Here is a 120,305-nt window from a genome sequence, read left to right as displayed (position 1 = left end):
CTGGAGGCTGAGACAGGAGGGGTCAGGAGAAACTGTGGCCCCATCCGATGATACCCCCGGATGGGGCCAAACAGGTAGGATATAACCCCACCCACTTTGCCAAAGCACAGCCCCCACACCACTAGACGGATATCTTCAACCACCAACTTACCATCCTGAGACAAGGCCGAGTATAGCCCACAAAGATCTCCACCACAGCACAACCCAAGGGGGGGGGGCGCAAACCCAGACAGGAAGACCACGTCAGTGACTCAACCCACTCAAGTGAAGCACCTCTCCTAGGGACGGCAAAGAAAAGCACCAGTAAGCCAGTGACTCAGCCCCTGTAATAGGGTTTGAGGCAGAGAATCCCAGTGGAGAGAAGGGAACCGGCCAGGCAGAGACAGCAAGGGTGGTTCGTTGCTCCAGTGCCTTTCCGTTCACCTTCACACTCCTGGGCCAGACTACACTCAATCATATGACCTACTGAAGAGATGAGTCTTCAGTAAAGACTTAAAGGTTGAGACCGAGTCTGCGTCTCTCACATGGGTAGGCAGATCATTCCATAAAAATTGAGCTCTATAGGAGAAAGCCCTGCCTCCAGCTGTTTGCTTCTAGGGACAATTAGGAGGGACAATTCTAGGGACAATTAGGAGGCCTGCGTCTTGTGACCGTAGCGTACGTGTAGGTATGTACGGCAGGACCAAATCGGAAAGAAAATAGCAATTTATTTGAATCATGTATCAACCGTTAAAATAACTTTTCTTGAAGTGAAATGCTTTATCTCACAATAATTATTTAGAATCAAAACAAATGATTTACAAAAACAGAGAGGGGAAACACAAATAACACAATCAAACACAAAGTCTAATAATCATCTGATATACAGATTTGATTTTGCCTTCCCATACACCCCAGCTCTCTAAGAACTGTTAAAGAGACATTTTTATCTAATGAAGCTTGAAGCTAATGAAATATAAAGTTCATGACAAATCTTTCATAAAGTCAATGTCTTATCAAAAGAAACGTTTGCACATTAAACGAGTGAGACTTTAAATGCTAGAACCATGCTCCAACAGACAAAACACTAGTTCAGCAATACTTTCAGTCGAAGCGTTTGCACTTCTATGAAGTTTCAGAGGGTAATATTAAGTCAAAGAAACAAATTGAAAAGCACAATAATCCTTATCCTTCAATAACAGTGGCAAATTCGGAGTAAAGTAGTTTCAACAATTTTGACCAAGTTTCTTTCTACTTTAAAAAGAGAAGAGATTTTATGAGGTAAATGTCATAAAGACTTGTATCGTAGTTGGCATACGATACCGGTATTTTATTTTTGATAGCGCGATGGCTAGCAACAATGACAGCATTTTGTAAAAACGTTTTTAATGCATATGACCATGGGAATATCAGAGCTGTGTCCATGGTAATCTCGTAAACAATTAATTTAGACCTGGTGTTTATTTGAAACAGTTTTTTGGTTTGTTGCTGAAATGGGTGCCGATGCCCAGCTATTAAAATAACAGGCATCTATTTGAAGCCGCTATCAGTTATTCTGAAACATGGGAGAGTTCCTGACAAACATGTGAAACAAATCGTGCCGACTGCGTCAACAAACATGCAACCGTTTAACCCACATTCACTTTTGGAATTACGCTCAATACAAGCGGCTTGCTGTTGTAAAGTGTTTGTGAAAGGATGCCATGGAAATTCTCTCACCCTACATCAACTATAAACACCAGTGAGAACGTATCCTTAGAACATCCCAATCTTGTTCTTTTTAATCTTCTCACAAAACCATATCCCAGGCCTGATTAAGTTTATATGGGAACATTTTAAACGAGAGATTAGATGTGGAACATTGATGGTTGTACTTTGAAACAATCAAGTTATAATCTTTACAGGTAAGGATAAAGAAAACATATCGCTCTGAAGCGTTGTCAAAAACACTCACCGCATTCTTTCCTGAACAATGTAAATGTACGAAATAATCATATACCATTAACATGAACATTTTAAAATATTTTCGCTCAGGGAAAATATGTTGTTTTCGAGGGATTTCAAATGTTAGTATCTACCATTTATAAATATGCTTCCCATCTGAGCCTTAGTTTTGATTAAATCTCATTGTGTTCCCATGGCTTGTAAGCAATCAAAATAACATTTTGGAGAGAAGAATGGTGGTACAAAAACCACTAAATCACATGTCAACTGTAAACATGGAGCTTAAAGAAGATTAGAGCCTAAGGACTGGTGCCAACTGGAAAATCAGCAGCAGCTTGTTCTCATTTACAGTTCACACACACTTGGTTTGTTGAGAAGGATTTAGGCTTTTTTAATATACAGTACCAGTGAAAAGTTTGGTCACACCTACTCATTCAAGGGTTTTTCTTTATTTTTTACTATTTTCTACATTGTAGAATAACAGTGAAGACATCAAAACTATGAAATAACACATATGGAATCGTGTAGTAAAAAGTGTTACAAATCAAAATATATTTTACATTTTAGATTCTTCAAAATAGCCACCCTTTGCCTTGATGACATCTCATCCCAAACCATCTCAATTGGGTTGAGGTTGGGTGATTGTGGAAGCCAGGTCATCTGATGCAGCACTCTCCTTCTTTGTCAAATAGCCCTTACACAGCCTGGAGGTGTGTTGGGTCATTGTCCTGTTGAAAAACAAATTGTAGTCCCACTAAGTGCAAAACCAATCAAGTCTCTCCTTCTTATTGGTGTCCTTTAGTAGTGGTTTCGTTGCAGCAATTCGACCATGAAGGCCTGATTCACGCAGTCTCCTCTGAACAGTTGATGTTGAGATGTGTCTGTTACTTGAACACTGTGAAGCATTTATTTGGGCTGCAGTCTGAGGTGCAGTTAACTCTAATGAACTTATCCTCTGCAACAGAGGTAACTCTGGGTCTTCCTTTCCTGTGGCGGTCCTCATGAGAGCCAGTTTCATCATAGCGCTTGATGGTTTTTGCGACTGCACTTGAAGAAACTTTCAAAGTTTGTTACATTTTCCGGATTGACTGACCTTCATGTCTTAAAGTCATGATGGACTCTCAATTCTCTTTGCTTATTTGAGCTGTTCTTGCCATAAAATTGACAAATAGGGCTGTCTTTTGTATACCACCTCTACCTTGTCACAATACTGCTGATTGGCTTAAACACATTAAGAAGGAAAGAAATTCCACAAATGTACTTTTAACAAGGCACACCTGTTAATTGAAATGCATTCCAGGTGACTTCCTCATGAAGCTGTTTGAGAGAATGCCAAAAGTGTGCAAAGCTGTTATCAAGGCAAAGGGTGGTTACTTTGAAGAATCTCAAATATGAAATATATTTTGATTTGTTTAACATTTTTTTGGTTACTACATGATTCCATATGTGTTATTTCATAGTTTCGATGTATTCACTATTATTCTACAATGTACAAATGGTCAAAATAAAGAAAAACCCTGGAATGAGTCGGTGTGTCCACACTTTTGACTGGTACTGAATGTAAACCACCACTAACCCCAGCAAAATACAGTATGTGGTGTTTACCATTGGTCACATTTACACTGACTGTTCAGATATTGGTTGGCAGTATTGTACGCTTCACCATGATCACTACAGGGTGGGTAAACTCACTGTCCTTCTTTAGCATATATCCAGCTCGAAGGGCCATATAAAAAATGTTAGGTTTAAAAAAACATTTTCATTTGGCCTTAAAAAGTATTCACGATTTTAGTATTCAACATCCTTTGCATGTCTGAACAATTGACACATTTACTTTCAGACAGCCATGGGAGATAATTGCACATTGAGTGTTACGTACATCATGACCTGCAGCCCAGGACACACCGAGATGTGTCTTTAAGTCTTTAAGACACTGTTTATCCCTCCCTCCCTCCCTCCCTCCTACACACTTTTAGTTTAACCTCAGTACTAGGTCATGTTTAATTGTTTACCGCTCATTAATTCTGGCCTTCCTCAGTATACAACTGGTTACCTAAGTGATGGAGAGCTGACTATGGGTCCGGTGAATACGGTCAGATGCTGCAGTGGAGTGGTATCAGTGCCAGAATGAATCTGCACCGCAGGGACATTGACACTATCGCTGAGGCAAAACAAATTACACCTGCCTCCATAGCAGGACAGAGGCACCAATGCAATTAATTTTGAGATTTTCGGTGTTAACATTTTCTTTGTCTAATGACAAGTACTACATCTTAGAAGCTAAAACAGGGCTTGAGGCTTATCCCTCTTCCATACTGCCTGAGACCCTAACCACAGCCCCTCCCCCATCTCTGTCAATCAGCAAGTAGCTCAACAAGTAGTACAACCATATGATACTTGATGACCAGAATCAACCTCACACAACTTTAAACCTTAACCCCCTCAATGTCAATACAGAGGCTTAGTTTAAGGCTAGTTTGGATTTACTCATACGGTCAGCAGAGAGAAAAGGGGATCCTGCTACACCTGCCGTCTGGGCTAAGTCAATTATACAGGATTGTTAAGGTGCTGAGCCCCAAACACACCCAAATGAACTTCTTATCTGCACATTTTTGTTTTTCCATCAATCCATGTCTATACGTTAACACACACAATATATTTTATGCAATTGTAACAGTATAGCAGCTTCCGTCCCTCGCCTCGCCCCAACCTGGGCTCGAACCGGGGACCCTCTGCACACATCAACAGTCACCCTCGAAGCATCGTTACCCATCGCTCCACAAAAGCCACTAGTTCAAGGTCTCAGAGCGAGTGACGTCACCGATCGAAACGCTATTAGCGCGCACCACCGCTAACTAGCTAGCCATTTCACATTGGTTACACAATGTCTATGTAATTTCTTAATATGTCCTTATTTTTGTATTGCCCTTTCTTAAACAAGTACAAACAATTACATTATTTTAAACCTATTGCAAAGAGCATTTTATCCCCATACTGTAGACTGCTGTGTAGGTATTGTCTGTAGCTTTACCTTCAACACCATCAGTAAGACTTGTCTGTTGTCAACACTTGAGTTGAATAAGAAAACAACAACAATTGTCTTACAGATATGAGCTGTTTTCACAGATATCAGCTGAGGTTAGTGTAGAGGGGCCATGCAACCATTTCTCAACACATGGTTGGCAGTTCCTAGATAGCCAACTGTAGGTCCGTCTTTTAGGTTTAGGTGCTTTAGTCAGTTGGGATCCCACCTAGAGGATTTGGTCAAATATAGAAAAAATGTCATGTCTGCTCACTGTTTCTTTGTTGCCAGGATGTGGTTATTTAATAAACCTTCAAGCTTTATTCAAATCACCTTTGAGGTAAATGACCACGTTAGTTTTATTAAATCATCATGTTAGCTTTATTAAATCACCAGATTTGGGAGCAGCATAACAGTGAACAAAGATTCCTTTGTTGATGTAGAACTTTTTTTTGTTGAGCTCCTGTTACTATTTAAGATTTTCATAAACCCCCTCTTTCCATCATGTACACTTAACCTCTATCGAGACAGAGACAGACAGAATAGTAAAGGGTGGTCTGACAACACACAGGTAACCTATTCTTCTCTACTAATTAGAAAGGGCTAAACGTTCAGGTCCTTGGGTCTCACAGAACTAAGACGAGTTAGTGATGATTGGCCCCTCTGTCTTTGGTCCAGGGGTCTTAAGTGCGCGTACCTGACCTATAAGCCGTAGCCCACCACCTGCTCTGGTGAAACTACCTGGAAGAAAATGTGCATTATATTTGTTGGTAGAGTGCTAATTACTACCCTTTAGTTGGAGTTGGTATAAGTATAATGACGGTCACTGGTTGACAACCATGATAGCTGTACATAAAAGAAGGATGGGTCTTGATAGCCAGACGTTTCACCACATCTTGTCTACTTTTGTTTATCACTAGGACCTGAGGGGTTTACTACAATGCAGGATCAATACGTTAGCAAGCTAACTTGCGTACATTTTCTGAAATAACTTTTTATATATATTTAAAAAAAAGATGAGCTTGAAATGGGTATGGTCTAATTGCCTCAACAACCAGAAACACATACCGAAGTTTAATGAACCAGAAAACCAATAGTTATTTCTAGTTGTTTATCAAAGTTAGCTGGCTAACTAGTTGATCCTGCTTTGTAGTATTGCCCTCTTGAGCGGCCAAGTTGTTATTGATTTGGTTAACCCGTTTTCTCCTTCTCCCTTGTTGTCTCTGGCCTTTTCCTTACCCCACCTGTAATGCTTAGTGTCATTGCTTAATTGACTGGCACAATGTTAATTTTCGACACCTCCAGTCAGTGTATTATAGGGACGCAACACTGTGAGGGGGTTTTCATTTATCAACACTGAAAAAGATGGGCCTATGAACGTTAGAAAGTACTAATTCTAACACTGTGTGTGGAATCTAAGCCAGGAAGGATGTGTTTACTCAGGCATCCCAATTCCGATCTTTTGCCCAATTATTGGAAAAAATGTCATTATTGGGCTGCCTGTTTAAATGCAGCCAAAGTGTGTCTGAATCTTTGTGTTTCACACAGTGAACATCATTTCATTGATCAAATGAATACAAACATTCTTACAGCAAAAGAGGTATGTATGTAGTATAATACATACCTCTATGATACGCTTCTGGTGCAGTTTTAGGGGTTAAGTGCCTTGCTCAAAGGCACACCAATAAAAGATAGCATCGAGGATACTGATTATGTTTCTTCTCCATTTATTGTCTATGTGCTTGTTTGTTTTTTACAGTGAATTCGGAAAGTATTCAGACCCCTTCACTTTTTCCACATTTTGTTACGTTTCAGCCTTATTCTAAAATTGATCAAATATATATTTTTCCTCATCAATCTACACACAATTCTCCATAATGACAAATTGAATGTTTTCAAATCTATTAAAAATAAAAAAAACAAAAATAACTTATTTACATAAGTATTCAGACCTTTTGCTATGAGACTCAAAATTGATTTTGAAAGGCACACACCTGTCTCTAAAAGGTCTCACAGTTGACAGTGCATGTCAGAGCAAAAACCAAGCCATGAGGTCGAACAAATTATCCGTAGAGCTCTGAGACAGGATTGTGTCAAGGCACAGATCTGGGGAGGGTACAAAAAAATGTCTGCAGCTTTGAAGGTCCCCAAGAACACAGTGGCCTCCATCATTCTTAAATGGAAGAAGATTGGGACCACCAAGACTCTTCCTAGAGCTGGCCGACTGGCCAAACAGCAATCGGGGGAGAAGGGCCTTGGTCAGGGAGGTGACCAGGAACCCAATGGTCAATCTGACAGAGCTCCAGAGTTTCTCTGTGGAGATGGGAGAACCTTCCAAGAATGACAACTATCTCTGCAGCTCTCCACCAATCAGGCCTTTATTGTAGAGTGGCCAGGCCGAAGTAAAAGGCACAGGACAGACCACTTGGGGTTTGCCAAAAGTCACCTAAAGACTCTCAGACCATGAGAAACAAGATTCTTTGGTCTGATGAAACCAATATTGAACTATTTGGTTTGAATGCCAAGTGTCACGTCTGGAGGAAACCTGGCACCATCCTTACGGTGAAGCATAGTGGCAGCATCATGCTGTCGGGAACTGACAAGGTACAAATCTGTCGTTCTGCCCCTGAACAGGCAGTTAACCTACTGTTCCTAGGCCATCATTGAAAATAAGAATTTGTTCTTAACTGACTTGCCTGGTTAAATAAAGGTTAAAAAAAAAAAAAATGTTTTTGTTGTTTTTCAGCGGCAGGGACTTGAAGACTAGTCAGGATGGAGGGAAAGATGAACAGAGCAAAGTACAGAGAGATCCTTGATGAAAACCTGATCCAGAGTGTTCAGGATCTCAGACTGGGGTGAAGGTTGATCTTTCAACAGGACAACGAACCTAAGCACACAGCCAAGACAACACAGGAGTGGCTTCGGGACAAGTCTCTGAATGTCCTTGAGTGGCCCAGCCAGAGGCCGAACTTGAACCTGATCAAACAATTCTGGAGAAACCTGAAAATGGCTGTGCAGTAACGCTCCCCATCCAACCTGACAAAGCTTGAGAGGATCTGCAAAGGTGCTTCAACAAATTAAAGGTTCTGAATAATTATGTTAATGTAATACTATTATTTGCTTTGTCGTTATGGGGTATTGTGTGTAGATTGATGAGGGACAAAAATATTTAATACATTTTAGAATAAGGCTGTAATGTAACAAAATGTGGAAAAAGTCTGAATACTTTCTGAATGCGCTGTATGTGTGAAGCCCCACTATATCACTTCTAGAATTGTCCTAAGGGGGAAAATGAAGTTGTTTGAATTTAATTTAGATGATGGCAGATACTGAAATACCTTTTACATTGATTCAATTTTCTCAACCACATCAAGAGAGACCTCTGGAAAGACTGGCGCCAAGACATGTGTGTTTACATCAGTCCCCCAATTAACCTGTGAATTAAATCAAACTACTTAAAAGTTCAGATGGCCAGAACACCTACTGACAGAGGCATAAAGAGTGCCCCCCCCCCCCCCCCCCCGGGCTGGAACTATACTTCTGTTTAAGTGTTTCAACAGCACCCTCAACTCTCTGAGCCAGTAAAGCTGCTGCCCCAAGACCGAATACAATCTAACCTTCGCTCTAAATTGAGGTTTAGGCCCAGTGGGTGGTGGGCCGACCGTGCTAACGAAGGGATCTTTTGATTGACGAAGAGACAGAGGGAGGAGAGGTTAAAGTGATAGTTTATGCCAGGACGGAGCGGTGCCAAAGCGATCTAATGACCATGCCATCCATCTGTCTGTATGTCAGATACATGCCATGATAAATATAGTGAAAAAGCTGGCAATGAGATCACTACAATGGAACATGGAACAAACAAGCCCGGGCAGGACAGGCTATATAGGCAGGTTAACTCTGCTCCCAGCGGTCCACAGACTGCAGGCTTTTGTTCCAGCTCTTAAGTACCGGATTAGACTAATCATGATCTTCATTTTAGGCCATGATTAAATTGAAGACCATCATTAATTAATTAAATCAGGTGTTGATTCTGAGCTAGAACAAAACTCTGCGCACACGGCGGCTGGCCCTCCTGGACCAGAGTTGCCCTCTTATAGACCACACGTTTAAAAAAAAAATCTACATTTGACAGGACAAATCTGTTTTCTCTTCTTCCAGGAGAGCCCATGCCTTCTACTAAGCCTGTTGTTTTTAGTATGATTGTACTAAAGATCATAAAGATCATCAAGGACATCAACCACCCGAACCACTGCCTGTTCACCCCGCTATCATCCAGAAGGCGAGGTCAGTACAGGTGCATCAAAGCTGGGACCGAGAGACTGAAAAACAGCTTCCATCTCAAGGCCATCAGACTGTTAAACAGCCACCACTAACATTGAGTGGCTGCTGCCAACACACTGTCATTGACACTGACCCAACTCCAGCCACTTTAATAATGGGAATTGATGGGAAATTATGTAAATATATCACTAGCCACTTTAAACAATGCTACCTTATATAATGTTACTTACCCTACATTATTCATCTCATATGCATACGTATATACTGTACTCTAGATCATCGACTGCATCCTTATGTCACTAGCCACTTTAACTATGCCACTTTGTTTACTTTGTCTACATACTCATCTCATATGTATATACTGTACTCGATACCATCTACTGTATGCTGCTCTGTACCATCACTCATTCATATATCCTTATGTACATATTCCTTATCCCCTTACACTGTGTATAAGACAGTAGTTTTGGAATTGTTAGTTAGATTACTTGTTGGTTATCACTGCATTGTCGGAACTAGAAGCACAAGCATTTCGCTACACTCGCATTAACATCTGCTAACCATGTGTATGTGACAAATAAAATTTGATTTGATTTGATACTAAGTACTTCTTGCCAGGTTTACAGAATATGAGTTGATTGCCGGTATCCTCTGAATAAGATAGCATTAAACTTCATTTGAGCCCTCTCAATATAAAGCTAATGATGTTTTGTTTAAGTAGTTAAAAAAAGCTCCCATTTGCTCTTATTTGCATATTGAATTGTGATCATACACATCACCTACAAAATAGAGTACAATTATGAATATCTATCTACACAAAGTAGTAGGCACAATAGTCACCGTACATACTTGCATTGGTGTATCTCTGCGATGGAATATGCATTGTGTGTATGTATGTAAGTTCTTAAGTGTGTTTAAATGTATGCTGTGTGATTTGGTTGAATAAGAGTGTCAGTCCAAACAGGTCTACTGGTATATAATGTACATACTCTCCTTGTGGGGACCTGAGAATAAATCTGTTTGTCTCCATCTACTGTTCACTGTAGAAACTGTCCCAAAATAAGAGCAAAACAAGCTGGAATGGTCAGAGAGACTGAAAATACTGCAACTGCTGGAAGTGTCTACTTGTAATGTAAAGCGCAATGGATCACAGTTTGTGACAAGCAATCAATATTTCAATACATCTAAATGATTTACATTACTAGTACACCTAGAAACATTTCCAAAATTGAAAGAGCCCGAAGAGGCTGTTCACACAAGGAAACATACATTTGCAAAATAATTCTATGAAAAAGATTGACCATTAGACCACACAAGATATTTCAAATCACATCCACTAATAGCATCCATGTAACAGATGAGCAATTGCATTATTAAAGAAATGTTTCAACATTACTAGTTTGTAATATTTTACCTTTATTTAACTAGGCAAGTCAGTTAAGAACAAATTCTTATTTTCAAAGACGGCCTAGGAACAGTGGGTTAACTGCCTGTTCAGGGGCAGAACGACAGATTTGCACCTTGTCAGCTCGGGGATTTGAACTTGCAACCTTTCGGTTGCTAGTCCAACGCTCTAACCCTGCCGCCCCGGCAGGGACATTGGGGGTAATTGATCCGTGTCTGGCATCCACCCACCAACGTGAAGATGGAAAGCCTATTGAAAGAAGTGGCAGGCAGAGCGAGAGGTTACAGATCAATTGCATGTCATTATTTTACATGTTGCAGAGTAGATGCATCACAATTAGTATGTCTTGGCATGTATTTATTTTATTTAACCTTTATTTTAACAGGGAATCATGCTGTCTCTTTGACAGATGAGTCCTATACTGTATTTATAATTTAGAATATGTTTGGGCCTATAACCCATTATTTAAGTCCCGATGAGTAACTTACCTGTTTTTATGGACAGCCACAGCCCTAAGGTTCCCTGGGGTGAGGGATATGTATCTTGCGGCTGAGGGTGCGGGCCAGTCGGTCCACAGTGGTGCCAATGTGGCCCAGCTCTTTGCTGGAGGCAAGGCCATCAATGTTGCCGCTGTACCCCAGCACCCAGAGACATGAGCATGAATAGTGTCCCTGTGTACACCAGGAGATCCCCAAAGTCTCTGCCTTTGATATCCAGAGGGACAAAGACTCCCACCAGCAAGGCGGCGCCACCCAGCAAGTCCATCAGCACAAGTCCATTTACAGTGGGACAGGCCATCACAGAGCCCCATGGTCACACCTGAATGAGTGAGGGAATCAGAAATCTGACAAAAAAAAAAAAAAAAATACTAGGGAATATGAAAAGCTAAATATAATTTATCATCTACATGAGTGGGAAATAAAAGTGATTGGTATTAGGTAGCAAAAATGTAAACACAATGTTTGTATGGTATAAACAGGAATCCACAGGGCAAAAACTGGTTTAATCAACGTTGTTTCCACTTCATTTCAAACCAAAAAGTATATGTAATGACGTTGAATCAACCTGGAAAACTGTTTAGAATTGCAAAATGTAATCAAAGTAAGAGAATCTCGTATTTTTTCACCCAACTTTTAAAATAAATCCAACGACAGGGTGAAATTGTTGGTTGAATTCACGTTGAATTCTTGTTAGTTGACAGCTCAACCAAATGTAAATCAAAACTGTGCCCTGTGGGAAGGTACTATTTTATCATCTCAGCATATCCAAACTAATGACATTTTCACTCCAAAGCAACAAAGAAAATAGTAAGGCTAGGCAGAATATATTGTTAAACATGCTTTTGATAGTCGGTAGACTGACGTTTAGTTGCGCTTTGTCATGTTTTACACGTTTATTTTTAATTTGCCCAGTTGACACTGATGTCGACTGCGACAACTTTTAATGTCATTATTTATTAGAAAAAATAATTGTCTACCTGGCCAAGTTTTGTATTCTCCCGGAATTGTCGAATTCGAACCCATCTTTAATATTTTTGTGTGTTTTCTCAAAAACTAATTTATCCCCTCCCACAATCTCACCTGAGCTCCTCCCACATACAGTATGCCAAAAAATTGTATGAAATTATTATCATGGTAGGCTATAAAATGCAAATGCAGTAGTTGATGCAGGTTATTTGAAGACACGATGAAGTAGGTATTAGGTTTGTTTCACTATAAATATTATACATTCTCATTAGCCATCGAAGAGGAAGTCCGAAGCGTTACACCCCCTGCGCAGTAATTACGCACGTGGCTCGATTAGAAAAGCTGTCTAATTCACCCCATTTCACCTGATGGGAAGCGGATGGTTATTAACTTGCTTATTAACTTGCGGCTCGTTTGAAGAACGGGGTAACAACTAATACAAACCATTCGCTGACATTTCATGCTAAAACATCAGTTGTTTTGACCTGTATTCGTATTGCATTCTACATTGATTAGCTACATTTCGATTTCGGAACAGGTGAACTTACTAGATACCACTTATATGGCGAAATCGCATTGGGGGTATCTTAATTGTTTTACAGCTGGTGACATCACCGTCTCGACGGACTAATGACTGTTTTAACACTTCTTGACGTATGATCCACGACGGTGCTTATTATAATGTTACAATGTTGCCATATGTATTACAGATTTGCAGAACAGCACTCAATCCACATTTAAGTCATTTAAATCAATCCACGAAGGATGACTGATCGGACAAGCACGAGGAATGCAACAGGTACTTTCATTTGTCTTCGTCCTCCGAATAGGCTGTTTTGTTATTTTACAAAATGACTTCAATTAGCTTACTCAATGCACTTCCATTTAAACAGTATATTTATCAAATTACATGTTTTATTTGTCACTCATGTGTCACTACCATTGACTGTGGTCCCTAAAGGTCTATATAATGTTGTGGATGAATATGAAGTCTCATTCCCCTTTGAGGAGAACCAGGGCCGGTCTGCCTATCTGAACCAGAGTGAGCAGATTTTGGAAGGTACATTTGTGCATAATACCAGTCAGACAGATATCTTTTTGGAGGGGGTGCTGGGTAACAACCAGGCTTCTGTATTAACCATTTTACCAGTCTCTCATACAGAATATTACTAAGTTAAGCAACCCCTTATAAATGTTTTCTCCTATCATGACCATGTCAGATAAGATAGTTCAGGGCTACTCAAACCCGAGCAAAGTGATCTACAGTTTATTGATTGTCACTAATTGGATAGAAATTCCATTCACCTGGAGGGTGGAGGTGATTAAACTACCATCCCTCATGAATAGTGCCCTGCGTAATCACCTCTTGATACCTTAATCAACTAAATGAATCATGTAATTATGGTGTCATAAGTCAGGTGGTCAATAACTTCTCAGGGCCTACCCATGTATGACCAATGCCTCAAACAGTCAAATAATGAACTGCCCCCTTCCAGAGTCGGCTTCTGAAATGCCTCCGCACTACAGCCCGTTCATGCTGATCACCAACCTGCGCACCCACCTTGTGTGTCCCTGGAGAAGAATTCGTGGCTGCAGAAGCGCATCGAGGACCTGGAGGAGGAACGCAACTTCCTGCGCTGCCAGCTGGAACGCTTTGTCTCCTCCATGAGGACGCCGGAGAGCAACCGTAAAGACTGGGGGGGGTTGGTGGTGGGGAGCACTTTTCTACTGACCTCCCACTGGGCACAGATGTCAATTTAGCATCTATTCCAGGTTGGTTCAATGTAATTTCATTGAACAACGTGGAAACAACATTGATTCAACCAGTGTGTGCCCAGTGGGTCAGTACTTGACTGTACGTTCAATTGAAGCACTGTTTCTTATCTGGTCACACTTTCTATTTAGTGCACTGTTTGGAAGCATAATACAAGTGAATACACAACTATATAAGCTGATACATGGAGAGAGGTGAAATTGAGGTAGAGGGGGGAAAAAATAATTTAAAAAATTGGAACTCGTTTAAAAATCGATTATCCTCTCCCCTCTTTATTAGATGTTTATCCCGAATCCCAACACACTAGTCTGAACTACACTACTCTGAAACCTCCACCAGAGAGAGCTCCAAGCCCTCCTCCTTCACCCATGACCACCAGGTCTGGAATGCTACGGAAACACGTCCAGAGCCAACCTCACACATGTAGCAGCAGAGTACCTGGTGAGAGGGAAGCAGAATAGATTTTTGGGTGGGATGGCTTTTTAGGAGTGGGAGAGTCATACAGCTTAAGCTAGGCTTTAGTGTCAACCGTCATCTAGTGTCTTGAAGTGTACGAGGATACATTTTGTCACTGCCCCCCCCCCCAGTAAAACAGGAGGTGCGTGTGATCGAAGAAGATAAGTACTTTGAGGAAGACGGTTATATGGAGGAAGAGGAAGTGGAAGAGGATGACGATTCATCGGACGAGAAGATGTCCAAGAAAAAGGGATCCAGGAATGGTGGGGAGCCGAGAATGAAAATGAGACGGGTTTTCCGGATTACTCGGGGCAAGGAAAGACAAAGAGGTAATCAAGTCAGTTTATTTCTATGTTATTTTCTATGCCCGGTGCATTCGTCTGCTGCGTAATAATATTCAATTGCATGTTGGAAAAAATTGTTTCCTTGTTATCACACTTTTGGGGGGAAATTCCTATCAACTGCTAACTAAAATGTCTCCTCTCCTCCAGTGAAAGATCCTGACGGTGTGCTCCACCGGTACCAGAAGATCCTCCTCACCTACCAGCGCCTGAGGAGCATGTCCAAGGCCTTCCAGGTCCACCGGGTGGACCGCAACACTATGGCCTCCACATCCCCCATCGCCGAGCTGCTGCTGGTAGCCCCAGAGAAGGTGGCCGAGGTGGGCGAGTTTGAGTCTTCCAAGGAGAAGCTCCTGGACTACGCCCGTCGCTGCTACAAGGCCCTGGACGAGCCCATGCACGCGAAAGTGGCAGCCATGAAGAAGAACCACCTGCTTCTGCCCATCTCCTACAGGTTCAGAAACTAATGGAGGGTCCTTTCCTCCTATACGTTTAGACATGGAGGGAAGGTAGACTGAAAAGTTATTGACCTTCATGGGGAGTCACACTTTTTTTTTTCTTATTTCTTTTTTTTACCTCTTCTCTTGAAGTATCTTATTCATTGTGTTTGAAACATTTTCTGAAGGGCTAATTGCAGGATTACCGCATTGGGTGCACCGAGGGTAGTTTTTTGTTGTTGAGCGAGAGATATGTTTACACTTTTACACTTTTTTTTTTTTTTGAAGGAAAGAGATGGATTTTGTGTAAACGGTTGTAGTCTGTCACTGTATTAACTAAAAGCCACACACGGGATAATTTTGTGATGTAGCAACACACTGGATAATTTTGTGACATAGCCTATTACAGCAGTTACAAAGAAAAATAATGTTGGCTCCATCCTGCTGTTCATGTTAATTGGATTAAGTTTTTATAGTCTTTGATTCATGGCTCTTTCATTGTCAGGTGGCACAGCAGAATAATGATCTGCGGTGTGTTTCTGCATGATTCATGAATGGTAGAAGCACTGACCTACTGCAGACACTGTATTCCTTCCTTTGAGAGCCCTGCTAGTTTTTGTAGATGACTGCCATTCAGGGAAATATGTTCTACAAATTTGCGGAGTCCAAATTAATGGAAAATGTGAAGAATTTGAGCATACATCAAATGCTGTTTTGATGGTAAAGACCGTTAATGGACAGGCACACCGTTCTGAGCCGTGGGTTTAAAGAAACTCCACCTGTACATGTTTATTTGTTTTCATTGTTGAACCATTTGTTAATACCTGATCCACAGCTACAATATTATTTTGTTAATTTATGTATTTGACATTTTCTTTCCACATTTCGAAAGTATATTGAGGTCAGTGAAAGCGGTGTAACCCATCTGCTGTACAATAAAAAAAAACATTGTTTGCGCAAAATGCAGTTATGCGTTTTAGTAGTTGGTATCTGTCTTCCTAGATAGACATATTTCTGAAATGTAATGTCTCTCAATCTGGGCTCTGAAAAATGTTCCAGAATTCCTCTGTTCAGCACACACACTACATCAATATTATTCCATGCCGACAGGGGGCGTCCTAATTTCCTGTGTCCAGTCTTGATTCAAACAAGCTGTGTTTATTTGTAGCCTTGGTAGCAAAACTAACAAGAGAAGTCATCCAATCTAGGTCTAAAATGTCGGATTTTGATGAATTCGAGAGATTGTTGACTGAAAATAAGAAAGGTTAGTGTTGACCATTCATCCTATAGTAATGGTTAATTGTACCAGCTAGGTCTTAGAGATTATTATTATTATAGGGAGCTAGCATACCAGTAGCTCGCTGTCACTACACATTGCTGTCAGCTAGCTGCTTGCACTAGGCCTATGATTTGTTTACCAAAACAATATTAATTTATGACACATATAGACTCACATGCTGGCACGTCTGCTCGCAATGTATGACAAAAGGCACTGAATGACCCGCTAGCCATCACAGAATAGCTAGTCACATCTGCCTGATTAGTGTTTTTTTTTTTTTTTTCGGGAGCAAATTAAAAATAATTGGGACCTGTCCATGACTTTTGCTCTTAACTACACCACGCTCACCATCAGCGTGTATAAAGGGTACTATACCAGGACACATTTATGCAATGTAGAATCAGGGAATAGTGTTACAGATATGCCCGCAGATGTGCTAACTCTGCATGTTGATAGCGTGAATGGCAATTGCCTTTTAATTCTAACGTTAGCTATAACAGGAGTAGCAGCATACACTTGTGCTTATGACTTTTTTTTAAGCAGTATGCTTAAGGATTTGTCTCTCCTCCTGCAACTAAGGGATCCTGTGACTTTGTCACTGTGACTCTCCCCTGCTCGCCTCCCCTTCCTCCCTCTTTCCCCCTTCAGAGCGGGACAAGGAGAATCGGCATGGGTGGCGTACCCCGTCCCGCAGTCTCAGCCGAGAGAGGAAGAAGAGGTGCCGGGAAAGGAGGAAGAGCAGGGAAAGCCGTGGCGACAGCAAGGAACGTCGTCGACACAGGCGCAGGTGGATACTGTACAAGTATTTGAAATGAGTTGCACTTCCATTTTGTGTGAATAGCTTTCTGTGGATCACTGGTTTCAACTATTTCTTTCCCCACCTTTATGCAATAATAAACGGAATACCCTTGTTTTAACTGTTATTTCAGCATACAGAATCAAAAACAATCCCAAGAGACTGTTGTGAGGTACAGTATTACAGCAGACCGTGACGTGCATGACACTCAAAGTTGAACTGCTAATTATGAGTCAGCTGTCCATCTGTTAAATAATGTACTTGGTGGTTGTTGAGTGTTCTAATGTCAGAATGGTTCTTAATACAAACAGGGTCAAGGTAAGGGGAGACGACTTGGATCTATAATGGTCAGAGGCTTACTTTGAAATCAGGGCTTATATTATGGTAAATGTCTGATGTTTAAACCATATACAAATGGGAGCATGTAGATGCCAGGTAGATAGAGTTCTAAGAGCAATGTATTATAACTATCAATCCAAAATGTATTTTTTTGTGATATCCCATTGATTCCCATACTTTTGTGCTATCCATTAACCTCCGTCCACACGGTCTCTGCATTGCAAGGCTATATGTCCATCTCTCCTGTCCCCTCCTGTCTCTCTCCTGCAGTCGCTCTCCAGCTCTGCACAGAGAGAAGAAGAAGAAAGTGAGGAAGTACTGGGATGTCCCGGCACCAGGCTTCGAGCATATCACCCCCCTGCAGTACAAGGCTATGCAGGGTCAGTTTGTCAGTACTCACTATAATAGTGTCACATCATGGTCCGTATTATTTTTGCTCAAAAGCAAAGGCTGTTAATGCGATTTTGTATGAAAGTATTCAACTCAGTCCCTCTCACTTAATACATACACAGTTGAAGTCGGAAGTTTACATACACCTTAGCCAAATACATTTAAACTCAGTTTTTCACAATTCCTGACATTTAATCCCAGTAAAAATTCCCTCCTGTCTTAGGTCCGTTAGGATCACCACTTTATTTTAAGAATGTGAAATGTCCGAATAATAGTAGAGTGATTTATTTCAGCTTTAATTTATTTCATCACATTCCCAGTGAGTCAGAAGTTTACATACACTTAATTAGTATGTGGTAGCATTGCCTTTAAATTGTTTAACTTGGGTCAAACGTTTCGTTTGTTGAGCGGCCTTTCAGGTTATGTCGATATACGACTCGTTTTTACTGTGGATGTAGATACGTTTGTACCTGTTTCCTCCAGCATCTTCACAAGGTCCTTTGCTGTTGTTCTGGGATTGATTTGCAATCAAAGTACATTCATCTCTAAGAGACAGAATGCGTCTCTTTCCTGAGCGTTATGACGGCTGCTTAGTCCCATGGTGTTTATACTTGCCTACTATTGTTTGTACAAATGTAAGTGATTCCTTCAGACATTTGTAAATTGCTCCCAAGGATGAACCAGACTTGTGGAGGTCTACAATTTTTCTTTGAGTTTGAAGGTGGGCCTTGAAATACATCCACAGGTACACCTCCAATTGACTCAAATTATGTCAATTTGCCTATCAGAAGCTTCTAAAGCTATGACATAATTTTCTGGAATTTTCCAAGCTGTTTGAAGGCACAGTCAACTTAGTGTATGTAAACTTCTGACCCACTGGAATTATGATACAGTGAATTATAAGTGAAATAATCTGTCTGTAAACAATTGTTGGAAAAATTACTTGTGTCAAGCACACAGTAGATGTCCTAACCGACTTGCCAAAACTGTAGTTTGTTAATAACAAGGATTTAGTGGAGTGGTAGAAAACGAGTTTTAATGACTCCAACCTAAGTGCATGTAAACTTCCAACTTCAACTGTACATAAATACAGTGCATTCGGAAATTATTCAGATCCCGTTGCCTTTTTCCACATTTTGTTATGTTACAGCCATATCCTAAAAAATATTACATTTAATTTAAGAAAATCCTTATCAATCTACACAAAATAATACCCCATAATGACAAAGCGAAAACAGGTTTTTAGACATTTGCAAGTTTCCAATGATCATCCTTGAGATGTTTCTACAACTTGATTGTAGTCCACCTGTGGTAAATTTAATTGATTGGACATGATTTGGAAAGGCATACACTATGTAAGGTCCCACAGTTGACAGTGCATGTCAGAGCAAAATCCAAGCCATGAGGTCGAAGGAATTGTCCGTTGAGGTCCGAGACAGGATTGTGTCGAGGGACAGATCTGGGGAAGGGTACCAAAATATTTCTACAGCATTGAAGAACCCCAAGAACACAGTGGCCTCCATCATTCTTAAAAGGAAGAAGTTTGGAACCACCTCCGACTGGGGCGAAGTTTCACCTTCCAACAGGAAAATGGACCCTAAGCACACAGCCAAGACAATGCAGGAGTGGCTTCGTGACATGTCTCTCAACCTGAGCTTGAGAAGATCTGCAGAGAAGAATGGGCGAAACTCCCCAAATACAGGTGTTCCAAGCTTGTAGCGTCATACCCAAGAAGACTCGAGGCTGTAATCGTTGCCAAAAGTGCTTCAACAATATACCGAGTAAAGGGTCTGAATACTTATGTAAATGTAATATTTTATTAGTTATTTTTTAAATATATTTGCCACGTTACAAATTGTGGAAAAAGTGAGGGGGTCTGAGTACTTTACGAATGCACTGTATATAGTTATACATACACTGAGTGTACAAAACATTAAAAACACCTTCTTAATATTGCCCCCAAAAATGTCCTTTGGTTGGTGGACCATTCTTGATATACACGGGAAACTGTTGAGTGAAAAACCCGCCAGCGTTGCAGTTCTCGACACAAACCGGTGCGCCTGGAACGTATTGCCATGCCCCGTTCAAAGGCACTTAAATCTTGTGTCTTGCCCACTTCACCCTCTAAATGGCACATGTCTCAAGGCTTAAACTTTTCTTTAATCTGTCACCTCCCCTTCATCTACTCTTTGATGTGAATTTAACAAGTGACTTCAATAAGGGATCATAGCTTTCACCTGGATTCCCTTGGTCAGCCTATGTCATGGAAAGAACAGGTGTTGAGTATTTCTTCTCCGTTAGACTCATATCTAACTTGAGTCCATGTTCCTGTCTCAGCTGCTGGCCAGATCCCAGCCACGGCCCTGCTGCCCACCATGATAACTCCAGAGGGGCTGCCCCACGCCCCCACCTCTGTACCCGTGGTGGGCAGCCAAATGACCAGGCAGGCCAGGAGGCTCTACGTAGGCAACATACCATTTGGCATCACAGAGGTAGGTAATGGGGAAACTGCTACCCTTTCCACACTACCTTAGCAGAGCCAAGCTGAGCGGTACTGTGCTGGCTTGGTTAAGCATTCAACATAGTTGCAGTACGGTTCGGGTTGGCATGGTGGTGTGAAAAGGGTAAATAATTCACATGAAGCAGACTGATGTTTTTTTCCCACCAATCTTTACTAATGACTTGCCACTGGCTCTGAGTGAAGCCTGTGTCTCTGTATATGCTGATTACTACACATCAGCAAGTGAAGTCAATGCAACACTTGACAAAGAGCTGCAGTGTGCCCTAAAGACCACAACCAGATGTATCAATTTCAGATCCAGTTACTGATTGGATGCACTGCATATATTATTCACCAAATCTAATGTACAGTTGAAGTCGGAAGTTTACATACACCTTTGCCAAATAAATTTAAACACAGTTTTTCACAATTCCTGGCATTTAATCCTAGTAAACATTCCCTGTCTTAGGTCAGTTAGGATCACCACTTTATTTTAGGAATGTGAAATGTCAGGATAATAGTAGAGATTGATTTATTTCAGCTTTTATTTATTTTGTCACATTCTCAGTGGGTCTACACTCAATTAGTATTTGGTAGCATTGCCTTTAAATTGTTTAACTTGTGTCAAATGTTTTGGGTAGCCTTCCACAAGCTTCCCACAATAAGTTGGTTAAATTTTGGCCCATTCCTCCTGACAGAGCTGGTGTAACTGAGTCGGGTTTGTAGGCCTCCTTGCTCGCACCCGCTTTTTCAGTTCTGCCCACAGATTTTCAATACGATTGAGGTCAGGGCTTAGTGATGGCCACTCTAATACCTTGACTTTGTTGTCCTTAAGCCATTTTGCCACAACTTTGGAAGTCTGCTTGGGGTCATTGTCCATTTGGAAGACCCCTTTGCGACCAAGCTTTAACTTCCTGACTGATGTCTTGAGATGTTGCTTCAATATAGACATAATTTTCCTCATGAAGCCATCAATTTTGTGAAGTGCACCAGTCCCTCCTGCAGCAATGCACCCCCACAACATGATGCTGACACACGTGCTTCACGGTTGGGATGGTGTTCTTCGGATTGCAAGCCTCCCCCTTTTTCCTCCAAACATAACGATGGGCATCATGGCCAAACAGTTCTATTTTTGTTTCATCAGAACAGAGGACATTTCTCCAAAAAGTACAATCTTTGTTCCCATGTGCAGTTGCAAACCGTAGTTTGGATTTATTAGGGCGGTTTTGGAGCAGTGGCTTCTTCCTTGCTGAGCGGCCTTTCAGGTTATGTCGATATAGGACTCGTTTTACTGTGGATATAGATACTTTTGTACCTGTTTCCTACAGCATCTTCACAAGGTCCTTGGCTGTTGTTCTGGGATTGATTTGCACTTTTCGCACCAAAGTACATTCATCTCTAGGAGACAGAACGCGTCTCCCTCCTGAGCGGTATGACGGCTGCGGGGTCCCATGGTGTTTATACTTGCGTACTATTGTTTGTACAAATGAACGTGGTACCTTCAGGCGTTTGGAAATTGCTCCCAATGATTAACCAGACTTGTGAAGGTCTACAATTTTTTTTCTGGGGTCTTGGCTGATTTCTTTTGATTTTCCCATGATGTCAAGCAAAGAGGCACTGAGTTTGAAGGTAGGCCTTGAAATACATCCACAGGTACACCTTCAATTGACTCCAATTATGTCAATTCGCCTATCAGAAGCTTCTAAAGCCATGACATAATTTTCTGGAATTTTCCAAGCTGTTTAAAGGCACACTCAATTTAGTGCATGTAAACTTCTAACCCACTGGAATTGTGATACAGTGAAATAATCTGTCAGTAAACAATTGTTGATAAAGTACTCGTGTCATGCACATTGTAGATGATCTAACCGAATTGCCAAAACTATAGTTTGTTAACAAGAAATGTTAGAGTGGTTGAAAAACAAGTTTTAATGACTCCAACGTAAGTGTATGTAAACTGTAGCCTAACAAAAATATAAAAGCAACATGTAAAGTCTTGGTCCCATATTTCATGAGCGGAAATAAAATATACCTAACATTTTCCATATGCACAAAAAACGTATTTCTCTAAAATGTTGTGCACAAATGTGTTGACATCCCTGTTAGTCAGCATTCTCCTATGTCACAATAATCCATCCACCTGACAGGTGTGGCATATCAATAAGCTGATTAAACAGCATGATAATTACACAGGTGCACCTAAAAGGCCACTCTAAAATGTGCAGTTTTGTCATACAACACAATGCCACAGATGTCTCAAGCTTTGAGGGAGCGTGCAATTGGCATGCTGATTGCAGGAATGTCCACCAGAGCTGTTGCCAGAGAATTTAAGTTTATTTTCTCTATCATAAGCCACCTCCAACATCGTTTTTTGAGAATTTGGCAGTACCGCCAACCGGCATCACAACCGCAAACCACGCCAGCCCAAAACCTTCACATCCGGCTTCTTTACCTGCGCGTTTGTCTGAGACCAGCCACACGGAAAGCTGATGAAACTGTGGGTTTGCACAACTGAAGAATTTCTGCACTTTAAGAAACAGTCCAGGGGGAGCTCATCTTAGTACTCGTCGTCCTCACCAGGGTCTTGACCTGACTGCAGTTTGGCGTTGTAACCGACTTCAGTGGGCAAATGCTCACCTTTGATGGCCACTGGCACGATGGAGAGGTTTGCACTTCATGGATGAATCCCAGTTTCAACTGTACCAGGCAGGTGTCGTGTGGGCCAGCGGTTTGCTGATGTCAACGTTGTGAACAGAGTGCCCTATGGTGGCGGTGGGGTTATGGTATGGGCAGGCATAAGCTATGGAAATTAAACACAATTCTAACTTATGGATGGCAATTTGAATGCACAGAGATACCGTGACGAGATCCTGAGGCCCATTGTTGTGCCATTCCTCCGGCGCCATCACCTCATGTTTCAGCTTGATCATGCACAGCCCGATGTCGCAAGGATCTGTACACAATTGCTGGAAGCTGAAAATGTCCTCGTTCTTCCATGTCCTGCATACTCACCAGACATGTCACCGATTTGAGCATGTTTGGGATGACTTTTGTTTTTAAAGGTATCTGTGACATACCGATGCATGTCTGTATTCCTAGTCATGTGAAATCCATAGATTAGCGCCTAATCAATTTATTTCAATTAGCTGATGTCCTTATATGAACTGTAACTCTGTAAAGTCTTTGAAATTGTTTCATGTTGCGTTTGTTCATTGTAGCTGATCGGACATAAGGCCTAATACAGTTCAAGACTAACGCCTCAACCCTATGCGATATAGTTAAAAATAACTGTGTATTTAATCATCACTACTGTGTCATAGAAGGCTCTCGACCAGGCTGGTTCTATGTACTTCTGCCTTCCCAATTGCAAAACGTATAAGTGATCGTCCATGTTGTGTCAATAGGAAGCAATGATGGATTTCTTCAATGCCCAGATGTGCCTTGGCGGACTCACCCAGGCCCCTGGCAACCCTGTTCTAGCTGTACAGATAAACCAGGACAAGAACTTTGCCTTCCTCGAGGTGTGTGCTCAACTAAAATGTATTTAGTATAAAAATGATGGCATAAAATACATGTCGATCATGGATGGCAGTTGTTAGCTAGCTTGCATTGCCCGCTAACAGTTGCCGTGCTGAGTGCTGAAGTATCGTTGTGTTTTGCATGCTTCTACAATAGCACGTCACAATGTTGACCTTCTCTCTACCTGTGCCTCTTCCAGTTCCGCTCGGTGGACGAGACGACCCAGGCCATGGCCTTTGACGGCATCATCTTCCAGGGTCAGAGCCTGAAGATCAGACGGCCTCACGACTACCAGCCCCTGCCCGGCATGAGTGAGAGCCCCAGTGTCTATGTACCAGGTGGGTCTTTCGAAAGATTGTTGACACAGTTGAATCCTCTGATTTCAATTTTAAAAAATGTCTTAACCCTATATCTCACTGTTGCTTGGATTAGGAGTGGTTTCGACCGTGGTGCCAGACTCAGCCCACAAACTCTTCATCGGTGGCTTGCCAAATTACCTTAATGATGATCAGGTCAGTCCTTTCTAACTTATTGAAGTCCTTCTTTCTAAGTCTCTAGCATGATCAATACATTTCATAGTACTGTTTAACTTTGTCAATCATCAAGGTTGAGAATTCATTTGTTTTAGTTCAGACAATATTACTGATAGAGCAATCCTTCCCCTCATATAATTTTGTTCATTGTTCGTGTTTTCTGGTCTTCACCCCCCCCCCCCCTCCTAGGTAAAAGAGCTATTGACCTCCTTTGGCCCTCTGAAGGCCTTCAACCTGGTCAAAGACAGCGCCACGGCCCTCTCCAAGGGCTACGCCTTCTGTGAATATGTGGACGTCAATTTGAACGACCAGGTCAGTGTCAGATATTGCACCTGTATTGCTGTGTGCAATATGTTTATTGTTATAGATATGAGGTTAACATAAGGTCACAAACTCTTGGGCTGCATGTCAATAGTACAAAGTGGCTACCCTGTCTGTCTCTCTTTAATCCGCACTGATCTGATATACCTGGCCAGGTGAAAGCCAATCTCATAGTAGTCGTCTTCCATATTGCTGTCACCCATCCAGCCTTAGTAGATCAGCGCTGTTGTAGGAAAGGAGATGTGGATAGGAAATACATTTTGACTATTGTGATGCATCCCTCTGTTCTAACTATGTTTGCCGTCTCAGGCAATTGCAGGGTTGAATGGGATGCAGCTGGGGGACAAGAAGCTCCTGGTGCAGAGAGCCAGTGTTGGGGCCAAGAACGCAGCTCTGGTGAGTAGCAGAGATGATAGACTACAAGTAGAGGCACACTTTACAACTGGGTGCTGTTCAAAAGGAGCAAACGGTAGAAAACATTTCAAAATGGAAGACAGAATGAGGGAAAAAAATGTGTGAGTAAGTAAGGCACACAACGTGGGAGAACATGCCAAGAGTGTGCAAAGCTGTCATTAAGGCAAAGGGGGGCTACTTTGGTTACTACATGATTCCATATGTGTTATTTCATAGTTTTGATGTCTTCACTATTATTCTACAATGTAAAAAATTAAGAAAAACCCTTGAATGAGTAGGTGTGTCCAAACTTTTGACTGGTACTGTAAATATACACACACACATACAGTGCATTTGGAAAGTATTCAGACCCTTTGACCTTTTCCAAATTCTGTTACACCCTTATTCTAAAAATAATTTAATAAATGTTTTTCCTTCATCAATCTACACATGATACCCCATAATGACAAAAAAAAAATGGATACCTTATTATATAAGTATTCAGACCCTTTGCTATGATATTTGAAATTTAGTTCAGGTGCGTCCTGTTTCCATGGATCATCCTTGAGATGTTTCTAAAACTTGGAGTCCACCTTTGGTAAATTCAATTGGTTGGACATGATTTGGAAAGGCACATAAGCCATGAGGTCGAAGGAATTTTCCGTAGAGCTCCGAGACAGGATTGTGTCGAGGCACAGATCTGGGGAAGGGTAGCAAAAGATGTCTGCAGCATTGAAGGTCACCAAGAACACAGTGGCTTCCATCATTCTTAAAGTTTGGAACCACCAAGACTCTTCCTGGAACAGTCCGCCCGGCCAAACTGAGCAATCAGGGGAGAAGGGCGTTGGTCAGGGAGGTGACCAAGAACCTGATGGTCACTGACAAAGCTCCAGAGTTCCTCTGTGGAGATGGGAGAACCTTCCAGAAGCCCGACCATCTCTGCAGCACTCCACCAATCAGGCCTTTATAGTAGTGGCCAGACAGAAGCCACTCCTCAATAAAAGGCACATTACAGCCCACTTGGAGTTTGTCAAAGGGCACCTAAAGGACTCTCAGACCATGAGAAACAAGATTCTCTGGTATGATGAAACCAAGATTGAACTCTTTAGCCTGAATTCGAAACGTCACATCTGGAGGAAACCTGGTACCATCCCTACGGTGAAGCATGGTGGTGGCAGCATGTTGTGGGATGTTTTTCAGAGGCAGGGACTGGGAGACTAGTCAGGATAGAGGGAAAGATGAACGGAACAAAGTACAGAGAGATCCTTGATGAAAACCTGCTCCAGAGTGCTCAGGACCACAGACTGGGCGAAGGTTCACCTTCCAACAGGACAACGACCCTAAGTACACAGCCAAGATAATGCAGGCGTGGCTTAGGGACAAGTCTCTGAATGTCCTTGAGTGGCCCGGACTTGAACCCGATCGAACATCTCTGAAGAGACCTGATGGCATGGCAAGATGGAGCCAACAGACATGGCAGCTCTGCTTCTAGCTCCTAAACAACTTTCATTTTTTTAATGTATTATTTATTACATTATTAGCCCAGAAATGGTTTTGTGTTATTACATACAGCCGGAAATAACTTTTCGATATCATAGCGGCGGTAAATCTCCAGCATTATGGTCAGAAATACAACTTTCCTGAATTGGATCCTTTGTTCGTACCCCCCAGGGCAATTGAACTTATCCCAGAGGCTGCTTCAAGTCGCCGCCGGCGGAGAAGAGGTATTCAGAGTGGATTTCTAGTCCGACTCGGGAGGCGGGTACACCATCCACTGTTTCGGAGTATATTACTCGCTAATGTTCAGTGTAGGCCCTCAATGAACGACACTGGACTTCATGCAAACTGGAAACCACATATCCTGAGGCCGCATTTATTGTAGCTGGGGATTTTAACAAAGCAAATTTGAGGAAAACACTACCGAAGTTATACCAACACATTGACTGTAGTACTAGTTTAGGGAAAACACTAGATCACTGCTACTCGCTTTTTTGAGATGCCTACAAGGCCCTCCCCCCGCCCTCCCTTCGGCAAATCAGATCAGGACTCGATTTTGCTCCTCCCTTCCTATAGGCAGAAACTCAAACAGGAAGTACCCATGCTGAGGTCTATTCAATGCTGGTCTGACCAATCGGAATCCATGCTTCAAGATTGTTTTAATCACATAGACTATGTAAGAGAACTCTGTCCATATACTGTCAACAGGTTAGCAGGTGAGAATTTTTGCACTCCGTCACTTTAAATAGCCAGTACTAGTCGGGTACCACCCAGTTACTCAACCCTGCACGTTAGAGCCTGCTGCGCTATATACATAGACATGGAATCACTGGCCACTTTAAATAATGGAACACTAGTCACTTTAATAATATTTATTTACAGCTTTACTCATCTCATATGTATATACAGTATTCTATTCTACTGTATTTAGTAAATTCCACTCCGACATTTCCCATCCTAATATTTATATTATTATATTTCTTAATTCCATTATTTTACTTTTGAAATGCTTGTGTTCCTAGTGCAGTAGTATCTATTCCACTTTTACTTCTGAAATGCTTGTGTTCCTAGTGCAGTAGTATCTATTCCACTTTTACTTCTGAAATGCTTGTGTTCCTAGTGCAGTAGTGTCTATTCCACTTTTACTTTTGAAATGCTTGTGTTCCTAGTGCAGTAGTATCTATTCCACTTTTACTTTTGAAATGCTTGTGTTCCTAGTGCAGTAGTATCTATTCCACTTTTACTTCTGAAATGCTTGTGTTCCTAGTGCAGTAGTATCTATTCCACTTTTACTTCTGAAATGCTTGTGTTCCTAGTGCAGTAGTATCTATTCCACTTTTACTTCTGAAATGCTTGTGTTCCTAGTGCAGTAGTATCTATTCCACTTTTACTTTTGAAATGCTTGTGTTCCTAGTGCAGTAGTATCTATTCCACTTTTACTTCTGAAATGCTTGTGTTCCTAGTGCAGTAGTATCTATTCCACTTTTACTTCTGAAATGCTTGTGTTCCTAGTGCAGTAGTATCTATTCCACTTTTATTTTTGGATTTGTGTATTGTTGTGAATTGTTAGATACTACTGCACTAGGAACACAAGCATTTCACCCCCAATAACATCTGCTAAATATGTATAATTGATTTGAAAATAGCTGTGCAGCGACACTCCCCATCCAACCTGACAGAGCTTGAAAGTATCTGCATAGAAGAGTGGGAGAAACCTCCCCAAATACAGGTGTGCCAAGCTTGTTGCATCATACCCAAAGGTGCTTCAACAAAGTACTGAGTGAAGGATCTGAATAGTTATGTAAATGTATTTTGTAAACATTTCTAAAAACCTGTTTTTGCTTTGTCATTATGGGGTATTGTGTGTAGATTGAGGGATTCTTAAAAAAAATTCATTTTAGAATACAGCTGTAACATAACAACATTTGGAAAAAGTCAAGGGGTCTGAATAGTTTCCGAATGCACTGTATGTGTACACTACTGTTCAAAAGTTTGGGGTCATTTAGAATCTCCTAGTTTTTGAAAGAACAGCAAAAAAAAAAGAGTCCATTAAGATAACATAAAATTGATCAGAAATACAGTGTATACATTGTTAATGCTATAAATGACTATTGTAGCTTGATTTTTTATATATTTTTAAATGGAATATCTACATAGGCGTACAGAGGCCCATTATCAGCAACCATCACTCCTGTGTTCCAATGGCACGATGTGTTAGCTAATCTACGTTTATCATTTTAAAAGTCTAATTGATCATCATAAAACCCTTTTGCAATTATGTTAGCACAGCTGAAAAGAGCTGTTCTGATTAAAAGAAGCAATAAAACGGTCCTTCTTTAGACTAGTTGAGTATCTGGAGCATCAGCATTTGTGGGTTACAGACTCGATTACAGGCTCAAAATGGCTAGAAACAAAGAACTTTCTTCTGAAACGGGCTTTAATTAGAATAGAAAGAGGAGTGGGAGGCCCCGGTGCACAACTGAGCAAGAGGACAAGAACATTAGTGTGTCTAGTTTGAGAAACAGACGCCTCACAAGTCCTCAACTGGCAGCTTCATTAAATAGTACCCACAAAACACCAGTCTCAACGTCAACAGTGAAGAGGCGATTCCGGGATGCTGGCCTTCTAGGCAGAGTTGCAAAGAAAAAGCCATATCTCAGACTGGCCAATGAAAAGATTAAGATGGGCAAAAGAACACAGACACTGGACAGAGGAAGATTGGAAAAAAGTGTTATGGACAGACGAATCTAGGTTTGAGGTGTTCAGATCACAAAGAAGAACATTCGTGAGACCCAAAAAATGAAAAGATGCTGGAGGAGTGCTTGACGCCATCTGTCAAGCATGGTGGAGGCAATGTGATGGTCTGGAGGTGCTTTGGTGATGGTAAAGTGGTAGATTTGTACAGGGTAAAAGGGATCTTGTAGAAGGAAGGCTATTACTCCATTTTTCAATGCCATACTATGTGGACAGCGCACAACTGCAGCAAATTTCCTCCTACAACAGGACAATGACCCAAAGCACAGCTCCAAACTATGCAATAACTCTTTAGGGAAGAAGCAGTCAGCTGGTATTCTGTCTATGATGGAGTGGCCAGCACAGTAACCGGATCTCAACCCTATTGAGCTGTTGTGGGAGCAGCTTGACCGTATGGTATGTAAAGAAGTGCCCAGCAAGCCAATCCAACTTGTGGGAGGCGCTTCAGGAAGCATGGGGTGAAATCTCTTCAGATTACCTCAACAAATGGACAACTAGAATTCCAAAGGTCTGCAAGGCTGTAGTTGCTGCAAATGGAGGATTATTTAGACTATTTGATTATTTGACACAATTAAAAATCATTATTTATATTGCCAATGTCTTGACTATATTTCCTATTAATTTAGCAATGTATTTCATGTATTTTTGTCATGGAAAACTAGGACATTTCTAAGTGACCCCAAACTTTTGAACGGTAGTGTACATACATCTCTGTATATACAGAGACCACTGCAAAATTATCAGTTTCTCTGGTTTTACTATTTTGTGTATGTGTTTGGGTAAAATTTAATTTGTTTTATTCTATAAACTACTGACATTTCTCCCAAGTTCCAAATAAAAATATTGTCATTTAGAGCATTTATTTGCAGAAAATGACAACTGGTCAAAATAACAAAAAAGTGTTGTCAGACCTCAAATAATGCAAAGAAAATAAGTCCATATTCATTTTTTAACAACACAATACTAATGTTTTATCTTAAGAGTTCAGAAATCAATATTTGGTGGAATAACCCTGATTTTCATTCACAGCTTTCATGCGTCTTGGCACGCTCTCCACCAGTCTTTCACATTGATGTTGGGTGACTTTATGCCACTCCTGGCGCAAAAGTTCAAGCAGCTCGACTTTGTTTGAATGGCTTGTGACCATCGCCGAATGACTGACCTGGAACATCAAGCTTTGTTTCATAACTTAATCAGGACAATCCAGAGCTGACTACGGATTGACTAAGCATATACACAACTGCAAAGAGGACACATTATTATTAAAAAATTCTTATGTTTTTTACACCCTAAACATTCTAAAAGGTTTTCTACAAGTGCTCATGTTCTTTCAACCTTCCCAATCACCAACACCTCTCCCCACCCTTCCCCCATCAGACGGGTATGAACCAGACCCCGGTGACCCTCCAGGTGCCAGGCCTGATGCCCACCTCCATGGCTTCGCTGGGTGGCCTACCCACTGAGGTCCTCTGCCTGATGAACATGGTGGCTGTGGAGGAGCTGCTGGATGACGAGGAGTACGAGGAGATCGTGGAGGATGTCCGGGATGAGTGCGGCAAGTACGGCCAGGTGAAGAGCATTGAAATCCCCCGGCCAGTGGATGGCCTGGAGGTCCCAGGCACTGGGAAGGTGAGATGAGCAAGGGGAGGGGTAAAGGAGTACCTGGATGTTAAGATGGGAGGGGATGAGGGCTCATGATGCATGGGGGTGTTTGTTGCAGTCATTTGAGGAGAGTTTGTGTGGTGTGCGTTCTGAAATTGTACATTTTTTAAGTGAATCCGTTCAGTTCAGGTTAAATGATTGAATTCCCTGGCCTACCGAGTGGCGCAGTGGTCTAAGGCACTGCATCGCAGTGTTGCGGTGTCACTACAGCCTTAGGTTCGATCCCAGGCTGTGTCATTACCGGCCTTGACCCGGAGTCCCATAGGGCAGCGCACAATTGGCCCAGCATCATCTGGGTTAGGGGAGGGTTTGGCCGGGGGGGCTTTACTTGGCTCATCATGCTCTAGCGATTCCTCGTGGCGGGCGCCGGGGCGCCTGCAGGCTGACTTCGGTCGTCAGTTAAACGGTGTTTCCTCTGACACATTAGTGCAGCTGGCTTCCGGGTTAAGCGAGCGGGTGTTAAGAAGCGCTGTTCGGCGGGTCATGTTTCAGAGGACCCGACCTTCGCCTCTCCCGAGCCCATTGGGGAGTTGCAGCGATGAGACAAGATTGTAATCACGAAATTGGGGAGAAAAAGGGTGTAAAAAATGTAAATTTGCCCTTTCAAACAAGCATTTCAAAACATATCACTTTTGCCTAGGCTTAAGATAATAGTTTCCAATGCAATAAGCCCTTTGTGTGTGTGTGTTAACATTTATCATAGTTGATTGCTGTAGAATTACATGGTTCTATACTGAATGGCTATTCACCTACTCTCCTATCCTTTTCTTTCCCTCTCTCAGATCTTTGTGGAGTTCATGACGCTGTTTGACTCCCAGAAGGCCATGCAGGCGCTAACAGGCAGGAAGTTTGCCAACAGGGTGGTGGTGACCAAGTACTGTGACCCAGACGCTTACCACCGCCGAGACTTCTGGTAGACCTGAGAACCAGACAGAGGGAGAGAAGCAGAGTTTTATGTAATGATATGAATATTTATGAGCATCACAACACTCCCAACTTGCATTTTTTTTTAAAGAGGAGACAAAGTTTGAATTTAGCTACTAGAGAGGCAGACTGGAAGACTTGTTACAAAGATTATTCCTATATTGTATTATAAGAATGGGAGGTACATTTTGTACAGCAAACTGGGTCTGGCCAGTGGATAATATGTATTTATATGGAGTATTTATTTATTAATTTATCACTTTGATATAATGAGTATAAGAGGCCTATTGAAGTTCATTTAAGGCCACTTATCAGCAGAATTGGTCAAATTCTGACTTTTCTCCTATGAATCAAGTTCAATCACGATTTTAACCATTTTGTTTTATCCATACTCGAGCCAGGAATTTTTTTATGTTCTAGGCCCCCCCCCCATTTTCAGAACATCAACACCACTTATTGTAAATTCAGCACTGACTTAAGTCTGAGGGGACCTTCAAGTATTGTGTCTTTGTGTACATTTAACTTAGCATCAACCGCCCTCTTTTGATAACAAAACGCCTGAAAATGATGCAATGTGACTTTCTCAGTGGGCAACCTCCATTCCACAGAAAACAATGAGACCTCCAAAATGGCAACTGCATTGATATGGAGACCTTACAGGCCAGTATATTAACAGGAAGTACCTGCTGACCCAGGCCAGATCCAGAGCCTGTAATAGAAGCCTCTCGATCACGCTGATGCTATGACACAGCGGTGATGATGAAATGCAGTTTTATTAACCCTATCTCATAGGGTTGTATGTGTTAAGTCTTTAACTGTATTTTAGGCCTTACTGTATGTCCAATCAGCTACATTAGATTGGATGCACTGCATATATTATTCACCCAATCAGAGGTACTGTAACTGGATACATTTGGGTCGTGTTCATTAGGGCATACCATAGCAAAATGTTTTGCGACTGAAAAAATAAATATGTATTTCTTATTGTACAAGTTCAGATCCCTCCCTGTTTCAGTCAGTTTTCTTCAGTTTGGTGCCTAATGAACACAACCCTGAACTCTCCCCCTCCACAGCTTCCTCTCTCGTTCTCTCTCTCGCTCTCTCTCCTCAGACAAACTGCTGTACAGCCGAGAGAGAGTTATCACTGCCCTGCCTCAACCCTTGGTTGGTCTTGTAAAACAACATTGACACAATGTTATTTATTTCACTGTAAAATCATATCTGCTGTTTTTTTTGTAGTACGTTTTGCCTCGAAGTGATATCTTTAGGACCAAAAAACGATGTGGATATGCACGTGTGAGGCTTTCTGGAGGATGACATGAATTCAGGTTCGTGACAGGCAATAAAATAGAAAAGTCAAGATAATTTGCAGGCGTGGGTGGGCTCTATTAAAACGATGTGAAGAGTTCAATTACATGGCCCTTTCTTCCACTTATACTCCTCTTTCTTATTCAATTGTTTTCGATTTTCTCTTTACAACAAAGATCACACTTGGAAGAACCTGTCTGCTATTATTTTCCTTTCTATTCCCATCCCCAAGACTTTCCGTTGTTTCGAATTTCATAACGCTCTTTTATTTTGACAGGTTTATGTTCCAAATGCTGTAGTTTCCTGAGGATCTTTTAGATGATTTGCATTACCAAAGCTTCTCCACGTCTGAGATTGTTTGTTGTTTTCCGAAACAGGTTGAATGATTATGTAAGAGAATGGCTTTGACTCTGTCCATATACTGTCAACAGGTTAGCAGGTGAGAATTTTTGCACTCCGTCACTTCCCTCTACATTGTAAGGTTGTTTACAGAAGGTCTTGACTGATCTCATTAAAACATATTTAATGTACTCTGATGTCTGTCTGATCTGTTTATTGTCTACAGGGTATTGAATCAGAATTTGAGTATGCTTGTGGCTCGTCCTTGGTATTTTATGGAGCCAACTATCTGAGATCTCCTCCAAGGCGGAATATTTTTGATGGTGGATGGAAAAGGGATCAAAAGGTGTAATGGAACATTTCTATTACGTGTTCCCAAATGGGTTGAATCGGTCAGTCTTTAATTTCACAGTGCCTCGCAGTAGGGTTGGGGAAAAAAAGACAACGCCAGGCCAAAGTTCTATTCAGTGAGTTTTGAGAACTACACTGAACAAAAAATATAAAATCAACATGTAAAGGGTTGGTCCCATGTTTCATGAGTTGAAATAAAAGACCCCAGAAATGTTTCCTATGCACAAAAAGGGGCACCTTGTGCTGGGGACAATAAAAGGCCACTCTAAAATGTGCAGTTTTGTCACGCAACACAATGCCATAGCTGTCTCAAGTTTTGAGGGAGCGATCAATTGACATGCTGACTGCAGGAATGTCCACCAGAGCTGTTGCCAGAGAATTGAATGATTTTCTCAACCATAAGCCGCCTCAAGTCATTTTAGAGAATTTGGCAGTATGTCCAACCGGCCTCACAACCGCAGAACACGTGTATGTCGTTGTGTGGGCGAGCGGTTTGCTGATGTCAACATTGTGAACAGTGCCCCATGGTGGCGCTATGGGCATGTATAAGCTACAGACAACAAACACGATTACATTTTATCGATGGCCATTTGAATGCACAGAGATACCGTGACAAGATCCTGAGGCCCATTGTCGTGCCAGTTATTCCCCGCCATCACCTCAGGTTTCAGCATGAAAGTGCACGCCCCCATGTCGCAAGGCTCTGTACACAATCCCTGTAAGCTGAAAATGTCCCAATTCTTCCATGGCCTGCATACTCACCAGACATGTCACCCATTGAGCATGTTTAAGATGATATGGATCGACATGTTTGACAGCTTATTCCAGTTCCTGCCAATATCCAGCAAGTTCACAGGCCACAATCAACAGTCTGATCAACTTTATGCGAAGGATATGTCACGCTGAATGAGGCATATGGTAGATACTGACTGGTTTTCTGATCCACGCCCCTACCTTTTTTTTAAGGTATCTGTGACCAACAGATGCATATCCTTATTCTCAGTGATGTGAAATCCATAGATTAGGGCCTAATGAATTTATTTCAATTGACTGATTTCCTTAAATGAACTAACTCAGTAAAATCTTTGAAATTGTTGCATGTTGCATTTATATTTTTGTTCGGTGTTTATATATTGTAAATAATAATTTTTACTTGACTTGCCTAGTTAAATAAAGGTAAAAAAATATTTAACTTTAGATTGATGGCAACATCTTATTTCAGTCAAATGTATTTGTCACATGCGCCGAATACAACAGGTGAGGACCTTACAGTGAAATGCTTACTTACAAGCCCTTAACCAATAATGCAGTTTTAACAATGTAGGCCATTTGATTAATGAAAGACAGCATTTCATATTGCACTGCAATTAATAATATACATGGCAGTCTACACTTGGACTATTACAGCTCATATTATCAATAGATTTTCTGTCAGCTCAGTTGACTATCATGTTGTTTTCTTGACATTTTCTGGCCAGTGTCAGTGGTTAGGGACAGGAACCAAAACATGAAGGGGGTGAGGTGTTCTAAGAACTCATGTTTACCTTTCACCTTTCAAAGTTAACCAATCATAGTGCGACTTGTGCGGAAGTGGGAAACCTGTCCCTCCAGACTCCAGAGTGACAGGCAGTCTAGCCAGTGGAAGGCGTAGAATGAGGGTGAGGATCGAATAGCTTGCAAGGAAGGCGGGCCTCCAGGCCATCAGGGCAACCGTAGAGGAGGTGTTCCTGGTAGCCATCTTGGATGTGCGGAGTGATTGTTTGGCGAAAATAATTAATATAATTTAGAAAAATAGCGTGAGGACGTAGGCAAATACGATTTAAAAGAGTGGCGTCAACTAAGAACAGAAAAGATAAATCGGAAAAACCAGGTAAATAAATTGTACGCTAAAACAGATCTAGTTATATGTGCCATTATCTTCTCCCTTCCAATGTGTCTCACTAATATCTTAGCTGGTGGATATCCACTAGCTGTTTATCAGCTGCAGAGCCAAATTGACATGGGTTCGCCTGATATTTTCCATGGAAATGCATACATTTTGCTATAATTCACGGCACATCTGTAGCCGACAAGTTCTTGTTACTCAGGTGTTGAAGTGGTATACTTGTTTGCTTGTCTCTGACAAATAGAAACAGCTTATAAAGTCATTAGCTATGTTGCTTGTAAACATTTAATGTTTCTTTATTACTGCTCACTTTTTAAAAATCGATCGTTGCCCCCAAGCCAGATATGGAGACTAGTCTAGCTGGCTTACTGGATCTGTTGAGAAAGTCTAGCGTCGGTAAAAACATTTGGTAAATACATGGTCAAAACTCACTGGCTGAGGTGATGGTAAAATGACGTGAAAAATTGTCACAAAAAATATCAAGTGACGCTCAACGAAGTAACCTACCATGCGCGTTACATTGTTGAATTCACGTGAACAGTCAATGTGAAATTATCCAGACCAGGCGTCACTCAGTGGCTACAATGTTTCAAGTTTTCATGTAGGCAGGCTAGCAAGCGACATCAGTTAGCTGCAATCTACTGCCGCTTGTGATATTTACTCTTGTATTATAGTATTAATTGACAGAAAAAATACTTCAGCTAACATTTTAGTTAACATTTTCCAGTGGTGGAAAAAGTACCCAATTGTAATACTTGAGTAAAAATAAAGATACCTTAATACAAAATGACTCAAAGTTGAGTCACCCAGTAAAATACTGCTTGAGTAAAAGTCTCAAGAGTATTTGGTTTTGAATATACTTAAGTATCAAAAGTAAATGTAGAAGTACAGATGAACACATTTTCGATTTTTGTATTTACAGATAGCCAGGGGCTCATCCTTTACAAATTAAGCATGTGTTTAGTGAGTGCCAGATCAGAGGCAGTAGGGTTGACCAGGGATGTTCTCTTGACAAGTGTGTGAATTAGACCATTTTCCTGTCCTGCTAAGCATTCAAAACGAGTACTTTTGGGTGTCAGGGATAATGTATGGAGTAAAAAGTAAATACTTTTCTTTAGGAATGTAGTGAAGTAAAAGTAAAAATTGTCAAAAATATAAATAGTGAAGTACAGATACCACAAAAAGACTTAAGTAAGTACTTGAAAGTATGTTTACTGATGTACTTTACACCACTGACATTTCCTCAAGAAACATGGTCAATGTTTATTTATGTTGAGACATTGAGTTTTTAAATTCAAAACTACATGCTAGTTCTTTACAGTACTTTAAATATCAATGTTTCTGTGATGCCCCCCTTAAAGTCATTCCCGGAATGGTCAGAAATGCCTTGTTAAATGAACCATGTCTAAAACCAATTACATGCACCATTCTACCAGGAATTGACTGTGTGTGAGAGGTCAAGAAGTCAGACTGTCAACTATGGTCTATCTATCCACTACTCCTTAATAACTACAAGACACTTTATGATACAATGTATTTTTGATTTATTTAACCTACCTTTATTTAAGTATTTAACTAATGTAATGGTGATGCCTCCAGGGTAGTAAATTAGAGAGTTGAGTATGTCTCGTTCAAAATGCTTTTTAATGTAATTAACTTGAGATGAAAGTGTACCATTTAGAAATGAATCCAAACTTTTTTTTGCATGCTGGCACTTTTGAAGTGGTAGCTTAATGTGAAAACCATGTACCTGCACCGTGCATGCTCTCACGATACATCTTCATCACATCAAGCTGTGAGAAACAGGCAGCAACTACCTGAACTTGTCCAATAACAAACTCTTGTTTTCATTTTCTGTTTGCTAAACGTTTTGCTATGATGTGCCTGTGCTGTAATGAATACAACCCAGGATTTCACACTGCTGACTTCACTGAACTTGGCTGCCAAGCTAAAATGCTATGAAAAAGTAATGTAGCGTAAAAAGGTTGCCGGAGATTACGGTTATCACACCTGTTATTTTTCTCTACAGTGAAAGAAGGCATGAAGACAGCATCCTAGTCAACAGTCATGGCTGATAAAAGGAAACTTCAAGGTGAGGTTACCAAATGGTTGACCAGATGGTACCCCTGCCAATGATCCACCACCCAGTCCATCACTATATTCCCTCCCTTTTCTCTATGAAGCATGTCTATCCAACAGATGAAATGTCACTTTAATTTCTCTATCCATACATGATGTAGAGATTGTCAAATGGTCCTGCACGGATGTGATCGCAATAGGAAAAGTGCTGCACTCTTAATACTGAAAAGGGTTGTGACCTGTGATACCAAAAATAAGAAGCCTGAAGCAACATTTAGGAGCAAGGCTGCACAAGGCCAAAGTCAGACTTAGTCTGTAGAGACAACCTTCTTAAATTAAGACTGTATACCGAACCCAGTTGCCAGTGCCTGTGGTGTTTCATTTTTAAACAGGTTTGTGGTGACACATTTAGGTTTTACTGCATGTATCTTTGATAAGGCTTGCCAGCCACAGTTGTAAAAGCAGTGCTGCTTATGGGGGAAAGGGAGAGCTCCGCATTTTGACTTTACATTATTCATCCTGATGTGATGCGTGTTGAAGGATTATTATTATTTTTTAAAACCACGGCTCTTTCCCAAACCTCCCTGTTATTCTATGCCCTTCCCCAGGTGAAATAGATCGATGTTTGAAAAAAGTAACGGAAGGCGTGGAACAGTTTGAAGACATTTGGCAAAAGGTAACATGCAGGGAGGGTGGTGGGTTCATCCAGCCTGAACTCAAAATGGATTAAATGTAGGTTTCTTTCTCACCCTGTCTACACACAATACCCCATAATGGCAAAGTGAAAACGTGTTTTATTTGCACATTTATTTCAAATGAAATGCAGAAATATACATTTACATAAGTATTCACACCCCTTAGTCAATACTTTGTAGAAGCACCTTTGGCAGTGATTACAGCTGTGAGTATTTCTGGGTAAGTCTCTTAAGAGCTTTCCACACCTAGATTGTGCAACATTTGCCCATTTTATTATTTAAAAAATTCTTCAAGCTCTGTCAAATCGGTTGTTGATCATCGCTAGACAACCATTTTCGGGTCTTGCCATAGATTTAAGTAAATGCTGTAACTCGCCCACTCCGGAACAGTCACTGTCTTCTTGGTAAGCGACTCCAGTGTAAATTTGGCCCTGTGTTTTAGGTTATTGTCTTGCTGAAAGGTGAATTCATCTCAGTGTCTGGTGGAAAGCAGACTGACCTACAGTTGAAGTCGGAAGTTTACATACACTTACGTTGGAGTCATTAAAACTTGTTTTTCAACCACTCCACAAATTTCTTGTTAACAAACTATAGTTTTGGCAAGTCGGTTAGGACATTACTTTGTGCATGACACAAGTAATTTTCCAACAATTGTTTACAGACAGATTATTTCACTTATAATTCACTGTATCATAATTCCAGTGGGTCAGAAGTTTACATACACTAAATTGACTGTGCCTTTAAATGGCTTGGAAAATTCCAGAAAATGATGTCATGGCTTTAGAAGCTTCTGTCAAATTATGTCAAGGTGCCTGAGTCAATCAGAGGTGTACCTGTGGATGTATTTCAAGGCCTACCTTCAAACTTAGTGCAAAAGAAATCAGCCAAAAAAGTTGTAGACCTCCACAAGTCTGGTTCATCCTTGGGAGAAATTTCCAAACGCCTGAAGGTACCACGTTAATCTGTAGAAACAATAGTATGCATTTATAAACACCATGGGACCACGCAGCCGCCATATCGCTCAGGAAGGAGACTCGTTCTGTCTCCTAGAGATGAATGTACTTTGGTGTGAAAAGTGCAAATCAATCCCAGGACAACAGCAAAGGACCTTGTGAAGATGCTGGAGGAAACGGGTACAAAAGTATCTATATCCACAGTAAAAAGAGTCCTATATCGACATAACCTGAAAGGCCTCTCAGCAAGGAAGAAGCCACTGCTCCAAAACCGCCATAAAAATGCCAGACTACGGTTTTCAACTGCACATGGAGACAAAGATTGTACTTTTTGAAGAAATGTCCTCTGGTCTGATGAAACAAAAATAGAACTGTTTGTCCACAATGACCATCGTTATGTTTGGAGGAAAAAGGGGATGCTTGCCTACAAACCTGACTCTGTAACACCAGCTCTGTCAGGAGGAATGGGCTAAAATTCCCCCAACTTATTGTGGGAGGTTTGTGCAAGGCTACCCGAAACGTTTGACAGTAAGTTAAACAATTTAAAGACAATGCTACCAAATACTAATTGAGTGCATGTAAACTTCTGACTCACTGGGAATGTGATGAAAGAAATAAAAGCTGAAATAAATCACTCTACTATTATTCTGACATTTCACATTCTTAAAATAAAGTGGTGATCTTAACTGACCTAAGACAGGGATTTTTTACTAAGACTAAATGTCAGGAATTGTGAATAACTGAATTTAAATGTATTTGGCTAAGGTGTATGTAAACTTCTGACTTCAACTGTATGTTTTCCTCTAGAATTTTGCTTGTGCTTCTCACCATTCCTTTTCTTTTTTTATCCTGAAACTCCCCAGTCCTTAATGATTACAAGCATACCCATAACGTGATGCAGCCACCACTAGGCTTAAAAATATAGAGAGTGGTACTCGGTAATGTGTTGTATTTATCCCAAACATAACACTTTGTATTCAGGACCAAAAGTTAATTGCTTTACACATTTTTTGCATTATTACTTTAGTGGCTTGTTGCAAACAAGATGCATGTTTTGGAGAAGAAAATATTCTGTACAGGCTTCCTTTTCACTCTGTCTATTAGGTTAGTGTTGTGGAGTAACTACAATGTTCTTGATCCATCCTCAGTTTTCTCACAGCCATTAAACTGACTGTTTTAAAGTCACCATTGGCCACATGGTGAAGTCCCTGAGCGGCTTTCTTCCTCTACGGAAAACGAGTTAGGAAGGACGCCTGTATCTTTTGTAGTGACTAGGTGTATTGATACACCATCCGAGGTGTATTACCTTCACCATTCTCAAAGGGATATTCAATATCTGCTTTTTCCCCCTTACCCATCTTTCAATAGATGCCCTAATTTGCGAGGCATTGGAAAACCTCTGAGGTTTGTGCTTGAAATTCAGTACTTGACTGAGGGACCTTACAATGATCTGTATGTGTGGGGTACAGAGATGAGGTAGTCATTCAAAAAATCATGTCAAACACTATTATTGCACACAAAGTAAGTCCATGCAACCTATTGTGACTTGTTAAGCACATTTTTACTCCTGAACTTATTTAGGCTTGCCACAACAAAGGATACTTATTGACGCAAGACATTTCAGCTTTTCATTTTGAATTAATTTGTTAAAAAAATTATGGGGTATTGTGTGTAGGCCAATTTTAATCCTTTTTTAAATTCACGCTGTAGCACAACAAAATGTGGAAAAAGTCTAGGGGTGTGAATACTTTCTGAAGGCACTGTATGCATGTTAAGTGCTACCACCCTGACACGTCGGTTGTTGGAACGTTTTGTGCTGACCTTAGAAAGCTCCACCAAATGATTAACGTTTAACATCCGTTGTATATGCAGGGGTCTTCGATGCCGCATTTGTTTGGTGGGGTTGTAGCCTTTCCTATTCACGGCCGTGGGGATAGAGAGGAGACCTATTGTTAGTGTGTTCTGTATAGCCAAAGAAGAACAAGGTTTAAAGGCACACTCCCGAGTTTGCGTTTCGGCCCATTTGCACTTGGTTTGGTGGAAAGTTGAGGGATGGGACTGGAGGGAATGAATGTCACTCCAATTTCTAGGTTGGAGGCTGAGCTATGGTTGCTAGGACTGACAGTCCATGATACGCTAGTTTTAGACACATTTTGAAGCTATAGGCTACATGGTTTACTTTGTTTACAAAGACTATATGAAACATGTTTGGGAAAAGATACTGATTGTCTGAGTGTACTCTATGACTGTACCCCTCCCAAAACACAGCTTCACAATGCAGCCAACGCTAACCAGAAGGAGAAGTATGAAGCAGACCTCAAGAAAGAGATTAAAAAACTACAGGTGGGACACCGACAACCCTATGACTCTTAACTGTTATGTGGCTTGAGGGCACATGGTTTTGGGATGTTCCTCAAATGTTTGTTTACCAGTGTTATATGGTTACGCCTGACCACAGGTAGGGGTGTGTGTTCACGTGCGAGAGGGCATCTATGTGCTGATGATTAAATAGGGTCAGCTATCCTTAAAACCAAGTGAAAGTGTCTGTGTGTGCATTTTTGTTTGGTTTTTTAACTTGGCCATGTGTTACCATGTGGACATATCCTACCCCAAGCCAAGCTTGCTTACGTGTGTGCGTGTCAACCATACTTGACTTCAGGGCAAGCCACCGCATGCCTTCACTAAGAGAACTTATTTTTCTTTCTCTGTTTGTTCCTCTCCTTCACCTTCATCCCCCAGCGTCTTCGAGACCAGATCAAGACGTGGGTGGCCTCCAACGAGATTAAAGACAAAAGGCAGCTAGTGGAGAATCGCAAACTGATTGAGACGGTGAGTGTGTGGGACATGTTCATTAGCCACATAGTGAAGAAACAATTTGTATAAACACCTGTGGTTAGCAGGGCTTACCAAGCCACAGTGCACTGAGGTTATTCAGACAACAGCACCTGCTTCAACAACAGCACCTGCTAACACAATGAGATGGATGTGTCATCTTAGCCTATGGGTCTTAATAGGGTTTTTTATCGAGGGTCTCGTATCTAAGTGTGAGCATCTGTGTGGTTTTAGTTGATCTGAAACGTGGTGCTACCAAGCCAAAAATACATGGGATAATGGTGAAAAAGACACTTGGATATCAAGATGCAACTTTTTTATTGTGGTGTTGGCCAATACAAATGCAGAAACAAACAGTGGTGACTTTTGCTAATATTATCTTTGTTAGTATTCATGTCAAAGCCATGTTCATTGTGAATACCATTATCTGTTAGCAGTAAGGTTTAAATCAGGTGTAGGCAACTAGATTCAGCCGGGGGATTTTTGTTGGGGCGTTTGGTCGGAGGGGGGGGGGGGGGGCATAATTTGTACATTGAAAATTGACCACAACTATGCCCCAAAATATTTTAAAATAACAATAATTTCATACCTTGCGACATGATCACATATCTTTTTTGGGGGGAATACAGATTTAGTTAATGTACCGGTAACAACATTTTTGCTTTGCAGGGCCAGATAAATATCACTCGCGGGCCATAACCGCCTGCTGCAGACCCCTGGTCTATATTGAGTCTACTGCAGTTCTTTAATCATCTGCTTTTCACACCTGTGGCACTGTTCTTAGCTAAGGCGCAATTCAACATAATGAAATTGCACTTTGACTCAGTTTTTTTCCCACTTAAAATGTATGCCAAGCAAAAACCATTGATTTCCAAGTTTAACAAAGCATACACCTCTATGCACAAGGACTACTTTGCACATATTCCACAGAAAAATGTACATAAACTAATTTAGTGGAAGAAGAGTCAACATGCAAACTTTGATTATGGATTCACGGTTAAAATCTCAGGTTTTTATGCGACCAATTCTTCTAAAAATTCATATCTGCTCCGAATTAAGATTCAAATATGTCTGCAGAAAGAATGGAGTGTCCGCTATGGCATAGTATCTTGTTATTGAACTACAGTAAGTGAAATGGCTTTACACCCGGCAATGGAATTACATCATAGGTCCCATATCTGTACGACACGGAAATGCATAATTATGGATATTCTCATGTTTCGCAAGTTTGGACATTGCAGCAGAGCACAGTGCAGTAGAGAAGAGTTCAGTACAATCTACTGTACACTACTTTTCTTTACTGTATTTATTGTACTGTGCTCGCTGTACTATACTGTCCGAACTTGTAAAACATGCGTCTTTGATATGTTCAGATTTGGCCCGGTCCGGTCCGTCTGTAGACGTCAAGGCCAGGGTGGACTGATCAAATTTCAACTACTTTTTTTTTTAGTAAAAAAAAAAAAAAGTTCCCCCTTTTCTCCCCAATTTCGTGATATCCAATTGTTAGTAGTTACTATCTTGTCTCATCGCTACAACTCCCCTACGGGCTCGAGAGAGACGAAGGTCGAAAGCCATGCGTCCTCCGAAACACAACACAACCCAACCAAGCCGCACTGCTTCTTAGCACAGCGTGCATTCTACCCGGAAGCCAGCCGCACCAATATGTCGGAGGAAACACTGTGCACCTGGTTAGCATGCACTGCGCCCGGCCCGCCACAGGAGTCGCTAGTGCGCGATGAGACAAGGATATCCCTACCGGCCAAACCCTCCCTAACCCAGACGACGCTAGGCCAATTGTGTGTCGCTCCACGGACCTCCCGGTCGCGGCCGGCTGCGACAGAGCCTGGGCGCGAACAAATTTCAAACACTACTTTTTAATGCCCATAGACACCCGGTGTTGGTAGGTGCTCAGTGGGTGAGGATTCTGGTTAAAGTAAATGGAAAGAGGGGGCTCATGGGTAGGTGTCAGTAAGAGCTGGGAGAGGTGACTTTAAGCTGTAGAGTGAGAGAGGGTGAGGAGTTGTCCAGAGTTAGACTGTTTTAAAACTCTTGGTTTGACCACCAAACAGAAAGACAAAGAAAACTGTTATGAGCTGAACATAAGAATTCCGTTACTGATTTTGGGGTAATTCCGTTACCAAGTTTTAACCACTTAATTCAGAAATAACTGATATCAGTAAAATCACTATAACTAATAATTGGTAGGTCTACCATTACTTGTTACTTCTGTGAACTTTCATTATCCTCCCTCGTGGGAGGGGAATATTAGAAAATATCTTAAAGAAATGTGAGTTTTTGGTAACTGAATTACAAGGCACCAGGCAATATTTCTTAAACTTACAGAAGGCTAACAAGTGTTGATATTAGTTGGCAAGGGTCTTTACTTCAACATTGTGTTATCATTTCTAATACCTTTTAAGACTTTCTGATAGATGTTTTCTAAGATCCCTTTTTCAATCTGTTTATCCAGAAATCAAAGCCTTGGAAAATGGTTCAAATGTATCTATGCCTTCATTTGCCCCAAAATATAGACTCTTGGCTTTCATTTGACATGCTCTTATACGGGGTTGGGGTCAATTTAATTTAAATTCCAGTCAATTCGGAAAGTTAACACAATTGCAATTTGAAATGTTCCTAATTGAAAAGTATTGAAGAGAATTGGAATTGGAATTTCAGTGTACTTCCTGAATTGACTCCAACCCTGCTATGCATTTCACGTTGGTGCTCATGGGTCCTTTGATGGAAATGCATCGAATCATAATGTGCTTCCTTTTTTTTGCTGCCCCCCCAGGCTGGCGCTCAACGTCTAGACTCAGACAATATCTGCGTTGCTTTAACAAGGGAGGAAAACTAAACTGATCACTGTTAGTGAAAACGGCGGCATCGCCGTAGCCCAATGTATGGTCCGCAGATATGATGAACAAAGGAAGTTGCTCCATAGCACTTATTGAAGACTGACTGTCTTGTTCGTCCCACACTATTTGAGATAGGTATTGTAGTATTGAGGTAGGGTCCTAGGAACTTAAGATAATTTGGCGACACCTGGCAGCTTGCCACTTTGGCTGTGTCCCAAATGGCAATAGGGTATAATTGGGGACGCAATCTAAAGGTTTCAGGTCTGCAGAGCCCTACCCTGATCAAGGATTCAGCAGTCCACTCCAGTGCGGAGGCGGAATAAAACCCCCAGCGGAGACTCCATCCACAACCAGGACCCCCCTCTCAGGAGAACAATTAGCCACATCAGCAACGACAAGCATTTAGCATATACTCACCGCTCTGCTAAGCATTCACAGGCTTCATGCCGGGGCTTTAATTTAGCTTCTTGTTATGCCGTTAACAGATTAACACAGGGGGACCTACAATGTTATGTACAAAGGTGCTGCTGGGACGCTCGTGGGGACGACGCATATTACTACTCTTACAGTGGCAGCTGACTTCTAGGGCAATGCATTGAAACAGTGTTGCGCGTTTTTAAAAAAAGGCGCTGCATAATCAATCCGACATCTGTATTGGCCGTACAGCATTCGCAGGGATAAGGCCTCTGCAGAAGTCAGGGCATTCATACTTCTTGCGCTTCACGGAGCAGAGCTGTTGTCAAGGAAGTGAGTTTGTGTTTATATAGGACCGACCGTCCCCCTCGGACCGTCAACCAATCCTGTCAATGCGGAGCTATACGGAGCCCTCCGCATTGTTAATTAATTCGGGAGGTGCACGGTGATGCGGTACGGAGCTCAATTTGGTCTCTGCATGCCTCTAGAGGCTCCGCGATTGCGTCACACCCTCCATAGGGAACCACTGACCACATTTTTGGATCAAGCATCAATCTGGCATGCATCAAAATCTCAGTGAACTCTGTTGCGTGTGGAAGTCAGAGGTTGTGGAACCTCTACTGAGAACACCTAGGAGAGCGTAGACAGCGTTACTAGTCAAGGAAGCACACACAGGTGTCTCAACTTAGTAATGTTAAGGGAATTTTTTATCTATAATGACTAATTATGTATACATTTCAATCAGGATGTACTAATCAGAATACTATTATGTTACTGTATATGTACTAATCAGAATACTATTATGTTACTGCATATGTATGAATTTTCTTTCTTAATCCTAGTACCGAATATAATGTGTGTAAATATAATCAAGGATTAGAACAATGACGGTCTGTTCCTTGGTAGAAATGAATGAACTAAATCTTCAGACTGGCTAGAATGCTTATCTACACAAGAAGACCTTGGCTCATAAATTATATTAAATTGGTAGGGAGACGATGTGGGAAGGCTTGAGATACTGCCTTTGTACCAGGGTGGGAGAAGAGACGGGTTGGTACTGGAACTAATGACGTCATTTTCAGTTTATAACCTGTGGTAAACTGTATCGTGTTCAGTACTCTCGTGAATAAAGGCTGCTATTTGACTTTAAGACCGGGCTCTGTCCATTTCTATAAAATACAAATTCTTATGAATGGACAGAGTGTTTAATTTTAATTGGGAATTAAAACAGAGGAATTAAATTCCTGCAACAAGTAATCACTGGCCTGATTGGGGGATGTGTACACCTGCCACAGTCATCCTGAACTGTTATATTGGATGGCTTTAATTGGTGAGGACTCTGTCTCAATCTCCACCAACAGTACCCAACAGGTACATGCTCAGTAGGTCTGAAACGGTGAGGTATTATCTGAACTTGACCAATTAAAAAAAAACACTCCCTTTCGTTTACCGTTGAAAAACATTTTTGAAATGTTTTGCTATGGCGCGTCCTAATGCCCTTATATGACCCTTCATTGATTGCCAACTAGTCCAATGATTTGACATGAGCATTTCACAAGCCAAGCGTTTTTGGCTCTGGCATAGCTAGCATATGGTCAAAAGAAAACCTGTCACCTGTAGGGATTTATAAACCAATTCCTGCTCTCTCCCCCTTTAGCAAATGGAGCGGTTCAAGATCGTGGAGCGAGAGACCAAGACAAAGGCGTACTCGAAGGAGGGGCTGGGCCTGGCACAGAAGGTGGACCCGGCCCAAAGGGAGAAAGAGGAGGTCGGCAATTGGCTAACGGTGAGCAGTACTTTTGATTGAAAACCTTTACCCCAAAGGGAATTTGTTTCACACATGAGCACATTTCAATAATGTGGCCTGATGACGTGACAATAATGACTTAGAGATTTCATCATGCATGCTAGGCCTTTCAAAGTAGATTGTTTTGTTTTACTGCATAGTTTCTAGGGCTGGGACGATACCAGTATTGCACATTTTTCTTCCATGGAAATCTGCTTCGCGTTAAATCTGCTTCGTGTTTTGTTTCCTTGCCACGGTACTAACGAGTATCGCAATACTGGTATCGTCCAGTTTCCCCTATGAAATAGGTTTTTATGAGGTGTGGTCCACACAGTTTGTGGTTGTGGTGTGATTATGGCTGTTGTGTTGGTGTAAATCATGAATGACCTCTGTGTCTCTCCCCTGTCGCCCATCAGAATACAATAGACACTCTGAACATGCAGGTGGACCAGTTTGAGAGCGAAGTGGAGTCCCTCTCAGTCCAGACTCGAAAGAAGAAGGGCGACAAAGAGGTCAATTGTCTTTTTGCCACGCCATATGGCTATCTTCTCCATATCTTCCTCCTTCTCTCCCTGTTTCCTTCCGTACTACTTGAATCTTTTCTCTTCAGATGCTGTCATTCTAACTCTTAAATTCATCTCTTATCCTGTATGTCTCTCTTTATTTTCTCGGCACGCTGCATTACCCAAATGCACCAAAATGTAAAGTAGGTACCATCTACTTTACCATCTGTGTGTTCCACTTTCATGCCTCTACACATATAGCACATTTGAGATTGTTAGCCCGAACATACAGTGAGCTTTAAGCATCAACTTACACGCGCATCTCTGCTATAGAAACAGGACCGCATCGAAGAGCTGAAGCGCTTCATCGAGAAGCACCGGTACCACATCCGGATGCTGGAGACCATCCTGCGCATGCTGGACAACGACACCTTGCCGGTGGACTCCATCCGCAAGATCAAGGACGACGTGGAGTACTACATGGACTCGTCGCAGGACCCCGACTTCGAGGAGAACGAGTTCCTCTACGACGACCTGGATCTGGAGGAGCTCCGTAAGTGCTGCTTCATCGTGGTGTTGTCGCGATACGCAGTATCGATACGACATAGTATCACGGCAATGGAAAACACAACATGAAGCAGGCTGAATTTCCTGAGGAAACAATCCTGACGTTGGAAACGGTCACCCAAAGTTCCAACATTTGTTTATTTCCCACACTATGGCACACATTGTTTTCCCTTAAGCCGGTCCTTAAAGAACCATGGAGTATCGGAAGTATCGATACTGTGTCGAGACATCACTACTTGTGTGTTTATTCCTGAATATTGCATTTGTACTGCATATCTTAGACCGCATGTGGAGTATGTATAGCCTCAAATGGATGATAGCTTGGTTATAAAATTTAAAAAACTGTGCATAGATCAGCGTTGATATTGGTGATTGTGGCTTCTATCAATGTAATTGTCTGCATAGCTTGGTTATTACAATGCTGTAAATTCTATCATTTCTGTTCCTGTTGTCTCTGTATAACTGCCCACTTAACTTTTTCCATATGCAACTTTTTGTTTTTATGTAGCTACCTCTCCCTCTGTCTCCCCCCATCCATCTCTTGTCTCTCTAGCCGGGTCGCTGGTGGCCACGTCCCCGCCGGGCCAATCGCTCCTGGACGACGATCTCTTCCATCAGATCTCCAGCGGCACGCCTACCTCCACCACTTCCTCCTCGCCCATCCCTCCCTCGTCCGCAACTTACACTACGGTGAGGGAACGCCCCCCCGCCCCGCTACTTCTCACTCTACAGCCTCCATTGTATCCCCTCTACTTGCTCTCCCATCCTTTAGAGCCACCCACTCTCATTCTGTAATTAGGTCTTGTGAATGTTGAATGTTCCTGGGTTGGAGTGGGTGCTTAGTGGTCCCTCGCTCTCAGATCAGAGGGGGTTTGGAGCAACGAGGATGAAAGCGAGAGGATTATGATGTTGACGTTTGTGTTGAGCCTTAATATGAACAGCACTTGTATGGATTTTGGTACAAAACATAGGGTTTGCATGTGATACAACATGTGTTGCGTTGAATTAGAACAGATGGTCGTGACTGAGTGCTTATAGGAGGTATTTCTTTTTTTTTTTTCCCCCTCAGGAGAACTCTGAAGATGACAAGAAAAGGGGACGTTCGACAGACAGTGAAGTCGGTCAGGTGTGATGAATTCCAATGTTAACAGTGCTGTGTATGAGTCACTTGCATTGATTTGGGTCTATGGTCTTACAAATGTCACAACTTCCCATCTATATATTTTCAGCTGTGCTGCACCAGGAGTGATTTTGAAGTAATGCCTTTTATACAATTTCAGTCGCCTATCAAGAACGGCAACCCTTCTTCGTCGTTGTCCTCCTCCTCCTCTTCATCCTCTTCCTCTTCATCCTCTGCCTCCTCGGGAGCCTCCTCATCCTCGCTGGCGACCATTGCCGGGGTTGGCCTGCCTGTCACTGGGGGCAACAGCCTCCTGGGCAACATGGGAGGTCTCCTCTCCAACTCTGGCAGCTACAGAGACGCTACCCAACTGCAGCAGCATTACCATACCCAGCAGGCCAGAAACTCAGTCATCTCCTCCAACGCCCCCTCCAACTCCAACCCTTCGAACAACCTCCTCCTCCCCAGCCCCTCCGCTTCCTCACCCGCCAACTCTAGCACAACCCTCCCCCCACTCACGCCCAACACCCAGTTGCATGCTCCGTCAAGGCCGTCACCGTCCTCCAGCTTGGGGCTTGGGTTGGGCTTGGGCCTTGGTAAAGGCGGCATTACGGGGTCACCGGCCGTCAGCCAGATGTCCGGCCTTGGCTTGTCGGGGATGCCAGCATCCCTAAACACCATGGCCGGGCTCCTGGCGGGCTCAACTTCGGCCCCCTACGCCACGGCAGCAGCAGGCTCCGGAACCATCGGAAGCCCCCTAGCAGGGAAAAGCGTCAGCAGTAGCAGCCCTAACTCCGGCACAGTGGGACCGATGGGCGGGAACACTGTCAGCGATAGATCCACGGGCCTGTTGGGCTCTGCGCCCTGTGCAATTGGTGTCAGCGGTGGGATCCTCAGCCTAAGCGGCCTTGGCTCAGGGCAGTTGGCGGTCCAGGGCCCTCCCCTGGTGGCCTCCAGTCCAATAGGAGGCCTGTCCCCTGGAAGCAGCCTGGGAGCCATAGGAAGCATTGGAGGGAACTCTGGTTCAGGCGTGCCAAGCACGGCGATCACAAGGCCACCCAGTGGACAGAAGCAGAATGGTAGCACTAGTAAGCTTGAATTACTATCCACTTATATTGTGTTGTTGATTGGTTGTATCCATCCATGCCCTTATTTGGGTATTTTGTTTTGTTTTCCGTAGTAGTTGTTCAACCCAGCGTTGGGTTGTACAGATAAGGTAGAGCAAACCATATGTATATCATCTATCTATGTATTATCAGTGTTCTGATTCAGTTTGTAAGCCTCCCTCTCAATCTCCTCTGTCCCAGGTTACAGTGCTGTAGTAGCAGACAGCACACCCGATTCCGCCCTCAATAGTGCCAGCCAATTACAAAGCAGCCAACCCTCGTCTTTGACCTCCACCACCAATCAGCCGTGAGTCTAATATAATAGGGAAATGTCCTATAGTGTCTTGGATTGTGACTCTCACTGTACAATGTGTATGGTCAGAATTAGTCAAACGTAAAAGCACATCAACCAATGTCTCTCCTCTCTCCCACCCTCCCAGTAAAGACAGTGGCCCCAGCCTCTTAGGGCCCATGATTCTTCCCACCAGCTCTCCCTCACCCTCCTACAGCGAGAGTAAACTTCCAGGCAGCGGTATGCTCAACGGGCCACTCTCCTACACACAGACCTCTGAAAGCAAGGTGAGGAAAAACACAGGTAGCTTCATGTAGTAATTGCCCTGCCCTGAGCCATTACAGGGAGATCTTCTTGGGACTCAACCTGAAGCCAGATTTCCTGATCTCTCACCCAGTCAGTTTAACCTCTTTCCTCTCTTTCAGCCCCAGGAGCCTCTGAGCACTCTAAAGTCTATGGCAGAACGAGCGGCACTGGGCTCAGGAATGGAGGGAGAGATGCTTCCTCTGCACCTCACCACAGGTAAGCAACCGACAGGATGTGAAGGCTCAAAATTGGGCCGTGGGGGATCAGTCTTGGAATGAGACCAGTTTGCATTTGGTATAGATCCCCATTAACTGCTGACTTTCTGGTGTCCAGCAAAATCAAGGCAGTGTTATATACAATTTAAAAAACTCTACAATACATTTCACAACACATTGAGTGCCCTCAGGCCACTACTCTACTACCACATATCTTCAACAAAAAATCCTTTGTGTGTGTGTGTGTGTGTATGTTATCATGTGTGTGTGTGTGTATGTTATCGTGTGTGTATGCGTGTGCCTGTGTCTCTCTTCGCAATCCCTGCGGTTCCATAAGATGTTTAAAAAAGAAAATCTGATTCTACTGCTTGCATGTGTTACTTGTTGTGGAATAGAGTTCCATGTAGTACTGTGTGCCTCCCATAGTCTATTCCGGTGTATGTGACAATAAAGCTACTTTTGGGGGGGGCTTTCACACCAGACTCCTTTTTTATTACTATTTTTTTTTTCTCTCTGTGGCTTCAGACATTTTCCCCAGCACTACATTGCCCCCGGGGCCTCCCTCAGCCCCCCAGCAGCCCTCGCTTTCAGAGGTCAGCATCCCCCCATCGCTGGGCGTGTGCCCACTCGGGCCTGTGCCCCTGTCCAAAGACCAGCTGTACCAGCAGGCCATGCAGGAATCGGCATGGACGCACATGCCCCACCCCTCCGACTCGGAGAGGATCAGGTACGAACCGAGCCGCAATCTGAAAAAGGTCTCCAGGGTTGAATCTCAAGTCTTCTTGCTTCCCTCTCACATTTTTGGCAAAGCGAGAGGACATGAGGTATCAAGGAAAATACTTTTGAGATTCACCCCAGGTCTACATTTGGGTCATTTCTTTATTGTTGCTTTTGAGACTAAAGGCGTGTAGATTTTTCCTCAGCATTACTCCGTGTATTTATCCCTTATTGTGACTGTTTTGGTCTTCCAGGCAGTACCTGATGAGGAACCCATGTCCCACCCTGCCTTTCCACCACCAGGTGCCACCCCCACACTCCGACTCTGTAGAGTTCTACCAGAGACTGTCCACGGAGACACTGTTCTTCATCTTCTACTACCTAGAGGTGTGTGTGTGTGTGTGTGCGTTTGACAAAACAAGCTTGACTGAGACGCTGATCATTTCTATGGTTTTACTTTTGAAGATGGCGGTCTGCGTCTTTTCAATCTTCAGGCCAAGCCATGTCATGTCATGGATATGATTGTGCACATAATAGTAACAGATTCCCTTCTGGGTTCTCTCCGCAGGGCACCAAGGCCCAGTATCTGGCAGCCAAGGCCTTGAAGAAGCAGTCGTGGCGGTTCCACACTAAGTACATGATGTGGTTCCAGAGGCACGAGGAGCCCAAGACCATCACAGATGAGTTTGAGCAGGTGAGTTCGGCACCCCTCCACACACTGCAGACTCCTTGGACCGCATCCTGGGGACGTGTTCATTGGACACCAAACGGAAGAAAACGGATTGAAAATTGGGAGCGATTACTTAGACTTGACCAATAATAAATACTTATTTTCATTTTCCGTTGCAAAATGTTTAAATGTTATCCGTTGCATGCTCCGTTAAAATGTATTTTTCTTTGAAGATTGGTCAGAATTATTATAATTTTTTTTAGGGGGGGTTTGTCTGTGATTTGTTGTTTTACTTTTTGTGCGCTAACATTACTGTGCATCTTCCAATGTATTTTAAAGGGGACGTACATTTACTTTGACTACGAGAAGTGGGGACAACGGAAGAAGGAGGGATTCACGTTTGAGTACAGGTACCTTGAGGACCGAGACCTCCAGTGACATAAGGCAGAGGAGGAGAATAAAAGAAGGTTGGAATACCGTCGACATTCCTGGATTGAACTCAACACACTGGGAAGAGGGACGGATGCAGACGCCAGACTGAGCCAGTCTTAGCAGAGCATAATGCATTTGGAGCTTCTCCCTCTTTGCCCTGCGAAGCCACACCCCCTACAGTGATAAACCCCTCCCTCTTTTCCCATAAGGCAGTTTTGATTTAGATTGGAGCTTTTTATCTCTTACCTGAACTGGATCCCTTTTTATTTTTATATATATATATTTATATATATATATATATAAATATATAATGTTTGGTTGATAACACACTCCTTTATTATTTTTTTACTCACCTACCACTCATTTGAGAGAACCAAAGATGATTGGTCAAATCTGTTTTAATTCCCAGCAGTATGGCAGTCCAATTAAAAAAAAAAAAAGTGACAAGATGAAGCGAGAGGCCAATCAAATGAGCCCTTGGGGGATGGTGGGTCAGAGGGGGGTGGGTCCAAAGCCTAAAGCATTTCACAGCAGTCCTAGGTCATTGCTGGGTTAGACACAAGCTAAAGACTAGAGGGGAAACGGTAGCATTTCCATGTTACAATAAGGGCTTTTTGGGGTGACTCCATGTTTTGGCCCTAATGAATAGACTCTTCATGGTCACCAGCCCACCCTAATGTTAAACTAATAGCTTCCTCTTGGGTACACCCAGCATTGACCAGACTGCCATAAAGACTGCTATAATAAAATATGGTAACCCAGCCCTCCTCCATCCCTCCATTCATTCTTATCCCAAGTTACAGCATTACGTTTATATTGCTGTGGTCAACAGCAACAGAAACCACACCAGCACTTAAGCGTCTCATCTGTAGAGTATGTTTACAAGTGTTTTAACCCGAGAGGTGGGCTTTTACAATAAACTCGACCGCCCTAGTAATAACTTCATTCTTTTTGTTCCCGCCACTTTGATGATAATAATAATGTACAAATCAGTTGTGATTGCACTTCCAAAATTCACTTCAACCTCCAGGTAGATATTTCCTTTTCTCAGGAAGTGTTTGATGGATCATTATGTGAGGAAATATACCAGGTCAGGAGCTCCATTGCAGCACAAAAACCCCACAGAGATCAGACAGACACCGCAGGCAATTTTTGTTGTCCACCCCAATAGGGCTTTCTATCCCTTTTAATGGTCATGTGTTTCATTTCAGGCTTTACATTTTTAAAATAATAATATCCTCCAATGTTTGGAGTGCAATCTTAAATTTGTCATTTTTGTTTGCCTGTGTATGTCATCTCAGAGATGGAAAGCATTTCAATCCGAAAGAGTGAGACCCATTTTTTTTTTTTAAAGTTTTTTTTTTTTAATGAAAATAACTTGTCAGGGCACCATTCACTGACGAGCCTGCTGTTTTTAATGTTACCTTTTACCTATTTGGCAAGCGGAAGGGAAGAGAAGTCCACCAGAGCTGAAATGTGAAACTTTCCCCCTCTGAAAGGGTGTTGTATAGACTGTCATTTTCATCCTTTACTTTTTGTTTGCCGTTGTCTTCTGGACAGCATGATCAATGACACTTGCAAAGTGGAGCTGATAAAATTAAGTAAATATGAAGCATAACCATGAATAAAGGATTGTAAAATATTAATAAAATAATTACTTTTCAGAAGTATTTTTATTTTATTTTTTATCATATTGATAAAGCTTCTGGGGTATTTTAAAGCAGACAGATATAATATATTATTACTTGTTCTAATAGTGCTACAGTATTACTACAGTAATACAGTTCCTTTTATCTTACAATACACATAGTTGGTCCAATAGGTGTACTGAATGCTACATGACATTTACATTTACCACATGTAGTGTATGCAGGGCCAGTCTCCCAAGAGAGCCTCAGCAGCCATCTTGTTGTTGAACACATCAGCAACCATATGTTGTGTTGTGCGGCGTTTATCATAAGGTATGTTGAGACAAGGAGAGGAAAACATAGGCGCTCAATGGAGCAATGTAAATACAAAGAAACAAGAGGGGGCAGCCAAAATTGTATGGTTGAAGTGGTAACATTTAACTTAAAAGCAGGTATGATGCAGTTATAATGTATTACAAGACTTGTCATAAGCATGCATGGATTCCACTTTTTATGTTCTAAGCAATACACGTGGTCACACCTTAAAAAGGATTACGACTGAATGCAATATTCATGGGATAGTTCTACCGTTTGATGGAAGGTTGACGGGTGCTTTTTAAAACTGGAGTAGGGTACTCTATTCTACAGAGAGAATAGGTGTCTACCGAGGTAACAATAGACGCAGTTACCTGCTGTTCCAGATTTAGGAACACTGCGTGCTGATGCTAGGCTTATGCACTTAACTCACGCTGCTCTAGGTTATGCATGGCATCTGCACTAATAAGCAGCGTGAAAAGACTTGCAGCAAGCCTGTAAGGACAAGCTCTTTTAATGGGGCAATCTGCAGTTGCTCTATTTGTACTTGTACAATCTACCCATTTGATTATTGAAGAATTCAACTTCTAAATGTCTCACGAGTTTAGTTCTGCCCTACACCATCTGTACCCAAAATACAAGCTTGTTTTACTCCAATGTTTGTAAACAATTGATTGTAAACAAACACTACAGTGCATCCGGAAAGTATTCAGACCCCTTGACTTATTCCACATTTTGTTACGTTACATTTAGAATGTATGTATATATTTTGTAATCCCTCGTCAATCTACACACAGCACCACATAATGATAAAGCAAAAACAAGTTTTTAGAAATGTTAGCAATAAAAAATACTAAAATATCACATTTACATACAGTGGGGCAAAAAAGTATTTAGTCAGCCACCAATTGTGCAAGTTCTCCCACTAACAGATGAGAGAGGCCTGTAATTTTCATCATAGTTACACTTCCAACTATGACAAACTAAATGAGAGAAACATCTGACCATATGACATTCGCCCAATCTTCTTCTGGATCATCAAAATGCTCTCTAGCAAACTTCAGACGGGCCTGGACATGTACTGACTTAAGCAGGGGGACACGTCTGGCACTGCAGGATTTGAGTCCCTGGCGGCGTAGTGTGTTACTGATGGTAGGCTTTATTACTTTGGTCCCAGCTCTCTGCAGGTCATTCACTTGGTCCCCCCGTGTGGTTCTGGGATTTTTGCTCACCGTTCTCGATCCCCAGATCGAGGGAGATTATCAGTGGTCTTGTATGTCTTCCATTTCCTAATAATTGCTCCCACAGTTGATTTCTTCAAACCAAGCTGCTTACCTATTGCAGATTCAGTCTTCCCAGCCTGGTACAGGTCTACAATTTTGTTTCTGGTGTCCTTTGACAGCTCTTTGGTTTTGGCCATAGTGGAGTTTGGAGTGTGACTGGTTGAGGACAGGTGTCTTTTATACTGATAACAAGTTCAAACAGGTGCTATTAATACAGGTAACGAGTGGAGGACAGAGGAGCCTCTTAAAGAAGAAGTTACAGGTCTGTGAGAGCCATAAATCTTGCTTGTTTGTAGGTGACCAAATACTTATTTTCCACCATAATTTGCAAATAAATTCATAAAAAATCCTACAATGTGATTTTCTGGATTTTTTTTTTCTCATTTTGTCTGTCATAGTTGAAGTGTACCTATGATTAAAATTACAGGCCTAATCTTTTTAAGTGGGAGAACTTGCACAATTGGTGGCTGACTAAATACTTATTTGCCCCACTGTATATTGATGAGGATTTTTTTTATTTCATCCATTTTAGAATAAGACTGAATGTAACAAAATGTGGGAAAAGGGAAGGGGTCTGAATACTTTCCGAATGCACTGCATATGTCCTCAACATGGTTAAAACTATACATCTGATCTCAAGGTCATGGTCAGTCCTTGCATCAATAGCCAAATCAAATCAAATCAAATTTTATTTGTCACATACACATGGTTAGCAGATGTTAATGCGAGTGTAGCGAAATGCTTGTGCTTCTAGTTCCGACAATGCAGTGATAACCAACAAGTAATCTAACTAACAATTCCAAGACTACTGTCTTATACACAGTGTAAGGGGATAAAGAATATGTACATAAGGATATATGAATGAGTGATGGTACAGAGCCAGGGCCTCTCTCATCTGTTAGTGGGAGAACTTGCACAATTGGTGGCTGACTAAATACTTTTTTGCCCCACTGTATGTAAATGTGATATTTTAGTATTTTTTATTGCTAACATTTCTAAAAACTTGTTTTTGCTTTATCATTATGTGGTGCTGTGTGTAGATTGACGAGGGATTACAAAATATATACATACATTCTAAATGTAACGTAACAAAATGTGGAATAAGTCAAGGGGTCTGAATACGTCTATGAATATGATAATGGTTACATTTCTGCATCTCCATTCCTCAGCTGTGCACCACAAAGTGCAGTGTAGAGCGCTTTGTCATTGTCTGAATGACATGATTTACCTGGTCGTAGACTACCGCCTGAAGATGTTTGAGAGCAAGGAATGCTTGGCCCTGTGTATCTGAAGTTGGTTTGTGTTTGTGTGTGTGTGACGCACTCCGACTCCATCCTGTCCAGAGGACACTTTGAGTCATCCTGCTCTGTTGACTGAATAGAGTTCTGGCAGGTCTACTACTGAGAGACCTGCATAGCGATAGTGACGATACTTCTCTTTTGCCCTCTAGACGTGGAATGGAGGAAGTGACGCAAGTGGCAAGGAAAGGCTCCTTATGCCTTAACTCTCTCTCACGTCACATCTGGGAGCTTGCTGTTAGCTCTCTGTCTCCAAGTGACCTAGATTTGATCCTTTAATACTAATTTGTTCAATGGTTCATATACTGTATACATCCATATGCTTTGTAGTTACACCCCAAAATATGCATTCTGCATGTTGTATTACTGTGTAATACTTTGGACTGTCACTAAATGCAGTCTAATAAAAATAAAAATTATAAAGACATTCCGCAGCAAAAACCCAATCAAATGAACCCTTGGGGGATGTTGGGTCAGGAGGGGGCGGGTTCAAAGCTTGACCCAAAGCCTGAAATGAGTAATAAGTCAGCCATTACTAACTTCCATTACAGTACGCTTTCGACCAACGTACTCTGTATTCCAGTATAATTTTGGCATAGCCACCAACAGGCTCTTGTAATGCCATCAAGGACTAGCCAAACATGTCTCTTTATTTGAATCTAGGAGTAATACTACTAAACAACACATTGTAACACATTGCCCGAAGTCTAATTTGTAAGTCGCTCTAGATAAGAGCGTCTGCTAAATGACTTAAATGTAAAATGTAAATGTCTACACATAATCATTGTGAGGTGCAGTCACTCAACACCAACACCCTATCAGCTTCATATGGGTGGGCTTGCCCATTGACTGTGTAGATACCCCTGAGAATTCTCCATTTCCTGTTCAGGTGGGGAGCATTTCCTGTGGCTGGTTCACAGGGGTTCTCTTTTAGCCTGTCCTCAAATGGCTTTTATGGAGTGAAAAGTGAGTCTCTGGACATTTCAATCAGATGCAATTTGCTAAACTTTCTGTCAGCAATTACCTTTGTTGTTAAAATGACTATTTCCATATTTGTTAGCCTTTTGGAGACAGTATTGATGATGTGTTTGGTTAATTCATTGATATGTTGACGTTCAGAGTAATCACTGGCGAGAAGTGGTGATTTGGACAGTTGACTAACCCTGGCTGAAAGAGCCACCATGTGCCATGTTATAGAAGACCATCTGTGAGGCCCCAGACGCCATGCAGTCCTGCTCCTGTTCTGGTACAATGATTGAAATAGCTGCCTCTGTCACATAATAATGCTTTTCCCAATGGTGGACTTTTTGGGAGCCTTTGAAGCATATTATTTTCTAATCGTCTCTGTTCGGTTCTATTTTATTCTATGTAGCACACAGGATACTGTAATTTATGTCACGGAGGAAGGCATGCCTGAGAGATTTTGGAAACAGTTTGTGTGACAATTAGAAGTTAGTGAATGGGGCAATGACTCGGGAAGGAAACAAGCATCTGCTAATTCCCTTCAAATTAATAATTAGCCGAAATACAGGGACACGATTGTCAAGGCAACTAATGTCACTACATTATCATAGACTCTTCCTTCTCCATCTATTCCCCATGAAAAAATGTAAAGCAGTGTAATCCCCCCCCCCCCCCCCTCCATCACTCTGCTAGTGTTTTAGGAGTTAAACATCCCACTGTTAATTGCAATGAGCTTTGTTCGGCACATTGAAAAGACAAATTGGCCCTTTTGAAAGCGTCTGATTGTTCGCTCTTGTCGCATGCGTTTAAACTATTCCATTCCATCCCCGGTTGTAAACCAATGGTTCCTGGAGAAAAATATCTCATTGGAAATAAAGTGTGTCACCGATTGGTAGATACTATTGCCACTTAACAAATGGAAACGTAGACAAATACCATATTGGCCAATCAATGAATGAGCACCTAGTGTGGCGGACCTTTGTGAGAGCAATCACTTTTTGCGAATTTCATCAACGCGGTAGAACCTATTTAGCAAAGGGGGAGCGCATTGAGGATTATAGTCACCGCTAAAAGGAAATAGCAATATGTGATGGTCTAAATTATAGCAGAACATATTTCAGACGCGCTCCCTCTCGTTTTTTAAATGATTGTGCCATTTTATATGTCTATTCAGAGAAAAATGTCTTTCGAGACCAATTAATGTCATCCTCACCTGGAATTACAATGAAAATGTAGGCATGGTCAATTATTTTCCGGGAATCACAAAGATCCAACGTTGGTGAATGGACTAAAACAACCGGTAAAGCTATCTTTTGAACACTTTTTAAGAACAACATCTGAATCATTTTCTCCTCTTTGCATAACTTCAAAGCTTGAAACGGATTTCCACAACCTCGTTCGACTGGATAGATTAACATGATTCTCGCAATTTAGGATGGAAGTAAATTATTAATTGAGTGCAGATTTTCTGCTATTTATATAACAATTATTTTGACCATAAAACATACAATTTGGGTGTAATTTGAAAGAGACGAGCGCATACGCCTGTGAACTCCAATCTATGCGCTTTTATTGTGATGCAGCATAGTGTAGGGCCATTTTTGATCAATGCATATTTGCATTATTTTGTTGGCATCAATCTGCAACAATTGATGTGCGGCAATATGTGTTCCTAGTTTCATTTCAAATAAACATGGTGACGGGCCTGACGGGCGCATCTAAATAAGGATCATCATCGTATTGCCATTCTGAATACAACCAGCGACACATAGGTAAGACGTTCCTTCATTTTGTTTCTGTTTAGTGCTGCAACATTGCTCAATAAAACGTGCACGTGAACAAGTCTCGCTCTTTGCGCCTCGACCACCATAACATACCCTCCCATTTTGTGTCTGTCTTGTCCGTTTCCCCCATAAATTAAGTCCCCAAGCATCAATGGAAAATGGAAGTGTGTGAATTGGCCTCTACCACACTATGCCACAGAATGCAAATGTCGACACACCAACCGTGCTATAATGGTCGCTCATGTGCAGAAGTTAGAATGGAAATGGTTTTGCTTTGACAACATTGTCACATAGTCACCTGTTTGCTGCCCAAAACCTCAGCTGTGTGAGTCTTGTCCATATATAATCTCCCACAAATAGTCTATATAGACTAAGCGCAATGAATGCTACATGATATGGCACATTGAGACACAGCCACAATAGTTCAATAATTGTGCACTTATACTATATTATGGCATTTCCCAGTATTAAAGGTAATTATCGTTCACTTTCAAGGGAGTCAGTAATAGGTCTACGGTAATTACGTTGCTTCCATAATTCATGATGTCTTGTCTTTGGAGGCCTTTGAATGCTGACACCTAATTACAAAGGCTCACTGTCCTAGTGCACTGCGTTAAGAACCAGCATGCTTCAGTTCAGAGAAAGACAGGGAGAAAAGGTAGGCTTGGGGATGGATGGATGGAGCAGTGAGCTGGACAAACATCTGACACTGAGCATCATGGGAGGAGGAGGGCGAGATAGATGGAGAGATCTTTGGGAAAGGAGAAGAGGTGAAGCAAAGCCCATTGTACAACGAATTGCATTGATAAGACAATAGACGTATGTATATATATATACATGTATATAGAGAGAACAGTGGTGGACAGTGTTGCTCATTCACTTTCTTTCCCTCTCTCGTTCAATGCTGCAGTGCTATTCTGAGAGAGCCTGCTCAAGCCCACTCACTGGCAGAGAGAGAGAGAGCGGGAGGGAGGGAAGTGGGAGCGAGGGGGGTCAGTGTAGAGCTAACACGCTGTGTGTCAGCGTTTACACTGTCTCTTTAAGACCTGTGCTCGGCAGGGCCAGGCATCAGCAGATGCTCAGGCAGCATATATGTTGGGAATGCTCTGTTCCATATGCACCCGAACAGACTCATAAACATCTCACTATTTGTGGCCAGGCCGAGCGGTGTGTCTGTCGAAATGATGTGTTTGCCTAGAAAGCTTCACATTCGAGGAGATCAGCTGTCGTCAGTAGCTTCTTAATTGCTGCATCAAGGAGACATAATGGAAATGGACCCCCAGGGCCGTCACTGATTTGAAAGGCACCCTTAACTTTCCAGCACAAGAGACTCCACTTTTAGGCCCCCAACCCAGCATTGCTCCCTGTTTTCCTCTTCTCATCTCAACAGGATACTCCCATTCAGGGAACCCCCCCCCCACTCTGCTCACATCTGTGGCTTCTCCGCTCCTTTCTCTCCTCTCGAGGCCTAGTCTTTACCATGCGACCTAATCTTCTCCCCTGGCACTCGTCTCTCGGTGTCAGTACTAGCCACATGGTGTCTCTCGTCATCATGTCTCATCTAGCTGTTTTTTGTTGAAGTCAAAACATGTCTATTCTCTCAAAGTTGATGTTAATGTAGTGTGATCTCGCGGGTCCTTATCTAACAGAAGGAGTGTATGAGACGATGGTTCTCAGGTGTCTACGATTGGGATATTCAAGGTCTGGTGTGAAAGGATGAGCTTTTCCGAATCGTATTCTGTTACAGATTTGTTGACAGTATGATGATTAGAATCAACTCAATTGTTGGGTTTAAATTAATGCAATAATGCAACATGCATTGTCATTTTTACACCGTGGATATCACGTAATCTGAAATATGAATCGATTTAGCCAAACAGAGGGAATGTTAGTACTAGCTAATTACTGCTTATTTCAGGTATTAGCCAACTGTTTATGTAGGAGTAATCATGTATGCTTGTTCAATATTGGTATTACCACTGCTATTGTATGTCTTGTGCCTAACTCTCCTAGAATAGAACCATTTTGGCTAAACTGTGGACTAAGAAAATGTCATCCATTGATCAGCTTGCTCTCTTCTTCTCATTGCAGTGTCAAATGAGAAATAAAGAAGTCGAAGAAATTTGTAAAGGGCAAAGAACAAAAAGAACCTCAAACCTGGATTACATCATCATCACTCTTGGCCAGGTGGAACAACTAGGGGGATGTTCTACCCGGTTTTGATCCAGAGGGTGTTTGCTAATTACAACGGTCTTTCTACATTCCTTTTTTAGTTTTCTTTCTTTTTTGGGGGGATTTTGGACCTTAATTTGCATCGACTGTTTTTCAAAATACGCATTTTTAATTAGTCTCCCTAACACATAAAATACACATTTCAGATCCCTATTACATCAGAATAGCATTGAAGCTCATTGCATACACAAACGCAAAACATATCAATTAAAAAGTAGTTAGAACCACATTGTGGAGAGTTAGCCTAATGCCTGTAGAGAGGTGTTAAACGCACATCAGTGTTAAAAAAAAAAAAAAGAAATCTGCTCCTATAATCTTTCAGATTTGAATGAATAGTGCATTATTGGTCCAAAGTGCTTTTTAAACTAATCTTTAATGGATGGCCTGCATTTGTTTGTAGTGCATTAGCTGGAACATGGTAAGCAGTGCTAACTCACAAACTTACTCGGGCTCTGACAGCACAGCCCCAGAGCGATCAATCGAACTGGGCTTTGACTGACTGATGTGCAACACAAGTCACATATAACAAGATAAATTGACCTTGCTGCTATTCTGTCGCTCATTTGCTTATCCATCGCTCCTCGATTTTTTTTCTTCTTATTATTTTCTGTCAGAATCTCTCCAGCATTCTCCCATACAGCGCATGTAGGCACGCCACATTAAACAATTTGAAAAGCCCCCTTTTCCTTTTAACCCGAATGATATTCAAACCTTTGTTCTCTTTTCTCAAAACATGCAACACAGCCCCCGAGCGTATTGATGTTGTCTATCAAAAGAGATAAACTTGAACACGTACTAAAGAAACAATTAAGCCATATTAGACCTGCCATACTATGACCAAGCATTTTCAACTATCATCTCACTAAGTTTAAGATTTCTTTGTACTGACAACACCTCATATATTGACTTTCAACTATAGGTGCGCTCATACATTCAGGGATACAGTGAAGAGATTATATGATACTAGGATACCATATCCATTTTATTTATAAGAAAATAGCTTATAAAGCTATTCACATTAGATTGTTCTACGTTTCTTTCTTAGGTCACAATTACTATGTATCTGTAGTCATCAGCCCAGGTTAGGTTAGGCTGAAAAGTGACCGTTCGTAGTGTACGTTTCCTCCACATATTCTGCATTGAACGAATGAATCCAGACATTTTCATGTCTGTTCTGTGGGCAGAGCCGCGCTGTCCTGCCAGAACCGGGCCCAAGCCCACCTTCGTTCTATTCTGTTGGGCCGAGTTAAACTCAGAGCAGAGACACTCACGCAAGGGGATCAAACGCACATAGATCCTTAGCCCCATTTCGTCCCTCCTTCCCTCTCTCACATTTTCCTAATTCATCAAACAATTGTTGTACTATCTCCGGCTGCCTTTATTCATTTGGTCCGTCACTCACTGTGTTATATCTTAGTTTTCCCTTTCTCACTAAGTTAGGTGTGAATTGTGTGGTCCCGGTCTGTATCAACTATATATGCTGCTCGGTCCAATTCTGCCGTACCCACATTCACCGGACCTCATGACAGGCCTTTGTGATCGGTCCTTGTCTCATAGTGCAAACCTTGTAGACTTTCTGACCGCTGTATTTGAGTCCGAATTAAGAATCTCAAATCTCTCTGAATAATATTTCCTCAATTGACCACCCGACCTCTATTTCCTTTCCCTAAATATTCTAAGAGTTTATTTGTGAACAAATGGACAGTTCAGTGCAGAAGGAATGTCCCTAGCAAGCTAACGCTGTTAATAAACAGTGCCAAATCTGTTCGAGCACATGTATTGATATGTTGAAGTACAGACACCTAAAGCTGCCAGAAAAATTGTTTACAATTCACGCAAAGAGCTAGAAATGGATTTTGACTCAAGTGTTACAGAAAGGTTTGTGCGGTCAAATACCTACAACAGAAAACTGATGTGCCAATTCCAGTGATAATAGGATTAAGCGTAGGTGAAAAGTACTCAAATAAAAGTTAACGCTTAATGTTTACAGAGTACACCTTCCCTTCAAAGAGGATTCGCTAGCTACATTATTCAGAACTTTGTGCCAGAGGTCAGTTAGGTTCAAACGACTCCGAAGGGTTTGAAACGTTTACACATTGATTTTTGTTTACAAGACAATACTGCCTATCACAAAGAAAGACAACCCCTACTTGCCATTTTAGTGAGGTCTGCACAGTAGAGACCACACAATTATCAAGAAACTCCAATCATTTCCCCTTACCATTCTGTAAAATAACACTTTGTTGACTGGTGTTTACAATCTATACGTTTTCCAGCATCCTTATCATTCTGTTTTTTTTTTTTTGTGTGCTAAGTTGAAGTTGTCGAGACAAACTTCAAATAGTCCTTTCACAAGTATAGCTACAGTATAGGCCTAAAATATAGAAATATATAACCTCAGAGTTGATATAAGCTGCTTATGAACAACAATAGATTTGTATTGAGAGCTTGAGAGATATGTTTACATAAATACATACACGTGACACGCCACACTTATTGCTTGAACAAACAAAAAAATCACTCAACTAAGTGAAAACCTCCACACTAGTGTATGTCATGTACATGGAAGCACTAACAAAGGATTAGTTTACTGTATTTAGGCGGAAGTCCTGAGTGTAAGCCTTTACATTTTTTACACTTAACACATAAGTGAAATTCAAAGAAGGAAGGAGAGGAGAACACTATCCCTCTTGGAGGAGGACCTCCATATTTTAATTCTTGACGGGCCTTTTATTTTTTGAATTGGCTCAGAAACGCTGACAAAATGAGGCCTAGAACCTACAAAAGGATGTTCAGCACCTCCCTCATATTTTCCCTTGTGTCCGGCCTCGTCCTTTCCGCCGTGACCATCACCACAGAGCGCCGCTCGTCCTACGGCGGCCCCAGCGGCACCACCCTGTTCCTCCTCACCGGTTTTGGGAACAAACCGATGCCGCCGCCCCCGGGGGGGCCAAAGGTGGCACCTAAAGCGGCTGAAATGGAGGACGCTCAGGACGGTGAGCCGAAAGAACCCGAAACGCTCCCAAAGCCCCTCCCCCAAACCAAGCTCCCTCAGAACATGACGGCAGCTGACGCCCTCAAACCTCCGCTGGGGGCCGCCCAGGTAGCGCCACCCCCCCGGCGCCTGGTGGATGTGGACGTGTGTCGGGCCTACTACGACGTCATGGGCCAGTTGGACAACACTTTCAACTGCTCCAAGGGGACCTACATCTACTGCTGCGGCACCTGCCACTACCGCTACTGTTGTGACCACCAGCGTAGCCGCCTGGACCAGAAGTCATGTAACAACTACAAGTCGCCCGGGTGGCTCGACACACCGCCGACGAACCCCCCGCCGACGGGGAACCGGGGTGACCCAGACTCGGAGCAGCTGCAGCAGCAGAGCAACAGCACGGCGTACGTGATCGGCGGGGTGATCTCCGTCACCCTGGTGGTGGCCGTGGGCATCAAGGTGGCCTTCCACAAGATATCCCGACGACCCCGGAACAGAGACATCAACATGCCCAGGTGAGAAAAGAACGGACAAGTGTCTTTGAACAGAAGATCAGTAAGCAGTGTCTGAAAATGACCATACGGGTGTACGTGGATCTGTCAGTGGGCTGTAGTCTTAAATTCCGCACATTACTGAGTTTCACTAAGGTCACAAGCCACAGACCCAAAAGGGTGATGAAACTGAACCACATTCAACGAACAAGTAACACATTTACATACTACATATTTTTTATTTTTTATTCTACTGTCTCGCCCTTGTCTATGATTTTTCATTCCCCTCCTCTCTTCTCTCCTCTTTCTCCCAGAGCCCTGGTGGACATCCTACGGAGTCAGGCCAGCCCAGTCCAACAGGGGGAGAGGAACAACAGCACCGTCCTTACCACCGCCACCACCGGCGACATCCTCGGTCGTCCCCCCAAGAACCTTTACACCCCGGTGCTCCAGAGCAAAGACAACCGCAGTGAGTGACGCCACAGAAAGCATGGGACAATAACAACACTGTAATGACAATGTTTTAACACTGTTGGTATAATGACACTCTTATAACACTGCTGTTACGTTGAAATACAGTAATATATGAACCATTACGGTGATGATGGTGGAGAGCGGTGGCGGATGCAATAGCCTAGTAATGCTGACTGTATGGGGTCACGTTCAACATACTCGCACTCTTAAACACGCTTCATGTAATCCCACAGCACACACACCACCACACACGCATACGAGTGGCAGTACCATCAGTGTTCGCTGTGCTCTCTTGCAGTTGGCAACTTGCACCACAATTTTATCCAGGTGTCTGGTTCCAGTCCCAAACACTCGGCTACTATGGGTAAGCCGAACTAGCTAACGCAGCCGGCGGGTGTGTGAGTTGGCCTCATGAAACGTCTGTCTGGTGTTGTATATGTACCATTGGGTGTGTTTCCTTAACACAGTCGCTGTTGTCTTAACACAGTCGCTGTTGTCTTAACACAGTCGCTGTTGTCTTAACACAGTCGCCGTTTCACTGCTCCCACTCATTCTGTGTGTCACCCTCGCAAGTGTCTCGGCATGCACTATGTACTGTATCCGTTTGTGTTGTAAGCGTGCTTACTTACACTGTGGGCCTGGGCTTGAGTGTGTTACTGCACTTACCGAAGCCTGCGCGTGTTACTCCACAGTGGTCAATGTCTCCCGTGTGCTCGCTCAGTGGGTAGAAAGACATTATTGGCAGTCATTGCCCATTATTGTACATGGTCAGTGACCAAAGTGTGAGACAATCATCTTGGCTTGTTTTACATATTAGCTCAAGGGACCTTTGTAATAGTCGTCCTAGAATGACTTGAAAACGTACAAATGACAAATTGGCAGCAGTTCTTTAAGACTAATAATTTGTGAGGAATTGGCACGTTTCGTCAATTGCATATGTACCTTTAAATGTAAGGCCATTTTAAATGTACTTATACATGTTGGCTCATTATTAATGTAGCTACCTACCTTATGTGTGTTAGGTCCTTGTAAAAGTACTCATATATACAGTGCCTTCGGTAAGTATTCAAATCCCTTGACTTTTTCCACATTTTGCTACGTTACAGCATTATTCTAAAATGGATTCAATTAAAATAAAAAATCCTCAGCAATCTACACACAATACCCCATAATGACAAAGTGAAAACAGGTTGAGAAATTGTAGCTAATTTATTGAATATAAAAAACAGAAATACCTTATTTACATAAGTATTCAGACCCTTTGCAATGAGACTCGAAATTGAACTCCGGTGCATCCTGTTTCCATTGATTGGAGTCCACCTGTGGTAAATTCAATTGATTGGACATGATTTGGAAAGGCACACACCTGTCCATATAAGGTCCCACAGTTGACACTGCATGTCAGAGCAAAAACCAAGCCATGAGGATGAATTGCCCGTAGAGCTTCGAACCAGGATTGTGTCAAGGCACAGATCTGGGAAAAGGTACCAAAACATTTCTGCGGCTTTGAAGGACTCCAAGAACACAGTGGCCTCCATAATTCTTAAATGGAAGAAGTTTGGAACCACTAAGACTCTTCTTAGAGCTGGCTGCCCGGCAAAACTGAGCAATCAAGGGAAAAGGGCCTTGGTCAGAGAGGTGACCAAGAACCCGATGGTCACTCTGACAGAGCTCTAGAGTTCCTCTGTGGCGATGGGAGAACCTTTCAGAATGACAACCATCTCTGCAGCACTCCCCCAATCAGGCCTTTCCAAATCATGTCCATTCAATTCAATTTCCCACAAGTGGACTCCAATCAAGTTGTAGAAACATCTCAAGGATGATCAATGGAAACAGGATGCACCTGAGCTCAACTTCGAGTCTCATAGCAAAGGGTCTGAATACTTATGTAAATAAGGTATTTCTGTTGTTTGTTTTTTTCATAAATATCAAACAATTTCTAAAAACCTGTTTTTGCTTTGTCATTATGGCATATTGTGTGTAGATTGCTGAGGAGTTTATTTGATCTATTTTAGAACAAGGCTGTAACGTAACATAATAGTGAAAAAGTCAAAGGGTCTGAATACTTTCCGAAGGAACTCTGTTAGGTCCTTAACTAATGTACTCATATATATTATGTTAACATGTCATTCTAAATGTAGCCCTATATAATGTATGTGTTAGGTCCTTAATAAATGTCCTCATATTATGTTAACATGACATTCTAAATGTAGCCCTATATACTGTATGTGTTAGATCCCTGGTTAATGTACTCATATATATTATGTTAACATGTCATTCTAAATGTAGCCCTATATAATGTATGTGTTAGGTCCTTAATAAATGTCCTCATATTATGTTAACATGTCAATCTAAATGTAGCCCTATGTACTGTATGTGTTAGTTAGGTCCCTGGTTGATGCTCTCCTATGTCTTCCTCCTCTTCCTCTTCCAGAGCGCGTGCCCCGCATGAACAACGCCCAGCTAGCCTCCACGGGGACCCTCCTCACCAGCAAGCACAACAACAGCTCCGGCCTGCACTTACACCCACAGCCCCCTTTCTCGCACTCCTTCCACAACCTGGCCCAGTTGCCCCCCTCCTACGAGGTGGCCATGAAACCTGAGATCAACCGCTACAGCTCCCTGAAGAAGCTCGGTGAGGAGGGGAGCGGTGGGGGAGGGGCAGTGGGGCGGGGGCCCGGAGAGAGGGCTGGATGTCTGGGTGGCAGCCGCTGCTGGGAGGAAGGCAACTGGAGGCGGTGGCTAGAGAGAGCTCCAGAGATATATATATATGTGTGTGTGTATGTGTGTGTGTGTGTGTGTGGAAGAAGGCATAACAGGCGAGAGGCAGCAGCCGAGGATGTATTACCTTTCGATGTGCCTTAATGTAGGCTGCTATAGTCTATAGAATGGGCGTCGATAAACGCTTGTTTGTCTCGAACGGGTGCCCCTGAAAGCTAGATTATATGGAGGATGCATTGGGGGATTGTAACGGTTGCCTAAAGGTCACATTTAAATTGGCTCTCAGGGAGCTCAGTCTAAGGAAAGTCTTCTAAGGGAGAGAAATGTTGAACACTTTGTTTTACCTTATAATAAATGAATTTCACTAACTGTCATTTCAACATTTCTTTCTTTCATCCTCCCTCTTTTTTCTTTTACTCAACCCCCACCCCTCCCAAAAAACAGAGAAAGATCTGGACGACTACTCTGGCTACCACACATCAAAGCGACGGCCTAACAACGCCCCTCCGTCATTCCACTCCTCCCAGCACCACCTCCACTGGGGCGGTGACTACACTCTCGGAGCCAGGGGCACCCTTCCCTTCCACTCCTCCCGGCCACGGATTCACGTGCCTACATCCACCCCCAACCCCTACCCTCTGCCAGCCCAGTCGTTGGGGTACCAGCCCGCCTTCGACAAGCCCCCGCGGAGGGTCATGTCCCAGGACCAGCTCCTGGCACTTGGTGAGGGCAACACCCTCTCCAGACTCTCCAAGAACCAGCAACACCAGTACTACAAGGCTATGACCAAGAGCTCCACCTCACAGACGCTTCGCAAGTCCCACGAGAGGCTCCTAGTCTCGCCCGACCGTCTGGAGGAGAGGATGGGGGGCATGGGCATGCCAGGGTTGGGTGGTATGGTGGGTATGGGGGGCATGGGTGACTTTGTGGGGATGGGGGTCCCGACCATGGGATGCCTCAGCCACAAAGCCCAATCACAGCAGAACGTCTGCGTCACACCCTCGCTGGACCGCCATCACATGATCAAGATGAACTCCCACCCCACATCGGGCCACGAGCTGGAGATGAGCGTGGCGGGCCATCCGGCAGGAAGCTGGGGGGACCCTCATGGGCACGGATCAGGGGCCGGGGTAGGACCAGGGAGCGGGGCGGGGACCATCGGGGGCCACAACGCACGGAGGATGGCATTCGCCACCAAGAGGCAGAACACCATCGAACAGCTCCAATACATCCCTGGGGGAGGAGGAGGGGGCCAGACATTGAGAACGGCTAGTAAGAACGAGGTGACGGTGTGAGAGAGTAGAGACAACGGAGAAGGAGTGATGAAGGTCGCGTTGAGAATGTTCGAGCTGAAAGTGTTCACATAGAAAGAAGAGTATAAGGAAAGGTCAATTGGGGCATGATGGAGAGAAAGGTGAATAGAAGGAGAAACAAGAAGAGAGACATGGGCAAGCTGATGAGAGAGAGAGAGAAGGATATGACGAGGACAGTGCGTCCCATCAACCGCCTCAGATGAGTGTGTTGAAGACCAGAGAAGGAAAGACGTGAGAGAAGAGTGGATGCCATTGTTACCTGTTGCTAGGAAACACAGAAAAGGGCAATGATAGGAAGAAACCATTGAGAAAAATTGAATTATTAGAGAAGATTGAATGAAGCCCATTGATTTGATTCCTGGGAAAGAGAATATTCAACTATATTGTTGAGGAGGGAGAAAGAAAAATGGCCATGTATAGAGTAAAAAATGAACAATTTAAAAAAGTTTTTTGTGCAATTGAAAAGGATCCTAGGACAAGATGGCTTTTACTTGTGGATCCTGCTTGGGTCAAAATTATGAAATGGTTATTGAGTTTCTTGTCGTGAAACCTCTAGCTGACAGAGACAAAAATCCTGTCTTTGAATCTGAACAGACACAGATGTCAATGGAGTACAGAACAATGTGATGGTTGTTTGACTTTTGTAAAAAATACAGGACTGTACATTTTTTTTGTTTTTTTTGTAAAAGAATAAAGCCCCGTTGGACAGTATGTATATTCTGTGTGTATATGCTATAGCCTGATGACTGAATGACTGACACTGAGTGGACATTTGAGTTGCCAATCGTCACTTTCCTAATTTTGATTGGAAGAATTGACAATAGACAGATTTGGAGTACTGTTGCTAGATACCACAATCTAACACTACAGCCATAACTTAGTCTGCAGACATTTTGTATAAGGTCATGTATAAGTTAATCTCTTGATTATGGCTGGATTTTCTCAGTTATTATAATGATTTGACACAAACATCACTTTGCTGAATCACCTTTGCACCCTCGCCTGATTGGCTGGCTGGTCGATGTGACGGCTGTCACTCCCAAAGAGACATAAGTCACTAATGAGCATTTCCACGGCAACGGTCAGTCCCTTCACAGCTCTGAGGTCAGTTTCCAAACTGTAGAGCTGATTCCAGTTACATTTATAGTCACACAGAAATTCTTTGACACTGTTATTCGACACACAATGTCAGTCATTGTTTTAAGGAGATAAAGACCACCCGAAAGAAAAAGAAAGGTGACAAATCTGTTGACCACATAAGATGAGAATGAAAGCTCAGTGAAGTTGTGTTAAATTTGAGGGACACTGCCATACAGAGTGGCTAATGCAAAGGCTTTGTTTAGCTATACTTGCCCATGGGTCCCCAAAACCAGTCAAGCTCCTGTTCCATTGATGATACTTTCTGAGCTGTTTACCACAGATTGTGAGGTAATAAATTGATTTGTCAGTAGTTCATATACACTACTCACAGTCTTCTCTGAATTCCACATATTATTACTGTTTCTGAAACTCCAGCTGTTCACAATATTTGGAGACAGGTTGGAAAGGGGGAACAGGGAACAATGGACGCTTAACACCAAGGGCTATTCTGAAAACTCTTTTGTGTGTCTGTGGTCTGTACTTTGTTGGCTTTTAAATTTTTCCGTGTCAATATTGGAGACAGTTTGTGTAACACTGCAGAAATGACAGACATATTTTGTAAGTGTGAAGAAAACAGTAAATTCTGCAAAGCTACTTTGTGCCCTTGTGAGGTTGACATTGAGTGTGACAAGCCAATCATACCATCATTTTTTACATTGCAGGGGTGGAGGTGGACATGTCATATTTAGGTACATTTGCAAACATTTGTAACATTCTTATTTGTGTGTGTGTTTCACAGTTATCTGGTTAAAAGATGGAAGATGTGGTTGTTACTGTCCATTTTTAAAAGGGTTGGACTCTCCACTTTGATTGAAAGGACAAGCAGATCATTGTATTTACTTCAAATCTTTGTATAGTATTTCGGCTCTCCCCTTTAACTGTGAATGGATAAAGGCAAAAATTGATTGATGGAACTTTCAGACAACGTTTTTAAAACTACGATATGTGTTTGTGTGTTTATCGTCATGATTATGTTTACTATAGATTTACTCTGATTTATTATTATCACCATGATTTTTAGTTATCCCTATTGATTTGTTTTATTCTCTGTGAAGCTCAATGTTTCCTGGATTTTGAATATTGAACTTCCTAATGGATTTTAACCTTTGTATTCTTGATGGAAAAAACCCTGATGCAATCAAAGTGAAAAGACAAACCGCATGAAGATGTCAAAGCCAGTGTTGATGATGTCATAGTGCTGACATATGACGTCATGGCGTGTATGTCTAATGTACATGCGTCTGTATTTGCCGTGTGTGTATTTCAATGTCTTTTCAGGAATGATGAATCTCACATTTGATCTGACTTGGGATATTACAAGTAAGACAATTTGTGTTTTTCAAAAAATCCACAAACTATTTAAAACCCAAGGCTATGATCTCATTATTCATATTGGCTTTTTGGATTCAAAAGCCTAATATCACAAAGGACATGCTTCACAGCTTTCCTTGTTAAGCTACGTTCACCAAAGCAAATGGAACAACAACAAAAAATGTTTCTCAAATTTCAAGTTGCAGAGCAAAAGCTATAAAATTACATTGTTAACATTTTTGGTAAAAAAATGTGTGCATTTCGTTACAAGATTACATTTATGTAACCGGAATGTCACTCTTTTCAAGAACTTTACTCTTTATTGTAAAGAATGAGGATTTTGCTAGAATAGTTTGGAGAATGTATTGTGGCTTGCCTTGTTGTTTGACATGATTATGGATAACCAGTTATAGGACTAGAATGGCCCGATGATTTTTACAGAGAGGAAACGTCAGATTCCATAACTAGAATCTTGTTCAACTAAAATTAAGAAAGGCTAAATATATTTATGTCACACGAAGATTCAATTATATTTTCAATGTATGTTTTTATTGTACATTTGGAGGTATACTGATGTTGTGATTATGTTTTAGTTGAGTACGTGCTCATTAATCTGTGTGCCTGCAAATGTACTGTTGATTAATGTGTGTGTGTGTGTGTGTGTGTGTGTGTGTGTGTGTGTGTGGAGGTAAGAGGGAGGTTGTGGTATACAATGTTTGTTTTTGTGTGTGGCTCGTGGGGTGACAGTTAGTGGCGTGAGGTTTTTTAGATGGAAGGAGGTGCTTCATTGGCCCCTAATTGTATTGCGGTGTGAGGAGGAGGCGGGGCTACATTGTATCCCCCAAGTAATTTGGCATACCTCAGAAAAATGTATAGGGATTCATCTAATACATTATCCCCATGTCTGTTTCCAAGAATATTAAGTGAAGCTCTTACAAGCGTGCAACCCTTATTTTGGTTATTGGTCAATTCTCGCATTTGTAGAATCGTACTGTTCAATTGTTAATAACAATTAAAAAAATATCCACAATGACTCATTTTTGTCCACTGGGTTATTGGTGTTGATCAAACTTTAGGACAGGTGAAACACAAGTTATAATTGTGATTGTTCGATTCAAATCACTTTGGCTTTTTGTCTTACGGTTGGACTGACTGATCAATGATGGATAGGAAACACATAAAGACAGACAGAAGATAAACAGGCAAACCGACAGGCAGATTGTCCCTCCATTTACCCTTCCTAATCTCTGATCAGATATAAATGAGCAGGTGATGCTGCAGCTATATGGCGGTGCTGAGCCCTGTCTTTCAGTTAGGTCAGCAATCCTTGTCCTAAAGTTAGGTCAGCAATTACGGGAGAGAAAATTAATTTTCAAACGTGCAATATGCTAAATGTACTGCTGTTCAACATAATTTAAATTAATTATATGTATCCATTGATTGTTAAATAATACAATTATTCAAATACCTCACGAATTGAATAGCCCACAATTGACTTACCCATCATAACCCAAAATATGTTTGTAACAATGCCTTTGTAAAGAAACAAACATGTATTGCTTAAAAATATGTCAATTTCATGGACTGTAAAAGCTTGCATCCATATCTCCTTGAATTTGACAGTGGTTTCATTTATCCAGCCCCATCAAGTAGCAGGGCTGCCATTTGGATGAAAAATGGGTTGTGCCTTTAAAGTATTCAAACTGGATGTAAATTCTGAAAATGGCCCTATAATTACACTACTCGTTTGCTTAAAATTCCAGGAACATAAAACTCTCTGGGCCAAATGCTCTGAACTAATTATTTCTAATTGCTTTACTTCACATATGTGATGCACATCTGTTAAGTGTCTAGTAATATGTGAGCCACTTTGATATTGTTCTCTCAACCTTTCTTATACCAAAACATGAAGTCATTTGTTCTTTTTCCCCCCCTTTGTCACCCTTGTGGCTTCAGTATGAATGATGTCAGTATGAGCACACATGGAAACTAATCTGGCAATATTTCCTTTAAAAAATGTATTCACTCTATTTCCTAGACTAAAAATGTATTTGAATATTAATAACGTTGCTGTTTTCTAATGCATAATTCAACCAAATAAATGCATGTAATTATGTATTTGTCAATGCCATGCAATGGCCATACAAAGATTGGTTGGGTTATACACGCACACGCACAAACTAGATACAGTTGGTCGGACTTCTTAACCTGTGACACTACCCGGAAATACAATATAGACCGGAAGCTACCATTTTAAGGAGAAGAACATTAGCAGCCGTAGCCCCTAGACGGGGACATAAAATTGACACGGGGCGGAAAATATTTGACCGAAGAAAAATAATGAAAATACGACAAAAACTCCAGAAAGGGCTCATTTTGAAGAGTTAACGATTCAAGCATCTGCTTCAAATAAGAGACATATCTGAATTAGCAGGTCAACCCAGCGGAAATAGTTTTTGTTAACAACGAGTCGAAAATAGCCCTCCTGGGCCGATGGAGAGGCAGGCCTTTGAAAATATTTTTCCCTGGATGAAGTAAAATGGCTATCTGACATTAAAAAAAAAGAGGCCGTTGTAGTTATCACGGCATTTCCCGCGCCCTTTTTATTATATTTTTTTCTTTAACCATTTTGACAGGGGATTCACATGCTAGATATAATGTTAGCTAAAACGACAGCTATCAACCTAGATATTATCTTTGTGGCTAGGTTAGCTTAGCATCGGCTACCTATGCAACCAGGCGTTCATACGAGATTCTAATTTATTAGCTAGCTAGCTAACAACGACATGACTGAAAGACTCCTTTATTCAAATCCAAATAACCTTTTCTTGTTACTTTGGTTGAAAACTAGGCAGCCGCCTATAAAAAAAGGTAACGTTAGTTGGCGAATGACGAACTGCACATTTTTACATTTTTGCCACCACCTGCATTTTTTTTTTCAAGTTAAGTCTAGTTAGCTGCCTACCTGAAGATCAATGGAAGTAGACCCATTAGTTTCTACCTGTTCCCCCTTTTTGATCTTCAATCAAGAAGAAAGCGATACACCAGTCTCCAGCCCATATACATCCCACCAAACCTGTTGGTAAGATATTTTAAAATATATTGTTAGAATGGTAGCTACGTTACAACGTTGTAGTGGGGCAAACAAGGTTTTCACAGACCAGCAGGAATTATTAGGAAATACTGGGAACGTCACTGATAATTTACAAAGGATTGTATTGACCTAAAAATGTGTGAAAACCCATTCTCTTATGTTTGAAAATATCTCAACTGTAAGCAATTAGCACATATCAGGTACAGGTTTAGACATGGCCGTGTTAACTATCCTTAGTTTTGTCAATTTTCTATGAATAATGATGCACAGTATGTTATCATGAAATGCTGTGCATGCCAATCGCTTTTTTTTGCTTAACTTTGCACAAGTTATGTCACGTATTTATATTCTGGAATCTCGCTAATATATCTACTTTTTGTTATGTTTTTAGTTGGGTTGCGTTTTCGGGACATACTACTGCAATGCTGGAGCTATTAACATAAGCATTTCGCTGCACCTGTTATAACACCTGCAAATCTGTGTACGCGACCAATAAACGTTGATTTGACAGGCTGCATTCTGTTTAGGCCTATTTGATTGCCTTCTTGGTACTTCAGACTTCATCGTAGAGAATTTCATAACTTGCTACATACATTTAATTTTCTTTGCCTTTGAGGCTTTATTGCATAGCCTACATCTGCCATTTGTGCATTCTATTGAAGTGCCCTCCCGAAAAAGAGTAAACCATCGAGAACAGAATATCTGACCCATACATAACGTTACTGGTAACACTTAATGTCTATGATATAGGCCCAGCCTTACTATAGTGCTCAGGGAATGTCATTCCATGAGAACGACATGAATATTTTAGACTTTATTTGGAGTAAATGGCCTACATTTGTTTATAAAGTTTCATATGACAATACAAATAATCTATGGAGTAGGCTACTTGTTTGGTTATTATAAGACAATTGTACCAACTTCTGTTGTGTCATCATTGTATTTTCTTGGCTATTATAATACCTAACTTGTTTGGTAGCAATAGGTTGGGTGACCTTATCGCCCTTTAAGAAATATAATTGAAAATTATCCACAAGACAGTACACTGTTTTTGTGTCTATTGTTATGGGGACTGACGCAGTGAATTCATTGTTGTACTCTAGCAGAAGTTTTACACTGGGGTTCCTGTGAGATTTACTTTAAAAACACTGAAGGTTAGGTGTAGCCCAGGCCCATGTTCAGTTGCAAAATGGTCTTGAACATTGCATATTGAAATTCCATGAATAGAGCTGACGTGATTCCTTATTTCACGTCGGTTCAACATAGCACATTTCTATCTCACCGTTCCAAAACATTGCGCCCTGCTAAACACGCCGCTGGTGTTACTATGTAGCCTATGAATATTCTATGTGAGTTGGATATGTACCTGTGGCATTCCTCCAATTACCCATGTCTCTAACCAAGTCAGGAAAGTCACCTGGAAAAAAGGTAAAGGAGATGAAAGATTATTTTGACCACACACTGGTGTTTCCCCTGAATATATTTATAATTGGCTTTGCCCCTAGATCAACTAGGCTAATCAAGGGCGTGGTGGTTAATTTAATTAGTGATGGGCTAGAACAAAGATGTGTCCCCTCTGTGGGCCCCAAGGACCAGAATTGAAAAACACTGGCTTAGTGTGAGTTATCTTGCACATAATTAACTGCACACTTTAAATTCACTTCTTCCCAAAGCAAACCTGAGGTGCATGAGGAACGTATGATTGGCTGACCTAATAGCTGGACCGTTCCATATGATTTCAACCACTTTTTGACTGGATCCCTTTTAATTTGAACAAAACCTTCAATGTTTGCACATGGTAGAAGTGGTCAGAAAGTTATTTTTTCGACCTGAATACCAAAACATTCAGGAGATAGAGGTGCTCAAATTTGATTTTTTAAATGTCTTTTTACCCCTTTTTCTCCACAATTTCGTGGTGTCCAGTTGTTGTAGCTACTATCTTGTCTCATCGCTACAACTCCCGTACGGGCTCGGGAGAGACGAAGGTTGAAAGTCATGCGTCCTCCGATATACAACCTAACCTAGCCGCACTGCTTCTTAACACAGCGCGCATCCAACCCGGAAGCCAGCCGCACCAATGTGTCGGAGGAAACACCGTGCACCTGGCAACCTTGGTTAGCGCGCACTGCGCCCGGCCCGCCACAGGAGTCGCTGGTGCGCGATGAGACAAGGACATCCCTACCGATCAAACCCTCCCTAACCCGGACGACGCTAGGCCAATTGTGCGTCGCCCCATGGACCTCCCGGTCGCGGCCAGTTACGACAGAGCCTGGGCGCTGCAATACAGCGCCCCTTAACCAATGCGCCACCCGGGAGGCTGAGGTGCTCAAATTTGACCCATTTTTCATATCCCACCCTACAATGAGACATCCATGTCTTCGTCACAAAAAAAAAACCTGAAACTTTTGAGTTTGATATCATTTAAAATCTTAAGAGTTTAACAACCCTGTTTGTATGATTTCTTAGGGGGGAAGCATTTTTTGCGGTCTCTTTAACGTCAATTATCTAAAAACATGTAAACTCAGATTTCACATTTTAGCTTATACCCTATTTTACATCTGAGGTGTTTGTTGTGCCTGCAATCGGTTGAGACACAGCATACTGTCTTGAATGGTTGCTGTCATGCTTTTGCTGATAAATGTAAAATAAAATACATAGTTTAAATTTCAACTTTCAGATGGTACTACGAAGATGGTTGACTTGAGTGGGAATATCCATTGTTAAAAATTAAATGCCCAGTGCAGTCAAATGTGTTTATTTCCACACTGAGGTTGGAATAATATTGTGAAAATAACCACGTTTTCATACGCACCCTATTTATATAAAATAAAAAACAAGTTTTGTGATGAAAACAGGAAGTTTCGGTACAATATTATAAACACAGATAGGTCTTTTGTTCATTTGACATGGTGGGATGTTTGTGTCGGTCAAATGGATAATGTGATAAATGGCGGTGGAAATGCCTTTAATGCACAAATGCTGATTTAATTACCATGATATCGAAGAAAACTTGGAGCCACACGGCAATATGGTGTGTGGTCCTCCCACTACGACTCGTGAAACCATGCAGTTTATTAAGCTACAGATGAAGTAAGTTATGAACTTCACAGGGTGGTGAAAGTGCACGCTATAAGTTTGACGCTGCTTTCCAATAAATATCGACGGTCTTATTCTGGTGACATGACTGATGCTTGACTGCCGTTTGATAATGCACCCAGTGAGGGCCCCGGGACCGAGTTTGGGAAACCCTGGGCTAGAGTGCAGGTGCCAAGGCCAGAGTAGGCACATTTGCTATTTTAACGCAACTGTTTTTGTGACATTGAACTTGAGATTTTTATTCTGTACATGAAAAAAAAATTGGGGAGGGCACAGTATGCACAGATTTTTCTATGCAACAAGTCAGTTTGATGTAAACACCACTCTAGGTAAAATGCGTGTAAATGTTTTATTCACCTGCAAATATGTTGCCAATTGGAGTTGATAATGCCCTTTTAGTGTAAGAGCTGTTTACATCGACTGCCTGAAATATCTGCCTGTTGTGGTAGGAGGGAGTTTTGGCCAGCCTTGGGGACATTACCGGGCGGTCAATGAGTTAATAGACCAATAAAAGTTCCAAAACACTACCAATAACTGGTTTTCAGTTTTTGCTTCACTCCCAGACAGTCCTAGTAAAGTTCTTGCTTGAGAAGTTAAATGAGAGGGAAATGCAAACTTTGCAAGGTGGAGTTGAGGTACTTTAATGTTAGTGCACGTGCAATGCTTAATGCGGAACTGACAGTGTTTTAGCAACATGAAATCTTAGTAAACATTTTTTCATATACACCCCCAGAAGGAATTTGACACTATTTATTTTTTAATATCTGACAACTGAGCACTTAGTATTAAGTCAAATTGTATTTGTCACATACACATGGTTAGCAGATGTTAATGCGAGTGTAGCGAAATGCTTGTGCTTCTAGTTCCGACCATGCAGTAATAACCAACGAGTAATCTAACCTAACAATTTCACAACTACCTTATACACACAAGTGTAAAGGGATGAAGAATATGTACATAAAGATATATGAATGAGTGATGGTATAGAACGGCATAGGCAAGATGCAGTAGATGGTATCGAGTACAGTATATACATATGCGATGAGTAATGCAGGGTATGTAAACATATAAAAGTGGCATTGTTTAAAGTGGCTAGTGATGCATGTATCACATAAAGATGGCAAGATGCAGTAGATGGTATAGAGTACAGTATATACATATGAGATGAGTAATGTAGGGTATGTAAACTTTATATTAAGTGGAATTGTTTAAAGTGGTTAGTGATGCATTTTTACATCAATTGTTCCTATTTTAAAGTGGCTGGAGTTGTGTCAGTATGTTGGCAGCAGCCACTCAATGTTAGTGGTGGCTCTTTAACAGTCTGGTGGCCTGAGATAGAAGCTCTTTTTCGGTCTCTCAGTCCCTGCTTTGATGCACCTGTACTGACCTCACCTTCTGGATGATAGCGGGGTGAACAGGCAGTGGCTCGGGCGGTTGTTATCCTTGATGATCTTTATGGCCTTCCTGTGACATCGGGTGGTGTAGGTGTCCTGGAGGGCAGGTAGTTTGTTCCCGGTGATGCGTTGTGCAGACCTCACTACCCTCTGGAGAGCCTTGCGGTTGTGGGCAGAGCAGTTGCTGTACCAGGCTGTGATGCAATATGCTCTCGATTGTGCATCTGTAAATGTTTGTGTGCTTTTGGTGACAAGCCTAATAAGCCTCCTAATAAGCCTCCTAAGGTTGAAGAGGCGCTGCTGCGCCTTCTTCACCACGCTGTCTGTGTGGGTGGACCAATTCAGTTAGTCCGTGATGTGTACGCCGAGGAACTTAACTTACTACCCTCTCCACTACTGTCCCGTCGATGTGGATAGGGGGGTGCTCCCTCTGCTGTTTCCTGAAGTCCACGATCATCTCCTTTGTTTTGTTGAGTGAGGTTATTTTCCTGACACCACACTCCGAGGGCCCTCACCTCCTCCCTGTAGGCCGCCTCGTCGTTGTTGGTAATGAAGCCTACCACTGTAGTATCGTCTGCAAACTTGATGATTGAGTCGGAGGCGTGCATAGCCACGCAGTCGGGGGTGAATAGGGAGTACAGGAGAGGGCTCAGAACGCACCCTTGTGGGGCCCCAGTGTTGAGGATCAGCGGGGTGGAGATGTTACCTACCCTCACCACGCGGGGGCTGCCCTTTTGGAAGTCCAGTACCCAGTTGCACAGGGCGGGGTCGAGACCCAGGGTCTCGATCTTGATGATGAGTTTGGAGGGTACTATGGTGTTAAATCTGAGCTGTAGTCGAACAGCATTCTCACATAGGTATTCCTCTTGTCCAGATGGGTTAGGGCAGTGTGGTTGAGATTGCATTGTCTGTGGACCTATTGGGGCGGTAAGCAATTTGGAGTGGGTCTAGGGTGTCATGTAGGGTGGAGGTGATATGGTCCTTGACTAGTCTCTCAAAGCACTTCATGATGACGGAAGTGAGTGCTGCGGGGCGGTAGTCGTTTAGCTTAGTTACCTTAGCTTTCTTGGGAACAGGAACAATGGTGGCCCTCTTGAAGCATGTGGGAACAGTAGATTGAGATAAGGATTGATTGAATATGTCCATAAACACACCAGCCAGCAGGTTTTGGTAGCGGGAAATGTCAGTGGCACTGTATTGTCCTCAAAAGCGAGCAAAGAAGTTGTTTAGTCTGTCTGGGAGCAAGACATCGTAGTCCGTGACGGGACTGGTTTTCTTTTTGTAGTCCGTGATTGACTGTAAACCCTGCCACATACCTCGTGTCTGAGCTATTGAATTGCGACTCTACTTTCTCAATACTGATGCTTAGCTTGTTTGATTCCCTAGCGGAGGGAATAGCTACACTGTTTGTATTCGGTCATGTTTCCGGTCACCTTTCCCTGGTTAAAAGCAGTGGTTCGCGCTTTCAGTTTCGTGCGAATGCTGCCATCAATCCAAGGTTTCTGGTTTGGGAATGTTTTAATAGTTGCTGTAAGTACATCGCCGATGCACTTGCTAATAAACTCGTTCACAGAATCAGTGTAGTCATCAATGTTGTTGTTTGACGCAATGTGGAACATATCCCAATCCACGCGACTGATGCATTCTTGAAGCATGGAATCAGATTGGTCGGACCAGCGTTGAACAGACTTGAGCGCGGGAGCTTCCTGTTTTAGTCTGTCTGTAGGCAGGGAGCAACCAAATAGTCTTGGTCAACTTTTCATTTTCACGTTTTCATAAATTCTACGGATATTTGGGAATGATGTATCGTCAAGCATTTGTGAAAATCTATAGCAATATATAATGTACGGCTGTGTGTTTGCACAATTAAGACACTGCGGCAAATAAAACCTAATAAAAACATCTGTCTCTTCCAGGAGACCATTGCGCCATAGCCAATCTGAGCTACAATAGGCCTTTATGCAAATAAGCCATTTGACACACATGCCTGTGTGTTTACAGGCAGTAACAACAGAGTGACTTTAGATCATTAGAACGCATTTGCCAAAAGTCACAAAATACACCTGAATGGATTTCTGCAAACATATAAACACCAGGGGAGACCTCTTACATTTGGAAACTTTACATTTCTATTGATCAAACAACAATGAAAAGGTAGGCGCTCTCTCTTAGTTATGCACATCAACAACTAGAGGTCGACCGATTTAATCGGAATGGCCGATTTAAAGTTTTCATAACAATCGGAAATCGGTGTGTGTTTTTTTACACCTTTTTTAAAAACTAGGCAAGTCAGTTAAGAACACATTCTTATTTTCAATGATGGCCTAGGAACGGTGGGTTAACTTCCTTGTTCAGGGGCAGAGCGACAGATTTTTACCTTGTCAGCTCAGGGATTCAATCTTGCAACCTTACAGTTAACTCGTCCAACGCTCTAACCACCTGCCTCTTATTGCACTCCACGAGGAGCCTGCCTGTTACGCGAATGCAGTAAGAAGCCAAGCTAATTTAGCAGTTAAGTTAGTAAGAAGCCAAGTTAGCTAGCATTAAACTTATCTTATAAAAAACAATCAATCATAATCACTAGTTAACTACACATGGTTGATATTGCTAGTTCATCTAGCGTGTCCTGCGTGGCATATAATCAATGCGGTGCGCATTCGCAAAAAAGGACTCGTTGCTCCAACGTGTACCTAACCATAAACATCAATGCCTTTCTTAAAATCAATACACAAGTATATATTTTTAAACCTTCATATTTAGTTAATATTGCCTGCTAACATTAATTTCTTTTAACTAGGGAAATGGTGTCACTTCTCTTGCAACCGTGTCAGGGTATATGCAGCAGTTTGGGCCGTCTTGCTCGTTGCGAACTGTGTGAAGACTATTTCTTCACAAAGACAGCCTAACAAAGACAGCCAACTTCGCCAAACGGGGGATGATTTAACAAAAGCGCATTTGCAAAAAAAGCACAATCGTTGCACGACTGTACCTAACCATAAACATCAATGCCTTTCTTAAAATCAATACACAGAAGTATATATTTTTAAACCTGCGTATTTAGCTAAAAGAAATCCAGGTTAGCAGGAAATATTAACCAGGTGAAATTGTGTCACTTGCGTTCATTGCATGCAGAGTTTGGGTATATGCAACAGTTTGGGCCGCCTGGCTCATTGCGATCTAATTTGCCTTAATTTTACGTAATTATGTCATAACATTGAAGGTTGTGCAATGTAACAGGAATATTTAGCCACCTGTTAGATAAAATACGGAACGGTTCCGTATTTCACTGAAAGAATAAAAGTTTTTGAGATGATAGTTTCCGGATTCGACCATATTAATGACCTAAGGCTCGTATTTCTGTGTGTTATGTTATAATTAGGTCTATGATTTGATAGAGCAGTCTGACTGAGCGATGGTAGGTACCAGCAGGCACGTAAGCATTCATTCAAACTTTCCTGCATTTGAATGCAGCTCTTCAAGCATTGTGCTGTTTATGACTTCAAGCCTATCAACTCCTGAGATTAGGCTGGTGTAACCGATGTGAAATGGCTAGCTAGTTAGCGGGGTGCGCGCTAATAGCATTTCAAACGTCATTCGGCTCTGAGACATGGAGTAGTTGTTCCCCTTGCTCTGCATGGGTAACGCTGCTTCGAGGCTGGCTGTTGTCGATGTGTTCCTGGTTCGAGTCCAGGTAGTAGCGAGGAGAGGGACGGAAGCTATACGGTTACACTGGCAATACTAAAGTGCCTATAAGAACATCCAATGATCGTATAGAGAGAAATAGTCCTATAATTCCTATAATAACTACAACTTAAAACTTCTTACCTGGGAATATTGAAGACTCGTGTTGAAAGGAACCACCAGCTTTCATATGTTCTGAGCAAGGAACTTAAATATTGCACTTTTACTTTCTTCTCCAACACTTTGTTTTTGCATTATTTAAACCAAATTGAACATGTTTCATTATTTATGAGGCTAAATTGATTTTATTGATGTATTATATTTATTTATTTTTTATATATATATTTTTTTACCTTTATTTTACTAGGCAAGATCAGTTAAGAACAAATTCTTATTTTCAATGACGGCCTAGGAACAGTGGGTTAACTGCCTGTTCAGGGGCAGAACGACAGATTTGTACCTTGTCAGCTCGGGGGTTTGAACTTGCAACCTTCCGGTTACTAGTCCAACGCTCTAACCACTAGGCTACCCTGCCGCCCCAAGTTAAAATAAGTGTTCATTCAGTTTTGTTGTAATTGTCAATATTACAAATACATGTTTTTTTTAATCGGCTGATTAATCGGAATCGGCTTTTTTGGTCCTCCAATAATTGGTATCGGCGCCAATCATGATTGGTCGACCTCTATCAACAATTATTGGTGAATCTTTCATATCTGCAAAATACACTGAACAGAAATATAAACGCAACATACAACAATTTCTAAGATTTTACTGAGTTACAGCTCATAAGGAAGTCAGTCAATTGAAATATATTTATTAGGCCCTAATCTATAGATTTCTTATGACTGGGAATACAGATATGCTTCTGTTGGTCAAGATACAAGCCCCATTTAAAAAAAAATGTATTTAAGGTATCAGAAAATCAGTCAGTATCTGGTGTGACCACCATTTGCCTCATGCAGCGCGACACATCTCCTTTGCATAGAGTTGATCAGGCTGTTGATTTTGGCCTGTGGAATGTTGTCCCATTCATCTTCAATGGCTTTGCGAAGTTGCTGGATATTGGCGGGAACTGGAACGCGCTGTCGTACACGTCGACCCAGAGCATCCCGAACATGCTCAATGGGTGACATGTCTGGTGAATATTCAGACAATAGATGAACTGGGATATTTTCAGTTCCAGGAATTGTGTACAGATCCTTGCAGTGCATTATCATGCCGAAACATGAAGTGATGGAGGCGAATGAATGACACGAGAATGGGCCTCAATCTCGTCACGGTATCTCTGTGCATGCAAATTTCCACCATTAAATTGCAGTTGTGTTTGTTGCCCGTAGCTTATGCCTGCCTGTACCATAAACCCACCGGCACCATGGGGCACTCTGTTCACAACGTTGACATAAGCAAACCGCTCGCCCACGACGTGAACACGATGCATACATGTTTGCTATCTGCATGGTACAGTTGAAACCGCCATTCATCTGTGAGGAGTACACTTCTCCAGCATGCTAGTGGCTGTTGAAGGTGAGCATTTGCCCACTGAAGTTCGAGTCAGAACTGCAGTCAGGTCAAGACACTGGTGAGGATGATGAGCATGCGGATGAGCTTCCCTGAGACAGTTTCTGACAGCTTGCACAGAAATTCTTTGGTTGTGCTAAAAACCCACTGTTAAATCAACTGTCCATGTGGCAGATCTCAGACAATCCCGCATATGAAGAAGCCGGGTGTGGCGGTCCTGGACTGTCGTGGTTACGTGTGGTCTGCGGTTGTGAGGCTGGTTGAATGTACTGCCAAATTCTCTGAAACGGTGGAGGCGGCTTATGGTAGAGAAATAAACAAAATTCTTTGTCAACAGCTCTGGTGGACATTCCTGCAGTCGGCATGCCAATTGCACGCTCCCTTGAGACATCTGTGGCATTATGTTGTGACAACTGCACATTAAGTGTGCTTTTATTGTCCTCAACACAAGGTGCACCTGTGTAATGATCATGCTGTTGTGATTTGACAGGTGTGGCATATCAAGAAGCCGATTAAACAGCATGACCATGTGTAAATACACCAGCCAATGACCTCTACATCTGGCTTTTTTACCCTTGGCTCCTGAGTAACGCAGCGATCTAAGGCACTGCATCTCAGTGCTGGAGGCGTCACTACAGCACCCTGGTTCGAATCCAGGCTGTATCACAACTGGCCGTGATTGGGAGTCCCACAGGGCGGTGCACAATTGGCCCAGAGTCGTCCAGGTTTGGCCGGTGTTGGCGTTATTGTAAATAAGAATGTATTCTTAACTGACTTGCCTAGTTACATAACTTAAATTGTCTGAGACTAGCCACCCAGACAGCTTTTTCTGTCTGTTATAAAACCCCTTTGTCGGGAATTTGTTCTGATTGGTTGGGCCTGGCTCCCCAGTGGGTTGACAAATGAGTCAAAGGATGCAATTGGGCTCTAGCCTATTATAATGTTTTTGACATAATGCAGGCCAAATAGTTTTAATCTAATGGGTACCATTCATTTATTTTGTGTGAAGGAAAACTATAGTTGCATGCCCCTGATGACTTTTGATGACTTTCAATTATAAAATGCAGGTGAAGTGGGTTTAAATGCATATTGTGTGAAAATATATTAGTACCAGTCAAAAGTTTGACACCTACTCATTCAGGGCTTTTTTTAAACTATTTTATACATTGTAGAATAATAGTGACGACATCAAAACTATGAAATAACACATGGAATCATGTAGTATCCAAAAAAGTCGAAAGAATCAATATATTTTTAGATAGCCACCCTTTGCCTTGACAGGTTTGCACACTTGGCATTCTCTCAACCAGCTTCATGAGGAATTATTTCCAACAGACTTGAAGGAGTTCCCACATATGCTGAGCACTTGTTTGCTGCTTTTCCTTCATTCTGTGGTCCAACTCATCCCAAACCATCTCAATTGGGTTGAGGTCGAGTGATTGTGGATGCTAGGTCATCTAATACAGCACTCAATCACCCTCCTTGGTCAAATAGGCCTTATACAGCTTGGAGGTGTGTTTTGGGTCATTGTCCTGTTGAAAAACAAATGATAGTCCCACAAAGCGCAAACCAGGTGGGATGGCGTATCGCTGCAGAATGCGGACACGGTGGTTGTAACCAAAAATCTCAAATTTGGACTTATCAGACCAAAGGGCAGATTTCCACCAGTCGAATGTCCCTTGCTTGTTTCTTGGCCCAATCAAGTCTCTTCTTATTGGTGTTCTTTAGTAGTGGTTTCTTTGCTGCAATTCTACCATGAAGGCCTGATTTAATTAGGGATGATTTCATAACAATCGGTAATCGACTTTTTTAACGGAGATTATGGCTGATTACATTGTATTCCACGAGGAAACTGAGTGTCAGGCTGACCACCTGTTACGTGGGTGCTTCAAGGAGCCAGGTAAGTTGCTAGCTAGCATTAAACTTATCTTGTAAGAAAACAATCAATCTTCACATAATCACTAGTTAACTCCACATGGTGGTTGATATTATTAGGTTAACTAGCTTTGTCCTGCGTTGCATATAATCAATGCTGTGCCTGTTAAGTTATCATCGAATCACAGCCAACTTCAACTTCGCCAAACAGGTGATTTATTTAACAAAATAACACTCGCGAAAAAAGCACAATCGTTGCACGAATGTACCTAACAATAAACATCAGTACCTTTCTTAAAATCAATACACAGAGGTATATATTTTTAAACCTGCATATTTAGTTCAAATAAATTAATGTTAACTTGCAGTATTAACTAGGGAAATTGCGTAGTTCATTGCACGCAGAGTCGGGGTATATGCAACAGTTTGGACCGCCTGGCTTGTTGCCAACTAATTTGCCCGAATTTTACATAATTATGACAACATTGATGGTTGCGCAATGTAACATCGATATTTAGACTCATGTATGCCACCCGTTAGATAAAATACGGAACGGTTCCGTATTTCACTGAAAGAATAGACGTTTAGTTTTTTCTAAATTAGTTTCCGTATTTGACCATATTAATGACCAAAGGCTCGTATTTCTGTGTTTATTATATTATAATTAAGCCTATGATTTGATATTTGATTGAGCAGTCTGACTGAGCGGTGGTAGGCAGCAGTCGGCTCGTAAGCATTCATTCAAACTTTCCTGCGTTTGCCAGCAGCTTTTAGCAATGCTTGAATCGCAGCGCTATTAGAACATCCAATAGTCAAAGGTGTATGAAATACAAATGGTATAGAGAGAAATAGTCAACGCGTCTTAATTCCTATAACTACAACCTAAAACTTCTTAACTTGGAATATTGAAGAACTGGGAATATTGAACCACCAGCTTTCATATGTTCTGAGCAAGGAACTTAAACGTTAGATTTTTTTACATGCCATATATTGCACTTTTACTTTCTTCTCCAATACTGTGTTTTTGCATTATTTAAATCAAATTGAGCTTGTTTCATTATTTGAGGCTAAATAGATTTTATTTATGTATTCTATTAAGTTAGAATATTTAGAATATATTGTTGTAATTGTCATATGTTGTATTGTCATATATGACAATTACAACAATACTGAATGAACAATGAGCATATATATATATATATAGAAATCGGTCGATTTGAATCGTTATCGGCTTTTTTTGAACTTATCTGCAGCAGAGCTAAATCTGGGTCTTCCTTTCCTGTGGCGGTCCTCATGAGAGCTAGTTTCATCATAGTGCTTGATGGTTTTTGCAACTGCACATGTAGAAACTTTCAAAGTTTTTGAAATGTTCAGCATTGACTGAGCTTCATGTCTTAAAGTAACAATGGACTGTCGTTCCTCTTTGCTTATTTGAGCTGTTTTTGCTATAACATGGACTTGGTCTTTTACCAAATAGGGATATCCGGCTGTTTCATAGCCTGGGATTGAACCCCACTCCAATGCACTGCCTTAGACAGCTGCGCCACTCGAGAGGCCTGAAATGCTGATTTCTAAAATCTAATGTGACCCCTGCTTCTACCATAGGCGAATATGTATAGAACTCTTTGTTCATATCAAAAGGGGTGAGGTCAAAAAGTGATTGAAATCAAATGGAAGGACAAGCAACTTTGGTTCTCTGGGGCCATTGTCCTGTTTGTTGCTCTTTCATATCAGTGTCTGATTCTGACCTCAAAATGTAGGCCCTTTTGTGTTTCAATAAAGTAAATGATTGTAATCCTTTAGTACCTGCAGTTGGTTATATTACCAAATGCACCTTTTAACAGAGTTGATGGCTGTTTTGGTCTACACAACAGTTCTTGTAAATAATCATCTTTTGAAGGCACATGTTTGTTTACATTTGGACAATTCTTAAGTTGGAAAATGAAAGTCTCCAGAGTTTTGTCTAGCGATAAGTGGTCATGTATGCCAACACTGGGAGCTGAAAATAATTTGAAATGATGCTTGGTAAATTCTCTGGGGATAGGGTGCTATCAAACTCCCGGGCTATTTAACTTAATCCATATTTCTGTTTTTCCCCAGTCTTCGAGATCGTGACATCAACAGGCAGACAAAGAAGTGAAACACCTGTTCATCCTTCATCTCCCCAGCTGGATGCTGACAGCTTCACATTTTTGGTGAAAAATAAAGACTACAACTATAGAAGGAATCTAAAAACACTACATAGACTGCATACTATTTATACTTTGTGTTTTATACATTGTATTCCAAATTAGGAAAATAACTTATTATTTAAAAGGACCTTTACCTGCTCTTCTTGGTTGTAACGTGCAAGCGGTAGACATTAATTTGTATAAGAGGGGATAGACATTAGTAGCAGCGAGTCATTCTAGTTGTTCAAGAAGCATTACTTCCAGTAGCTGTGGCTATTGATCATTTGATTATTATTGGTGCGATATTGTTGTGGTTCAACAGTAGGGCGAGTGACCCAGGAACAACCTCCCATCAGTGAGCGGGAGATGTTCCAGTTCAGTAAGTACCCCTTGGACATTCTAGATATGCTAAGTGGACACCAAGCCCACCAGTTTAAAGGCCTTGGATTGGAAAGACAGTTCCAGCACCAACAGCAAGTCCAACTTCAGCACCAGCAACAGCTTCAGCAGCAGCACCAACAGCAGGGGGAGTCGTCAGGGGCTCTTCTATCTGGGCTTGGTCTGGGGTCTCTTCAGGGGTCTAGAAGTAATGCTTTTGCTGATTCGTCATCTATATTTGCCAAAATGAGTGCCCCACCTCCACCAATATCACACCAGAGCCAGTCCTCATCCTCACACAGTTCACGGAAATCCAGCAAGATGAGCAGTAGTGTTAGTGGGAGCTCTGCTGCAGGATACCCACAATTCTTACGTCCGTTTCACCCTGCAGAAGCAGCGCTAGCCCAGGAGCAGCTGCACTCTGGAATGGGACGTTTTGACTTTGGGGGTAGTAGCAGTGGAGGATCTGGTGTTATTGGAGGAGTAGTTACATCTGCACCGCCACCCTTACACCCTGGCCTCTCTGTTCCCCAAGCCTCACCTGGACCATCCTCCTCCTCGCCCTCCCCATCAGCCTCATCGTCCGCCTCTAACAACCCTGGCAGTGCAGTTTCCTCCCTAGGGCAACCACTCGTTGGGCAGTCTGATCCACGTAGCTTACATCAGCAGTTCAGTTGCATGCTTGCTGCCAATCAGTACTTTCTTTCTGGTGTCCCGACCAACAGCAGTCTGGAGCAGTTTCTGGTTCAACAAGGGGGTCATAATCATCTTGGCCTGGGTTTGGGCCAAGGAGCTAGTGACTCGAGCTCAGCCCTTGCCCCACCTCCAGCTCTTCACTCCTCTCACAGTCATAATCACTCCACTCCCCAGCCTCAACAGCAGCAGCAACCATTGGCACCCCATGCTTTATCTCACTCTCACAGCCATACCCACCCACACCATCCTCTTCACCCAACACCTCAGCCGTCATCTCTGAGTGGCTTTGATTTCCAAGGTATTCCAGTTCTCTCATCCAATCAGCTGGCTTCGTTGATGCAACAAGAGGCTAGTGGTATGCCCCTCCCTCTACCACTCCATTTATCACTTTCGAAAGATGAAGGGAAAGGAGACAGTGGAAGTGGTGGTAGCAGGAGAAAGAAGGCAATGGCTGGCTACCTTCCTCAGAGAAAAGCAGATGGCACCAGTCATAGCAGTGGTAGTAACTGCCACAGCAGCTCCACTGAACACAGTCAAAATTCAACCATTCAACCGGGCCTTGTAGGAGGAGCCATAACCAGCCTTGGTGGTAACCATTCATCAGTTCTCTCTTCAACACAACAGTCCTCCTCAACGGTCTCCTCTTCCTCCTCAGCCCCTTCCTCATCCACAGCCTCTGTGTTGGTAGCTAATGATTCACAGCTACCTAAACCTGAAAATCTAAATCCCATGGCCTCCATGCCTTGTCAACCTGACCCTGAAGCCATCTACCACTGTGGTGAATGTGGAAAGACTTTCAGTCATCTTACAAGCCTTCGCAGGCATCTCCGTAGTCATGGTTTGACTTCTGAAGATGCCAAGCCAGACACTTCAAGCGAAGACAAAACATTCTGTTGCACCGAATGTGGAAAGGGTTTCAAGAAAAGGGGGCACCTCCTCCAGCATGGTGTTATCCATTCAGGGGCTCGTCCATTTGCATGTGGTGTTTGTCAACGGTCTTTCAACCGCCGTGAGTCCCTCACCAGGCATGAGAAAATCCATGATGATAAGCCTTTCCGATGCCCTGCTTGTGGTCGCTGCTTCCGAGAGAGCACCTCTTTGCTAAACCATGCTGCGTCTGGCACCTGTGGAAAGCCTGGAAGGAATTCCCGGCCCAGACCAAGTGGTAGTGGTGAAAATCAAAGCTCATCAAGTGCGAGTAGCAGCAAAACTGTAATGGAGGCTGGAGGCAGTGGTACAGGTGATTACCAACGAGATGGTGCGAGCAAATTTGGCACAGATTATTCAAGGAACCGGCCATCATACCAGCCATCCTACAGTGTTGATGACTACCGACGACAGCAGGCTAACCCATCTTGTTATTCTGGAGAGAGCTCCCATGGCAGTGGGATGTCAAGCCAGACACTCAGAAAGGCACCACTGGCTCCTACCTTACACCCACACCCTCAAAGTCAACAGCAACACCATCTCCATCAACAGCAACCTCATCTTCCTCTTTCATCTCTATTGGATGACTCTGAGGATGAGGTCACTAGCACTGCCATGTCTGCCATTGCTGCAGCTGCCGCTGCATCCTGCGAGATAAGTACTGGCGAGAGTCGAGGAGAGGAGCGAAGAGACATCATTGGAGGTTTGCTTGGAGGACTTGGCTTTGGGAATATGGGAGTCTCACCAGGTGGTCCATCATCTACATCTGAAATCGACAAGACCTACAGATCAGGAAGTGGCTCTACCATCCCTTTAACCCATCCAAGCCAGCAGATGATGAATGCTAAACCGAAAAAGCCCCGCAAGCCTCGGCAGAAGAGAGAACCAGGACCTGATGGAATCATAGTTCGACAAAGAAGAAGTCGTGGAGACGGAGAACGGCCATATTCATGCGGAGTTTGTGGTAAAGGATTCAGGAGACGTGAGACCCTGCGTCGGCATGACCGTGTTCATACAGGTGAAAAGCCACACCGGTGTGATGTTTGTGGGAAAGAGTTCCGGGAGTACTTCCATCTTACTAAACATTCCACTGTGCATTCTGGGCAGAAGAACTACAAATGTGACCTATGTGGTAAAGAGTTTGCTTACGCTCAGAGCTTGGTGAGACATGGAAAATTACACACAAAAGTGGAATTGGATGGTACACCAGGAGGAAAAATTGCTAAAGGCCATGGAGGGGTTATTAGTCTAGATGGAAATCAAGCAAACTCTCAATCTTATTATCTGTACCCTCAAGAAAAGTCTCAGGGGTCCAGCTCATCCACTCAGCCCCCTCAGAAGCTCTTTACATGCACAACGTGCTGGAAATCCTTCCAACATCAGTTCCACTTGACAGCCCATCAACAAACTGTCCATGGTGGTGGAATAAGGGGTGAAAAGAATTTCTGCTGTGAGGTATGCGGGAAGGCCTTTGCTTATTCTAACAGCTTGTCCAGGCACAGGCAATCGCAACATGGATTGGGCCGCACCGGGTCGGCAAACCCACCAGCTGGTGGAACCCAACATCCTTCTCTAGCAGATCAGTACATCCCTCTTTTTGAATCAGGCCACCCCTTAACTTATCCGTCAGGCTCCTACATGCCAAACCAATCCTCCCAAGGTCAACACCGCCCTTTTCAGTTCCAGTCCCAAGAAGGATGGGTTGGTGGCAAGAGAAAAAGAGAGAAAAAAAGGAGGGTCGAATATCAAAGTATCATGAGAGGGGGGCAACTAGTAGGGGTTGCCTTGAATAAGGCCACGAGCAGGAGACTCAAAGTGATGAAGCGGAAAAAGGGAATAATGCATGAGAAGCTTAAGCAAAAGAAACTGCTCGCCCAGCTCCTGAGGATGAGAGGAGGGTATAGAGTTAGACAATGGTGCGGCGGTGTGGTTAAAGTCAGTGGGCTGTCATCTATGGAAGTCCCCATAAAACGTTTTCCATGCCAGTACTGCCCCAGCACCACATTCGCCAGTCAGGCCAAACTTTTGCTCCATCGTTCTGTGAGGCATCCTCCTAGAAATAACGGCCACCAGGCCCGTCTGAAGTGCTCGGTCTGCGGAAAGCGTTCTCGGACATTACGGAAAGCCCTCATTCATCGTGGATGTCACCTTTCCCAAGGGCGGTTCTCATGTCCCAAATGCCACTGCCGCTTCTGGAATGGATCTCTCCTGGAGAGGCACAGCGTCGCATGCCAGGGTCAATCTCTGTTAGGTAGTGGAAACTGGGCCTTGAAAGTGAACTTGCCCCCAAGAGAAGTTGTTGAGAAGACAGCGGAAAAAGAGGGCCAGGGGGGCCTGCCTGGGAGAACAACAGTGGTGACTGAATACAGCCACTAATTATTTTCTAGTGTAGGATTTTTTTAAACTAAAAAGCAAACAAGAACTAGTGAGTTTTAAAGATGTGGACAACAGGCTTACATCCCATACAATCCTTAATATAGCAGAGATGTTTGTAAAGACGACTTTTAAAGGCTCACATCAAAAGCACCATCCACCGGTCTTTGCTTCCCCAAAGGGGAGAGAATATTCTGGATCTGAGTGTTTGAGTAGCACCTCTTCTAAAATGCTTTCAACCACAGTATAGTTTTTGTTAGCTGTGTTTGCGCTGGGATTATGAATGCATACTAGTAAGAGTGGAGTACCAAAAGTACTGAGGTTTTCTGTCATTATTCACAGTTAAACAGTAGTCTGTCTCGTTCTGTACTATGTGTTTTTTTTCTTTGTTCCCTGTAGAGATTATTTTTCATACAGATGTTTGGCCTGAAGCTATAAAATTGGCCGGTAAGACAGGCCAGTCATTCTAAGAAGCAATTTCTCCGAAAAAGGAAGTCAATTAAGTCACTCCTGTTATGAAACTTGACTTACCAAATTGATTAATCACTTAGTGTAACTGGAGGTATCTTTTCAAACATTCGGTTAAATTTTACAAAACTGACTAGCTGAATAGGTTGAAATGGATCAGAATGGAATGAGAGAGCATTTTTCTGTAAACTATTCCATCATATATATATATATATATATATATATATATATATATATATATATATATATAATGGGAAAACATTAATGGGACTTAGGTGTCAGGAATGGAAAGGGTCAATGGGAACAACCGGAGAATACTGTACACTTCGTATTATATTTTATTATATATTGTTTATTTGCTTTTTAAAAATTTTATACTCCCAAGTATCATTTATTTTATAATTGTTGCTATTCTATGGGTGGGTGGGAATGAGTTTGGGGACTGTCTTTGTAAAACAATGGGATGATGAGTATATGTATCGATGTGATTTTTCCCTCCCCCTTTTACCAACCCTACGCCACAGTTAAGCCCTATCCCGTAACACGCATACACAATTGTTCATTACCTAGGTCCTGTCCCCCAGTGTTTTCCTTTCAGTAAACTAAAACATTAAATATTATTACTAAATAACTATCCTTTTCTTTGCCTAAAGTGAATTGTTGAAACCCTCATCTAATAAATAAATAAAAAATCTCATGCCTTCCCTTTTTATTTAAATCAGTGGTATTTGAAGTCGCACCCTAGTGGGGACGCGTGGGAAATGCAAAGGGGGTCTAATTTGTATACAGGTAGACCAGAAACCCACATCCCTGATTGTAAGATTAGCGGCAACCCTGAGAAGCACCTACTGTTCATCGGTTGTTCCCTTCAAATGCTGTTTTGATTTCAAATAAGTTTAGGCTGGAAAGAAGGCTGGAAATCCTAAATGTCTCTACGCTATCCCTGATGTAGTGAAAATAAATTCCAAAATGTAAAAATTAAGTAAGCTTTAATGCAACATTTTTAAGTGTGGACTGATTACGCTATTTGTTTGAGTGGGTGGGGTTAGTAGAAATTCTGGCCAAAAAAATGGGCTTCGCACTGAAAAGGTTTGAATACCACTGATTTAAATCGAGAGCAATTTTTGCCAAAGCACAAATGACTGCTCCTAAACAGTTTGCTATTTATTTACCTTCATATACAGTGCTTTCGTAAAGTATTCAGACCCCTTGACTTTTTCCACATTTTGTTACATTACAGCCTTATTCTAAAAATTAAAAAATGTCATGTTTTAATGACAAAATGAAAACAGGTTTTTAGTAATGTTGGCAAATATATAAAAAATATTTTTAAAAGCACCTTATTTACATAAGTATTCAGGACCTTTTGCTATGAGACTTGGAAATTGAGCTCCGGTGCATCCTGTTTCTATTGATCATCCTTGATATGTTTATACACCTTGATTGGAGTCTGTCTTTGGTACATTGAATTGATTGGACATGATTTGGAATGGCACACACCTGTCTATATAAGGTCCTATAGTTGACTATGCATGTCAGAGCAAAAACCAAACTATGAGGACAAAGGAATTGTCCGTAAAGCTCCAAGACAGGATTGTGTCGAGGCACAGATCTGGAGAAAGGTACCAAAAGATGTATGCTCCATTGAAGGTTTGTTGCCTCCATTCTTAAATGGAAAAGTTTGGAACTACCAAGACTCTTCCTAGAGCTGGCCGCCCGGCCTCACTGAGCAATCGGGGGAGAAGGACCTTGGTCAGGGAGGTTACCAACCTTGGTCAGGGAGGTTACTTGCTATATTGTATTTACTTTGCCACCATGGCCTTTTTTTGCCTTTACCTCCCTTATCGCACCTCATTTGCTCACATCGTATATAGACTTGTTTATACTGTATTATTGACTGTTATGTTTGTTTTACTCCATGTGTGTCGTATGTGTCGAACTGCTTTGCTTTATCTTGGCCAGGTCGCAATTGTAAATGAGAACTTGTTCTCAACTTGCCTACCTGGTTAAATAAAGGTGAAATAAAAAAAATAATAAAAAAACAAGAACTCAAATGGTCCCTCTGACAGAGTTCCTGTGCGGAGATGGGAGAACCTTCCTGAAGGACAACAATCTCTGCAGCACTCCACCAATCAGGCCTTTATGGTAGAGTGGCCAGACAGAAGCAATTCCTCAGTAAAAGGCACATGACAGCCTGCTTGGAGTTTTCTTAAAGGACTCGGACTATGAGAAACAAGATTTTCTGGTCTGATGGAACCAAGATTCAACTCTTTGGCCTGAATGCCAAGTGTCAGGTCTGGAGGAACCATCCCTACGGTGAAGGAAGCATGGTGGTGGCAGAATCATGCTGTGGGGATGTTTTCAGCGGCAGTGACTGGGAGACTAGGCAGGATTGAGTGAAAGATGAACGGAGCAAAGTACAGAGAGCTCCTTTTTTGAAAACCTCCTTCAGAGCGCTCAAGACCTCAGACTTGGGCGAAGGTTCACCTTCCAACAAGACAACGCCCCTATGCACATAGCCAAGACAACGCAGTAGTGGCTTCGCGACAAATGTCAGTGTCTTTGAGTTGCCTTGAACCCTATCGAACATCTCTGGAGAGTCCTGAAAATAGCTGTGCAGCGATGCTCCCCATCCAACCTGAAAGAGTTTGAAAGGATCTGCAGAGAAGAATGGGAGAAAATCCCCAAATACAGGTGTGCCAAGCTTGTAGCGTCATACCCAAGAAGACTCTAGGCTATAATTGCTGCCATAGGTGCTTCAACAAAGTTCTGAATAATTATGTTAATGTGATATTTGAGTGTTTTTTTTTATCGACTTGCAGAAATGTCTAAACCTGTTTTTGCTTTGTCTATATGGGGTCACTTAGCTTTTCTTTCAAAAACAATGACATTTCTAATGTTTTTGTCCATTAAAATAACATCAAATTGATCCGATATACAGTGTAGACATTGTTAATGTTGTAAATGACTATTGTAGCTGGAAACAGCATATTTTTAATGGAATATCAACATAGGCGTGGATTCCCATTATCAGCAACCATCATGCCTGTGTTCAAATGGCACGTTGTGTTAGCAAATCCAAGTTTATCATTATCATCCAAGTCTAATTGATCATTAGAAAATGCTTTTGCAATTATGTTAGCACAGCTGAACACTGTTGTTCTGATTTTAAAAAGCAATAAAACTGGCTTTTAGACAAGTTGAGCATCAGCATTTGTGGGTTCGATTACAGGCTCAAAATGGCCAGAAACAAAGAACTTTCTTCTGAAACTCCAGTTATTACTCGTCAGAAAAGCGCAAACTTCATTAAATAGTACCCGCAAAACACCAGTCTCAAAGTCAACAGTGAAGAGGCGACTCCGGGATGTTGGCCTTCTAGGCAGAGTTCCTCTGTCCGGTGTCTGTTCTTTTGCCCATCGTCATTATTTATTTTTATTGGCCAGTCTGAGATATGGCCTTTTCTTTGCAACTCTGCCTAGAAGGCCAGCATTCCGGAGTGGCCTTTTCACTGTTGACGTTGAGACGGGTGTTTTGCAGGTACTATTTAATGAAGTTTGCGCTTTTCTGTGAAGGGAGTAGTACACAGCGTTGTACGAGATCTTCAGTTTCCTAGAAATTTCTCGCATGGAATAGCCTTCATTTCTCAGAACAAGAATAGACTGACGAGTTTCAGAATAAAGTTATTTGTTTCTGGCTAATTTGAGCCTGTAGTCGAACCCACAAATGCTGATGCTCCAGATACTCAACTAGTCTAAACAAGGCCAGTTTTATTGCTTCTTTAATCAGAGTAGTTTCCGCTGTGCTGACATAATTGCAAAAGGGTTTTCTAATGATCAATTAGCCTTTTAAAATGATAAACTTGGATTAGCTAACACAACGTGCCATTGGAACACAGGCCCATTATCATCAATCATCACTCCTGTGTCGACATTCCATTAAAAATCAGCCTTTTCCGGCTGTAATAGTCATTTACAACATTAACAATGTCTACACTGTATTTCTGATCCATTATTTTATTTTTTTAATGGACAATAAATGAACTTTTCTTTCAAAAACCATGACATTTCTAAGTGACCCCAAACTTTTGAACGGTAGCGTATATATTCCATTTTAGAATAAGGCTAACGTAACAATGTGGAAAAGTCCAGGGGTCTGAATACTTTCCGAATGCTGAATGTTGATCAGAAGAATGGCAGAATTGCCAGGTCCTCCACACTTGGTGCCCCAGTGCACTGTCCTTACACTGCAGAGATGTTTATTGCTCACTTGTTGCTCCATTTAGAAACAGAGTGGAAAAATTCCTTGAGGATGAGTACGGCTGTTTCAGACTCACAACCGGCTGTTCTGGAAGATTGCTTATGTGTGTATTTGCTAGAATCCTCCTTTCAGAAAGTTCTTTATTTTTTGATATACTGTATTTTGTCACCAGTTTGCAGGGCATGCATTAAACACATGTCAGTTTCTCGTAGGGTAAAGGGTGTGAATCTGCAGTCAAAACTGCAGATTAGATAGATACACATTAAATGCACAGTAACATTTGATTACTGTTGGGAGAACAGCCATGCATTTGTGGTTAGAAAATGATTTGTGTATTACTATTCAGTGTCCTCTAGATGGCCATATGAGGCCCTTTTATGAAGCATGATCAGGGACACGGAGGGGAATATTTTGTGTATGAGAAACATTGCAATATACATAAATGAAGTTATACATGCACATTGAAAGTATCCATCCTATAACAATTCACACCATATACACAAGTCAAGGAGTGATTAATCTGTGTGAATAATTTGTCCATATATTTTGAGTGTGTTTTTGCCTTATGTGTTTGCTCTTGAAAACCGCAGTATCGCCTCCATCTAGTGGTTTGTAGGTCTAATACATATTTTGAAATTGAAGTTAATAAATTGTGACAGGTTATTGTTTCATTTATGACAATATAAAATCAAATGCATTAGGAAATTTTAACCACTCAAATTTGGGATTATCAAGGCAGACAATCCATGTTGTTCATTTAATTCAAATCCCAACATTTCCCCTACTTTTTTGAAAGGCTCCATGTGAATAGTAATATAAATAATACAGAGCATTAATGTCTGTCATTTAAAACATGAATTGTGAGAGTTGTGATGTGGATTTGATGATGTGGTCTACTTTTCCTAAACACAGTTCCTCAGAAGCATGTTTTTAAATTCTGTAAAATAGCACAACAATCACACTGTTTTACTTCAGAAGTGTGACAGATTAAATGGGAAGTTATTACTATCAAGGCAAAATTGTATTTAACTTTCAAAGCAAATATTAACTAGAGGGGTAGTTAATATAGAGAAGTACCTTTCATAGATATATTTTAAGTGTTGATGCTCATTATTAGGCTATAATTAATGTATTAGTAGGGTCAAGTTTTAATAGCCTATTGTCATTATTGGAATAGTATAATAAGGAAATGATCAAGGAAAACTTTTACACTGTGCGGTGGTCACCAATTACTTTAACGCAAATTCCGTATGATCTCTGAATCTTGCTAAATGAAACACTAATCCGTTCAATCTCACTGGGCTCACTTGCCTGTTTTACTTCGCCTCTGTCTCACGCGGCCGTACCATGGGGAAATCTTTGGGCGGAGCCAATGACCTAGTTTTGTCCAATAGCGTTCTGCGAAGGGCAGAGACTAACCTAATTTGAACCAATCGCTGGTAGGCAGTATCCGCGCGTGCCAGGGCCATGTGCTCCCTTCGAGTGCAGGAATCGGTTTTAAGGTAGTAGGGAGATAGATAATTTTGTGTTGGCAAAAACACAGACTTTCACAATTTTTGGCGGATTAAATGCAAAAATATTGATAATGATGATTTTAATGATTTGTTGAATTTCGTTTCCGGATCCTTGAAATTACAGAGATTAGTCCACACCCCAAGTCGTCTACAAGGAATTTATTAGTAACATTTTTAAAATTAAATCAGAGGGTACTGGACATTGCAAAAGCAATTACATTCTTGTGTAGGTTTAGGATTGGTTGCAGTTGTGGAGTTTGTGTGTAACCTACAGGACCCGTGATCTTAATCAGATATGTGCATTGGTCCATTCATGTCGTGGTTACTAGTTTAGCTTTATGACTGACATTAAGGTCAACCACGTGTTCCATCCATTGGTTACATTAAAAGTTATGCAGAGGGCGAATTGTTCAAGTCGGTGTGGTTTGGTTACAGTAATCGACAACTCCCCCTGACTGGTTTGTTTAAGAAGGGGTGGTGCTCATTAATGTAGTTTTGGGCGTTTTCGGAGTTGTAGATCATGAATATTGATCAGCCTCTCCCCCAGCGCCAATCCCCTGTGAGCGCTGATGTCACGAGAGTGGCCCGTGTTCGTTCCAGCTGACTCTTGCGGTGCTCGGTTGCTTCCTTGCTCGTAGCCTACAGAAAGGCAGGGAAAGAAGGTAAACGACAAAAATAACGAGAGAGAAAGACCGAGGGAACGAGAACGACTAAGTAGGGAGAGGAAAAACGAGACCTCAACACCTATCCTACTCATGTTGGATATTATTTGACGACGACTTTTTTTTCCTCCTATCACCCCCCGCCCACACTTATTTTCTCTATTATTGGATTTCTAGGTACCGCTCCATAATCCATTTTACTCCATGGACAACCCTCAGGTTTGTTTGTTTTATTTTTGTCCAGGTCAAGAAGAAAATCAACTCGGTTTGATGCCTATTCTCAATTAAACGGACATCATCAAGCAAGGCATTTTGGCGAAATCTGAGCGCTGACGTGCAACTTTGTTTATCTCATAGATAGAGGCTGGGATAAGTGATTAACTCTTAAAGGGCACATTGCATTTGTTAAGGTTATTGAATAAAACACATTTTTACCATGAACATATTTTTGAGGACATCATTTTCACTTTTGATTTTCTCATGGAAAGTTGGAAGAGCAATAGCAATAGTTTATTGTTGATATAAAATTATATTTGTCATGTCGAATTGTACTATTCTCTAGCACTTTCTTAATGCATATTTAATGCTAACATTCGGTTTTCGAATGAGGTAAATAACAGTCGGTCTAGCAGTGTGTATTCAGCTGTCCACCTTTTTAATCGTCACGTCACTGTTGTGAACCCGCTGACAGCCAGTCAATCGTTTTGTGGATTAATCGGATAAATTCAGCGCTCATTCCACCGTGGGAATCAACGACCATCCCAATCATGTCTAGGCCGCTCACACAGCTCCTACCGCCTGACCTCCCGGCTGGAGCGAGCCCACAGTTCAGTACGGGTAACCTTGCGGGCAGTGTCCCGAACGGCGGACACTTGAACTCCATGGCCAGCCTCAAGACTCTCCTACAGCTGCCCATCAAGGTTGACCAGCGAGCGAAAGACTGCTGTGTAATGAAAGGTGAGGTTTGTGTGGTGAGGGCAGGAAGGAAGGGGACAGTATATGCATAACAAATATTAAAATAAGTACACACACACACACAGAGTGGCCTGCAAACTTTGTTTTCATTTCGTTGGCTTTGGTTTCATGTTTATAAATATAAAGTATTCTCTTTAACTTGTATAAAGCATTCATTAACTTGTATTATGCATGACTTATTATGGCACTAGGTTCACATTTTTGTTGTCAGCAACAACACATACACAGCATAGAACATTAGTGTGTTTATCCTTCATTAAGGACATATCTCATGATATTGATGTACACTGAGTGTACAAAACATTAGGAACATATTTTAGTTTCAGCCCCTTTTGGGGGCATGGACTCTACAAGGTGTCCAAAGCGTTCTATAAGGATGCCGGCCTATGTTGACTCCAATGCTTCCCATAGTTGGCTTGATGTCCTTTGGGTGATTGACCATTCTGGATACACACAGGAAACTTTTGAAATGGAAAAACCCAACAGAGTTGCAGTTCTTGACACGCTCAAACCGGTGCACCTGTCACCTACTACCATACCCCGTTCAAAGGTCTTTAATCTTTTGTCTTGCCCATTCACCCTCTGAATGGCACACATACACAATCAATGTCTCAAGGCTTAAAGGCCCTTCATCTATTGTATGGGGCGGGGCGCAGGTAGCCTAGTGGTAAGAGCGTTGGACCAGTAACCAAAAGGTTGCTAGATCGAATCCCAGAGCTGCCCCTGAACAAGGAAGTTGCCCCTGAACAAGGAAGTTAACCCACTAGGGTTAGGCCGTCATTGTAAATAAGAATTTGTTCTTAACTTAAGTTAAATAAAAGGTTAAATAATAAATCAAATCTATACTGATTGAAGTGGATTTATCAAGGGATCATAGCTTTCACCTGGATTCACCTGGTCGGTGGAAAGAGCAGGTATTCCAAATGTTTTGTATGCTCAGTGTACACCGAGCTCTCAATCCAACAAACACAGACATTGTAAATACTCAAATATTAACTAAGGGTGGGGGCAGGGAAGGTTGTTAAATGTAATGTAAAAAAAATAGATGTACCCAAAAGTAGTTATTTATCATGAAGGCCATAAGCAATATCTAGTCATTACCGCTAGAAATATTAAAATCTCACCTTTCTGGCAAGTAGTTATAAAATCCTGAGGTGTTCACAGTTTGCAATATGATGAAAATATGAAAAATCATGTATGATTTATTTCCTATTCAACAAAAGTTGAGGTAAGGGTTTGAAATAATTCAAATGCATTCTAAATATAGTAACAAATTATGACTTATTTAATATTTTGTATATTGCTGTAAAATAAAAATGATCATACTTCGTGACAGAACAAAATTGGCACCATTTCATATAACTGATGACGGAAAAGATGCCATTCAAACGCCTGCTAACTTGTTACAACTTCAACCTTAAGCACAAAATGATTTAGTTGCTCTGTGACCAAGAGAAAGTGGTCTTGTTTATATTGTTCTAAATTATTGTGTATTTTTTTTCATGTTGAGAGCTCTAAGTCCATCCGAGAACATCACAGTGAGATATATATATTTTTCTGCAATCACCTGTTTCATATGCTGTAAGTGGAGCTGCAAGCTTCACAGCCAGAGGAAATCGATCCTTTGTTTAGATAGGGAGCGACACATTTGTCCTGCCTATGCAAATATGGCGTCAGATTTCACATACTGCATATCAGATGAGAGCAGCACGTGAAGCAGGACAACCAGAACTTTGAGTCAAATCAAACTTTATTGGTCACGTGCGCCAAATACAACCGGTGCAGACTTAACAGTGAAATGCTTAAATTTAAAGACATTCCCAACAGTGCAGAGTTAAAAAAAAAAAGACATATTTGCTAAATAAAAAAGGAAATAGTAACACAATTAAAACAATAACGATGCTATATACAAGGAGTACCAGTACTGAGTCAATGTGCAGTAGTACGAGGTAATTGAAGTAAAATAGTATGTACAAGTAGGTAGGAGGAAAAGTGACTAGTCAATCAGGATATAGAATAAACAGAGTAGAAGCAGCGTGTGTGTGTGGCGTCAATATGCATGTGTGAGTGTATGTAATGTGTGTGTGAGTGCAAAACAACTGAGAAATAAATAATAGAGGGCTTGAATGTAAATTGTCTGGATAGCCGTTTGATTAACTGTTCAGACGTCTTGTGGCTTGAGGGTAGAAGCTGTCCAGGAGCCTTTTGATCAGAGACTTGGTGCTCCAATACCGCTTGCCGTGCTGTAGCAAAGAGAAGAGTCTGACTTGGGTGGATGGAGTTTTTGACCATTTCTAGGGCCTTCCTCTGACACTGCCTGCATAGCCGTGGGAAGTAGTTGGGGTGGGGCTGGACTAATCTTTTTTGCCTGTGCTGGCACTGCAGATGGCTATATTGGTCTAATAATACAGGACTATTAAATGCCCAGTGCACTACTTTTCTGAAAAATTATTTATTTCAAATATAATTTAGATTTTTCAGGGGGGGGTTGCAGCAACCCCCTAATTCCCGCGGCTATGACCGCCTGCTATAGAGGTCCTGGATGGTAGGGAGTTCGGCCCCAGTGATGTACTGGGCCATATGCACTACTCTCTGTAGCGCCGTGTGGTCGGATGCCGAGCAGTTGCCTTACCAAGCGGTGATGCAGGCAGTCAAGATGCCCTCAATGGTGCAGCTGTAGAAGGTTTTGAGGATCTGAGGGCCCATGACAAATCTTTTCAGACTCCTGCCTCCTGAGGGGGAAGAGGCATTGTCGTGCCCTCTTCACAACTGTGTTGGTGTGTTTGGACCATGATAGGTTCTTAGTGATGTGGACACTGAGGGACTTGTAGCTCTCGAACCCGCTCTACTACAGCCCCGTCGGCAGACTTAATGATGGTGTTGGAGACTTGTACGGCCACGCAGTCGTGGGTTATCACGCAGGGGGGTCAGCGTGGCAGATGTGTTGTTGCCTACCCTCACCACCTTGGGGGCAGCCCGTCAGGAAGTCCAGGATCCAGTTGCAGAGGGAGGGTTCAGTCCCAGGATCCTTAGCTTAGTGATGATCTTGAAGGTCACTATGGTGTTGAACACTGAGCTGTAGTCAATGAACAGCATTCTTCCTTTTGTTCAGGTGGGATCGAGCAGTATGAAGTGCAATAGAGATTGTGTCATCTGTGGATCTGTTTGGGGTGGTATGCAAATTGGACTGGGTCCAGGGTTTCTGAGATGATGGTGTTGATGCGAGCCATGCCCAGTCTTTCAAAGCATTTCATGGCTATGATGTGAGTGTTACGGGGCGGTAGTCATTTAGACAGGTTACCTTAGTGTTCTTAGGCACAGTGACTATGTTGGTTTGCTTGAAGTATGTAGGTATTACAGACTCAGTGTGATGAGGGACAGGTTGAAAATGTCAGTGAGGACACTTGTCAGCTGGTTAGCGCATGTTCTGAGTACGCGTCCTGGTAATCTGTCTGTCCCTTGTGAATGTTAACCTGTTTAAAGGTCTTATCACATCGGCTATGGAGAGTGTGATCATACAGTCGTCCGGAAAACAACTGGTGCTCTCACGCATGGTTCAGTGTTGCTTTCCTCAAAACAAGAATAGAAGGCATTTAGCTCGTCTGGTAGGCTCATGTCACTGGGCAGCTCTCGGCTGGGTTTCCCTTTTGTAATCCATTAAGACACATCCGATGAGCATCAGAGCCGGTGCTGTAGGATTTGATCTTAGTCCTGTATTGACATTTTGCATGTTTGATGGTTCGTCGGCAGGCATAGCGGGATTTCTTATAAGTGTACTGATTAGTGTCCTGCTCCTTGAAAGCGGCAGCTCTAGCCTTTAGCTCAGTGCGGATGTTTCCTGTAACCCATGGCATCTGGTTGGGAAATGTACGTATGACCACTATGGGCACAACGTCATTGATACACTTATTAAGGAAGCCGGTGACTAATGTGGTAAACTCCTCAATGCCATTGGAAGAGTCCCAGAACATATTCCAGTCTGTGCAGCCGAAACAGTTCTGTAGCTAGTCCCCTAAAATAAGGAACTTAACGTTTAGGTTAAAGGGATGTCACAACCTTAGTCAGCTGCTGTCTGTACACAAACAACAATCACATTGACTAACAGCCTCCCCCTGGTGGCTATAGAGTTGAACAGCAGCCCTCCACAATTTCCATGGATATCTTTGTGTAAGAGGTGACGCTGACCAAGACTGACAGCTCCTCCAATGGACTCGGGGCACAAAGGACCTACCAGCATCAAGTTCACCATTAGAGCATGCATAGTCGGGGTGCATCACTTAATGTTAAGGGATGGAGAAGGGCTTTATTACATGAGATGGAGTCTTGAGTGTTTTTTGCGTCCAACATATTTGCTTGCCTGTGGCTTCGATGCATGATGCATTTCCCTTTGAACAGAAACAGTATATTTCTCTCCCTGGTCGGCTTGCTTGCTTTGTTCGACACCCTCATATACACCCACTCGCTGTGCGTATCGCTCCTCTCCTACCTCTTCTGTCCGCCTCTCCATCCTCTAGCACATTTACCAAATCCCCCTCATTCACTCCTCTTGCACTTGTCACATCTCCCTCAATCCCCCTTCACTTCTATCTCTTTCCTCATCCCACTTCTTTTCTTTGCATTGCATATCTCTCTCTGCCTATCCTTTTCTCTCCTCTCTTCCATCACTCCTCCTATTTCCACTCCCTCTTCTTTCTCTTCCTTCTCACCCTCTTTATTCTCATCTCCTATGTTTCCCCTCATCCACCAATATCGCTCTGTCATCCATCTCTCCTCCTATTTGAATCTCTTTAGTCTCCTCTTCCCTTTCCTCTTCCTAATCACCACATCTCCTCTTATATTCATTCCTTCTTTTTCTGTCTCCATCCTCTCCTCCCTAATTACTCCTCTGTTCCATCTCGCCTCTCTCCTGTCTATTTATGATTTTTGAATTGCTTTTCTCTCCTCTCTCCTCCCTTTCACCCCTCTCACTCCTCTCATGTCTCCTCTCTTCTCTACCATCTCTCCTGTCTTTGCTTTTCTCTCCTCTCTCCTCCCTTTCACCCCTCTCACTCCTCTCATGTCTCCTCTCTTCTCTACCATCTCTCCTGTCTGTCTGGCTTATTTTGCATTCCCTTTTTTTCTCCTCTCTCTTCCCTCTGCATGTCTCTCTCCTCTCTATCTCACTTCCAAAACTGTGTGTGGGCGTGTGTGTGTGCTGACAATAATGCGCTGTGCTGGCCAGTACAGCCCTGGTGTGATCATCACACTATGAATCAGCCCTGTCACCCTTTTCCCTACCTCTTCAACCCTCTATCTGATCTCCTCTGCCTAGCTCTTAGCAGTGTCACACTGATAGTCATCCCCCATTTTGGAGCCCCCTCTCCTTGCTCATTAATGTGATGGCTCTCGCCTCCCCTTATTACCCTCGCTAAGCTGCCAATTCAAGGGAGTGAGGGCTGAGACACGAGACGATGCCACCTCCGCTAATAATGTTAGCGTATCATCTCACTCCCTCATTATGCTAGCTTAGCATCTCACTTCCTCTTCATGATGTCAGAGTAGCATTTCAGTTCACCTTCATGATATTAGCATAGCATCTCACACCCTTACTCAAATTTGTCAGCCAGCCTGTGTGTGGATGGGAAGACTGCTGGCACTGTTGCTGAATCAGCCATGTAATGGCGGTTGGTTGCATGCAGAGCTGTTGAAGGCACAATGGCTCCCAGGCAGATTATGTGATGATAAGCGACAGCAGTGATGAACACTGAACAGGCTGGATTTTTGCACTCAATGACCCTCTCTCGCTCTCTCCCCTTTTCCTCCAATTGTTCTTTCATTTATTCTCTCTCCATCTCGCTCGCTCTCCTTCTCCATCTCCTTTCTATCTCTTTCTCCCCATCTCCCACTAACAGATAAAGACAAACCCCAGGACTCAGACGAGGAATCCATGAGTGGAGGTCCAGGTGGCCGGCCTTCCCAGTCGGCCTTCCTGGGGCCCCATCTGTGGGAGCGCACGCTGCCCTGCAGCGACGGGGGCCTCTTCCAGCTTCAGTACATGGACCTGGAGGAGTTCCTGACTGAGAACGGCATGGCCATGCACAACAAAGGTGGCAACGGCTCCAGCGCCAGCGCCCAGGTGCCCTCGCAGAGTTCCCTGCAGTCGGCCGTGCCCAACCAGAGCTCCCAGTGCCCGCCGTCATCCCCTCCGCCATGTTCTTCTTCATCGTCCTCCATGTCCTCCTCATCTTCCTCCTCCTCGCTGCTGGGCCTGGACAATGTGCCGCTGCCACCAAACGGACTGCCAGGCATGATGGGAGGGCCCGAGTGCCTACATGGTTAGTAGTAGAGCTCTGCTACCTGAGCCGAGCCCGACGGGCCCCAACGTTATACATCGGGTTAAGGCCTGTTTTTTTTTTCATCAATAACTAACGTACGAGTAGGGCTCAGGTATCGCTAAATTAATCACTAATGTTTTGAAGCTGAGCCATTTGCTCGTGTTCTGCTGCGCAGTACAGTCATATCTGACTAAGATCTTAACATGGTGTCAGAAGTCCTGAAACCTAGGCAAATACAGTGGGGCAAAAAAGTATTTAGTCTGCCACCAATTCTGCAAGTTCTCCCACTTAAAAAGATGAGAGAGGCCTGTAAATTTTAATCATAGGTACACTTCAACTATGTCAGACAAAAAAAATCCAGAAAATCACATTGTAGGATTTTTAATGAATTTATTTGCAAATTATGGTGGAAAATAAGTATTTGGTCAATAACAAAAGTTTATCTCAATACTTTGTTATATACCCTTTGTTGGCAATGACAGAGGTCAAACGTTTTCTGTAAATTTTCACAAGGTTTTCACACACTGTTGCTGGTATTTTGGCCCATTACTCCAAGCATGTCTCCTCTAGAGCAGTGATGTTTTGGGGCTGTTGCTGGGCAACACGGACTTTCAACTCCCTCCAAAGATTTTCCATGGGATTGAGATCTGGAGACTGGCTTGGCCACTCCAGGACCTTGAAATGCTTCTTACGAAGCCACTCCTTCGTTGCCCGGGCGGTGTGTTTGGGATCATTGTCATGCTGAAAGACCCAGCCACGTTTCATCTTCAATGCCCTTGCTGATGGAAGGAGGTTTTCACTCAAAATCTCACGATACATGGCCCCATTCATTCTTTCCTTTACACGGATCAGTTGTCCTGGTCCCTTTGCAGAAAAACAGCCCCAAAGCATGATGTATCCACCACCATGCTTCACAGTAGGTATGGTGTTATTTGGATGCAACTCAGCATTCTTTGTCCTCCAAACAGGACGAGTTAAGTTTTTACCAAAAAGTTATATTTTGGTTTCATGTGACCATATGACATTCTCCCAATCTTCTTCTGGATCAGCCAAATGCTCTCTAGCAAACTTCAGACGGGCCTGGACATGTACTGGCTTAAGCAGGGGGACACGTCTGGCACTGCAGGATTTGAGTCCCTGGCGGCGTAGTGTGTTACTGATGGTAGGCTTTGTTACTTTGGTCCCAGCTCTCTGCAGGTCATTCACTAGGTCCCCCCGTGTGGTTTTGGGATTTTTGCTCACCGTTCTTGTCATCATTTTGACCCCACGGGGTGAGATCTTGCGTGGAGCCCCAGATCGAGGGAGATTATCAGTGGTCTTGTATGTCTTCCATTTCCTAATAATTGCTCCCACAGTTGATTTCTTCAAACCAAGCTGCTTACCTATTGCAGATTCAGTCTTCCCAGCCTGGTGCAGGTCTACAATTGTGTTTCTGCTGTCCTTTGACAGCTCTTTGGTCTTGGCCATAGTGGAGTTTGGAGTGTGACTGTTTGAGGTTGTGGATAAGTGTCTTTTATACTGATAACAAGTTCAAACAGGTGCCATTAATACAGGTAACGAGTGGAGGACAGAGGAGCCTCGTAAAGAAGTTACAGGTCTGTGAGAGCCAGAAATCTTGCTTGTTTGTAGGTGACCAAATACTTATTTTCCACCATAATTTGCAAATAAATTCATTAAAAATCCTACAATGTGATTTTCTGGATTTTTTTTTTCTAATTTTGTCTGTCATAGTTGAAGTGTAGCTATGATGAAAATTACAGGCCTCATCTTTTTAAGTGTGAGAACTTGCACAATTGGTGGCTGACTAAATACGTTTTTGCCCTGTGTGTGTGTATATATATATATTTGTACTTTTACCCCTTTTACTCCCCAATTTCATGATATCCAAAAAATATATATTTGTACTTTAACCCATTTACTCCCCAATTTCATGATATCCAATTGGTAGTTAGTCTTGTCCCATTGCCGCAACTCCCCTATGGAGGTGAAGATCGAGAGCCATTCTCCCCGACCAGGGGACTGTTTCTGTTCAAAACTACCCTGCCAAGCTGTACTGCTTCTTGACACACTGCTTCCTTAACCCGGAAGCCAGCCGTATCAATGTGTCCGAGGAAACACCGTCCAGATGGCGACCAAGGTCAGCCTGCAGGCGCCTGGCCCGCCACAAGGAGTCGCTAGAGTCCAATGGGACAAGGAAATCCCGGACGGCCTAACCCAGATTGTGCGCCGCCTCATGGGTCTCCTGACCACAGCCGGCTGTAACACAGCCTGGGATCGAACCCGGGTCTGTAGTGACGCCTCAAGCACTGTGATGCGGTGCCATTGACACGCAGGAGGCCCAGGTTCCATTTCTGTGCCTTGTGCCGGTTCCAACCCCCGGTGTGTAGGTGAGGGATTATTTTTCACCATATGTTTGCGTGTTTTGCGTTGGTGTGTGTCTGAGCAATGTCACAAGGTCGACAATGTCACAAGATGACTGAAACTGTCATTGCAGTAGTTGCACCTTCCTCAACATGCCCCACGTCGGCATTGGTCGGCGGGGGAAAACACGGCAGTTTGTGAAGCTCCAAGGCAAAAACGAATATTTAGGAGGGCCAATGGAACTGCTTTATGTTTTATTCCAAAGTTCAAACGCTTCACTGTGCATTGATAAATCCCAAAATCCCCCGTCTAGTGCGGAATTGGTGGCTTGATGCTAGCAGAAGATGATCAAGGGACAGGGGACAAAAACAAGCAGAAGCTATATACAAAGGGTAAAAAGACAGGGTATAGTCTCAAACAACTTGTCCAGTAGACGATTCAGGGTCCTTTGTTTTGGCACCTGGTTTTATCGTAATTAACCTCTTAAACTCTGACACCCTCTGGTGGCATTTTCTAATAAACGCATAATATTGTATACTACCACCATAAAGTGCATTTGGTTTTCAAAACTACAAGCACATGCTTTACAATGTCCATCAGGGTGTACCCTTTTCCATGACTAGACCTACTTTGCATACTCTTATGACATCGCCAGCAGTAAGATTTGAGTTTGATTTCCAAAAAGACAAGGACTGTAGCTTTCAAATGACGTGTCCCTTTCTATTTTTCTGACAAAACGATCACACCGGACCGAAACAGATCTGCTAAATCCCTTCTACACAAACAGACTAACTTTACGAAGAACAAAATATATAGATGAGTTACAGACCAGGGAATACAGTCAAGAGTGCTTAGAGAAATGATCCAATTCCGGATCAATCGTAGAAATGTTTAGCACAATACATCATTTGAATGACCCGTGGAGAGGAAAGGGTTAAAGAAAGACACTGCAATACAGTAAAAAACGAGAGAGCCCAGTTGAGTGTTCTCCTTGCATGTTTTAAAACCTCTCACTCTGTCTCTCCCTCCCCCTTACTCCCTCTCTCACACGCTTGGGCCATGTGCAGGCGTTGTGTCACGTGCCGATGCAGAGAGCAATGGCGCGAGAGAGCAAGGGGAGGGGTTGGAGGGAGCGAGGCATAAAGAGGGAGTAAAGTAGAGAGAGAGAGAGAGAGAGAGGGAGAGAGAGCATAATATTGCATAAGAGTAGCCTTCTATAAAGAAGCCGAGATATTGACGTTGCAGAGATATCCCCACCATGTCGCCATACCATTTTTACACACTGAACAACATTGTGACATAACATTTGAGAATGACATGTTGTTGACATAAGGACTGAGGGAAAGACTGCTATGAAATGAAAGGTGAGGTTTATTGTTTGTGTGGTAGTGGTAGTGGTGGTGGTGGTGGGGGGCTGCTTTAGAAAGCTGTGCGCTCTCTGTGTTATTTTCTGAAGGAGGGAGGAAGAACGTGAGGCAGAGTGGTTTGTCCTTTGGATACTTACGAAGGAAGGATCTTGTGTATATTTTAAATTGAAGATAGAGGGAGTATGGGGGGTGGGGTAGGTGTTGGAGGGGTATTGTAGGGAACTGTCTTTGTGGTGGCTATGTAGTGAGAGGACGGGGGAGCGCATTTTATGTAACACTTCCTAAAGCACATTCCATTTCAGCATTTCTATTTCCTCAAGTGTTTTCTAAAAACAAATCGCAATCAAACAATAGTTGCCAACAACCCTGATCAGAATTGTTACCTGGATGTACTTGTATTGCTATTAAGTATACAAAAGAAATATATTATAGGTGTATTTTACAACTTGATGATTGTTCCTCACCGTGAACGTAATCTATGGCCCAGCAGATACTGTTTCATTAAACAGCCACTAAAAACTTCAGCTAACTTTAACTACCACAAGCTAACAATCAATGGAAGTGATGTGAGCGTGTATTTATTTATTTTTAATCACATTTTAAGTAGCATCAAACCAAATATGGAGTTGATGGTTAGCTGAATTTTGTAGTGGCTGTTTAAAGAAAAACGAATCAATGGTTCAGTTATCTTGGCCCATAGATTACTTTCAGGGTGAGCAACCATCTAACATCAAGCTGTAAAATAGTGAACTACTCCTTTGAAGATCAAGCATATTTTACTGAGTGAGGGTAAACTAGAATGACCTTGACCAAAGGTAAAAGATGGCAAGGGGCATAAGAAAGCTTAGAGCTGCATGTAGAAGGTTGTTTACCCAGCAACACTGTTTTTGGATCGGTTTCAACCTTTTGCCCAAAATGGTTGTTATTAAGATTGGGCTTTGGTGCCATCTTATCCTGGATCAGCCAGCTGCCAACTCAACTCCAAAACTGACGGAGTGTTGTGGCCTCTGCTTCCACCTGGCGGCTGACCGGTAACACTGCAACCTCCGTGCAGCAACCTGTTTATAAACACGTCATATGTGATGATGCCTTTATACACAGAAATAACTCCTCCTCTATACCTTATTGTTGGCATGCTTGAGGCTTTGACCTTTCACCCTGGCCATGGTGAGAAGTATGTGATCAACCACAAGTTTGTGTTTGTTGGCCTCTCTCCATATAGGTGGCCAAGTTGGGCCTCCTGACCTCTCGCCCTCCTCCACCACCACCTCTCCCTGTCCCCCCGGGCCGCCAGGGGGCCCGCCGGTCACCAGTGGCACTGCTGACGTCATGGTGAACTTTGACCCGGACCCGGCGGACGTGGCGCTGTCCAGCGTGCCGGGCCAGGAAGCCTTCGACCCCCGAAGGCACCGCTTCTCGGACGAGGAGCTCAAGCCACAGCCCATGATCAAGAAGGCCCGCAAGATGCTGGTGCCAGACGAGCAGAAGGTGCTACATTTCTTACAGTTCTTGTCTTTAAATGTAGTTTGCACATAAGAAGCGTAATGGTAGAGTTGACTAAATGTCATCCTAAAAAGCAGGTCAACTTCCTGCTTAAGTGAATGACAATGTGGGCATTCCTCAATGGATGTCACACATTGGGAAGGGGGTAGGAGGTCCTCCCCGCTGCGTGTGATGTCATATTGCTGAGTCTACCTTTTAATGCACGTGCAGGTTTTTTTGAGGTGCATGCGTTCATCTTTCTGGCTCATTGTAGAGCAGAAGAAGTAGTTATACATTCCTGATGGAACTGGCATGTAGATGTGCATGTAACACCATGGTAAGAAGGTAGGAAACTGTCATATTGCTGTCTGTAGAGTAGCTAATTGTGATGGAATTATTAGTAAGGCTCTGTACTTTTTTTTCAGTCATTTCAACACAAACGTTTATACAAATCTTTATATACATGCTTCAAGTGTGCAAATACAATGCTCAGTTGTGACCCCTCTCCCCCTGCCCCCCTCGCCATCACAAAACTGAGCCTTCTTGCCCCTCTCCTTCCTCTCCCCCCCTCCCACAACACGCCTCTACTTTGTGGTGACTCCTGCAGGACGACAAGTACTGGAGCCGGCGCTACAAGAACAACGAGGCGGCCAAGCGCTCACGTGACGCCCGGCGCCTCAAGGAGAACCAGATCACGGTGCGCGCCGCCTTCCTGGAGCGAGAGAACGCTGCTCTCAGACAGGAAGTGGCCGACATGCGCAAGGAACTGGGCCGCTGCCGCAACATTCTCAACAAGTTTGAGAGTCGACACGGAGACTTGTGAGGAGGAGGAAGAGGAGGGAGGCGGTGGAGGAGAGAGGGGTATAAAGGCAACATTGGCAGCCCTTTATTTGAGGGGGTGCGCGTACGGCCTACATAGACTTGGCGTAAGCATAGTATGACACCTTGAGTAAGCGTCCATGTTGCGAGTAGCCTGCAGTGTTGCAGTGAGTGCAGCCTCCATTTAGTGATTCTGTGCTATGCTGGTTTCACTTCCCGTGTCTCTTTGACGGGTATTGTCACTTGGGCGTCGCGACGTCATTCAGTGTTTTATATCAGGTGCATTGCAGTGTTTTTCTGGGTAATGCGCAGGGCCATACGTGCACCCGTTCAAATGAGGTGTTCAAATCATACAGATCACAAGACAACTAATGTTTTTAAGCTATAGACAAGGAGACAAGCCAGGGGAAGACAGGTGTGTACTTTATTTCTATGACAAAACATGTATATTTTTGAACTGTACTGGGCAGGGAGGGAGACGTGGGCAAACGAGAAAACAGAGGATGAGCTACAGTATAACTAGAAGAGGAAGATTAGGAGAGGTGGTTCAGGACAGAAGAAAGCAAAGAGATTTCAACATAACTGTATATTTTTATATTTGCAAAGATGGACAGTTCAGAGGGGATTTCGGAAGTAATATTTTGTATATTTTATATATGGGTGAGTTTAGTATAGAGATGGGGGCTATTGGTAAATGGATTGGTAAATGATATATTTTGAACTCGTTAAGATAGAGGGGTCAGAGGTCGTAATTGAGAATGTATAATGGTTGTATCCAGGGATAACATGACGGCAAGAGAGGAGAATTATCTTAGTAAATGTTTGTGGACATAGACAGATCGAAGACATTGTATAGTTTTAATTTTGTTCTGTTAGGTTCGTTGAAGCACTTAAAAGGGAATTCTCAAAAATGTTCACTTCATGTTCATCATCGCCAGTACCATTAACATGTGGAAATGGGGCATTGATGTTTTGTAGTAAAAAAAGACAAGTGTTTCCAATGAGTTCATCAATCAATTAGTAGGCAATGCCTACTCGTAATTGGTTAAAATCACATGATGCACACCGATGATGTCATTGGAAACACTTTTCACATATGTTGATGTTGGGGTGGTTCTGGAGATGATTGAAAATTGAAAAAATGACAAGTTTACTTTTTAAAGGGCAATTCTTCCTCTTTTCAACCGCATTATCGTCATCTCCACCATCAAACCAGTGTTTACATATGTGAGAACATCACGTTCCAATTGTCTGTGCTTAAAAAGATACGAAGTAAGGTCTCCCAAAAAATGCTTCTCTTATGACATCACCTGCAACAAGTTTTTAGCCCAAGGGAGAGTATTTTCTAGCTCCCCGCGTGCCCGCGAATCTCAGTGTTTGAAAATCACAGTTTTTAAAATGTTGAAACTTTTGATGTCATTGGGGAGAACTTTTTAACTTGATTTTTTTTCTACAAAACCTAGAAATGCACCTTTTTCACATACACTACACAGCCAAATATTTCAGCCAAACCCGTTGCTGACTGGTTTATAAAATCTTGCACACAGCCATGCAATCTCCATAGGATAACATTGGCAGTAAAATGGCCCGTACTGAAGAGCTCAGTGACTTTAAACATGGCACCGTCATAGGATGCCACCTTTCCAACAAGTCAGTTAAACAAATTTCTGCCCTGCTAGAGCTCCCCCGGTCAACTGCAACGGCTGTTATTGTGAAGTGGAAACATCTAGAAGCAACAACAGCTCAGCCGCGAAGTGGTAGGCCACACTAGCTCACAGAACTGGACCACCGAGTGCTGTCCTCGGTTGCAATACTCACTCCCGAGTTCCAAACTGCCTCTGGAAGCAATGTCAGCACAATAACTGTTATTCGGGAGCTTCATGAAATGGGGGTTTCCATGGCCAAGCAGCCTCACACAAGCCTAAGATCACCATGCGCAATGCCAAGCGTCAGCTGGAGTGGTGTAAAGCTCACCACAATTGGACTCTGGAGCAATGGAAACGCGTTCTCTGGAGTGATGAATCATGCATCACCATTAGTCCATTGGACGAATCTGGGTTTGGTGGATGCCAGGAGAAAGCTAACTGCCCCAATGCATAGTGCCAACTGTAAAGTTTGGTGGTGGAGAAGGAATAATGGTTTGGGGTTGTTTTTCATGGTTCGGGCTAGGTCCCTTACTTCCAGTGAAGGGAAACTTAACGCTATAGCATACAATGACATTCTAGACAATTCTGTGCTTCCGAATTTGTGGCAACAGTTTGGGGAAGAACGTGACTGGCCTGCACAGAGCCCTGACCTCAACCCCATTGAACACCTTTGGGATGAATTGGAACGCCGACTGTGAGCCAGGCCTAATCGCCCCAACATCAGTGCCTGACCTCACTAATGCTCTGGTGACTGAATAGAAGCAACATCTAGTGGGCAGCCTTCCCAGAAGAGTGGAGGCTGTTATCGCAGGAGGGACCACTCCATATTAATGGCCATGATTTTGGAATGAGATGTTCGACGAGCAGGTGTCCACATACCCTTGGCCATGTTATCTATGTTGACACTGTTATTGTGTTGGAGATAACGACAGTGAATTTGAGAAGTGGTGGAGTTGCCCTTTAATTTGTTATCTTCTCTTTGATTCCTTTCTGGAATTAAATCGTTTTAATTGTGTGTCTGGCACTGAGAGAGAGAGTGAGAGAGAGAGAGAATAAATGGAAATGCTACAGTCCGTGATCAATCGCGAGGACAGCTGCAGCCACATAGATATTTCTGAATAAATATTGCTCAAATGTGTTGCCAGGTATTCATGTCGATGGGTGAATATGTTCGGCACATACGCACACCGCTAACAGACATGTCAAGCCACACAGTCAAATAAGCTGGACCAGTGACTACATATGCATTTTTACATGAAATGACATGCATGCACTCACACACACGCTCTCAAATTATCTCGCACACACACTTATTTGGCCCTGATATAGCAAGCTGGACCTTGAAACGCAGGGCCATGTATGATAGCACACAACACTTCATCACATTCTACAGCATCGCTCTCTCTCTCTCTCTCTCTCTTTCTTCTGATCCAATTTTGAATTGTGAAGCCGATTTAAACTGGTTTGGAATCGATGGCCCAGGTTAAGTTGGCCGGGTTTAGCATGAACCTGAGCATGCCGACCGTTAACACACCTCACGTTTAATTACAATTCTTATTATTATTCGTGCGGACTCTATATGGTGCTCATCCTGATCCTCCATCTGAACACACACACACCTCAACATAGTAACTGAACTACCAATACCTTTTATTTTCTTGGTTTGTTCTTTATTTTGCGTATCGTGTTGTAAGAGGAAATCGTATATGTAGATTGACACACAGAGGAGTATGTCTACACCTTTCCTGAACAACTTTACCCAGTGAAACAATACACCCTAATGTACCATACACATGTACAATTAAATACGAAAACTGATCTCTCACTAGATATGTGTGTGTATATGATATATGCTTGAACATGTGACTATAGATGTAATAATATACATGGCTTGAATATATAAATGTAGTATAAAATGATTGGAATCATTGTCAATTTCTCAGGTGTTCTGGGGGATAAAAAAAAAAAAAACTCTTACGCTAAATCTTGATTACTGAAGTTGTTCTTTCTTTTTACGGTTTGACCAGGATACATTTTGGAGCTGGCCCACTTTAGCAGTACATTTTGGTAAAATTAGATGGAATTGTACTGCGTACTACCAACTCACCTTGGTAGTGAGGTTGTAATTATACCAGTTCTGGATTTTAAGGTCTTTGTTGATTTCAGACATAGAATTCAATGTTCTTTTTTATTCTTCTCTCTATTACAGTTATTATTGCTAGTATTATCGTCGTTGTTGTCGTTGTTATTATCACTACTCTTGTTTCTTTTCCTTGCTACAACTTTTTAAGTGGGAATGCAGTTCTCATTTTTATCTCCCTTGTATTTTTCAAGACCATCTTTACTCTACTTTATTTTCCATGAGCCTGTTCACTATCGGCACCATCCACTGAGACTATCTCCAGGTGCACTGTGGGGGTTGTAGTCTTGTCCGTGTGTGTTGTAATGTAACAAAAGCGGAAACAACCACAAACTATGGACTTGAAGGAAGAAAAAAAAAAACCTGGAAGAATTTGAACTACATCTCCCAGCACAGGCTTTTAACACCACCCATCTTTTGATGGACGAAGAAGCAACTTTTTGATACCTGGGACTTGTTTGCAGAAGCTTATAAACTTTTAACAGCGGTATTTTTCTACATGTCTGTATACTGTATGATTACTACAACTTTTTGTGGGCATTTGTAGCCCATCCTCACAATGATGGTATGCTACTAAACGGCATTGCGGGTAATGTACACAGCCTATTTCCCCTTCCCCATGTGGATTATAAACTACTACATGTTGTGACTGTTATAAATAAACTACAAATCCCATGAGCACACCACTACCCTAATGCACCAGTAATGTCTACTGATCCTGCCTATATGGATGCTGGGGGATGTGGTCTGGCTTTTCCGAAATCACCAATAAAGATTCATCCTTACTCACTGAGAAAGCTTTTGTGGTGTCTTGTATGTTGTCAAAATTGTATATATTCTCTTTGTGTGAAACTACAGTGAATCGAACTCTCACAGCATCAGAAAGTACAACGAAGGCACTAAGGCCATTTAAGATGGTGCTACCCCCCCCCCCGAGACCATATTAGACATCATAAAATGGCGGCCCACTGCCACCTGTGACCAGTGGGCTGGTTCAGCTGTTCGTCAACATGGATTGCTTCAAGCAGTTCCCTCTCAACTCCGTCTGCCGTCTGTTCAGTCAGTAGTAGCAGCATGGCATCGCCCAGGTGTTAACTAACATGGGTTCAAATGATAGATCCACATGGACTCCCGGAGCGACTGTTTTCTGACCACAGTATCCATTTCACCATGGAAAGTTTGAAAAGTCTTTCAGGGCTGCACTTGATACAAATGTGTAACGCTCTGATTTCCCAGGTGAAGTAAATGATTGTACATTTGATATGATTGCAGTTCAATAGAGACTGTAGCACAGGCTGATTTCACGTTTGACCAAAAAGAACCCTCCACAAATCCTGGGTGTCATACATTACAATGTTTGTGTCTGCCTTTGGGCTAGAATAATAGTCTGGACGAAGCCATTGATTTTCGCCCTAAAAGAGGATACATTTAAAAAAAATCAAATAAAAAAAGTAATTGATCTCGAATCTAGCAGAGCGTGTGTTCTAGTGTTCGATGCAGGAAAACCCCAATCTGAGCCTACTCGATAGGAGCAGGGCCAAAGGCAAGTTTTCACGCTCTTCACCAGAGCAGTGATTAAGTGGTGGACACACTGCAACGCCTTCAATTACCATGGCCTCACAGTGTCCTTGACAACACTGCCGGAGGACAAATGTGTTCCCTACCATTAGAGGTGGGAGACCACGCTGGTTATGTCCCATATGGTACCCTGTTCC

General features: G+C 42.3%; 6 protein-coding genes across 7 annotated transcripts; all 6 read left to right on the top strand.

Annotated features, from left to right (window-relative positions):
* The first annotated feature begins 12,408 nt into the window (after window positions 1-12,408).
* On the top strand, window positions 12,409-16,071 carry ccdc106b (coiled-coil domain containing 106b). Its single transcript, XM_029665481.2, is given in 8 exon segments — window positions 12,409-12,523; window positions 12,808-12,896; window positions 13,059-13,157; window positions 13,594-13,656; window positions 13,659-13,784; window positions 14,151-14,312; window positions 14,459-14,656; window positions 14,819-16,071. Coding segments are annotated over 7 exon segments (999 nt in total). The 5' UTR covers window positions 12,409-12,523; window positions 12,808-12,862; the 3' UTR covers window positions 15,136-16,071.
* Window positions 16,072-16,220: 149 nt separating this feature from the next.
* Window positions 16,221-33,850, top strand: LOC115131662 (splicing factor U2AF 65 kDa subunit-like). Its single transcript, XM_029663542.2, has 12 exons — window positions 16,221-16,369; window positions 17,033-17,171; window positions 17,314-17,352; window positions 17,790-17,899; window positions 20,247-20,401; window positions 23,814-23,930; window positions 24,128-24,266; window positions 24,361-24,440; window positions 24,651-24,773; window positions 25,092-25,178; window positions 30,804-31,055; window positions 31,871-33,850. The coding sequence occupies exons 1-12, from the start codon at window positions 16,321-16,323 to the stop codon at window positions 32,003-32,005; spliced, it is 1,425 nt and encodes a 474-aa protein (XP_029519402.1). The 5' UTR covers window positions 16,221-16,320; the 3' UTR covers window positions 32,006-33,850.
* Window positions 33,851-35,717: 1,867 nt separating this feature from the next.
* On the top strand, window positions 35,718-55,104 carry LOC115131661 (CCR4-NOT transcription complex subunit 3-like). Of its 2 annotated transcripts, none has more exons than XM_029663540.2 (18): window positions 35,718-35,880; window positions 37,925-37,987; window positions 38,583-38,650; window positions 41,891-41,965; window positions 42,362-42,451; window positions 47,381-47,509; window positions 47,926-48,021; window positions 48,346-48,565; window positions 49,133-49,269; window positions 49,649-49,705; window positions 49,860-50,787; window positions 51,007-51,112; window positions 51,246-51,384; window positions 51,523-51,619; window positions 52,144-52,345; window positions 52,590-52,722; window positions 52,904-53,029; window positions 53,345-55,104. In XM_029663540.2, the coding sequence occupies exons 2-18, from the start codon at window positions 37,963-37,965 to the stop codon at window positions 53,441-53,443; spliced, it is 2,727 nt and encodes a 908-aa protein (XP_029519400.1). In that variant the 5' UTR covers window positions 35,718-35,880; window positions 37,925-37,962; the 3' UTR covers window positions 53,444-55,104. The 2 variants fall into 2 exon arrangements, with proteins under 2 accessions (XP_029519400.1, XP_029519399.1); XM_029663539.2 differs by having other exon boundaries at window positions 49,088-49,269.
* Window positions 55,105-63,024: 7,920 nt separating this feature from the next.
* Window positions 63,025-74,415, top strand: shisa7b (shisa family member 7). The gene is made up of 5 exons (XM_029663533.2): window positions 63,025-66,447; window positions 66,738-66,892; window positions 67,196-67,261; window positions 69,332-69,532; window positions 70,063-74,415. The coding sequence occupies exons 1-5, from the start codon at window positions 65,705-65,707 to the stop codon at window positions 70,911-70,913; spliced, it is 2,016 nt and encodes a 671-aa protein (XP_029519393.1). The 5' UTR covers window positions 63,025-65,704; the 3' UTR covers window positions 70,914-74,415.
* A 1,220-nt stretch (window positions 74,416-75,635) lies between these two features.
* LOC115131658 (uncharacterized) lies at window positions 75,636-95,747 on the top strand. The gene is made up of 2 exons (XM_029663532.2): window positions 75,636-76,464; window positions 90,141-95,747. The coding sequence occupies exon 2, from the start codon at window positions 90,578-90,580 to the stop codon at window positions 94,586-94,588; it is 4,011 nt and encodes a 1,336-aa protein (XP_029519392.1). The 5' UTR covers window positions 75,636-76,464; window positions 90,141-90,577; the 3' UTR covers window positions 94,589-95,747.
* Window positions 95,748-100,516: 4,769 nt separating this feature from the next.
* Window positions 100,517-119,387, top strand: LOC115131657 (hepatic leukemia factor-like). The gene is made up of 4 exons (XM_029663531.2): window positions 100,517-102,443; window positions 108,353-108,775; window positions 113,726-113,991; window positions 114,593-119,387. The coding sequence occupies exons 1-4, from the start codon at window positions 102,254-102,256 to the stop codon at window positions 114,806-114,808; spliced, it is 1,095 nt and encodes a 364-aa protein (XP_029519391.1). The 5' UTR covers window positions 100,517-102,253; the 3' UTR covers window positions 114,809-119,387.
* The last annotated feature ends 918 nt before the right edge of the window (window positions 119,388-120,305 follow it).

Source organism: Oncorhynchus nerka, linkage group LG7, assembly GCF_034236695.1.
Source record: "Oncorhynchus nerka isolate Pitt River linkage group LG7, Oner_Uvic_2.0, whole genome shotgun sequence".
Classification (NCBI taxonomy): Eukaryota; Metazoa; Chordata; class Actinopteri; order Salmoniformes; family Salmonidae; genus Oncorhynchus; species Oncorhynchus nerka.
This window is presented reverse-complemented; position numbering and strand designations above follow the sequence as displayed.

Coding starts and splice junctions, on each gene's coding strand:
- LOC115131662 (XM_029663542.2), top strand. CDS start 16,321: ATGTCGGATTTTGATGAATTCGAGAGATTGTTGACTGAAAATAAGAAA. Junction 17,900..20,246: donor GCAGTACAAGGCTATGCAGG/GTCAGTTTGTCA, acceptor TTCCTGTCTCAG/CTGCTGGCCAGATCCCAGCC. Junction 31,056..31,870: donor AGGTCCCAGGCACTGGGAAG/GTGAGATGAGCA, acceptor TCCCTCTCTCAG/ATCTTTGTGGAGTTCATGAC.
- LOC115131661 (XM_029663539.2), top strand. CDS start 37,963: ATGGCTGATAAAAGGAAACTTCAAG. Junction 37,988..38,582: donor TGATAAAAGGAAACTTCAAG/GTGAGGTTACCA, acceptor GCCCTTCCCCAG/GTGAAATAGATCGATGTTTG. Junction 51,113..51,245: donor ACCTCCACCACCAATCAGCC/GTGAGTCTAATA, acceptor CCACCCTCCCAG/TAAAGACAGTGGCCCCAGCC.
- shisa7b (XM_029663533.2), top strand. CDS start 65,705: ATGAGGCCTAGAACCTACAAAAGGATGTTCAGCACCTCCCTCATATTT. Junction 66,448..66,737: donor AGAGACATCAACATGCCCAG/GTGAGAAAAGAA, acceptor TCTTTCTCCCAG/AGCCCTGGTGGACATCCTAC. Junction 67,262..69,331: donor CAAACACTCGGCTACTATGG/GTAAGCCGAACT, acceptor TTCCTCTTCCAG/AGCGCGTGCCCCGCATGAAC.
- LOC115131658 (XM_029663532.2), top strand. CDS start 90,578: ATGTTCCAGTTCAGTAAGTACCCCTTGGACATTCTAGATATGCTAAGT.
- LOC115131657 (XM_029663531.2), top strand. CDS start 102,254: ATGTCTAGGCCGCTCACACAGCTCCTACCGCCTGACCTCCCGGCTGGA. Junction 102,444..108,352: donor AGACTGCTGTGTAATGAAAG/GTGAGGTTTGTG, acceptor TCCCACTAACAG/ATAAAGACAAACCCCAGGAC. Junction 113,992..114,592: donor TGGTGCCAGACGAGCAGAAG/GTGCTACATTTC, acceptor TGACTCCTGCAG/GACGACAAGTACTGGAGCCG.